Source organism: Mus musculus, chromosome 12, assembly GCF_000001635.26.
Source record: "Mus musculus strain C57BL/6J chromosome 12, GRCm38.p6 C57BL/6J".
NCBI classification, from domain to species: domain Eukaryota; kingdom Metazoa; phylum Chordata; class Mammalia; order Rodentia; family Muridae; genus Mus; species Mus musculus.
The window spans coordinates 85,547,409-85,684,125 of NC_000078.6; the positions used below are offsets into that span (position 1 = coordinate 85,547,409).

General features: G+C 48.1%; 1 protein-coding gene, 1 long non-coding RNA gene and 1 pseudogene across 7 annotated transcripts; all 3 read left to right on the plus strand.

The window, feature by feature from the left end:
• Positions 1–22,415: 22,415 nt before the first annotated feature.
• On the plus strand, positions 22,416–39,144 carry Gm32348. Of its 3 annotated transcripts, none has more exons than XR_381785.3 (5): positions 22,416–22,711; positions 31,681–31,853; positions 34,960–35,098; positions 35,235–35,334; positions 36,315–39,144. It is a non-coding gene; the product is annotated as a predicted gene, 32348 (long non-coding RNA). The 3 variants fall into 3 exon arrangements; XR_381784.3 differs by lacking the exon at positions 22,416–22,711 and adding an exon at positions 31,471–31,501; XR_872881.2 differs by lacking the exons at positions 22,416–22,711; positions 35,235–35,334 and adding an exon at positions 31,471–31,501 and having other exon boundaries at positions 36,315–37,957.
• Positions 39,145–51,247: 12,103 nt separating this feature from the next.
• On the plus strand, positions 51,248–92,470 carry Jdp2 (Jun dimerization protein 2). Of its 4 annotated transcripts, none has more exons than XM_011244218.2 (4): positions 51,248–51,819; positions 60,725–60,996; positions 84,237–84,341; positions 91,365–92,470. In XM_011244218.2, exons 1-4 carry the CDS (start codon positions 51,522–51,524, stop codon positions 91,548–91,550), a joined length of 861 nt encoding a protein of 286 aa, XP_011242520.1. In that variant the 5' UTR covers positions 51,248–51,521; the 3' UTR covers positions 91,551–92,470. The 4 variants fall into 4 exon arrangements, with proteins under 4 accessions (XP_011242520.1, NP_001191981.1, NP_112149.2 ...); NM_001205052.1 differs by having other exon boundaries at positions 51,697–51,819; positions 60,725–60,957; NM_030887.2 differs by lacking the exon at positions 51,248–51,819 and adding an exon at positions 52,008–52,206 and having other exon boundaries at positions 60,725–60,957.
• A 2,895-nt stretch (positions 92,471–95,365) lies between these two features.
• Gm33312 lies at positions 95,366–115,486 on the plus strand (annotated as a pseudogene).
• Positions 115,487–136,717: the final 21,231 nt, after the last annotated feature.

Here is a 136,717-nt window from a genome sequence, read left to right on the forward strand (position 1 = left end):
CTTAGGATCCACTTAAAGGGTCTGACCTTGTGGCACTGAGCCAGATGTGGGACTGCCAGCCATCTGCCCGTCCTATGGTGGAGTCTATCCCTAAGGACTCATAACCATTCCTCCCAATTTCTTTCTCTCCAAAATACGAGGCTGGGTTGCACGACATCATTTTAACTGACTGCTCAGAAGCTCATCACGCTCAATGATGTCATTATGCAAGTCAACCTGACTGGCATAAATGAGCATTTTTAAGGCGTGGGAAGGTGGGGGTGCTCCTGCCCATAAAAGCAGGGTCTTTTCTACAGGGTCGATAGACCTGTCTATGCCTTCCCACACATGCTTGGAAACCCAGACTGACAGCTCTGGGTGGCTGGGGGAAGGGTTGCCTGTGAGGATAAACCTGTCACTTAAATGACAGTGACTCCATTTTGAGATCCTGCTCTGATTAGGGGCAGGGGACAGAGTAGTTGGTGGGATGAAGTGTCGTTGCTTTTATTTATCCTCTCTCCAAAGACAAAACACAGAATCTGACTAGACTATACCTGGAGGCCTGGTTCACACTCCTGGGAAAGGAACGGCTGTCTGAAGAGCCACCCTTTAAGTTGGAAAGTGTGGCCTGAGGAGTTATTGGCCAGGATCAGAGTGTGGGAGACAGCATTCCAGCTGAGGGGGAAAGGATTTGTCTCACCTCCAGCCCACGAGACACAGCCTCCCACAAAGAGCCAAAGGAGCCCTTCTTAGCTAAAAATAAGTTGTCCCTGCCAAGAGAGGGTCCCCAGAGAGAGACCCCAGAGACGAGTGTCAGACTCTACCTCTGTGCTCCGCCCCACAGGATGTGCAGGCCTGGTGGTCCTCACACTGTGGCTCCAGACCTTCCCAGCTAATTTCACCTCCCTGGAGCGTGTCTCCAGTGTGGCGCAGCTCCCAAGCTGGGCGCCCGCCAGTCAGTCTGGCCAGGGAAGGAACTATTTTGGGAATTTTTATGATGGAACAATATTTTTTGGGTAAACAAACGGAGAGCTGTTAAGCAGGGATGCTCACCCTAGCTCCTGGTTCACCTTTCTCCACACAGAGGTGCCACAGAGGCGGTACTGTCAAGTGGGGGGAGAATAGCCCCTGGGCTGCCTACTGCCCCCAAACACACCCCATCATTCCTCCAGGGTAAATATTCATAGAAATCAATCAGTGGGGAAGGCTTCCCCCTTCCCAGTTCTATGCCTTGTATTCTTTGGAAACACCCTTGGTGTAGCTTGGGGTGATGGTGGGCTGGTCACAGTCCCATTAACCCCTTAGGGTCTTAGGCTCAGCTGGACTCAGAATACCAGCTCTGGAGGAGACCCTGGAAGCCACCTGCCTCCTTTTCCGCACAAGGGGACCAATGCACTCTCAAAGTCACTAGCTTATCAACTGCAGGGGAGGAAGGAATCTTAGCTGACACCCCCTGGCCCTTCTCTCTTCCTTCCAGAAGAATAAGCCTAGTCAGTGGAGAGGGTGCCAGACACACTCAGAGACCAGGGGATGCTCTACATCTCTAGGTGCCAACTGCTTTCTGCCACACTTGGTGAGCACCAGTCCTTCATCATGATCTTGACCAGACCCAGTAGCCTGGCTTCCCTGGCACGGATGCTTGGTCTTGCTTCAGATGGAGGCACTTCCTTCTGATTACTGCTGCGGGTGTGGGGTCAGGACTCCATTTGTTGGAGTTGGTCCCAGCCCAAGTCTCATTTCCATAGCAATTTATCATTTCATTTTAGTCCGTGGCCCCCAGCATCACGGGTAGCCCTGGGCCTGATTCTTTTCAGACTGCCCGTGGTCATGTTTTGATGTTTGAACTCAAAGAAAGATGATTAATGCCCCCCCCCCCCAACAGAAAAGAGCAATAATTGTAAGACCAGTGGCTGTGCTCAGTTGATGCAATGGTTGTGTGGCATGCTAGAAGTCCTGGGTTTGACCCCAACACTGCATAAACCCAGTGTAGTGGCCCATGATTGCCATCTGGCACTCAGGAGAAAGAGGTAAGAGTATTAGTTCAAGCTCATCCTCGGTTACACAGTACATTTGAGACTAGCCTAAGACACAGGAGACATTGCCTGGTGGTAATGGTGGCCTGGCAGGCCTTTAATCTCATCACTTGGAGAGGCAGGAGGATCTCTGTGAGTTTGAGCACAGCCTGGTCTACAAAGTGAGTTCCAGGACAGCTAAGACAGACAAAGCCTGTCTCAAAAAACAAACAAACAAACAAACAATAAAACCCATGAGACCCTGTTTCAAAAAGCATACATACGTTCTCTGCAAAGCCCTTGTGTAAGTATCCTTTTTCCACACAATAAACCTGCATTTCCCGGGCTTAGCCATTCACTGAGACAGGATCTCACCATGTTTCCCAGGGTGGTTTTCAGCTTATGGATTCAAGCGATCACCTCGCCCCAGTCTCTCAAGCTGTGGGGAGTGAAGGCATGAACTGCCACGCCCACAACAGTAGATCCTTTGTCCCACTTCATAGACAAAGACACTTGAGACAGAGAAAGCCATGTCACTAAGAGAGTAATGCGGTTGGGATTTCTTTCAGCTCTGGCTGGGTGGAATCACACATCTCTGCCTCTCAAGCCCCTTCCGTGTGGAAGAGAGTGTCGGTCAACAAACAAACAAACAAACAAACAACAACAACAAAACTAGAAGGAAATGGTGCTGGAGGGACAACCTGAGTTCCAGCTGATCAAATGGTGAGATTGAAAGGGAGGGACAAGCTGACCAGTGGTGGAGCACGCACGCCAGCACTCGGGAGGCAGAGGCAGGCAGATTTCTGAGTTCGAGGTCAGCCTGGCCTACAGAGTGAGTTCCAGGACAGCCAGGGCTACACAGAGAAACCCTGTCTCGAAAAACAAAAAAACAAAACAAAACAAAACAAAAATAATAATAATAATAATAAAGAAAGAAGGGGAGGGACGAGTAGAACATGTCGCCCAAGTTTGGAGTCTGTGGGAGAGAAACCAGGTCTGAAAGGGGGAGTGTCTTCCTCTCTGTCCCTGGGAAGAGGGTTACAGCTGGCTTAGGAACATCTGGCCAGGGCACCAGTACACTTTTCCTGTTTTCATTTTGCTTGGCCTCACTGTAAGACAGGTATCCTCCGCATTACATGACCTTCAGTCATCGCAAGCAAGAGCAGACTCAGCCCACAAAGCTGATAGGAGCCATTTTATTTGTTGAAATAATCTGATTGGTTGGCTTAGGTCACATGCACAACTCTGACCCAATCACACAGTAGAAAAGAGGATTGTGGGCTTGGAGGTAGATCAAGTTCGAGTCAAACAGGGAAAAGAAACTTTGGTATCATATGAAAAGAAGAAAATTCCAGAAAGAAAGAAAAAACAAACAAACAAACAAAAAACATCGAAGAAACAAAAATCCCAGTAGGTTTCTTTGCTTAGGGGCTGGGGTTTGATGGCGCTGCTGATGGTCAGCAGGAAATGTGAAGAAGGGTTTCTTAAGAATAATAGTAACTTATGCTAATTACCACAGCAGTAGTGAGCAACGTTACATTGCAGCTCACGGATTCCTTTCACGCACAGCCTTTGCCTCTAACTTTGACAGGCAGACAGGAGCGTTTTTACTGACCTCGTTGTACAGAAGAGATGGGTTTGCCAAGGATTAACAGTGTGCGGTCTGCTGGCAGGTGGCGGGTGGGACTCAGATGGTCATCCACACTTGTATTTTCTTGATTCAGCATGAAAAGACAGTAAGTGTAAAGTGCCTGGTGATCTAAAGACAAATGCTACTTAAATGTTTTAAAGATGTATTTTACGTGTGTCAGTCCCTCCCTCTCCCCGTGGCAGGTATATTTATGCACTGTGTGTGTATCTGGTACCTGTGGAGAACAGACCAGGGCATCAGATCCCCTGGGACTGGAGTCACACATAGTTGTGAGCTGCCATGTGGGTGCCAGGAACCAAACCCTGGTCCTTTGTAAGCATCAAATGATAAACCATTTCTCCATCTCCTAGAAACGGTTTTTTGAGGTGACAGGCAGAGATGAGTATGTCACTTTGGGGTCCTTTAGCTTAATGTTGTCCCCTGCTAGGCTTAAGAGCCAGTGGGACAGGGGCATTTATGTGGGTCCACTGCCTTGCCAGTAGTGACAGGAGCCAGGAAATGCAAGCTGAACTGTGGAGTGTCATGTCTTCATTGTGAGATGAGGGACCAAAACAGCAGGTCAAGGGCCGAACTTGGAGAGCAGGTGCAAGAGAGAATAGGAGAAGGGGTCCCCAGGGCGGTGTAGCTGGCCCAAGCTTCAGGGGACCATGGCCAAAGGCTCTGAAAGCCCCCTTCTTCCAACACTCTCTCTTACAACAAGGGATGAGCACTCTTGAGGAAGCACCTTAAACCTAGCAAAGGGAGCCCTGCACAGAGGATAATAGTCACCCCTGTGGCCTACACAGTAAGACGTGCGTGTTAAGCCTCTTCATTGCAGGAACCAAACCTATTGAGATTCACAGGTACGATATTCAGTAGACAGAAGAACAACTCATTTTCAGTTCACTGGTCTTGGACAAGTCAGTTTATCTTTCCAGGTCTCAGTTGCCACATCTGTAGGATGGGATGCTGACACCCCTTTTCCTAGGTGCATGGGAATATCCTGAGAGCTGCAGAGATGGCCTTGGATTAGGGCCATGAGCACCGAGAGCACAGTAAACCCGTGTGGGGAGCATTTTCAGTGAGAATGGGTGTCAGTTTCCCACCATCTCACCACTTCCTCCTCAAGAGCTTGTGAGGACCTCAATTATCTGCTGGTCCAGTTAATCGGAGCTGGGATAGGCCCTGTGGCCATTCAGCATCTGCCTGGACCTGGTTCTCCCCAGCCTTCCATATGCTCAGAAACTCTAGCTTGCCTTGGCTTCGATGGGCCGGACCTAAGGAAATAATCCTGATAGAAAACCTTCATACAGTTGTAAATGTGGAATGTGCCGGACCCGGTTGAGTCTCGTTAAAACGCCACACAGGCTGAGTGTGAGAACTTCACATTCACAGTGCCTGACTGTTTTAATTCACACGAAAAAAACATAAGCATCGAGGCGCAATGACTGGCAGAGCCTGGGCCACTAAGTCAGCATGAAGTGTGCTATATGGTGACAGTGAAGTTGACAGGACTCATCTGCTCTGCAGTGTGTGTGGCAGCTCGGCAGGGACCCCACCAGACCTGGGAAAGCCTCACCCTGCTGACTCACCATAACACCGCTTGATTCTTCTGGGGGAGCCAGATTCAGGGCTGCTTTGTGACGCATGAGGGATAGCCAAAGTGAGACTTGGGAGAGGTCAGCGGAGAGTAGAAGCTAGAGGGTATCTTGGGGTTGGGGATTAAATAAGGAAGAAGAAAGAAGACTGTGAAAGAGGTCAATGGTAAAAGTAACTTTTATTCTCCGAGGATTACTGCCTCAGTCTGCTAACCTAGGCCTAGTCCTGGAAGCTTCAAGCCTCCATAAAGTCTTATCTACACCTAGAATGTTTTCAGCGTCCGAGACTTGCTGCTGAATAAATTCACCCTTTCTAATTTTTTCCGAGCTCTGACAGGCTGGTTCAAATCAGCTGTTCTGGCTCAAAACTCCTCTCCGGGTTGACTGATTCAAACTGGCTTCACTCCCGGCCTCTAACTTTTTGCTCTGCTTGGCCTCAAACTAACTCTGGCAATCTGTTCTAATCTTCTGGCTCCTTCTCATTCTTTGGCTTATTCAGTTTTCACTGGTGTCTAGCTTGTCCTCTCTTCAACCAGACTCTAAAACTCTCCCAGTAAAACTGCCTCCCACTTCTGCACTCTCTTAAGTAGCTTCTCGTTCCTCTCTCTTCTCTTGTGAGAGTTGGGTATATCCTATTCTGTCAAACCTTTCTCTGATGTGGCACTTTGTTTGCCACTCGATTAGGCATCACATTTAAACATGGTGCTTCCTTCTACAAACTAATGTTAACCTTCTTTTTTTGGCATTTAGTATGTACTAAGGGCTTGTACATATACCAGACAGAGGGATTAAAGGTATGTGCTAAGGGCTGAGCCACACCACAACAGAAACTAGGGTTTTGTTGTTGTTGTTGTTTTGTTGTTGTTGTTGTTGTTGTTTTATTTTAGTAAGTATAACAATCTCTGGGTTCACAGTGTGACCAAATAACCTGTTACAGACAATGTATCTGAAAACTTGGAAGTAATTTTGCAACTATCTCACACTTGGAAAACCATAAAGCAAATTATGGTCCAATAATCCATTCCATTTATTTTTGAAAAACTTTTCTTCCTAATTCGAAATGTGATACATACTCATGGAACTTCCTCTACAACAGAGCATGCATTAGAAGTCAAAATAAATCATATTTAATATATTAAAATTGAAATGATTGTTTATATTCTTTTTTAAATACTCATTTTTATTACTTTAATTATTGTACTAGCTGGTTTTGTGTGTCAACTTTACACAAGCTGGAGTTACCACAGAGAAAGGAGCTTCAGTTGAGGAAATGCCTCCATGAGATCCAGCTGTGGAACATTTTCTCAATTAGTGATCGAGGGTGGGAGGGCCCATTGTGGGTGGTGCCATTCCTGGACTGGTAGTCTTGGGTTCTATAAGAAAGCAAGCTGAGCAAGGCAGGGGAAACAAGCTAGAAAGTAACATCTCTCCATGGCTTCTGCATCACCTCCTGCTTCCTGACTTGAGTTCCAGTCCTGACTTCCTTTGGTGATGAATAGCAATGTGGAAAGTGTAAGCTGAATAAACTCTTTCCTTGGATCTTGGTCATGATGTTTGTGCAGGAATAGAAACCCTAAGTCAAGTATGCATATGCTTGCATGTGTATGGTGTGTATGTGGCATGGTGTATGTGTGTGTGTGTGCCTGTTTATACACATGAATGCAGGTGTCCATAGAGGTCAAAGGTGACTGATACCTTCCAGAGCTGGAGTTACAGGCACTTTTGAGCTGCCTGCCCAATAAAGGCACTGAGAGTTAAACTTTGGTCTTCTGGAAGATCAAGTTCATGCCTTTAATTGCTGAGCCAACTCTTTAGCCCAATTCCTTGTATTCTGTCTGATCATAATGAATTAAAAAAGCATAAAGAGAAACTACAGAACACACACAAATCTATGGAGATTAAACAAGGCACTATTGAATGATCCCCGGATTGTTGAAGAAATCAAGAAGAAAGTAAAAGGTACTGTAATCAAATGGTAATGAAAACCCAATATATAAAAAACTATAGGATATAAGAAAAATAGTTCTAAAAGGGAGGTTGTTACTGGCTAGTTTTAACTGGCAATTTGGCATAATCTAGAACCACCTGGGAAGAAAGTCTTAATCCTGACTATGTTGTCTACAGGCATGTCTGTGGGGGATTCTCTTCATTGTTAATTGTTATAGATGCAGTGCTTGGATGGCGTCATTCATTCCCTAGGCAGAGGACCCTGAGCCAGATAAGAGAGGAGGAACCTAGCTTAGAGCAAGTCAGCAAGAGTCCATCCATTTATTTTCTCTTTAACTTGAAAGTTCTTGTAACTTTATTTTTTTTTCAAATCCTTTTTTTTAAAGATTTATTTATTTTATGTATGTGAGTACACTGTTGCTATCTTCAGAGAGTCAGGCCTCAGCCTAAGCTCCAGTCAACATGAGAGACCAACAGAAACACCAGGAGAAGTTCTCAGCTGTGTCTCTCTCGGGGACGTAAGACCCACAAGCATTGCACAGCTAGCTGTACCGGCAAGACAAGCTCTGTCTCTGTCACTCCGTGGAGTCCTATTTCTACCCTCCACACATCACATGTCCTCCACATCTCTTGCCACAGCACGTGCATCCAGTCAGCCTGACTCGGAGGAAGCAGCAACAAACTACAGCACATCACCAGAATTTTCTGGTGCGTTTTGCTCTATGGCATCCCGACAAATGCAGCTCAACTATGCAATGTCAGGCAGACCGATACATGCGTGCCATTAGCAAAGAATCTTTCATCAGGTGTCCTTTTATGTGTTTGCTTTAGCAGAACATCCTCTCTCCTGTGTCTGCGTTAGTGAAACGTTCCTTCACGTGCTTGCCCCAGCAAAACCCCATCTGACTGACTTTCCAGAGAATCCTTAAGTTTCCACTGCAGCTCTTGACTGTGGACATAGTGCTTCAAGTTCCTGCCTTGACGTCCCCTCCAGTAATAAACCGAAATCCAGAACTGTAAGCCAAGCAAGCCCTTTCTTTCCTAAATTGCTTTTACTGTTGAGCTAAAGCTAAGGCTACTCAAGGTTACTCCAGATTGTATAACACAGTGTGTTTCAGGTTGTGCATTACCCCAGGAGACTCCTCCTTTCTGAGCAGCCTTTGACTCCATTTTGAGGAAGAAGACTATGACTGCAGACCCTGGGCGGACCCAGACACTGCAGGCACCGCCCAACCAGCACTTATTTCTGAGACTAGAAAGGGAGCCATGCTATAAGTTTATTGAGGAGACCTGAAACTGTGGGGACACATGGGCGTATTAAAAAACCATGCCTAAGAACTTATCAGATACACCAAGTTGACAAAAGGGCATAACTACTTCACCTAGACCCTATAAAGTGGCGGACACTTAACACTGAGATGCTGTGTCTCCATAGCAACCGCTCATCTGATACCTGTAGTGTATCAAGGACTGAAGGCTCCACAAGTCAGCTCAGTCCCTCACTGCTGAGGAAGCCTACTTGATTGCCTACCGGTCCATATCTGCTCTCCCATCTGGACCTGTCTCCCAACCAGTTTTCTGCTCAGACCCAGCTCTGTCTCCTCAAGCATCAAGTATGCATGTGGGGCATAGACATACATGCAAGCAAAACACCCACACATTAAAAAACAAATCAAACTAAAGCCCTCAACTATAAAAAAGTCCAGACAAAGATGGACAAACAGGTGGATTTTGTCAGACTTTCAAAGAAAAACTAACATCAATTCTTTTTTATTATTCTATATACCAAGAAGGGGGGGAGGAGAACACTACCAAACTCTTTGTACTAAGCCACTATTAACCTGATAACAAAACCAGATAGAGATACAAAATGAACAAAAAAGAAAGGAAGGAAGAAAGAAAAAAGAAAAAAAAGAAAATTGCAGATTAGTTTTCTCGAAGAACATAAATGCAAAAATTCTTAACAAAATATTTGCAAACCAAATACAGGAACATATTAAAAAGATCATTGACATCAATCAAGTCGGTTTTATCCCAGCGGTGTAGGGAGGCTTGGCAGATATGTCCTGGTTAGGTTTTTGGTTTTGTTTTTTGTCAACTTGACACAAGAAAGTTATCCGACAAGAGGCACCTCGGTCTCATGAGACAATGCCTTCATGCGATTGTCTGTGGGGGAGTCTGTGGGGCATTTTCTTGAGAGCCTAGATTGACCTTTGACTGCAAAGCGTTGAACCTTAGGATTTGGAGGGCTGGATGAGCTGCTGGCAGTGGTAGATCCAGGGACAATGTCTATTGTCACCATGTTCTGATAAAAGATGTAGTTTATCTAAAGAGACAGAGACAGATGACCCAAAACTCCCTCCAAACTCTAACTTGCTGCCCAGCTTTGGAGGGTGGTAGGCAGACAGCTCACTCCAGGGCCACTCCATCTGCTCCAGTCCTATTAGTCCTTCTGGGGCAGGTCACCTTTCTGGGGCAGGTCACCTTTCTGGGGCAGGTCACCTTTCTGGGGCAGGCCACCTTTCAGGACTGAGCAGAGGGGACTTTAAAAAACAGGGAACAACACTCCAGTGCTTCAGGGCAGGTCCGAGCAGGTCTGTGTGGGTCTGTATCAGGTTGACTTGTCCCTCAGCATAGCCTGCATCTTTCCTCTTCTTTTCTTTCACAAGTTTTAACCTCAATAAACACCCTTACCCTCCTTTCTTCTTCCCTTCCCACCGGGCATCCCAATCCATAATAATCCCCCTGTCTTTTTCCCAGTTATTTAGTGTACTGATATGCGTTATATAGGGATGACGCCTCCCCAAGTTTGGTGCCAAGTTATGGTTAGTGATGACGGGAGTTTGTGCAAATTTGGTAGGCAGAAGTGAAGCAGTACAGCCTACAGGTCATCGTTGGGCCCAGCACTGCTAAGTCTCCCATGCATGTCACTAACACATATGTAGCTCACCTTGCAGGCATGCTGCAACCCCTGGCTCCTCCTCCTCTTCCTTCTCCTCTCCTCCCAATTCTGAGTTCTGAGCCATATACAAGGCCAGGTTCATGATGGGCATCATTAGTTTGTGTAGAAGGTTTCCACGTGGAGACTGGAAGCAGAAAGATGGATGCAGACTCCAGTTTCTCTACCTTCCCCTTCCCTAGTTTCGTCTGTTCTTCCAAGTTGCCAGTTCTGCTGATCTCAGGCTCCACACCAGACACGGAGGCAACCATTTTCTGTAGACCGTCTAACCAAGGTTCCATTGCCACATGAAATCTAATCCCTACCACAGTTTCTTTTTCCCCCACTGAATTCTGGCTGGCACTGTCATTGTTTTAGTCCCCTTGATGATAGTGTGTCACCAGTCATCAATGGCTTGGCGTCTTACTCCATGAGGTAGAATGTTGACGTCAGCGCCCACACTCCCCACAGTCTCCTGCCCTTCTTATCTCTTCTATCAACTCTTTATTTTTACATTATCAAGTGAGGTAACCCGTATAAGAGCCACAGTGAATTTTCCCCTTCTTGTCTATGGTCCATTACAAAAACCATCAAACAACATCTGAAGTAGTGAATTTCCTGTGGCTGTCTGGGCACAAAGCCTGGGCATGGGCTGTGATTGGATTTTCTTCTTTATATATCAGAAGTGGAGTCATCTGTCAGTGCAAGAACAGTCTTCTTAGCCTCGGGATCGAGTTGACTTTCTTGTTTTCAGTATCAGCAGTAAGCAAAACACATCTTTTTTTAAAAATTTATTTATTATATGTGTGTACACTGTAGCTGTCGTCAGACACTCCAGAAGAGGGCGTCAGATTTTTGTTACAGATGGTTGTGAGCCACCATGTGGTTGCTGGGATTTGAACTCAGGACCTTTGGAAGAGCAGTCAGTGCTCTTAACCGCTGAGCCATCTCTCCAGCCCCAGTAAAACACATTATATACTGCTTATTTGTATCATGACTTTCTTCTTTAATGATTTGTTTTCCCAAGAGTTTTTGATTGCTTACCTTTTGTTCTCTTGCTCTTAGGAAAAGAAAAGTAGGTCTTTGTCATCCTGTCCCAGTTCCTCCAAGCTTCCTAAGCATCTTATGCATGGGTTGGAATCCTCCCTAGACTCTTGTTTGTTTTGTTTTGTTTTTGTTTTTCGAGACAGGGTTTCTCTGTGTAGCCCTGGCTGTCCTGGAACTCACTCTGTAGACCAGGCTGGCCTTGAACTCAGAAATCCACCTGCCTCTGCCTCCCGAGTGCTGGGATTAAAGGTGTGCGCCACCACCGCCTGGCTCCTCCCTAGACTTTGAGGAGACATTTTCCTTAAGACCCAGTGACATTTTGTTGGCTCTAAGTTTCCTTGGAGGCTCACTAAGCCGCTGTCACCCTGGCATTTCTTGCCATTGCACTCTCAGCTGTGTCCCACTGTTTCTTAGATTCTCGAACGACCTTAACGCTCCCTTGATGTCCACTCCCGTTTTCTCTGCAGCGATTTATTGCTTAGTCTATCTATAAGGTGTATGCAAGCTGCAAAGTCAAGTATTTCCTTTGTACTTGAGCAAGTCTCCTAAGTATTATGCTTCATAACGTTGTGATATGCTTGAGCAAATTTGAGTCTATTTCATAATTAAGCCACTGTTCTGATAAAAGACCCTAGAGTGCTATATCTGATCCTGTAGTTCCTCCGTAGGCGGATCTCAGTTGGTTTTTCAGATTTATTTTCTGGTCTCCGCATGGATCTTGAGCGCTGTTAAGCTCTTGCCCAACACTCTTCGAGTCCTCCAGCCTTAGCTCTCTGTGGCTCCCCCTTCCTATGAAGCCTGTGTGTTCAAACTCTAGCTGCCTCCCCAGATGCTCCTGCCCCTGCCCCTCTGATCCTCACTACAAGCCGGCGCAGCTCTCCTCCGGCCTGTATTCTCTCTACCAAGTACCCACACGTTTGGCAGGTTGCCCATGGATGGAGCGGACCTTTGCAGCTGAGGAAGCCACTGTGCTGAGTGATAACTCTGCAGACTGGGCAGGTTCTCCTGACAACATTTCCAGAAAGTCGAAGGCTACGGCTTTTATCTCTCTCACCAACGCAGCCATCTCTCTCACCAACGCAGCTGTCCCTCCTCATAAACTGGCCCTTAGCCCAATCCAGGTAGGGTTCATTTTACTTTTAGGAAAGCCATGATTAGGCAGTGTCTTTGGCTGTTGGGAAAATGTTCCTCCTTTAAATATCTCTCTCAATGGGGGTTAGGTAAAGGTGAGGTGACAGAATTTCAACCGCATCACTGTTTAGCTTTCTGGCACAATAGAGCATTGGCAGCCACTAGGTTAGGCAAGAAGAAAGTGGAAGGTGGTGGGACGCAAGTGTGGAACACACAGTTCTTAGTTCTGCCCCTCTCCATTCACCTGCCCTGCTTGCCTGACCCGGGGGGGGGGGGGGGAGGGAGAGGAAGACTGGATAACAAATTGGAGTCTTCCTGAGGTGGCCACAGAGAAAGGCCAACTCTGCTCATCATTTGGTTTCCTAGCAACTTGCGCTCATTTCCAGAGTGAGCATGGGAAACATGGGAGAAGAGTGGCCTCAGCTGAGGCTCATGTCAGACCCTCCTCTTCAGGATCACCAGCCCTGGCTGCAGTGCTCTGGGCAGGGTTAGGGGACGCCCAGCCTTGGGAGCGTTTTGTATTTGAGCACATGCTGCAGTCACTCCAAGGGTGGATTCTGTCTGGTGGTCACATCCTGGACTGGCTGCCCCGCGCCAGACACTGGGATAGTGGGAAGAGGGAAGCGGAGTTCTTAATGTGGCCAACCAACTTCCAGCTTATATCAATAAATTTCTCCCTGGACCTTTTCAAAACAAAGCTTGACTAATGTGGAGCCATGGGGCCATGTGGTGGGTGCTGGCTGGGCCCAATGCCACCTACCAGTTCTCTTTGCCTTTGGCCACCAGAGCCAGTTCAGGGTAGATGAGGGCTCGGGCAATGGGTCTTACAAACTCAGCACTCCAATTAGACCTCTGTAGTAACTGCTCTATCCCTGAGGAGGGACATCAGGGGAGCCCACTCACCCCGATAAGAGGCTACACATTCTTACAGCAGAAGCATCCTTGGAGACAGTCGATCTAACCCTTTCATTATACAGCAGGCTTTCTTATCTATAGAGCCAGTGGCCACTCTGGGGCCAGACTCCAGATCCTCATTTGGAAGTCTTTGGCTGTAAACCAGGTGCCACTTTTCTTTCAGAAACGTACATGCTTCAGGGAAAGTCCGAAAGCAAAGGGGGCAGTTAGCTGTCCCAACTGAGGAAGGCTTTCAGAACCGAGTGAGCAGTCTGTGGGACAGGGACCCTGGCACTTGAGCCACGACACAGGCTTTGCTTGCAAGCCACACTGCCTAGGCTCTGGAGAGTCTTTCTTCCTTAGCTTGGACCTGACTCAGGTCAGGCATCCTGTGTGTTTGTAATACATGAGCTCTTAGAGGAAGCTCATGTGGGACTCAGGACAATTGTAAGAAAGTGTGTGTGTGTGTGTGTGTGTGTGTGTGTGTGTGTGTGTGTGTGTGTTTTGAGACAGGGTCTTGCTGTGTAGCCTAGGCTGGCCTTGAGCTTGCAGCAATCCTCCTACCTTAGCCTGCCAAGTGTTGGGATTCTTAGCATGTATGTCTGTATCGTGCACTAAGAGATGTATGACCACCCCTTTAGACAACAATATATGATTTAAATAGGGGGGTGAGGAGGGGTGTAGTCGCCAGAAGCTACAGCCTGTGGGTGGTGGCGTGCCTTAAAGCCATGTCCTAGACTCTGAATCCTGTTTTTCTTTCTTTCGTACCACAAGAAACCATGCAGAAGTGCTTTGAAAAGTGTAAAACGGTGCATGATGTGATAATGATCATTATTGTAAGTGTAATTGCTGGCACATCCAGCACCATTGCTGCAAACAACATCATTATCATGCTGCTGCTGTCGATACCGCCATGCCACCACTCCCCCACATCACCATCAGCACCACCACCATTAATCTCCCTCTATTGCCACCTCCACCCCAGCACACCATGATCCCACACTACCTTTTCTACCATCATCAGCATCCATGACCACCATGGTCACCATGACTGTGACCATCACCCTCTTCATAAACACCACCATCCCCATGACTACTATCATCACCACCAATAGCAGCAGCATTTGCACCACTATGGCCAGTGTCCTCCCCCGAGCCGATGTCATTGCTGTTATGTGTTCACAGCAAAACTCAAGGCTGTCTCCATACCTGTAGCACCAACCTCTTAAACAGCTATGCAGCTACAGGTTCATCTCACCCAAGTCTTTGCTGCTGAAGTATAGTCCCACACAGCAGTGTGAGCATCTCCTGGGAGACGCTCCTTGTTCAAAAGGGAAAACCTCAGCCCTCACTTAGCTCGTGGAAAGAGTATTTTAAATTTTTTACATGATAACCAATAGTTCATCCGCATGTAATGAAGGTCAAAGAGCAGCTCTTGCCACTGTGCTTCTATGTGTCTCCTTCTAAAGGGACACATAATGGGACAGATGGGGCTCAGAAGCCTAGAGAAGAAGTCACATGGTCTCAGCCTTGACAGTTGGAGAGTAAGATGAGAAATGATATGAGTGAGAACATTGCTGTTCACCATCCTCATGCATCTCCCATTTCCCCAGGCATCTCATCTTGAAAAGGAGCCCGTTTGAACTATTCTTCCCTACTATGCCACACACACACACACACACACACACACACACACACACACACACACCCCTCGGGCTTCCCAGAGGAACAAGAACTGCTTGCCTAGGAAGAAAAACTAACTCATTTGTGATGCCGTTATAGTTACAGACAAAAATACTGTGGCAAAGGGAAAGCTGCCTTGCATCCCAACAGTTGTTTGGCAGAGGTGACAGCAAAGGACAGCTTTGGTGGGGGACCAAAAAGATAAATCACTTCAGGGTCTCACAAGCATTACAGGGGGCAATGCAGCCAAGAGGATTAGAAGATAGCGGGGCCAGAAACAGACTGAGGTACAGTTGTGCTAGGACTCATTGACTCTGTGACCTGAGACAGTCACCGGACCTTTCCACCACTGTCTCATCTGACAATTGATGGTATTAGGTTTGTTGGGATTTGTGATGCTTAATCTCAGTTGTCAACTGGATGAGATCTAGAATTACAAGGGAGATTGAACTGTGCCTCCAGGGGATTATCTTGATTAAGTTAATGGAGATGGGAAGACCCGTCCACTGTGGGCAGCACCATTCCCTAGGCTGGAGCTCTGGACTGTGTAGAAGGGAGAAAGTGAGCAGAACACACACATTCATTGTATTGTGTTTCCTGACTGTTCATGTGATGTCAGCAGCCACCACAAGCTTCTGCCATGTGACTTCTCTACCTTGATGGACATCAGCCTTGAACTGTGACCCAAAAGAAACCCTTCATTCCTGAAGTATCATTTGTCAGGGTATTTTATCAAGGAACAAGAAAGGCAACTAAGGGGGCTGGAGAGATGACTCAGTGGTTAAGAGCACTGAGTGCTCTTTCAGAGGTCCTGAGTTCAATTCCCAGCAACCACATGGTGGCTCACAACCATCTGTAATGGGATCCCATGCCCTCTTCTGCTGTGCTGAAGTCAGCAACAGTGTCCTCACATATGGATATATAAAAACACCTAGTACATATTAAGTACTCAGTACGTGCTCTCTATTATTATTAGAGGAGTAGGAAGCAGAGACAATAGATGTCTTAGAGTGTGTTTGTGTAGGCCATTGCAGATTCTAGGCACTGGGCAATATATGTGTTAAAAGGAGGCAGAGTCAGATGCTGCCGTAAGAGTTGTCAGTCTAGAAGGAGAGAGAAGTTTCTGATGTCAGCTGTGAGGAATGGAAGCAGTTGAAGCAAGAGAAAAAGCCAAGCAAGCCTGAATGTGGAGAAAGAAGGCTGGTCCCAGAAGAAGAGCAGAAACCAGGCCAGATCTTGAGCATTCCGAGAGCTCAGAGATGGGAAAATTACCCTGACTATTTAGGGCAGCATGGTGCTGTGTGTGTGTGCACAGAGGCTCACCCATAAAAAGAAAGGCTACCTTTTTTAAGAGAGAGAAAAGAGGACTTTTGCAGCACTTCCTGTCGCCTCGACACCCCTTCGCCTCGCCTCTTTTCACCAGGCAGCTCCGTGAATTCATTAGCACATTGGGTACAGAACCTTGGCCTCAGCAACCTAGCCAAGAGGATTCTGAGGGGACGGCTCTCAGTCAGAGAGGGAAAGAGCCATGTGGAGGAGTTCCAGGTCACAGCAGCATTGGGTGAATCTCCTTGCAGTGGACCAGAGACCCCGACTCTGACACCAGAAGCAATCTGTCTCTGGGGCCACTTCCATGGAGGCTGATTTACATGTGTGTGTCTAATTCCACCGTTTCCTTACATAATAGCCAAGAGGATGCAAACCTGATTGAGCCTCTCACCCTCAGCTACTGAGCCAGGGTGGTGAGCCAGCACCATAGAAGGATGAAAGGTTTTAAAAGGTCCAAGGCTGAACCCTTGGGGGACAAAGCTTGATCATTCTTGCGAGCTTTCAAAACTGAACCCTTCCTTCTTTGCTGTGTCTGGTGGAGTGTTTAGAACGCAGTGTGGGCTTTCCTTGATGAAGTAGGGTACTTATCATAGTACTCTGTTACTGTTAGGATTTTATGTTCAGGATGCTCTGACCTTTCCTAAGTAGGTCCAGAATGTTAACAATGCATAACCATCTCTCAGTATCCATGGAGATCAGTTCCAGGGCTTCCTCCTGTCCCAGCCTCAAGTAGGGTACCAAAAATCATCTGATGTTCAATTCCCTCATATAAAATGCCACATATTTGTGTATAATCCATACCCATTAAACCCCTTCAGGAATGTTGCCAATCTGATGGAAAAACTATGCAAACGACAGTTCTTATACTGTATTTGGAAATAGTGACAAAAACCATCTTAACATACTCAGTTCAGATGCAATTGAGTATGTTTTCCAGTCTCTGTCAGTTACTTTTCTACTGCTGTGATAAACACCCTAAGTAAGGCAATGCACGGAAGGATGGATTTATCTGGCTTACAGAGTCCGTCACAGTAGGAAGCATGGCATAACAGCAAGCAGCAGACATGGAGGCTCGTGCAGGAGCTGGGAGCTTGTTCACATCTTGAACTGTAATCAGGAGGCAAAGAACACACTGGGAGTGGCATTAGGCTTTGAAATGTCAAGGCCCAACCCCAGTGGCATACTGCCTCCTAAACTTACCTAAACAGTGCTGCCAATTGTAGACCAGGTATTCGGACATCCGAGCTTATGGGGGGGTGGGAGGTGTTCTTAAACAAACTACCATTCTGTGGTTGGCGGAATTTGGAGACGCATAACCCATGGATATAAAGAACTGCCTATATTTTGAATTTTGTGCCTTTATAGAAAACAATAAAACCAAGAGACTTCTGGGTTCATCGCTGGCATGGAAGGCTTTGGAAGTTAGCAGGTATCACACCTGCCTTTATAAACAAACAAAACAAAAAGCTGGGAAACCAAAACTCATTGAATTTTCTTGGAATTGAGGTTCCGGTGCAGCGATCTCCATACTAAAACCTACTTAAACAGGCATTGCCAAGAAGCCCAGCTGAGGTCAGTCTGCCTACAGCAGATGTAGCCGGAGCTCTGGGCACAGCTGGAGGTTGACCATGAATGATTGTGAAGGTCTTGGGGACCTGCAAACTCTGAGTCCCACACTGTCATGGGCTTTACCTCAGGAACTCAGCCAAATTCTCACCAGAAAGAACCAAGAAAGAGTCCCTTATAGCTTTGGCAGCAAGGTGAGGAAAATTTTCATTATGAAATATATTCAGAATGTCCCTGCAGCAAAGACAACTCTTGAGGAAAAAAGACATTACCAATTCAGCTTACCTGGAGGATAGATTTTTACCAACTCTAGCCTGTTAGCATTCCCATGTCACCCAAAGGGAGGCAGAAGCTAAGATGCATTTGTGAAGGTCACAGTCTAGTGACACAAGTCCACTGAAATACTGTGGTAAAACAATGAAAGTCATAACACATCCCCTCATACTGTATCACCATAGCAACAGGGCTCCAGTATAGATTACAGCTGAGAGCAACAAGGTCCAGACTCTGTATAAGGAGGTGTTCCTTGGAATTCTCCAACACAGAGGAGACCAGGTGCCTATAACCAGTTACAGCAAGTGAGTAAATACAACCCAGCTAGCCAGATGAATATGAAACTTCAGACTAAGACCCGACAGGTCGTATCTGGCTACAACAACAATGAGAGCAAAGTCACAAGGCATGTTAAAAAGCAATGTGAATGGGGGCTGCAGAGATGGCCCAGCGGTTAAGAGCACTGGCTGCTCTTCCAGAAGACCTGGGTTCAATTCCCAGCCTCCATATGTCAGCTTACAACTGTCTGTAATTCCAATTCCAGGACTTCTAACACCCTCACCCAGGCATACATTCAGGAAAACACCAATGAATATGTGTATGTGCATGGGTATGTGCATGTGTATGCATATATGCGTGTGTATATATGTATTATGTATATATATATATATGCAAATGGTCTATATAATCAAAGCAAGCATTAGCATCAGTTCTAGAGTCATATATGACATAGATTTTGGGAGGATTTTTAAAAAAAGATTTACTATATATTAATTATGTATACATGTGGATACTCCTGTGTGCAGGTGCTGGAAGAGGCCAGAAGCACCCATCAGATTGCCCTGGAGCTGGAGTTACTGCAGTTGTGAACTGCCTGATATGTGTGCTGGAAAATGAACTCAGCTCCTCTGCAAGATCAATCCTCTCTCTCTCTCTCTCTCTCTCTCTCTCTCTCTCTCTCTCTCTCCCCTCTCTCTCTTTTTCTTTTGGTTTTTCGAAACAGGGTTTCTTTGTGTAGCCCTGGCCATCCTGGAACTCACTTTGTAGACCAGGCTGGCCTCAAACTCAGAAATCCACCTGCCTCTGCCTCCCTAGTGCTGGGCAGTCCACACTCTTAACTGTGGAGCCATCTCTCCAGGTTCCAGACTTAAAGGAACTTAAAATAAGGAAGCTGTGGAGGACTGCAATGGAAAAGTAGGAAACGTGGAAGCATAGAATAATCAAAAGGTTAGGGATTCTAAGGACAGGAAACAGAAGGAGGTACTAGAAATAAAGAAAAAAAACATTGTAATAGAAATGAAGAGTGCCTTATATGGGCTCATGAGAAGACCTGGTTACCTGATCAGTTAGCTTGAAGGCATGTCAATGAATCCCCCAAATTGGGGTTTCAAAAACATCAGTAAGAGAACAGAAAGGGAGTATAAATTAAGTGACTTTGTAAACGAGAGGAATCTGGGAGAATAAAGACGAAGGAGAGGCAGGGGAAGACCGCATGGAAACTGTCTGTAGGTGATAGAGCTAGGTCCCCAGGAGGTTCAGATGAATAACCCTGACTCTAATGTGCATCCACACAGTTCCTGAACCATCACTGAAGGCAGCAGCTGACGGCAGGCAGCCCTCTGGGCTGGGGTAAGATGGTATGGGCTTAGAACAGTCTGTGTGTAAAGGACTCCAACTGGAATAGTCTCTCTGAACTCAGCTTAAGTCAATATTGACAACGGTGCTGCCTCCAGAATCATTTATAGATATCTGCACACAGGCAGACATGCTTTGTTGGCTGAGGGACCCTAAGCCCAGCCACAGCCGCATAGCAACGACCTCACAGCAACGAGCACACTTAGTGCCTTCCAGACCCTGCTTCTGATACCTTTTCCCTTGATGAAAGGACTGTCTATACGACTTGGGTAGGAAATATACAAAATGAGCCTAGAGAATGTTCCAGAAGGAAGGAAATTCTTGAAACAAAACAAGGACGATGATACCAAACTGCACAATGAAAGGATCTGACACAAGGGCACGGGAGCCAACTGGAAGGACTCACTGCCACCAAAGCTGGGACAATTTGAACGATTTGAACCCCCCAAGAAGAAAATAAACATCCATGAGGACACGTAGGTATAAATAAATGATTAAGTAAATAAATCTGTGCAGAAGACAGAAATCTTCTGCACAGAAAAATTCCAAATGATGTACGGAGGCATTTGCCCTTCGTGGAGGTAGGGCTGTGTCGTGAATTCCTTCCAAAAGGGCACAGCTTGGAAAGGTGGTCCAAGGACACGGAGTAACTAAAGATCCTGTGACACCCTTAAAATCCTGGAATCATAATATTAAGTAAAGATGGGAAATGTGGAGAAAGTACAGGTTTTAACTATTCAGATATACATATTTATACCAGCATAATGCATGTGTATGTATTCTGTAAATGGTTGTTGGGTAATTTTTACTTCAGATTGCTATCTGGGTGTCTCAGGCAACCTCTCTCCCCTCTGTAATTGATCTGCCAACTTAGATATCAAGTCTGTTCAAATCACACATAAAGCCCGGGGGGGGGGGAGGAATGGGCCCAAAGAGAGAGCCTGGATGTTCTCCTGTAAGTGATATACATAAACATATGGCATTTATGACAGCCTTTTGGATTTTCATAGGACTTTAGGGAGGTTAATCTTTACCCTCGGATGTGTCAGGCTTAAAATAATCACAATTTACATTTATGAGCACTTCTGGGTTGGGAGAACGCATCTCATATGTTATTTTGCTCAGTCTGTCAGATGAAGGTAATGACTCTCAGACAGGAGGAGATGATGGTGGCTTCCCCTCACAGGCACCCGTGAGGTGGCCAGAGGGCTGAGTTCCACAGAGCCAAGGTGTGGCCATTTGCTTTTAAAAGAATCCTGCTTTGCCAGGTATTGTGACTCAGGCCTGTAATCTCCAGACTTATAGAAGCTGAGGGTTACAATTTATAGACAGGGCTTACTGACATAGTGAGGCAGCTGCCTCAAACCACACAGAATAAATAAGGAACAGCAAAAGTTTCAAAAGTTTGTGAATGTCTGCTGACAGGTGTGGGGGTGTGGGGATTAGTTTTGATCTCAGAATCACAATGACGGGTGTCTTCTCTTCACTCTGAGGTACTGGCAATCCTGTGATTATCCGTGCAGCATCTCGAACCTTGTTCTGTCTTCAGCTTAGAGAGTGGCTTCCTCCTGGCAATAGCAGGTTTACCCTTTGGCCTAGAGAGCTAAAGGCTCTCACCAATGAGTTGACCCCCAAGCTCCTGGTGGAGAAGATCGGGTGGGGACACCTCCATCCCCTGCTTGGTTGCCTTTCCTGCTCAGGGTTCCTCATGTAAACAGCCCACTCCTATCCACAGAGGAACCAGGGTCCTTGGAATCCCTGCTGTACCTACTTCCAGAGCTCACCTGGGTCCCTGTTCTGTCTCAGTGTAGCCCATAGGACACTGATCTCCACAGAGGGGACAGACTGAGTCCCCAGATAGCTTAGGCCCAGTAGGGTTTGAGAATGATTTAGTGTAGCCACTACTCAGTCTCTTCAGCAGCCGCTGCCACAGGTCAATGGAGAAAGCTTTTGTAGAGTTCTGCTGTTTTTTGTTTGTTTGGTTGGTTTTTTTGTTTTTGGTTTTTTTCAAGACAGGGTTTCTCTGTGTAGCCTTGGCTGTCCTGGAACTCACTCTGTAGACTGGGCTGGCCTCGAACTCAGAAATTCGCCTGCCTCTGCCTCCCAAGTGCTGGGATCAAAGGAGTGCACCACCACCGCCCGGCTGTTGCCGTCTTCAGACACGACAGAAGGGGGCATCAGATCTCATTATGGTCCTTGTGAGCCACCATGTGCTTGCTGGGATTTGAACTCAGGACCTTCGGAAGAGCAGTCAGTGCTCTTCATCGCTGAACCATCTCACCAGCCCTAGGATTAGTCTTGAGCCACTAAGGCCAGCTCTCTCTGATCACCATCAGGAGGCATGTCCTCACCTCTCACTAGGTTATCTACCTACCTGCCATCACACCTGAGCTCCAGATTCTGCCAGGCAAGATCTGCCGGGATGAAGGCTCGGTGGGGTGGCTGACAGCAAGTTGCAACTGCTAGGTTTCTGTCTGTGTGTTCAGCTCTGCCTGGTCCAGGAACTGTGTTCACCACTGGGCAGCTTCTGCTTCCTGTTGCTGCTCAGCTGGAGGTGAGCAGATCTCTCCTGCTCCTCCTTTGCCTGCCTTGCTGAGACAACTAGACATCGGTAGCATTCAGATCTCTAAGGATTGCAAGGCTCCACGGAGCTAGGATGCCCCGTTGCTGTTTATCTGTTTTCCTGACAGCTCTTGCCAGTACACTCGGGATCCTACTGCAGGGAGATGCAGTGTGTGCTCTTCCACAGTTCCCCAGAAGGACAGCCAGCATTCACACTGCTGATTCAGAACGCTGACTCAGCCACCTGCATGCCTATCCTAATCCCTAGCTGTTTGAGCAACTGGGTAAGGCAGGAGGTTGGCAATAAATAGAAATATTTGTTCAGCTTGGCTCGGATTCCACTTCCACTCACCGCCAGCTGTGTGACACTGGGTAAAGTTCCCTGTCACCTCGGGGTCTTGGTTCCACCTCTGTGGTTGGAGTCATTGTGTGGAAAGACTTTGGCATGGAGCAGATGAGGAAGTCGGTGGATGGCACAAAGTCAGAGGTAACGAGTGAGCACTGACTTGGCTGTCTGTCTGTCTGTCTCAACAGAATGACCCCAGGCATGTCCAACCGGCCCCCCTCAGGCTGCATGTGTCCCTGTGGTCTAACACACTTGTAGATGACAATGTCACAACTCAATGTCAAGAAGGCTGGACAGCCCTGGCACTCTGTAATTGATGCCACTTTAACCCTAGGGGTGGGGCAAACTGTCCCAGTGCAAACTAATCAGCAAAATCCTTCTCCTCTAAGGCTCACAAGTGACTCATTCTGACCTAAGAAACTGAAGAAGGCAGCCTTGGTGAACAAACAGTGCTGTCTGTCTGTCTGCCTCTCTCTCTCTCTCTCCCTCTCTCCCTCCCTCTCTCTCTCTCTCTCTCTGTGTGTGTGTGTGTGTGTGTGTGTGTATGTGTGTGTGTGCATACATATCTGTCTCTGTCTCTCTCTGTGTATGTGTGTGCATGCATATCTGTCTATCTCTCTCTGTGTATGTGTGTGTCTGAGTCTGTCTGTCTCTCCTCCTCTCTGTCTTTTCCTTTCTGTGTGTGTCTGCCTCTTTCTTTCTGTGTGTGTGTGTGTGTGTGTGTGTGTGTGTGTGTGTGTGTGTGTGTTTCTATTTCTTTCTCTCTTATTCTATGTTTCAACATAGTAGAAAGGCAGGACTTGATGCTGCCTTTTGGCACCATTGGAAAAGCTTGTCTAAACACTGGGACATAGCAAAAGGGGCCAGAAGACAACATCCAGACAGAAGAGGGCCTTTGATGAGCCATTGAGTCAAATACACTGAAGCCTGCTCTATTTCTAGGTCTTGGGCAGATCTGATCTACAGTGTGAGGAATCCTGGGGTGGGGCGGGGAGTTGTGGAAGGTTTTAGAAGAGAGTGGGTGAGTGGAGCTGGGCTGGAAGACATTGCCTGAGAAAACTCCTGAGTGCATGGGGTCTGGTCCGTGGCTTGAAATGATCACCTGAACCAGTCAGAGACAGGTGAGAGACTTGAAGGCCACAAAGATGCCAGAAACTATAGCAGCTGGCTGGATTAGAGGGCATGGGGAAGAGGGAGTGCCTGAGAAGACTCTGAAGATATCTGCTGAAGGATGCAGATGGAGAAAGTTTCCCGTTTTTCCCTCCATCACAGACTCCCTGGGAAGTCATCTGCTCCCCGGCTCCTTTTTCAATCTTTGATGGATTTGCACCTCTGACTGTAATTCCTATGACTCTGCCTGGTTCTCCACAGCTAAGACCATACCCTGCCATCTTCACGCCCTGGGGACCGGGCCAACATACGGTTGGCAGTCAGCCCCCACTGACTTGGATCGAGTTGACAGTGTACTCATTCTTGCTGAACTAGGCATGAGCTGCCCCCTTCTCCTTCCCAGGGGGCTTAGTCATCGGTTTCATAAGCAGCTTCGAAAAGCTGCAGTCCCAGTACCCAGCCTTCCTGTTGCTGGCAGGTGCTGGCAGCTGCAGAGCCAGAGCACGGAGCGGTGGGGGTTGGAGGGGACTGTGCTAGGGTGGGGAACCCAGCCAGGTCATCCGGGTCACGGGCATTTATGACGTGTGTGTGTTCCCTGAAAAAGCCACAATTTGCCTTCCCTTGGCCCCTACCCCAGACAGAAAACAAGCCTCCTTTTTCTCTACACCTGTCCTGTTTGAGGTCCAGAAATAAATCCATGAGCTTTCTGCTTCTAAAGAAAAGACAGAGATGAGTCCCACTCCACCAGGCTCCCTCAGATTCATACCCTGGAAGTGTTAACCCATTAGCATGGCTCCGGACCTATAAGATGTGTAGGTTCTATGGTCCTGAAATAGGAATCTTTTAGCTCCTTTCAGAAGTAGGGCCTCAGTTGCCTGCTGCTCCCCACTTTCAAATCCCTTCCGCTCTTTATACCTACCTGAGGATGTATATTAAGTGTCTTTGGGAGTATGCAAGGGCTAGACACGTCAGGGTAGCAGGAGTGTTAACTTCCTCTCACCTCCACAGAACCCCGCCTCCATCTTATTTTCCCAGCAGCCTCTTGGTCTTTGGAAGGTCCTTCTTCCTCCCGCCCTTGAGCTAGGCTTTCCTGATCTGTGCTCTGAGATGCCAAGGCTTCCCTCTGGGCTGTGTTGTCACGGAAATTCCTGGTTCTAACGCTTCTCAGAAGGGCTCTGCCACGGGGCTCTCATCTGCCTCGCTGTTGTGTTGTTTTGCCTGTAGCCATGGCAGGGATTAAGACTTGAGCCAAACAGGGCAGGCCAAGGGGAAGGAGTGGGCGGGGAGTGGGAGAAGGGAAACCTGATTGGAGGGCATCCACAGGAGCAGACCAGAGGCAGGCTGGTTGAGCGGCAAGGAGGATGGCCGCTTTCTGGTTGGCTTTGTTCTGATCTGGTTTGGATTTGTTGTTGGGAATGATAAATACATTAGGAGTTGAGTCCTTCCCCAGGGCAGAGTCACACTAAAGAAATCTCTCTAGTGGTCTGAAATCTTAGGCTATCTGCAGATCCCAGGTCTAATAGGAGAAAAACTCTTTTGAGGGTGGTGATAGAGTCCCGTGGTGAGAGACACTTGCCCGGCATGCAGGAGGCCCTGGATTTAATTCCCAGCACCTCAAACAAATCTCAAAACGGCTTCCAGTTAGTCCGGCGTCACATTCTGGACAAGCCATTCTGCACCGTGGTGAAAACAGGATGGCACCCTCGAGTGAGAAGGTGCTGCCGTTTGGAGACCCCTGCCCTGTCCTTCCTTTGTCTCTGGTTTCAGAAGTCTTTGGATGGAGGGAGGCACCTGAACACTGCCCATGGCCACAGCTGATACTTCCAGATGTTCTCATAGCACTCAGGACCCCAGCGTCTGCTTGGATCTCATTGTCAGGTCTCATATGGACTTGTTCCAACAGTCTGCCCTCTCTTAGTCGCTCCCTGAATGGTTGCTGGGAAGCACACAGAACAGAGAGATACAGGCTGGCCTCAAGCATGGCCAGGGAAGAAGGTAGGAGGAACAGGCCCTGAGCTAAGGCTGTCTCTCTCTGTAATACTGTGTGAGCAGCCAGAAAATCTGACCTTTGATCTTCCAGAAGGTCATGGGGTTCAGTTTGTGATGCCCAGAGTGTGGGGTGGGGCAAAGCTGCTCACCCTGTGGCTGCTGGGAACCAAAGAGAGAAAGAGGAGAGGGAGGAGTTGAGGGTCCCAACAGCCTTCAAGGGAACACACAATGACCTAACAGCTTTCTACCAGGTCCTAAAAGGTCCACCATTTCCTAAAGGTTCTAGGACTTCCCAAGAACGTCACATGTTGGTGGCTGTTGGCCAATCAAGGCCCCTATGCATATTGGTCTTTGGGGGATATTTAAGATCTAAACTGTAATGCTTAGTAACTACGTGTTACTAAACTGTGTCCTGTTTGGAGGGTGGCCTTCCCTCCTCACCCACGCTTTCCTGATCCTTGACAGGCAATAGAGCTCGTATCCTGGAACCAAAGACAGACATGCTAAGAACTTTCCAAGAAAGACTCTGTCACTGCCTCCTCTGATCCCATCCTCCCATTTTTCAATCCCTTTAAAAGTTTGTTTCAGCCGGGCGTGGTGGCACACGCCTTTAATCCTAGTACTCGGGAGACAGAGGCAGGCGGATTTCTGAGTTCGAGGCCAGCCTGGTCTACAAAGTGAGTTCCAGGACAGCCAGGGCTACACAGAGAAACCCTGTCTCAAAAAACCAAAAAGCTTGTTTCATTTTACTTTTGAGATTACAGTATAATTACATTTCTGCCTTCCCTTTCCCCCTCTGAAGCCTTCTGTACACACCTCTCCACTGGCCTGCAAACTCATGGCCTCTTTTTTTATTATTGCATGTATGTGTATTCCTAAATATAACCAGCTCAGATCCTATCATGTCACTCAAATGCATGTTTTCAGGGGTGCCCACTTGACACTGGTCATCCAGTTGGTGTGCTCTTCTTTGGGGAGGACCACCTCTCCTGCTCCCACCTTTCCCGAGTTGCTTAGAGTTCCTTGTTTAGCACTGAGGCCTCATGGGCTTTTCTCCATCTACTGTGGCATGCCCACTGGTGTCCTCCTTGTTTGGCTTACATGTGGGTAGCCCCGCTGGTGAGATTTTATGGCTTGAGGGCTTCGGATGTTGCTAGGAGACACAATCTCACAGTAAACTCTGGTCCTCTGGCTCTGACAATCTTTCCCCCTCTTCGTCTTCAAGGTTCCCTGAGCTTTACGTGCAAGAATGTTTTGTAGACGTATCCACTGGGACTGGGCCATTCTGCATGCTGATTGGTTGTTGTTTTCTGTAATGGCCGCCATCTGTAGCAAAGAGAAGTTTCCTTGGTGTGGAGACCACACTTATCTGCGGACATAAGGACAAACGTTTATAGATTGTTGTTAGGGAGGATGCTGGGTTAGTAAATTAGCGATTGTAGATTCTCCTCCAATAGCCATGACTTCACAAGACTGAGTAGTTAGCTAGGTCTCCAGTACCAGGCATGGTCTCCCTCTTGCTAAGCAAGCCGTAAGTCCAATTTGAGAGCTGTTGGTTACCACCACGGTATGTGTGTCACGGTATGTGTGTCACACTATGTGTGCCCCTGTAGGGTTATCAGGCCATGCTGGTCATTGATGTGGTTCATAGGCAACATAGCTGCCTAGGTCACCTCCCTCCTTTGGAAGTTTTCATGCTGCTTTCTGGTGCTATGAAAGCCAGTCCTCAAGGAAGGGACATTCAGCGACCCCATTTTTCTTTCATAAAAGAGTTTCTAATTTGTAGCTGGGTGCTTGGCTATCTTGATCACAGCTCATATTCCTCAGACCTCTTTCTCTGTTAGGGGCCAAGTCAACCACTGAGCTGTAAGCAGTGTCTACACATTCCAGGAAGTAGATAGTGGGTGAGTTCATTACTCAGCTTTTCACTGTAACCCAATACGTGCGAGCTTATCTCGGGAGGAGGAAGGATTCATTTGGCTTTTGGTTTCAGATGGTAGAATTCATCTTGATGGAAAAGGTGTGGCTCACTAGAGATTGCCGAGCTGACAATCTCTCCCATCCTGGCTAGCCAGAAGCCAGGCTGAGTCTCACCCTTAAGGCCTGGGCCCTAGCAACTCACTTCTGCCATGCAAGTCTTACCTCTTTAAAGTTCTACAACCACCAAAACTACCACCATACAGGTGTTCAAACACGAGTGTGTGGGACTCATTTCCCATCCAACCTTATTCTCTTTCCAGTGGCTGGGACATGGGTGTGGTGGCAGATCTCAAGCAGGCTCTTGGCAGTGTGCACACACATAGCTCAGTGAAGGAGCAGATTGTGAACAGCCATGCACTATTTGTTTTTAACACTTGCAAAATAAATGTGTATTTTGTTTACACTACAGTTATCTAACATTTTTTGACCCAGAGCAAAACACAAACTTGAATGGCATATTTATTTTCTCAATCTCTCTTACTGCTAAGAAAGGACACGAAACCAAGTTCAATTAAAGGAAGCCTTCTTGCCCAGGGCAGTCTTAGCAGGAAGCTCAAGTTCCTGAGACAGCGGTGGTGACATCCAGTGTGGAGTGTGGTTGAGGCAAGATCTAGGCTTTGTTGGCAGCACTGGGACCTCGCTGAGTGCTATATTTAGTGGTATGGCTCCCACTACTGTCCTCCTGTTCACCCAACGATTCTGTGACCTAATATTCTGCTAATAAATTCTGCCACTCAGTCATCAATGTAGTCTTAGCCCCTGTCAAAAGACTTTTTAATAAAAGTTCCCAAGGCAGTTAGTTGGCTCTGCCATCAAATTAGTCACTGAATAAAATGTGTTAAAAGTCTATGTGAGGCATGAGTCCCATCTAAAAGTCAGAATTTTCTCACACCTTTGTTTCTATAGATACTTCTGGGACAGAACGAGGTTCTTTGAAATAGCTGGTATCTCCTGTTGTACGGAAGTGTGCCATCTGCTTGCAGAAGCCTTGATATTTGGGGGCCGACCAGGACCAAATTAAACACAGCATAGGAGTTTGTCAGAAGCACACCCGAAGGGCAGGGATACTTCATTTGTCCTAGAGTGATTTACACAAAAAACCTCAGCTCTTTAAAACTTTGTCAGGAATGAGGAAAAAGACAAAAACCAACAAGAACCAGGGTGGGGTAGAGAAGGAAAGAAAAAAAAATCAAGAAAAACCTCAAACCAAATGAACACACAACCAACAGCGCTCAAAGAAAAACAATACACAAAAAGATTGTTCACAGCCAACACAAACGCTGCAGAACACACCCTAGTTTATGGACTTGCTGGCTGGCAGGCAGGCCATTCCCAACTTGGAGGGACTTCTTAATCCCCTTAGAAGGAGAAGGAGCAAAGACGGCTGCGGTCCCCTCCACCAGGAGCCAGAAGACACTTCTTAGTTTGTTCCAAAGGCAGAGATGGAAGTGGAAGGGCCAGCAGTCAGGACAGGTGGCATCTGAGCCCGCTTAGTGCAGTGAGAACAGCATTGTGCTTCAGCTTGCTGTGGAGAGAGGTATGTGTGGTTTCAGGTCCCCTTGGGAAATCTTGAAAAGTTGTGGGAAATCAGCCAGGGGGATAATAATCTCCACTGCTGCTGAGCATGTCGGGTAATGGGGAGCCCCTGTCACTGGAGGGAGAGCAACCAGTTGGGAGAGGTTCAGTGGCTCCTTGCAGCTCAGTGCAGAGGGCAGCTCTTCCCTTAACTGTCGGAATTGGGCCAGAAGATACCCAGCAGCTGGGTTTGTCATGCTCAGAGTCTCCCGAGTGGATGGACACTGTGGCGTCATGCATAAGGGACTGATGTATTGTAGAGAAATGAGTATACTAAAGCCACTGTCAACGTAGGTAAATATAAACATGAAAGAAATGAATCACAGAAAAGTACATAAGAGGCATGGCTCAGTTGACAGAGGGCTCTCTAGCATGCATGAAGCCCTGGGTGTGATTCCCCAGCAAACCCCAGTAAACTGGGCGTGGTGCTGTGAGCCTATAATCCCAGCACTCAGAAGGTGGAGGCGGGAGGATCAAGAGTTCCGCCTCATCCTCACCTACGTAATGACTTTGAGGTCAGCTTAGGATGAGAGAGAGAGAGAGAGAGAGAGAGAGAGAGAGAGAGGGGAGGGGGAGGGGAGGGGAGGGGGAGGGGGGAGAGAGAGGGAGAGAGAGAAAGAGAAAGAGAAAGAGAAAGAGAAAGAGAAAGAGAAAAGAGAAAAGAGAAAGAGAAAGAGAAAGAGAAAGAGAAAGAGAAAGAGAAAGAGAAAGAGAAAGAGAAAGAGAGGAGGGACCATACATACAATTCCATTAGTATAAAGTCCAAGAACGGGCCAATTAAAGTTGGGGCTATATTCATATGGGGCCAATCAATGAAGAATGGCAAAGACACAGTCAGTGTATAATAGGGAAGGAAGTTTGTAAGGTACCATTAGGATATTGGTACTTTATATTAACAATTGGTCAACTACAGTTGTTTTCTTAATGTCTAGATGTTAGTGACAATTGTTTAAAAAAAAAAAGAGCAGGCAAGGCTGTACATGGGAGGCTAAGGCAGGAGGATCTGGATTTTGAGACCAGCTAGGACTAGATAGAGCAACCCTATCTCACAAACAAAAACGAAACCAGTTTGGCCAGGTGGGCTGGGCCTGAAATCTCAACTGTTTTCAGGAGGCTGAGACAGGAAGACTTGGAGTTGAAGGCCTTCCCAGGCAACTTAATAAGACCATAAACAGTACAAGAGGCTGCTGAGATAGCTCAGGTTAGGGCCCTTCGCCTAGCATGTGGAAAGTCCTGGGTTCACACCTCAGTACTACACAACACACAAACGTATGGATGCATACACGCACAGTCCAAAACTAAAGTACACCAAAGAAAGCTAAACTCAACGGGTCAGAAGGGTCATGTTCTGTCTCATGGACTCTGCTTAAGAAAGCAAAATAATATCTAATAGCAGCTGAGAAAACAAATACCAGACAAACAGTTTGGGCATCAGGAGAGCTCCGTCCCAGGAGAGCTCTGTTAGGAAAGGTCATTTATACAGGACAGCTTCTCAGCTTCCTTTCCAGATGCTGGAGACCCAGGGATGCCATGGTAATGACCCAGAAACCCAACTCTTTTCTGTTTTTAGAAGAGATTTTAATGATTAAGACGAGAAACATGGAATCCATCACCTAGGTCTTCTTATACCACCCAAGTATTCTCTAGCATACAGTAGGTGTTCAATAATTGCTTTCTGAGTAAGTACAGGAAATGCTTAATTCATCATAATCCATAGTTGTGTCTCTGTCTCTCTCTGTCTCTCTGTCTGTCTCTGTCTGTCTCTCTGTCTCTGTCTCTCTGTCTCTGTCTGTCTGTCTCTCTCTCTCTCTCTTTCCAAGACAGTTTCTCCTTGTAGCTCTGGCTGTTCTAGAACTCACTCTGTAGACCAGGCTGGCCTTGAACTCAGAGATTTTCCTGTCTCTGCCTCTTGAGTGCTGGGATTAAAGGTGTTCACCACCACTACCCGGCCTCAGTTTCTCTTGAGGCTAGAAGTGATTATACAACATAGTAGTGGCAATCTGATGGGGGGGGGGGTCTTAGAAAAACTGTGTTTGTCTTATCATTTGTGAGCTATGTACATACTTCTGTATGTACGCACATGTGGTGGTCAGGGTCCAATGTGGGGCATCTTCCTTTATTACTCACTCTCCATGCTAATTTTGGGACAGGGGCTCTCACAGAGCCTGGAGCTCAGTGATTGGCTACGCTCAACAATGAGCTGCAGGACCCACCTCCTCAATCCACCTGCCCCACCCCCACCCCCACCCCCCACACCTTGCAGTGCTTGGGTTACAGGTGTGCACTGCTCTGCCTAGATTTGAGGGGAGCTGAGGATTTGAACTCATGCGTTCATGCTTAAGCAGCAGATGTTTTATTGCAGGGGCCGTCTCCCTAGCTCTCTATGTATGTGTGTACTGAACTGAGGACTTCTTACATTTATGTAATGTGCTTTCCCTGATCTTCTTTCTACCTAGTGCCAGAGTTAGCCATGGAAGCAAGGCTAACAGAGCCCAGACAGCAGCCTGCACCATGCAGAACTGCACCGGCAGTTCCTGCCTTAAGATTTGTCCTTATTTGATGGGGATGAGCACCTAATTGGACCATGGCTGGATGGATTTTCCGTTGTTTGCAGCTGACAGCTTGCCTGGTAAAATCTCTCCCTGGATCGCCATCAGGGGTGTTGGGAATGATAACGGAGAACAATCTATTTTTTGACTTGCCAAAGGACACAATTTCTTGAGCGCCTGTGAGTTCCTGGTTACTTCGTAAGCAAGGCACAATTAACTTGCAGGTCTGCCCAAGTGGAATTGACCTGTCATGACACAGACAGATACCTGAGATCTGACTGGATGGCGGTAGTCATGCAGCTAAGAGAGGCGGGTCAGGCAAGCCATGCTCTATCTGAAACGGGCAGGATTCATCTAGCTCAGTACCCACTACGCTAGTGTTATGAGTTACCTTTATTTATTTATTGGTAAATCGATTGACAGGCTTGGTTTTTGTTTGCTTGTTTCAAAAAGGATCTAACTCTCTAGCTCAGGCTGGCCTAGAACTTACCATGTAGCTCAGGCTAACCTCCATTGTGGTCATTCTCCTGCTTTAGTCTCCCTAGTGCTGGGATCACAAGTATGGACAACTATGCCAGGCTTTATAGATGGGATCTTGTGTAGCCTCCAGTGGCCTCAAACTTGATCTTCCTGTCTCGGGCTCCTGAGAGCTGGGATCACAGGTGTGTTCCAAACAAGACCCCAAAGACAGTTTTACATGCCAAAGCTGATACTGAATCAATATTTAAAAACTACCCATTGCCACCCTAGAGCTGCCCAGCTGGGAAAGCAAGTCCTCTGTCTGTCTTCCTTTCCCTTAGCAGGTGGGACTGTGCGGGCACATGTGTTGGGAGTCTCCAGGCTAAGCTGTCACCCTGAAGAGGGTCCTTACTGCATCTCCTCTCTTCCTGACTTTAAATGCCCAGTATGCCTTCAACATCTGTTTTCCCATTTTCCCATTAGGAGGACTCTTCCAACACACACACACACACACACACACACACACACACACACACACACACACACACACACATCTCTCTCTCTCTCTCTCTTCAAAACGTAACCACACCCAAGTATTGGCTCTTAAATATGGTCCTTCTTTCCAGCCTTTCTATGTCTTTCTAATCCTCATAGTCAGACATTGTTTGGTCTAATAAACACCCCAGCCTCATCCAGACGGTCTGATCCAGCCCTGGCTCCTGGTTGGACTCTACTACAGCCTTCTTAGCTGGCTGCACCAGACTTTGTGTCTACATCCACGGGCACTAAGCTTTAGAATCCTATTTTATAGACGTGGAAACTGAAGCTCCTACTCAAGGGCACACAGGAGAGCCCTGAATGAGATCTGTTGGACTTTAAACCTGAATTACCTACAGTCTTTTTTAGGAAAAAAAATTAAAAATTAAAAAAAAGAAGAAAAAAAAAGTACTTGTCTTATGCCCTAAAACCAGCTCCCTGGAGTTCCCCCATCACACCCGGAAGTTCCTTTATTAAGAGATTTATTTCTGGGTGGGTGTGGTGGTGGCACACACCTTTATTCCCAGCACCCGGGAGGCAGAGACAGGTGGATCTGAGTTTGAGCTAGCCTGGTCTACAGAGAGAGTTCCAGGACAGCCAGGGCTATATAGAGAAACCCTGTCTCAGAGAGAGAGAGAGAGAGAGAGAGAGAGAGAGAGAGAGAGAGAGAGAGAGAGAATTTTTTTCTTGCTTAGGCTAACATTGAACTTGAAATCTGTCGGCTTCAGCCTCAACTCTGATTTTAGAATTTCAACTTAGGGAAAGTCCACAACTAGGATTCAAAAGGTCCTGGAAGATTAAACCCCATGCCTTTACCTAGAAACATCTAAGTGCCGTTGTAAATAGAATCGTCCTGAGAAAGGACAGTCCAAGGTGGATGAGAACGAGGCAGTATAAAGGGACTTCGTCTTGAGACCCTTTCCCCTGGTGCTGTGCTGAACCCAGCGTTAGTGTCCTGCCTGGCTCCCAGGGGCCCTAAGGGGATCACTTCCAGCTAGCTATTTTTGGGAGGGCAATTACCCAGAGTACTTTCACCCCTTCAAGCACAGCACAGAAGGCTTCTGGGGAGCCATAAGAAGGATGGGCAAGCCACGTACTCTCTCTCCTACCCAGGGGACACCAAATGCTGCTGTTCCAGATAAGGCTGAGTGTGTGGTGGGTGGGTGGGGGTAGAGGGGGCTTCCGATCCTATCCACTACTGGCTGCTGGTTGTCATGGTGACCTCTCCGGCAGCAACTCTCACATTGATTTGAGTGTTTCCAAAGAAGAATAACGTCTAGGCTGACAGTGTTGAGTTCAGCTGGGTCGGAACAGCCTTTATGAAGGGACCATGCCACCACTGGCTCGGATGCTGCAGGCTTCCAGGGTTCACTATTGTTATTCCTGGCATGGTACAGACGTCTGTCAGACCCACAAGAACAAACCTGCCCCCTCCACATTCCGGAGCTTCTGTGCAGCACAATCAGCCAGCATCACAGCCTGAAGGCAAGAAGGCAAGAGATGATGATTTCCTGCTTGGAGGACCATTGCAGACTCCCCTTCCCTGTCTCCCTTCCTCCTGCCTTGAAAATGGATCCGAATTGACTGTTGTCTCTCTTGCCTGTGTTCCAGGAGGGGAACATGCTAGCTAATCACGATAACCGAGGCACAGATCATCAACATGCCAGGCATTGTGATTAGTGTCTGGCACGCCCCATTTCCCTCTGATATAATCACATCCCATTTAAAGAAGGACTCGTTTTACACCTGAGGGCGCTGATGTTTAAGGAAATAAGTGGCTTGCCCAGGGTCACTGAGCAAGGCTACGATGAAACTTGGGTTGGAGCCCAGGTTATCTGAGGGTTGAGCCTGTGCTAGAATTAGAGTCTCTGTCTAATCCCCATGGTGGAGCTGCCTAGAGATCAAGAGAGGTACACACTGAGCTCTAGGGAGCATGATGGTGGCCAAGGACAGAGAGCCCACCCCTTCATTGTCACTTTCCGCACCGAATACCCCAGGGAGAAAACCAACTTGTCTAAATGTGGAGAGGCGCCCCTTCCGGGGTTTAATGAGCTGGAATAAATAGTAGCCTGCCTCCTAGAAGATTCACATTGTATTTAAAATAGCAACGGGTGATTTCCAGTATGTGATGTACTGTTGTTTTCTTGTTTGTTTTCCCCTTTTGTTTTTACAATATCTCCTTTCTAAAAGGATGTCGGTCTGCGGTGTTAAATTCGATTTAAGAAATGTCAGCTCTGAAGTCCTCAGTGGAGACTCTTAAATATGTCCCGTGACCACTGTGATAACATTGGCACCCAGAAGAGATGGAGCACACCCCTGGGAGCTGTAGGTAATGTTTGTGTCCCCTCTCACCACCATCCTCAGTCTAAACCACCCCCCACACACACTTTGGTAGCATTAGGGGGCAGGGGCTTTGGGGGGAGGGAGGGTGGATCTCTCATGAACGAGGCTTCATCCCTTATCAGAGACTTGAGCACGCGGTCTGCTTTGGAGACAAGCAGAGCTGTCAGCATCCCTCATGGGCTGCCTCTGAGGTCACTCTATGGTGAGCATTGCTTTCTAAAGGTAAGCTCTGGGGGATCTGGTTCTACCTGGCATCAGCTTCTAGGGGCTACAGTTTGCCTAGGCTGGGTGCAAAAGCTTGAGTGTGCAGCTTGGGGGTGTGTTTAGTGTAGAAGGCTTGCCTAGCATTCGTGAGGCCCTAAATACAATCCTTGGCACCATGAAAGGTAAAGTAAAAATCAAAGAAATTGAGGGAGTGTGGTGGTTCGAATACGATTGGCCCAGGGAGTGGCACTATTAGGAGGTGTGGCCTTGTTAAAGGAGGTGTGGCCTTGTTGGAGGAAGTGTGTCACTGTGAGTGTGGGCTTTGAGACCTTCCTCCTAGCTGCCTAGAAACAGTCTGTTCTGGCTTCCTCTCCACGAAGGAAGATATAGCCCTCCTCCAGGGCCAGGCCTATCTGGGCACGGCCATGCTCCTGCTTTGATGATAATGGACTGAACCTCTGAACCTGTAAGCTAGCCCCAATTAAATATTGTTGTTTATAAGAGTTCCCTTCGTCATGGTGACTCTTCACAGCAATGGAAACCGTAACTAAGACAGGGAGCAAGAGATGTTCTTGGTGTATAAATGTGTGTGCTCACACAGGTGCAGGGTTCAGGCTAGCCATCAGATCAGAAAGCAATCAAACTCTCCTTAATGACATCTTGGCTCTAGCGCACATTAGCTTTGTTGACCCTGTGGGACTTCCTTAGTCATTCTGAGCTCTGCTTTCTCATTGCAGAGTGAGGATAACTAGGCTTACATCACAGCATGTATGAAGAAGGACTAAGCATGATCATGTGTATAAGGGGCTTAGCCGAGGGCCAGGCCCACAGCTAACACAAACACTGTGAATGCCTGGGGTTCAGGCTCTGGCATCCGGTGGGTGAGGCGAGTGTTGAGCCAAGGCTAAGAATTAGAGTCTGATGACGAGGCCTTTGGCCTGATGATTGCACCACAGAGGATGTGGAATGCTAATTCTCTTTGTTTTCCTCTCCTACAGACAGAGCAGAGGTCAGAGGTCAGTTCTCTGGAAAGGTGAAGAAATGTCAGAAGGTCATCGTTCTCCTCACCAGAGAGATTCGTGGATTACATGCTCAGCACTGTGCAGAAGGTGACAGGTGGTCAGGTGTGACTTCTGTCACCGGGAGCCAGCCGTCCACAAAGGAAATGGCCTAATCGTATGCGCTATGATGGAGGGAGAGCACAGGACTCTGCTGTGCCTGCATGCGCTCTCTCAAAAAAGATATATAAAGTGGGTGACTTCTGAAGTTGTCCCATCCCTGATGCTAGGAAACCCTCTATGTCCTTTAAAATGCTGTGCTGCAAAGCCCAACAACAGGGAAACCAACAACATCATTAAAACTCGGGAAAAGCCAGCTGTGGTGGAGCACACTTATGTCCCAGCACTTGGGGAGGAAGAAGCATAAAGTTCACCTAGGATTCAGGGTGAACCAGGGCTTCGTAGTGAGACCCTGTCTCAAAAACAAAACAAACCCAAACAAAACAAACAAACAAACAAGACAAAACAAACCCCAGTAGGATTGGAGGGATGGATTGGTGGGCAAGCATGAGGGTCTGAGTTCGGATCCCAGGCCCCATGTAAAAAAATCTGGATACACTTGTGCGTTCCTATAACCTCAGCACTGTCGGAGACAGGGTAGCAGGGCTTGCTGGTTGCCCTTTCAGTTCAGATCCAGGTTCAGCGAGTGATGCTGTCTTAAAGGAATAGGTAGAAGAAGATAGAACAGGGTGCCTAATGTCCTCTGGGCCTTTCATGTGTGTACCTATGTGCCACCAAACACACACACACACACACACACACACACACACACACTGCTGCAACCACCAATAATAACAAAGGCAAAATTCCTGAGTACAGTCCTTCCCAGACAAGACACAGAGAGCAAATAAGTGTGTGAGAAGACGCTGACATTAAACAGGAAATCAGAACACCAGCTCGATGCTATTAGACAGCAGTGAAGAGGGCCAAATTGTACATTGATGCTATCAAATGCTGATGAGGATGTAGAGAAACCAAGACATCTTAGCAGTTTCTTGTATATCCGTATCTTCTTCCCATATAGTTCCATAGCTGTGTTCCTAGGTGTCTACTCAAAGGAGTTGAAAAGTTAAGGTCACACAAAAAAACTGTCCACAGACGTTTGCAGCTGTCCCTCATGATTGGCCAACCTCACAAGCAACAAAGAAAGTAAATAAATACATCACTGTGTGTCCAGACAATGGACTTTTCTTCAGTAACCAAAAGGAATGAGCTACCATGCCAAAAGATTCGGGGGATCCTTTAAGCCACAAGTGAGGGTCAGAAGCCATTCTGAATCATTCCAACCATCAGATGCCCCACAGCAGGTAAAGGCCAGATGTTGGAGAGGGAAGACACAAGCTGGCAAAAAGAGAGTGTTTGGGACAGACAAACCATTTGGGATGATGCTCTTATAAAAGCTATGTGCCACTATATACCATCCAACACTTGGAGCAGCTTCATGTGTCCGTGTAAGCTCCTCCATCTCCATAGTTTACACCATTATGCTTGGAGGTGTTGATAGGGGTGGAGTTTCAGTAGACTTTAAAGGTTAAGCCTAGGTGAGATGGCTCAGTGGGTAAGAGCACCCCACTGCTCTTCCAAAGGTCCGGAGTTCAAATCCCAGTAACCACATGGTGGCTCACAACCATCCGTAACGAGATCTGACTCCCTCTTCTGGAGTGTCTGAGGACAGCTACAGTGTACTTACATACAATAAATAAATAAATAAATAAATCTTTAAAAAAAATGTTAAGCCTATTGAAAACAAAACCAAACAATAACACAACAACAAAACTCCCCTTGTCAAGTGTGGTTAGGAACATGGGTTTTGGCTATGGACTCTGAGTTGGAATTGTGACTCTGACGCCAAGGCAGTGACTGTCAGCAAATGAGCACGGGAGGAGTGCCTGCTTTATGGGTCTCTATGAAGACTGGAAGAATTAACAGATCTAAAGCATCCAGTGCTTGGTACCTGTGGGCACTCCATCAACATTAGCTACTATTTAAAAATGAATGTTTTAAAGAGCCATTCCAATCGGTTGGCTGCTACTAGCCTTAGGCACTGCAGTCCTTTGCTGTCTGGATGCACGATCGCATGCTTGAAAAGAATGACTTCTCCCCGCTGTGACAGAGTGGAAGCTCTCTTTCGGAGGCAGAGACCGCAAGTCCATACATGTTCTGAGGCCCAGAGAAAATGTTCTTGACAGGACCATTCCAACATCCCCAGCAGCAAAACCCGACAGCCTCTGCACTTGAGAATCCTCTGCCCGAGTGACCTGGCACAACCCCAGCCTGCATCCTGCCCTTCATCAGCCAAGCATTGTTCTGTGTCTGCTGTGGCTCCAGGGAGGAAAGCTCGCATGGAGTTAGGTTCGTGCTCTGCCACGAGGTCATTTTCTCCTGACCAGAACCTTGAGCACATTGACAGAGGATGCCCTCCAGTGTGGGATGCTGAAATCTGAAGTCACTCTCTTTTACTACCACATACTCTTTTTGTCTCTTTTACACGTACACACACACACACACACACACACACACACACACACACACACACGACCTTATTGAAGCCTCACAGCAATCCTACAGGCTCTAGGGGCACTGAGTCTGCTAGGATTCTTAGTCACTGTGAGGTGTAATTTGGACCCACTTGGCTGACTTCAAAGCCACCTTCAGTCTATAATGGGTTTTTTGGTGGTTTGTTTGTTTGTTTGTTTTGTTTTGGGGCACAGGGTAGAGACAGGGTTTCTCTATGTAGCCCTGGCTGTCCTAAAACATACTCTCTAGACCAGGCTGGCCTTGAACTCACAAAGATCCGCCTGTCTCTGCTTCCCAAGTGCTGGGATTAAAGGTGTGCACCACCGCTGCCTGGCTAATCTATAATGTTTTCATGTTCTCAGTTGCAAACAAAAATGAGTCCCTGGGGGGCAACGATTGTCTGTTGCATTGCTAAGAGCCTAATTTCTCTTTCCCCACACTGTACAGCCTTCAAGTGTCTAGGAGGTTCAGGGGTTCAGCTTCCATTAAGTGACTAGGGTTGGTCCAGAGGTGTGCACTCAGCTCCGTGCTGGCAGATGAGATGTTTGGAGTAGGTTCAAGGAAGAGGAAGAAGGGTGGATTCTGGAACCAGGCTCCTCATTTGCATGACTCTTTGAGCCGTACTAATTTTGTGGCCTTTGGTCACGTTGATGAAAGTTCCAGCTGCTTCTCCCAGACTATCAGATAAAGAAGAAACTATCTCTTACTTAATGCCCAGCACCAGGCTCATTTCCTTGACTCTGGGTCTGGCATCTCAGGATGATGGCACAACTAAATCTGGGGTTAGCTGCACCTGGATGCATTTCAGCCTTGGCTTGAGACAGGGAGAGGATGCCACTGTTCCTGTTATATGGCCTGAGCTCTGGACCAGCAGTGACATTTGTGGCCTCAACTGCATTTGTTTAAAAAAAAAAAAAAGGCTGAGAGCCAAGCCATAGGCCTAAGCTTGTGTCTCACCTTAATGCTTCAAGCTCTCAGTAGAAGTATGTTGACAGAGAGACTTCCCATGAGGAACTTTGCCCTGGAGACCATGCTGCTATGCAGAGGCTTGGGAAAGGCTTTTCTTCTCTGATAAGTTCTGTCCTATGTGCCATCAAGAAGCAGAAACTAAAAATTCGTTCACGGACATTAACCCCTTAGCTTCCAGTACCCTGACTATCTTCCCAAATGGGTTTAGTGGATCTCAACTGGACAGTTGATATTAATGGCACCGAAGGATCATCATGTTAATTGTATCTTTATAAATCTGTTGCTGCTTAAATTTATTTCTTATTTTATGTGTATATGGGTATTTTGCCTGCATATATGTCTGTGTACTGTGTGTGTGTACAGTGTCCATAGAGGCCAGAAGAGCATGTTATATCTCCTAGAACTGGTGTTACAGAGGGTTGTGAGCCACCACGTGGGTGTTAGGAACCAAACCCTGGTCCTCTGTAGAGTAGCAATTCCTCTGAACTCCTGCTCCATCACTCCTGGTCCACTATGCCCCGCCCCCATTACCAAATGAAGAAAGGCATCCGGAAATGTCCTCATCGAGTACCCATAGCTACATGCAGGCCTTGGGACACGTGCATAGCACATGTGATCAGCCTGGTTCTCAATGCAACCCAGTGAGTATGGGATACCCCTTGTTTTACTGGAGAAGCTTTCTGAGTCTTCGATCTGGGTTAGGCCTTTCCACCACTGCATGCTTTCCCCAATGCTCAGTTCCCTTAGAGGGAAACTTAGGAAGCGTGCACTATAGAATCCTTAAGGCCAACTGTTCAATGCCACCACCCTAAGAACATCAGTGTCCACCGTTAAAGCATGGGATGAGGCATAGGAACTACGTAAGCAGTGATGAACAGGGGCGGCCTGCTCACAAGCCCCTGCACTCCCTTCTCACTGCCTGACACGATGCACAGGTGAGGTGACTGCTGGTTTTAGAGAATTCCCTTCCTTCTGTCTCTCCTCACCTCTGGTGCATCCTTTCTTGCTGTCACTGACTGGTGCTCCTTCCAGATCTGCAGTGTCCTGAGACTTGGCTCGTCCTAAGAGGCTAGATGCCACCTTGCATCCAATAGTTGCCTCCATCCCTTACTTACTGCACAATGAGCACTGTCCCAAACTCCTCACAGCTTTGTAATATATCTGTGGGTCGGTTGTTATTGAATAGACCCTATTAGTGATGGGGGTACAGCGTGCTTAAGTAACTTGCCAAAAGCCACAGGAGTAGTATGGCTCAGAGAGTCCTGCAAAAGGGGAGCCTGGTTTCAGAATCCATCCTTTTCCTACAATGACTTGTTGTCATGCACTAATTTTGTACTAATCTTAAAAGATGGGGTGATTGGCTAAAACGTGCATATATGGGCTGGGACACTACTATGTTGTTCATACTGAGAACTGCACACATTCCGAAACCAGGTTCTTTGGAGCACCAACCCCCCCCCCCCCCCGTCTCCCATTCCCCACGCCCTCCCCCTCCTTCAGTGACTCAGTGCCAAGGGGAAGTGTTTTCGCCAGTGCCGTATTTTCCCTATCCACATGCTCAATAGCCTCTATAAAGCCCACCTTCACAGCCTGGCTCCTTGCTGTCTCCTTCCCCACTCAGAGGCAGTCATTTTGCACCCCACCCCATCCCCAATAAATCTCTTGTGCAAGGTCTGTTGTGTGGTATGATTTTTGTGGTATTCCTTGGCCCTCTGTCACTGAGATACTCTTTGGCCAGTAGATCCTGGAGAATCGTGACTGGGTGGGTCATAGAGTCTGCAGAGATGTTCTGTAGCGTGGAAATTTTAAACTGTGGGAAAAAAGCAAACGGAGAAAGCCTCCACGGAAAACCTTTTAAAGGGTTCTTACCCATGCCTAGTGAGTGACAGCCCTGGGGTACCATGCTGGTTTCAATAAGCACTTCTGGTTTTGTTTTAGCTACTATCTCTCTATGTAGCTCAGGGTGTGATAGAACATACTATAGAGCCCAGGCTGGCTTCAAATTCATGATCCTCTTGTTTCGGCTTCCCAAGTTCTAGGATTTTAGATGTGTGCTACCAAGCATGGCTGAATAACAATTTCTGATAAATAGGGGAAGTTGGTTGCAGTGGCTTCTCTGTCTTGTGACACTTCTTAATTCTCCCATTCGCTCTTGTAATTGTTTAGTTAATTGGCTAATTATTCATTCCCCTAAGAACTGGACTGGCCTCCTTCGTCGATTTCCAACAAGAATGACCTTGCACCTAAGCAAATATTTGCAGAATGAATGACCACTGGATGAAGGGATGAGTGAAACTGGATGGAGCCTGCAGTCTGAAACCTGCCCCCACTCAGAACTCTCAGGGGGAAAGCTTAAAGGGGCAAGCACAAAACAACAAGCCCACATTTGGGGAAGTATTGAAAAGGAAAGGCAGGTTTTTAAAAGGAAGAAGAGGAGGATTAAGAAGGGGTGTTTAAGAGATAGAGGAAGGCTGGCAAGAGGCGCCAGGTGGAAGGGCAGAGGAACTGTGTGGTCGTGAAACCTGAAAAGGAGCCTGAGACCCAGCCTGGGGTACCAAAGAGGCTGTTGTCCCCTGGCCTCCCAAATGGGGTTGGGGCCTCTCATGTGTGAGATCCTTGAGGCCAGCCAGAGAGGTCCTCTTACAGGAGGGCATTAATTTCAGCCCCACTGTCAGAAGATGACAGCAGATTGTCCTGGTCACATGGGTGGGAAGCGTCTCCTGTCTCTGAGGGTGCGTTTCCATCCATGACCCCAATGTGGAGACTCCCTCAACTGAGCTGGAGGAGTATTACTCTGGAACAGCACACACTGGCTGACTTCAGGCCATGTGTGCTTTAGGAAAACTTAGGCGTCAAACCTGGCTCCCTTGCCTGGAGCGGAAGAGCCTTCCTAGAAGTGGCAATCCCACCCCTCCCCCACCAGAGCCCACACACTAGTCCAGTCACTACCCCTGCGCACCTTCCAACACTTCTCTCCACCACACCAGGGCTGATGAGTGTCAGAGGAAATGCCACCTCATGGCAGAAAACCTGGGGGGACTTTCCTCCCTTCCATAAACATTTACTGAAATAACTTTTCTGCTGATGGTTGTTTTAAGACCTGCAGCAGAAAAGGAGACCTGCGAACTAGTCCCACTGTAACTTTTGTTCAGCCAGATCTGTGTCATCGGTGTGGGCCCTAATTTTGTCCTTGATGAAATACAGCACCTTTCCCTCGCTTTCACGGGCTAGGTTTTGCTCTCTGTGAGGTATGACTGATAATTCTGTCTCTGCTCTCTATCTGCCTGGTGGAGATTGTTAAAAGCCAGAACCCAGGCTGGTTTCTGCCTCTGCAGGGATTTAAAAGGAATTGTTTCTAGGCCCTGCCCGTTGTTTATTTAAATGTGTGTCAAGTGCCAATCAGATGTTTGGCACGTGTTTGGCATTCTGGAAGTTTTAAATTTTTAACCTGTTGTTGTTCCCCTCCCCCGCCCCCCTCACCTCTACATCAGGGCTGAGCAGATGAGGGTGGTGGTGAATATGAAATAAGAAACAGTTTTAAATCGAAGACCATCAGATATTGGGGGGGGGGGGTAGAGCTTCTCAACTCTGGAGAGGGAGGAGTCACCACGAGCCTGACGGATCTGAGAAGGCTACATAGCAACAGGGTCTCTGTTGGATGACACATCATATCAATGGGTATAATGGGAATGATGATTTCAATGGTCGAACTCAGTTGTCAATCTATGAGATCTAGAACTGCCTGGGAGATGGATCTTTTGATATGCCGGTGGGAGAATGTCTTGATTAGGTTGAGGTCAGAAGACTCACCCACAGTGGGCAGCACCACTCCCTAGGCTGAGCTGCTGGGCTGGGTAACAAGGAAAAAGGAAGCCAAGAACCAGCATTCATTACTTTCTTCTTCCTGACTGCAGATGCAATGTGACCAGGTGCTTCAAGTTCCTGCTGCCTTGACTTCCCCACTGTGATGGACTGTACCCTTGTTCTATAGTCAATATAAACTCTGTCTCTCTAAAGTTGCTTTTATCAGGGTATTTTTCAAGTAACAAAAGAAAAGGATTTAAGATAATGATGGTGTTCATGAAAATAGCAACATGTATTTATCTTTTAGCACATGGCAGATATTGATGTGGTTCTAGACCCTCATTTTACAAATGAGGAAAGTCAGGTCCAGCTGACTTATTCTCCGCCTTTCTCTTTCTTTCTTTTTTTTAAAAGGATCTCAGGTGGCCCAGTTTGTCTTCTAACTCAGTAAGTAGCCAAGGCTGGCCTTGAACTCCTTATCTTCTTGACTCTATTGCATGAGAGCTAGGATTACAGGTATGAACCATCAAGTCTGGTACTAGGTTCAGACTTCTTACCTTAAAGTCTGGCTGGTCTGCAGCAACGCCTTCTTGGCATGGGAAGCAGGGATAAAGGAGGAAGGAAGAATGGGAGAAGTTTTAGTATCTCAAGAAGCATCATTGTATGGGGCTAAGTGGAAACATTATTAGACTCCCTCTTGTAAAAACACCCTGACATTTCTTCATGGTACATCTCTAAGATTTTAATGTGCTCTACAGATCTAAGCAAATGCCCCGGACTCATCTCAGATCCTATTTCTTGTTATACTCAATTGTCTTCCTTCCTCCCTCCCTTCCTCCCTCCCCTCCCTCCCTCCCTCCCTCCCTCCCTCCCTCCCTCCCTCTCTCTGTTTTGCTTGTTTCTTTTTGAGACAAGGTCTTACTATGTGGCCCATGTTGACCTGGAACTCATCCTGTATCCCCAGCTGATTTGGAACTCACCCTTGCCCTGCCTCAGCCTGGTGGGTGCCAGGATTGCAGATGGGTGCCATCATCCCCAGCTTACATGTCTCTTCCTATTTGCTCCATGCTGCATGATCCACACGCTCTGCGTCTGGGTCCTAGTGGAATCTGTTTATTCACTCACTTATTTAGTCAATATTGTTTGCTGATAACTTATGACTTGAAAGTAGGACTGAAACATCATTTTTGATCTGACAGAGTTTAAAGAATCTACCTACAATCTTACTATTGCCTTCAGGAATCCTTTACCTTGGGCCCGAGTCATTTATTGCCTCAATGCTATAAATAATACTTATCTTCCTGGACCCTCGAGGCTGTTTTTTTCTTGTTGTTGTTTGTTTGCTTGCTTGCTTTTGTGTGTATTCTGTTGTTTGTTTTATGTATTTATGTATTTATGTATGTATGTATGTATGTATGTATGTATGTATGTATGTATGTATGTATTTAGAGACAGGGTCTCTATAGCCTAGACAGTGTCTAGCTTGACCTCCAACTTTGAGTTCCTAGTTGTCCTGCCTCCAACTCTTGAGTGTTAGGACTATAGGCGGGCCAATACACGTGGTTTCTGTGGTGCTGGGAATCAAATCCAGGGCATTGTGTGTGGTAGCCAAGCACTCTACCATCTGGCCATGCCCCAGTCTCTGGGCTGTCACTCTTTATGGGCCAGAAGAAACGATATATTTTTTTTTTCTTTTACTTTGCTTCTTTTATAAGGGTGGTGTCAGCGCCTAGCAGATATTCAAATGAGGTTGTCTGACTAAATTATTTAAATGACTAACTTAACTGTGCACCATGAGAAAGCAGTTCCAACGGTCCTGCATTTAGTCTCACATCAGGGGTTGAGTGGCATTTGATGGACGAGCAGGAATAGAAGCCGATGAAGTTCCATGGAGCCAATTCAGCATTCCTTTCAAAGCTTGACTTTGGATATCTTCTGCCTAGATCCTTCAGCATTCTTTAGTGGTGAGTGCCAAAAAAAAAAAAAAAAAAAAAAAAAAAAAACCCGACCCAAGCTATGCTTATCAAGACAGGAAGAGGAGGTTGATTTCATCACTACGGTGTCTGAAGGCTGATCCTGAACGTGCACGTGACACGTTAGACTCGGTGACTCAAACGGTGAACTCGTGGCTAGTTCTCTTCTTAATTGTCTGAACTTTCTTTTCCTCTATATGCTAGTTTCTTTCTGGGTCAGACTCTTTTCATGTGATAGGAAAATGGCCACCAATAGCTGCAATCTGTATGTCTACAATGATAGTTTAAGGAAACCTCTCTTTCTTAGTATCACTTAATCAAATCTTAGGGAAGACTGGCTATTTGGGTCATGGACCTATCCCTGAACCGATCTCCACAGTTTGGGACATGAACTCCCGCAACTGGACTACTCAGGTCATACCCTGAATTTGTTATTCTGGGGTTGCTCTAATCACAGTCCCTCAAAGACACAATTTGAGGGAGGAGAGATTTGTTTTGGCCCCTGGTTTCAGAGTTTCACACAGTGTGTGAGAAAGGCTGTTCACATCCCAACAGCTCTGCAAACATTGGGACAGGAAGTAGGCAGGGATAACACACTCCCAAGGACTCATCCCCAGTCATTTCCTCCAGCTAGCCCCGTGATAGCACTACCAGCTAAGGATCAAGAAATAAAAATGTGAGCTGGTGGAGGGTGGGGAGGGGGGAATGAACATAATTCCATAACATTAGCGATATACAATAGATGGATATTGAGATTAGCTTTACTTATATTGAGGTTTGCGAAAACAAACATCTTGAGAATCTAGGCAGGTCGTATAAATGACTGAAAGCAGATGGAACTGTGTCATGCCAAGGGAGCAGTCCCTAGTGGTTTCAACCCATCCTTGCCATAAGAGTGTGCATGCTGTGGTAGATATTACTTGGTCACTAATGTCTGGTTCTCTTCTCTATAGACTTTGAAATCAAGAATCACCTTACTTTGGCCAAAGAAATGAAGCTAAAGTGATGGTCTCCAAGAGGAGATGACTGGGCTGCTGCTGCCTGGTCTACTCTCCTCTCTTAGTTATGGTGGCCTTGCTGACATGAAGGTACAATACCATGCCCTCACTTGTAGGATGGCTGCCCTGGGCAATCACTTAGATCCATAGTTGTCTTGTGTGAGGGTTGTGTAACAGGTCCCTCCCGGATGGAAACACTATATCCTGCAGGGAAGCTCTTTAAGCAGGAAGGTAAACAACTCAAAGGAGCATCAGGAAGTCCCTGAAACTGACCAGATTCACTAGGCCCCTCCCTGCCAGAAGTAAGAAATACAAGCCCTCCGAGGAGAACAGAACAGAGCAGCAAAGAAAACTGAGACCACCTTGCCTTGAAGAAGCAATCAGTGGAGCTGCCTGGAAGAGGATTAGACCAACTTAAGTGCCTGGAGAGAACCCTCTGCAACCTGCTAAGCTGCCTGCAGGCTGTGCAATGTACTCCGGGTTCCCAGCTTTTGTGAGCTGTCACCCATCATCCATGCTGGGGTGGGCTGTAGTGATGCAGTTGTCTTTGAGTCATCTCTGCTCCTGTGAGTAACCTCAATAAAACTCATGGTTTACCAAGTTGGACTCTGACGGTATCTATTTTGGTCTGTCACTGCTTCTCTATCTGGGGTGGGAAGATCTGTGTATTGCATCTCCCCAGGAGAAGTTTTGTCCTACAGTGGTGAGGAGTAACCTTTTTTGTGTGTGTGTTAAGTTGGTGGATTGGTAGATGCTTGCTACTTATGTAACTAGCCTGCTTTCACTCCTGGATATACACCCAAGTTGCCTGGCTTTGAGTTTTTCCTTGTGAGCTTTAGCTTTTCATGGCCGAGCCATCTCTCCAGCCTTGGCTTGCTTTTTAAATGTTTTGGTTTTTCAAGACAGGATTTCTCTGTGTAGCCCTGGCTGTCCTGGAACTTGCTCTGTAGACCAGGATGGCCTCGAACTCACAGAGAGCCACCTGCCTCTGTCTCTGAGTGTTGGGATTAAAGGCACATGCCACCAGCTGGGTTTGGTTTTGCCTTTTAAAGAGAAGGGAGAAATACAGAGTTGAGTGAAATATTTGATACACAGAGAAGAGAATGAGAAAAGGGAGGCAGAAGAAGAAGAGGGGGAACAGAAAGAATAGGATTAACTCAAGGGAGTTTTAACTGAGAAAACAATGCCCACCAGGATGTGAGCAGCCTGCAGCCCCATCCCACGCCCAGGGTTCTGGACCAAACAAAAATGAAAACAGGAGAAAGCAAGCTAGACACAACATGGCTCCCCTCTCTGCTTCCTGATGTGCCCAGATGTGCCCAGACTCTGCAGCCACCATGCCTCCCTCACCAAGATGAATGCCATCCCCTGAGCCATGAGGCATAGTAACCCTTTCCTGCCTGACAGATATTTATCACAGCAAGGAGAAACAGTAATAAAGGCCGATGCAGACGCTCAGATATGGCTACACAGGACCTCTGACGTACAGGGATTTCATACACCGTCTTTCAGCTTTATGGTGGTGTTAACACGCCTTCATAAAAACCACTCTGTTTGTCCCCTTCAGTCCAGCCGTTGATAAATTGCATGAAGTATGAACACGTGGAATACGTTTGTGTTAGAACTCTTTGCCCGGGTGTAGACCAAAATATGTGTTTTGAGCAAAGCTGAGGGTAGACTGGGCCAAGCCCTGGTGTTTTGTAAAACCAGATGGATTAAGTGCATCTTTGACTTACGGAATCTTCAGCTCATGGTGGGTTTGCCACGGTGTAACTCCATCCTATGTGAAGAAGCATCAGCGGATTGTAATTTTGGTGGGCGCAGTTTGAATGGAGACTGAAGCAGGGATCCTGCCTGGACTCTCACAGTGCCTACGGTTCCTGTCAGGGACTCTCCTCTCAGCTACCGTTGACCTTGCTGCTCATTACTGGCTTTTAATTCATTCTTCCTAACTAGATGGGAGGTGGGACCGCATCTTTGTGCACGTCACAGGTTACAGGCATATGACAGATGTATCGGTAAATACTGAGTGTAAAGATGAGCCAACTGGTTGATTAGTCAGAACTGTTGCTTCCTCTTTTCACGTTGGAGGGACAGTTCTGGGGAATTGCTTTACCACATCAATCCACCTTTCCCTCTGCAAAGAGCTTGGGACTCATTAATGTCCATTAACTTTTAAAACGGGATAATCCAAATAAGAGATAACAGCTAATGTATGTTTATCTACTTAGCTAGAGCCTCACGTATACCAGGCTGGCCTAAAACTCACTATGTGGCTGTGGTGGTTGGAATAGGTTTGGTCCCCAGAGACTCTTGTGTTTGAAGGCTTGACCCATGCATGGGGACTGGCACTATTAGGAGGTGTGGCCTTGTTGGAGTAGGTGTGGCCTTGTTGGGGGAAGTTTGGCAATGTAGGGGCAGGCTCTGAGGTCTCCTATGCTCAAGCTCTGCCCAGTGTGGAATCCAGTCTCCTCCTGGCTGCCTTCAGATGAAGAGATAGATCTCTCAGCTCCTCCAATCCCATGTCTGCTTGCATGCTGCCATGATGATAACGAACTGAACCTCTGAAACCCTAAGACAGCCCCAATGAAATATTTGCTTTTGTAATAAGAGTTGCCTTCTCTGTGGTATTGCCTTAAAGCAGTTAGAACCCAAACTAAGGCAGTGATGGAGGATGACCTTGAACTCCAGATCCTCCTGCCCATACCACTAAAACACTGACCTTATAGATGCACTTCACAATGCCAAGTGTGTGCTGGTGCTGGGACTTTGTGTGTTAGGAAGCCCTCTACTAACTAGGCTTTATCTTCACCCCAACACCCACTCCATTGAGGAGGACTTTACTTGCTAGGAAATAATAGGACATCGAAACCCAGGTTACTGCAGACAAGCCAGTTGACAGATTCCTTTAGATGAATTCTCTCGAGGTAAGGAGGATATAACCGGCCTGGCTAGATTCAGGGACTGTGTCACCATTATTCCATTGGTGTCTTGATTTCTCTCTATTTTTATTTGCATTAATATTATTATCAGTAAACATCTTTGCTCAGGTGGCATCTTCCAGTTTCAGGTCAGCTTCTGGTAGCCTCTCTCCCTGGCCAATCCAGAGAACTCCTAGTTTCCTCCACTTTATCTGGGGTCTGTGGTTATCTCTGAATCAGCCCGATGGCCCATGGATGTGCATCTTATTGGAAACTTGTTTGTTTGTTTGTTTTATTTAGTTGCAAGAGACAAGACACCTAATTCAGACTGCCTTAGCCTAGACCACTGTTTCCCTAAAAGCCTAAGGTAGATCAGTTGCATCAGGAGATTGCATGTTCGCCCAAAGGAGCCAGTTGTGGCCTTCCCTCCAGCCTTGCCCAGAAACAATGACTACACAGAGAGGTCTGGTAGGAAACGGTGTGGCTAGGAGGGAGGTCTGAGCTGTATTTGTATAGTATCCAATATAAAACTGGGTAACAACTATATCAAAATGGGGGAGCCTAATAGATATTGGGGAGATGAAAGGGAATAAAGACCCCTTAGTGCCCCCACGCCAATGCCTTTCCTGTAGCATATTTATTTTGTGGAGGAAGTAGTGACCCAGAAGGACACCTGTCACCTAGCCATGATCCAAAGTAGGCCTTGGAGAAGAGCAGCTTTAAGGACACATTTTCAATTATTAGGCCCTGCACAGAGATGAGTTTAGCGTTTTCAAAGTCCCACCAGAGGACACACAGAGGTTTAATGCTCCACCTGTTCCCTGTTTTCTTTCCCATAAACATCAGATCCTCATCTTAGGGGAGAAGCATCATGTGAGCCAGTTCCCCAGTCTCCAGCTTTGATCTCTGTGTGTTGTAAAGGTGCTGCTGGCTTTTCTGGGATGGAGAATCATGTCCTACAGGAGTGATTCACATTACCACGGAGTTTGTGGCGTGTGTTCCTTTGGAGTCTTTCTTTTTTTTCCTTTCATCAGTGTTGTGAGGGAAGTGGGCTGATGGTGGCGGGGAAGATGGACAGTGATGTCATTAGGGCTTGGTCTGTTTCTTTCCATTCACCTGTTCCCCCCTGCAGGAAGACTTACGGGTAAAATGGAGACCGATTCCTCCCTGCAGGCAGGCACGCACGTGGAGACCTGCTTGTCCGGCTTGGCGCGTGGACTTCCTTCCCTCCCTGTTGGTCTTTCGATCTCAGCATTTGTACTCTATGAAGACTTGAACTTTTTCTTTCACTTCCTTTCTTCTATGGGTGATGACCTGCTGTCTCTCTGAGAAGGAGGCCGAAGGTCACTGAGTGTCAACATTGCCACTCCTTTCTGATTTAAGAGGAAAGAGGGCGGGGGTCTGCCCCCCCCCCCAAGGGTATGGAGACCTGTGTGTGTCTATGTGTGTGTGCAAATAGTTCTCAGATGCCACACGCATTTCTGCCTGAGACAATCCGCCTTTGAGGGACTGTCATATTTTATCTAGAGTGTTCTTTACTATCTACTTCTGTAGCAGGGTGGGAAGAGAGCACGGAAGCTGGCCCTGGAGTCCTTGAGGAAGAAGGCCTTTGGAGGTTTGGCAGAAGTCAGGTAGGCTCACTGCTGCGTCCTGTCAAAGGGAGGCAAAAGCCTGCTGGAGTTGGGCAAAGAGCCCTGGCTCAAACTGGGCCAGCCACTGACAACAACGGTGGCCTCAGGGTGCAGTTCCACTTCAGGAGCTCGTTCATTCACCGCATGGCTTCAGGACGTCAGGACGCTTTGGTGGACAGTGGGTAGGGATTAAGGCTTCCAAACGCCTTAAACCCCCGCCCATGCTCCTCCGCGGAAAAACAAAACAAGCTTGCGAGATCCTGCAGCGTCCGAAGACACCACTGCGCGGAACCCTCGCTCTGGATTTGGGGGAGAGCGCACCGGACGGAGGAGGATGGTTCGGCGTGGGCTGAGCTGGAAGGGGTTCTCTGCTCATCCGGCCGCCGCCTTCGCGTCGCTGCCTCCCGGGCTGTGTAGCATTTTGGGGGTGGCGGCCGCAAGGCCGAGCAGGGGATGCGCTTACATAACCGCTCGCCGTGTCCTGCTGCCTCGCGCTCTCGGGAGCCGCGGGCGGGGCGCGCCGCCGGACCGCAATGCTGCCGGGACCAGCGCGGCGGGGCCCGGGCCGGCCCCGCAGGCGGAGGAGCGCGAGCATCGGCGGGAGGAGGGCGCCGGCGGCGGGGGAGGTGAAGGTCAGTGGGTGTGAAGCGGGCGATCCACACCCCCTCCTCCCCGTCCCCTCCTTCTCTTCCTCTCCGTCCCCCTCTGACGTGTGGAGCTGGCAGCTCGGCCGGTTCCGCATTCCCGACCCCTCCCCGCCACTCAGGGCCCGCTATATAGCCGGGGCTGATGCAACCCGTCCCGCCGCCCGCCACAGCCTGCGGGAGGGACACTCGGCGGCCGCGACGGGGGGCGCTGGCGGCAGCGGACGCTGCAGCGGCGGCGGCGGGGCTGGCGCCGCGGCGGCTCCCGGGCCGGGACGGGCCTGGGCAGCGGGCGGCAGCAGCGCGGAGTGGGCACCGCGCCTGCAGCAGGGTTCTGGGCCCGGGGCCGCCGCCTCCGCCAGCGGCTTCTGCACGGTGGGTTCACGGAGGGGGGAGGCGGGGCTGCGGGCACCTGGGGTGGCCTCCCCCGGAGTAGCTACCGCTGGGGCTCCCGCCACCCCAGGGCCGGAATACTCTATCGGATGGCTGCAGCCGCTGCCCACCGGTGGTTCCCCGGCTGGGCAGGACAGTCCTGTCTGTGGCCGGGACAGCGGGGCGCTCCCTCCTTGCTTTCCTTCCCCAGTGCTCTTGCTGGGAGGCTGTGCACAGACGGAGGAGAGGGCGGGGTGAGCGGGAGAAAACTGTGCCGGGGACTGCGGGGGACTCAAGGGGGCATGCACGCCCCAGACCTGCTGACAGGTCGCGCCTCAGCCTCTTCCGTAGCTCTCTTTGCAAGACCTGGAGGGGAGGGTATTGAGAAAGGCATCTAACCAACAGGGCTTCCTTCGCTTAAGAGCATTGCTGCGGCGGGCTCTGGCTGGGTTAGGAGGGAACCACGGGGCAGTCCCCAGTTCCCTTGGGATCCCGTCAGGCACATCAGGTTATATAAGAAGGTAAGCAGGCTTCTTTAGGTAACCTGCCCAGTTTAGAAGGCACTCTTCCTCCCCTCTTATCCAAGAAGGCTAGGCTTCCTGGACCCTTGGAGCGGCAGAAACAGGCTTTGCCTGGGTATCTGGAGGAGCTGGCAGGCCTGGGATGCCTTGACTCATTTGCAGAAATGGATGGGCCATTTGGGGATAGAGGTGGAGAGGCGGGTGCAAGAGGGGAATCAATCGACTATTTGAGTCAGCTCCCCCTAGAAGATTGTCCAGCCCTTATGTGTTGGAGTGGCACCTTCCAGGGGACTGTGGCACAGGTCTGTGTATTGTTAAATCTTGGGCCACTCTACCCAGGATCTTAATTCAGGCAGCATGGGAAACAGGCTCTGTACCACAGCTGGGTACCTGCCTGTCCCAAAGGCTGTTAGCAACTGTCTTCCTCGTCCCTCGACCTCACCCCCAAGTCTCCCCCACCCTCCAGGGTTTAAAAATCACCCCCTCTTGCTTTCCCTGCTTTTCAGCAAATCTGGCTGGCTTCAGCTTGGATGGCGGGCTTATCTTCCCGTGCAGGTTTCTAGGGAAGAGTTTAACCGGGGATCAGGTGTGAGCAGGGTTCTTTACAGAAACCTGAGGTCCGGGGATAGAAACAACTATTCTCCTGCCTCTAAGGCGCCAGAGGTTTCACTTTGCCTAAAGTAGTAGGGAGGATGGATTTCTCAAAGACTCCTCTGTTTCCCTTCCACGTTGGCTTCAGTTCAGAGGAGCTCTAGAATCTTCCTGAAGAGCTGGGTGCTGGGTGGTTTGAAAGGTTGCAGGAAGGACTGGGGGGAGATGGCCTCTGAACCTTTTGTCAATAAATTGGTTACAGTAATCTCCAAGGAGACAGGTCTATCATGGTGACGGTGTCACTTAGGAAAAGCTTCGGTACATGTGTCCCTTACTCATCCACTGACGCCTTTTGCACTACCAGGGAACTCCCCTGTCTTCCTGGTCTGTTTATCTTTCCCACCTGTTGACAAGATATCCTTTCCCACTCTTTCAGCTTGCAGAACTGGGCCTCCTGGGCCTCGGTTTGTTATGGAGGTACAACTGGTATTACAATTCATAGCCCTGCTTCCTCATCCCATCTCCCTCGCTCCCTCTTCCTAATTATCCCCCCCACCCCCCACACACACACACACTGGAAAGGAAGAAGCCAGCACAAACCCTAGAGCACAGACGCTAGGCTGGCCTGCCTTGTATCCATTCAGCACTAACTCTCCCTGGTCCCTCTAACCCTCCAGGGCTGGGGATAACTCTTATTCTTTTCTTCAGCAGAACGCAGACTTTCTTTCCACGGGAATGAGTTATGTTTGAGACCCAAAGTGGGAAGAAGAGAAAAGGAGTAACCGTGCAGGGGTTTGTGTGCGAATACCCCTGCAGGCAGGGGGAGAGCAACAGGCATGCTATTTTTTTCCATTTTCCTTTAATTAAGGCTCTGTGGAGGTGTGTTTGAAAACAGAGGGTCTCCTATGCCTTTGAGGAGGGTGAGAACACTCTTTTGGCTGCGTCCCGGGCCATATGCAACGTATGGTGGCCAATGAAACTGGGCCTGGCTCTTTCTGTTGCTTGTCTTGGCAGTCAGCTTCATGGCTTGTGTTACCAGCTCTCTGAGCTCAGGGGCTGCCAAGCTCAGTGTGCCTGTGTATGTGTGTTCGTGTGTGCCTCTGTGTGTGTGTGGTTTGTCGAGACTCAGCAGAGACAAGTGTCTCAGTGACCTAGGCTTGGAATTTCTAGTCTTTCTTTGCGCTCACTGGTGGTGGGAGGCCTGGCTAGAGCCCACCATTAAGTCTGATTGCTGGATATAGTCCATGGGGTTTAGTGGTAGGGCTTCACTTCCAGAACTTGGCTAGCCAGTGCCTCTTTTCTCATAGACCAAAGCCACCATACACCATGGTGTCTATACCCTGCATTGTCCCTGCTGAGGGAAGGCAGGAGAGGACAGATAGAGAAGTAGGTCCTCTTGGTTCCCAATAAAACTCTCTGGGTTCTGGCAGAAATGATTTGGTGTCATTTATTAAGCCTCTAGCAGAGGATAGAGCTGTATTTGCAGGCAGAGCTCTGTAGAAGACATCTTTCTGGTCTCCAGGGAAGACCTAGAGTCTGTTGGGAAATAGTTGTGGCTTCTTCCATGGCTGGGAGTGCTCTGAGAGACCATTCCTGCCAGCTTGCTGTGGCTTCTCCTGACCCCAGCTGCCTCTCTCCATCTTCTCATGACTACCCAGGGAGTAACCCCTAATGACCAGCCAAAGAGGTAAAAGATACTGGCACTCTGTTTTTTTTGATCAGGGCCAGAGCCCTAGCCAGTCAGTGGTGCCCGTGGCTAATAGCCTGTGCCGCTGTAGTCTGGCCTGCAAGTTTCAGGACACTTAAGGAGAAACAGAGGAAGCTGCAGGTGCCAGGCTTCCTTTCTGTCCTGTGGTAGCCAGTCGTGACTCAGCACCTTTCCTTTCTATTCCTGTAGTTTACTGTCAACATATGCTATGGCTCTGCGTTCTTGGGAAGAGGGAGAGCAGGGAGCCCTAAGAGGAGACTGTTTGTGACTAGGGAAAGGGAGACCATTGTTAGATAGAAGTGATCTAGAGGTTGTCTTGAGGGGTCATCTAGTCCTGGCATGTCCGCAGGAAGGAAGACCGCTACCCTGACTTCCCTGCTCATCAAGTGAAAGGTTGTTCCACGTTCTTTGCAAGAGCTAAGTACTTTGATTTTCTCTACGGCCTTACAAGGCAGATGATGTCACTGCCACTTTATAGTGGCGAAAGTGATACATAAGAGAGGTCATAGAACTGTCTTGGGTCACACAGAGAGCAAAGTTTCACACTCAGCCATCCGGCTCCATTGACTCCCGCTCGCCTGCCTGTAGAGTTCAGGGCAGCCTTGCAAGAGCGGCATTTGTGGTTTGGGTGGCTGTCATTCAGGCGCTTTCTCTACTCTTTGCTCCTCGCCCTCTGGGTCGCTTTGGTTTCAGAGGCTGTTTGGCAGTGCTGTTCAGATCACAGGAAGTAAATGACCGCCTGATTTTGTGGCTCCAAGGAACAGCTCGGTGTCACTTGCTAGCTGTGTGACTTTGACCAAATTCCCTAACCCCTCCATGTCTAACTCCCTCTGAGATTCCTAACTTTTGGTCCTGCACTCTGCGGGTCTCTGGCTTGCCACCTTCTGTTCCCCTTCCGTGGGGTCCTGTGCTACATCTCCTCCCTCCTGGGAATCTTCCAGAATCCAGCTCCCAAGTCTTCCTGATTCTGGGTCATTGCTCCCTGCTGGTGGCTTTGGTTCCACTCTTGCTCCTGGGATTCTAGGCACCCTCACTCATTGCCTGCTCTGTCTCAGACCTGAAGTCATCTTGCACACCATTTGCACACCATCCTCTATGCCGGTCCAGGCTGCCTGCTTATCTGGAGAGCCCTGTCTTCGGGGCCCCGGGAGTTCACATTTTCTTCTGATGTTCTAGAAGTTAGGTCCTGGGGTCCTCTCCTGTCATCTTTTTAAGTGTTTTTGTTATTCTGGATGAAGATGCTGGTGTTTAAGGGGAGACCTTTACGAATGTAGCTTGCCAAAGTAAGACCGCGACCTACAGGCATACAGAAAGACGTGGGGTGTTGTATTGCTTCCCATATGATAAATGAGCCATATGATAAATGCTCCCCATATGATAAATGAGACCAGGGGCGGGGAATGAGTAAATCACCACCACCTTTATTCTCTCGAGTGGAAGAATTCTTTGTGTTCGTCTCTGCACTGGGTATTTTTGGCCTGGAAAAGCTTTGTGGCTTTTTATTCTGCACATCCAACGCAGCACCCAACTGTGTTCTTCCAAGTCCCCGAGGAAGTCAGCACAGACATATAAATACTAGATACTTCCTCCACGTCTTTGTCCTTGAGCCCATCTGGCCCGTTTTCTTCAAGCTAGCTTTCAGGGCGCTGTGCCTTCTCTCCTGTTAACTTACTCCACACATCGCAGGAGGGTCCCTGGGACTTTCTGAGCCTTTTCTAAAAGTCTTCTTCATACTGGGCTTTCCGATCTCCCAGGTTTTCTTTTTTGCTTTGTTTTTTGTTTTTTTGTTTTTTTGTTTTCTGTTCTTTTAAAAATTATTTTGGTTTTGCATACAGAGTAGTGGGGGCGGGGTACCTTGATATGTACCTGGCTTTCTTTCTTTCCTTGGCTCACTTCCAATTTACCCAAACAATTTCCCAAATCACCAAAGTCACTTTGGCAGTATTGGGATGATCCTAGCTACTCATAAAGACATGGAGGGTGTCTGTCTGTACTGCAGACCTCCTAGGCCCCGAAGGGAAGGAAATGGCAGGTCTTCCTCAGCACCCAGTGTGTACTTCTCTCTCTCTCTAAATCGCTTCCGTCTGGAACAAGCATCGTGGAGGGTGACTTGGCCTCATGTCATCTTTCCTGTGTCTTCCTTGAAGCAGGAAGTTCCTCCTCACTGTAGAGTTCCATCTCCAGTCCCTTTTGCTCTTATAGATTTCCTAAATCACGTGGAACTGACTTGTATTCTAAAACACCAAAGCTGCCCTTTAGCCTTAGATAGCAAACCGGTGGCTTTGCAGTTAATAGGTTTCCATTTTGCCGCCTTGTCTTGGCCCTCCTCCCTCCCCCCTTGCCTCCCCAGACAGCTGGGATGACTTCTCCCTGGTGAATGTCAGCTGCGGCTGTCTCCCAGGAATGGCATGTATTAAGGACTTTGTGGTTTGCCTCTGAGCAGTTAGGGGCTTCCAAGTAGGGGGAGGAGAGACTCCTTTTTGCTTCTACAAAGAAAGCCTGGTGCGTGGATCTCTTGACCAAAACTTGTCTTTGGGATGGATTCATAGGGGAATGACAAGAATTTGGGGGACAGCTCTTCCTGGGGGGGGGGGGTTCTTCAGTAGCAGAGAAGTCATTATTCGTTGCGAGCTTTTGTTAGTGTCTCATGTATATCATCTGTATGAACATAAACAGAAGCTGCAAACAGAGCCTGCTGTTCCTGGAACAGAATGAAGTCTGGCTTCCGTCTCGAAGGGATGGCTGAGGCAAGAGAGCATCAAAGCCCTTGGGACTTTCTCTCTCTTGGGCTCTTCGGTTGGACTGAATGGCCTGGAGGGGAAACTATAGCTTGACAGAGAACCTGGAAGATTCTATCCCCTAAATACTAAAGCCCGTTGCTATGAGTTTGCTGTTGTTCATCTATCTACATATTCACTCATTCTACAAGGCTTTCTTCATTGTTCTTTGGCTGCCAGAAATGATAGTTAGGCAGGGGGTTGCCTGTAACAAGCAGCCACGGCCTGTTACCAGGTGGTAGAATAGCTGAGCACTGGTCTAGCGTTGCCATAAAGAAGGAGGACTTGGTATCTGCCCCTTCCCTGTTCTTTTAGGGAGATGGCAGCCTGCCTAGGGAGTGGGGGTTCCTCATGACTCCTCCAACTCTACCTTCTGAACACCACAGTCTTGCTGGATGCCATCTTGGGCCTAGGGTGTAGGAGAGGCCTCAGAACTGTTTTACATGGGCTCCTCCTACTCAAGCTGCTTTGGAGCTATTAGGGGGAACTACTTAGAATTGGGTCTCCATAAGACACAGAGTGCCCTAGACTGACTCCTACATGTATGTTTGTCACTAGGAGACACTGCCTTCTACTGAAGGTGTTAACACCTCCTGAACCCCCTGAGGGGAAATGATAAGAGTCAGGGTCCTAAAACTAGGGACCAGAGTCTAGTCTTGATTCTGCCCTCATCTGGCTGTGTGACCTTGGGTAAATCACTTAGTGTCTCTGAGCTTCAGTCTCATTGTGCAAAACGAGGATGTGGTTTAGCCCAGTTCAGGGCCTTCTTCATCTCTGAGACTGTCATGTTCAATGTGTATCGTCTCAGGTCCTTTTCTGAGGTGGCCCAGGGCACATTGGGTTCTCAGGGGGTGGGACGAGCAGGTGTGTTGTACCCAGGGAGCCAAGGGACCAAATGTTGAGAGTATATTAGTGGAGCTCAGATAAAAGAGCCTGGGTACAAATACCAACCTGGACACAAAGGCTTGACTCTGTGTAGATGATTTGATGGACAGAGGCCATGTGGGGAAGGGGAGAATGACCAGCCCACCATCTATGTGGTTCTTAACCTGTGGGTCGTGACTCTTCCAGAGTCAAACAACCCTTGCACAAGGGTCATATACCAATCAGTATTTACATTACAGTTCATAACAGTACCAAAATTCAGGTTATGAAGCAGCAACAAAGATGATTTTATGGTTGGTCGAGCATGATGAACTGTGTTGAAGGGTCGACCACTGGAAGGTTGAGAACCACTGACTTAAAGTAACATTCATTGGAGTCTGTAGTTTGAAGGTGCCAATCACTTGTGTTTTTTAAGAAACAAGCCCAAGGGACTTGAGAGTCTCAGCAATTAAGAGCACTGGCTTCTCTTCCAGAGGACCTGGGTTTGAATCCTAGCATCTCCATGGTAGCTCACAATTGTCAGTAACCAGTCCCAAGGGATCTGACACTTTCTTCTGGCCTTCAAGGGCACTACGCCCACACAGTGCACAGACACACATGCAGGCAAGACACTTTTTGCACATCAAGTAAAATGAAAAATAAAAATAAGTAAGCCCAACATGTAAGGAAGCAGAAGTGAAGTGGAGACTGGGCTTTGTATTCATGACTATATGGCTTCCCAAGGGACCCTCGTCTTCATTCTAGATATGAGAAATTGAATGGGGACAGGGTGGGTCACTCCCTAGGGTCACTTACAGATGAGGATAGATAGCCCCAGACATCATGGCCTTATGAGTACTTGAACTCTGACAGCCGAGAAGTCTGGCCCAGCAGATGTCCATCTCCCCTGTCCTCATCTGTGTGTCCTCTACAGAAAGACAGATGGGTGTGGAAGGATAGAACACATGCATGTTCATCAACTGCCCATCAACCTTGATGTCTAAGACTGTAAAGAGTGGATTTTATGGGCTTGGGCAGACTGGTGGGGAAAAGGAGAAATTATTTCCCTCACAGCACTGGAATGCATGAATGGTTTTTGTTTTAGAATGTTCCATACAAGAATGCTTTGAGGCTTTGAACCTCTGACAGCTATGTTGTAGTGCCTGTTGGCTCCTGATAGCTGTTCAGTAATTGGATGAATGGAAGAATTATAAGTGGATGGATGGGTGGGCTGGAGGGCTAGATATATCTGCATTTATTGACAGACTTCTGTCCTATCTGTGCCTGGAAATGACAGTCTCGCCCGTGAAAGTCCCTCAGTAAAGGGAAGGAAGAAATAAGAATTCCCTGGGCGTTCATTCCCATTTTGCTTCTATCTTGTCTTGTATGGGGCTCTGAGAATAGAGAATTCTTGAAGAAATTTTCTGGTGGTGCCTGGAGAAAGTACATGCAAATTAATTCCGTCTTCTTTACCCCAGACTCTTCCTTGGGCTTCAGACACATTCACAGTCACCTTTAACTTTGCTTAGGTTCATCTTGTATTCATGCTGTCTTAACAAGTGTGCAGAGTAGGATGTGTGATTTGAGGGGAGGCACCATTCCAGACCAAAAATAGCTGCCTCTTGAACAGGTGTGAAGGTGCTTCAGATTCCATGGCGATGCTCTGTCTCTCTGGAGGCTGCCACTGCTGTTTAAATCCAGCCCACCAGCTTTAACTGTGCAGCATCCCAAGGAGATCTTTCTATCTTGCAAGGAATTCTGGCCAGGTCTGGTGAGGTGGGTGGGAAGACTACAGGCAGTCTGGGGCCAAGCCAGGGCCCGATAAATGTTGCCCACAGTTGGGTTAAGGATGCCTTTAGGAAGGGCCAACTCTCCTGCAAGCCAGAGATGGATGGCCTTAGTGTGAGTCAATTGGCTGAGTTTCCTAGCATCACAGGGACTTGGAGCTTACAGGCAGGAAGAGAAAGGAATCGGGGAACCCTGATGAGAGAAAGGATGGGCCCTGGCAGCTCACAGAGCCTTTTCTCCTCAAGCTAACCTTCCCATCCTGCTTTCTCCAGCCCCTCCAGGCCGGCCTGCCACTCCTCCTGCTATGATGCCTGGGCAGATCCCAGACCCTTCAGTGACCGCAGGCTCTCTGCCAGGGCTCGGCCCCCTCACCGGACTTCCCAGCTCTGCTCTGACCACAGAGGAGCTGAAATACGCTGACATCCGCAACATTGGGGCGATGATTGCGCCCTTGCACTTCCTGGAGGTGAAACTGGGCAAGAGGCCCCAACCCGTGAAGAGTGAGGTGAGACCTTTGTTCTCCAGACAAAGCCCACGTTTCCAGGTTTGGTTCTAAGCACACCTAGGACCCTTGGTCTTGCTCCTCAACCTGTGGTCTGAGAATGAGCAGGAGAGACAGGGGCTCAGGCTCCACCCCAGACACGCGCTGACAGAACCTGTATTTTTACCAAGCTCTGGGGGATTCATGCATGCATTCAAGTTTGAGCTGCCACTGGGTCAGGGCAGGAGGCTTACCCTGCCTGTGGGTCTAGGAAGTGAGAGGAGAGTGATAATTCTGAGCATGAATACTATCTCAGCAGTCTCTCTAGGGTGCTGGGAGGACCAACAGAGGTCATGGAGATGTGCATGTATTTTGAAAAGCATAGGGGGGATTGAGTTCTTTATAAAAATTGATGCCACTGGCCATATCACGTCTTCTGCCCTTTTGGGCCCTCCATCTGGAGCTGAACAAGGGAACTTAGGAAAAGGATGGTGTGGTCATCCTTTCCTCTTTATCGTGCAAAGATGGGCATGGTTTCAGTCCCCAGCATCATCTGCATGAAGCGGGGTCTTGCAGAGGACTGATTAATGGAGCGCCCCATCCTCAGTTCTTCTGCACCTGCTGCTCTCAGGATTGCCCTGTGTCAGGGCAGCTGTTCCCCAGTGACTAGTGAGAGGCAGCAGTGCCTAGCATGGGTACCAGTATACCAGAGAGGTGTATGCCTCAGGCATTTACCCAGAGCTGGTGATTTGTTCAGAGGCCTATCCTGGTTAGGGCTTATGCAGAGCTATTTCTTCCAAAAATCTACCACCTGGAAGGAGCCAGGGGTAGGAGGTAGAGGAAGCTGGAGTGGGCTGGAAGTAGGGAGTGGCTGTGTGTGTGTGTGTGTGTGTGTGTGTGTGTGTGTGTGTGTGTGTGTGTGTGTGTTCCTGCTTGGAGAGTGTGTTCACGTGCAGAGGTGAGCCTCAATGGAGACTCAGCTTGGAAGTCTGGAAGCTATGGAGGCGGGGGCTTCTGGATGAAGAAGGTGTCAGGCTGCACACTGTGTGTGTTTACTGATCTTTGTTCTCCTGTTCCCTCTCTCAGTGTGAGTACCATGCACACAGCAGAGAAAGAGCTTCTGGGGGCGTGCCCTGTTAGCAAGCTTTCTCTCTGCACGATGGATTTGGCTTTCAGATGTGTTTGGTTTGGCCTGCTTGGTGTTTTAAAAGCAACCCAAACCAATATTTCACTTAAAATTTTCAACAACAACAACAAAAAATTGGCAAATCAGGTCACACGCTGCTTCGGCCAGGCATCACAAAGGCCAGGCAAATGGAGAGAGTCGTTTCACGCTTTCGATTTTTGGGAGTTCCTTTGTATAGACACAGTTATCCTGGAACTCACTCTATAGACCAGGGTCTTGAACTCACAGAGATCCTCCTGCCTTTGCCCACCCGCAACCCTCCCACCCCGAGCGCAGGATTAAAGGCCTGCGGCACCATCATCTGGCTCACTCTTATTTATCGTAGACCCTCCCTAGAACACCGACTCTGCTTTTCCTTTGGAGTCACCTATCCTCCCACTAGCTGTCTTTATGCCCCTCTGCAGCACAGTCCCTGCTGGAGCCTCTGGACTTGAAAGGCACAGATTAAAGACATCAGAGGTGTCTACTAATGTGAGAATTGACTATTCCTCCGAGTTCACTTTCAGTGGATACTGTGCTATTAGTCGCACTTCTGCAGTGGAAGACCTTGTCTTTTGGCCCCTCTGCTCCACACCTTCCTAGGCCAGTTGTCTGAAAGTGGTCCTTCTGGATGGTTCTGCTAGGAGAGCCGCTAACTGAACTTGGAAGCCATGATGAGCCTCTGATGAGCGTTCTTCCAGCCGGGTGTGACCTGCCGGGGGAACAGAGCTTTCCATTTGTCATCGTCCCCAAAGGCCTTGGAGGAGCTTCCTTTTTTTGGGTAGGAAAAAGCCCATTTTGGAGTTGGGTATTTTTACATTTCACAGCCACCCCCAGCCTGGTGGCATATGCCCTGTACCTGATAGTGACGCTCTGTCCTCACAGGCACCCACAGACATGTACCATCCAGGCCGTGAAGATGACAAGCTGTTTTTAGGGCGTATTTGCATGTCCCCTCTCTCACTGTCAGGCTGCAGCAGTGTGGGGGCAGAGAGGCAGTTGGACCTGCTGAGTTGTGCCTCCCGGAGGGAAGGCCAGCTGTGCCTCTAAAACGTACTTACAGATGTTCCCTAGGTCACACAGAGGGGTTTGAAGCCCTTTCTTGGATCTGGTGGAGAACCTCGCAGCTGACAAAGCTCTGCGGAAGACTGATTTGTGTATGGCAAACAGCCTTTGTGGGTTTTCCCACTGGCATTTGAGGCTCATACAACTTTGTTCACTGATGCTAAGGCACCAACTTACATCCATGGACCAGGCTAGGCCCTGTGCGGAGTTCTTGCCACACTTGACCTTTCATCCCTTAGCTAGTCATGTGACCATGTCCTCCCCATAAGAGAACAGGAATTTGAGGTCTAGGATGGAGGTGATGTGACTTAACTCATGCCGTTGAGCAAGGGCATGCCAGGTCCTGGACATGGTGGCTAAGCTATGGTCATCACAACTCCATCTCCCTTGCCCTGAATTAGGCCGCAGGCATAGTCTTTCTGTGAGGCTCCCCGCTTGCCTCACAGGCCCCTGTCCTCCCTTTGCTCTCTGTGCGCGCGCGCGCGCGCGCGTGTGTGTGTGTGTGTGTGTGTGTGTGTGTGTGTGTGTGTGTGTGTAGGTGCCATCATGTCGTGGCTTGTGTTCAGAGGTCAGAGGGCAGCCTCAGGAGTAAGTCTTCCACATTCCATCTTGAAACAGGGTCTCTGTTGTTTCTCTCTGTGTGTGTCAGGCTCGCTGGTTCGGAAGCTTGGGACGTTTCTCTCATCTCCACCTCTCACCTCCCCACAGGAGCTATAGATGCTCAGGCTGCGAGTCCAGATTTTACAAGAGTTGCAGGGATTCCATCTCAGACCCTCAGACCTGTACAAAATGCTTTTACCCACTGAGCCTGCTCCCCAGCCCTGAAGTCACGATTGCTATTTTCGCTATAGCTATATAATAGCTATAATATAACTATAGTAGGTGAGATCTAAGCTGAGTGACGGCCAGCATCACCCACTATAGTTGCTTAGGAGAACAAATAAGCAATGTGACTTTGGAACTTAGGGGTTTAACCTTACACAGTGCTGTCCCCTTGTCCCGTGTTTCTGCCAGGCTTCAAACTAAGCCCTCTCTTGGCCTGAGGATGCCAGATACACAAAGTCCTAAAACACTCATCCATTCAAAGAGGACAGTTCAGTAGTGGCAGTGTCTCAGGGTCCCAAGGAAGCATGGGCCAAGCCCTGTGCATGTAGCTCTGTCAGAATTGGCTTTTGCATCCACCTTGCAAAGACTAGTGCTCTCTTGGACCACATCCAAACACACACAGAATTTCAGTTAGAGAAAGTCAAAGGGACCTAAGCAACTGGTTGTGGATTCTGGAGCATTTTGTGCTGATGTTGCCAGTATTAGCAGGTGACATGATATTAGAATGGTTTGTCTGCAGTCCGTCCACTAAGTATCTCGTGCATGCTAAACATTGTGTTATGCACCGAGGCTCCAACTATCAACAAAGGAGATAGACGCCTCCCTCTTGTGGAGCTATTTATTGCTGTGAGCATCACCAAAAAGGAAGGCTGTTAATTCAGAGTATAAAAGGCCAGGTAGTGGTCAGTCATCCTCATCTGGTGAAATGCTGTATGCTCATTCTGATGACTGGCCAGGGACTCTAGGAACATCCCGTCCTGTTGAGAGGGTGTGTGTGTGTGTGTGTGTGTGTGTGTGTGTGTGTGTGTGTGTGTATGTGTGTGTGTGTATGGTGTGTATGTGTGTGTATGTGTGTGTGTGTGTGTATGGTGTGTGTGTGTATGTATGTGTGTGTGTGTATGGTGTGTGTGTGTATGTGTGTATGTGTGTGTGTGTATGTGTGTGTGTGTATGTGTGTATGTGTGTGTGTGTATGTGTGTGTGTGTGTATGTGTGTGTGTGTATGTGTGTGTGTGTGTGTGTGTGTATGTGTGTTTAGAGACAATGCTTCTTTCTGTCTCTCCCTTCTTTTCAAGGCAACGTTGCTTTCTACAAGTCTGTAGATTTTTTCCCTCTTATTTTATGTCCTGCATCCTCTGATGGGGCTACCCCTTGGCCAGCTAGTCCCTTCTGACCTGGAAATGTCACCCTGCTACAGTGGGCAGATGTGGCCTGGTGGCCTAGAATGCATTTTTAGTTGGGAGGGAAGAAGGCCAGATGCCTCTCCCTTGCACACTCAGCCATATACAAAGCACTCACTTCCCCTAGCTGGACGGGACCCTCCAGCCAGTCCCTGACTGCTCCGCAAGGTCTGGAGGAAGCTTAAAGATTCAGAAGGAGTCTGGTCTGGGTGATCTAGAACAGGGGCTGTAAACCATCGACCAGGCTGGCCTGGAGGTCAGCCTGTAGACTGAGTCTTGTTAGTGCTGTGAACTATCTAAACAGCCAGTGATCTCCTCCCTCCCTGCCCTCCCCTCTCCTCCTCCTCTTCCTTTATTTTGATATTTTTTTCCTAAGCTGTGGCCTCTCCCTATGGAGTCCAGGCTTGAAATCATGAACCTCCTCTCATCTCAACCTGGGCATTGACATTTTAGTGACTCCCCTCAATGTATGCAAGCATCTGTGTCTGTATCTGTGTGTATATCTCTCTGTATATGTAGCTGTGTGTGTCTGTATCTCTGTGTCTGTATCTGTGTGTATATCTCTCTATATATGTAGCTGTGTGTGTCTGTATATCTGTGTCTGTATCTGTGTGTATATATCTGTGTACAGTATGTATCTGTATGTATGTGTGTGTATCTGTGTATCTGTATGTGCAACTGTATCTGTGTGTGTCAGTATCAATGTGTGTGTGTGTGTGTGTGTGTGTGTGTGTGTTGAATGGGTTGCAATAATTAGGTTTATCTTTTAAAGTAGCCCTCTCTGGCCACTCCAGGCTGACACCCTTCTATGCACAGGCACTTTTCATGTCACCATGTCCCATTCTGCACTGCCCCCTGTGCTGTCTGGTATGAGCCCACTTCCCACTGTTCTCTTAGCAGCAGAGTTGTGAGTGTGTGCTGTGGGTTCGGGTGCAGGCTCTGATCTTACACCCCTTCTGTCTGGTCCTTTAGCTTCTCACAGGGATTGTGTGTCCCTCACCTTACTGGCTGCACATGAACTGCGTTGATTTTCTCTGTGCTCTGTCTTCAAAGTCTTACTTTCCCTGGGTTTTCTATTTCTTAAGTTAAATGGGGGTGGGGTGGGGGAAGAGAAAGTGAAGAGAGAGAGAGAATTTAAATCAAAATAACTATTCTCAAACTTGGTCGATCGTCCATATAGCTTGGGAGGCTTTTCTAAGCTCCAGTTTTCCATGTCCTGTCCCATCTGCCTGGAATGTACTGGGTGTAGAATTTAGGGGCTCTATATACTTAGCTGGCTCTGGGTGCCCTCAGCTCTTTTGGGGAGTGTGACTCTCAGGTGTCAATACCTGCAACATCCCAGTCCTCCCTACTCCAGTGCTGGCTCTGCCCCCTCATTACTTTCACAGCAGGAGAGGAAATCTGCTATTGGCAGATCTCACCTGGTGACTCCCCACCATCTCCAGGACCCTGTGGGATATCTCAAAGCTTTCTCCCATTGGATGGAGGTGAATTGGAGTCTGTGGGCCCAGGGTGACCTCAGAAGACAGTTCACTCTCCAGCACAAGTGGTCCTCTAGGGAGTATTCACAAAAGGAACCAAGACATAATCCTTCTAGCCTGAGCATACGAAGTTGCGTCAAGCCAGCTCTGTGCTGGGTAAACATTGGCCCCAGCCTGCTAGTGTTTTTAGAGGCTTGAAACGTAAAGGCAGTCCGCTGACATTTTTAGCAAGCCTTGCATAATTGGTTTTTAATTTGTGGCTCTTTGGAATAGGCTTGGCCTTCTTCCCCTGGCTCAGGGTTTCAGTTTTTTTTTTTTTTTTTTTTTTTTTGGTCTCATACTTGGTTGGCAGAGAAAGCCAGTCTGTCCTTTCTGGGAACAGACACTCCCAGTTCATCTTTAAATCTTGAATTTCCACTTTGGCTCCATAGTTTTGTGAGCATGTTTTCAGAAGTAGTTGACTATTTAAAATGTGGGTATGTACGTGTGTGCTTGTATGTAAGCAGGTACACGTGCGCAAGTGTGAGTGTGCAGAGGCCAGGGGATACCCTCAGATGTCATGTTTCCTTAGTCCTGAGCCATGTTGGTTTTTGAGACCAAGTTTCTTGTTGAGCTGTAGCCTCAACTGCGGCTAGGTTGGCTGACCAGTGAGCTCACGGATCTTCCTTCTCCTCCTGACACTGGAATTACGAGCATGCGCCGGTGTGCACAACTTTTTGGGTATGCTATGGGGGTCAGTCTCAGGTCCTCGTGACAAGCAGGCACTTTAGTGACAGAGCTGTATCCCCACAGCCCCAGAAATTTTGTTTTTAAGCAATTAAATTTTGTTTTTAAGCAATTAAATTAGTTGGCCTCTGTGGTCCTGAGTCTAAGCTGATATGAAACCCTGAGCATGTACAAGGCTCGTGGAGTTTTTGTTTTTGTTTTTCCTGAAAATGGTGTTGGGGATCGAGGGTACCTCAGTGGTAGGCTGCTCAGGGTCCTGGGTTCAGCCCTTAGTACAAACACACTGGTCATAGCTGCTGTCCTGACACACAGTCCTTTGGAGAGATGATGGAAGATGTGGACGAATCTGAATTTTCTTGGAAAAAAGTCAGATGCTTTTGAAAAGTTTGTGGTGGTGGTTTGTGTGGTTTCTTCACGCCTTAAGAGGGTCATGGTTACGTCATTCTCTTAGGGTTTATATGATCCAGTGAATTAATGTAGGTAACGATTTCCCAGGATGCCTGGCATACAATAGAAGACACGCAGCCGAGTGTTGATTGTGCAAGTTCATTTATTGATTAAGTTTGTCTCATGGACTCTCATTTCCTCGAAAGTCCTTTGTCCCTGAAAGTCCTGAACAGCCTGAATGTTTGGAGGTGCCCAGGAGTCAAGGGAGCAGACACTCTCCTGGCTTCCTAACCACAGGGGCTACTCCTGGGATCTGGGAAGAACACTTGACTTGAGTTTATGCGTCTGGGTTTAAAATGGAATGCCACTCCTTTCCAGTGTTACTTTGGGCAAGTTGAGCGGTAGGTAGATTGAGGAAACAGTCTCAGAAATACTAATACGAAGGTTAAGTGAGACACTATACAAAGACGGCCTTGACCGCAGAATGCACTGTGCTGGGGGGGTGACCTCTCCTGGGAATGAATGCGTTTGCTCTGACTCAACTGTCCTGGCGGTGCTGGTCTCATGATGTGTGGAGCTTGTGACCTGAGCCGCAGGGAAGCAGCAGACCTTCCTGTTTCTGGCTGTTCCTGCCCTAAAGATGCAGCTGGAGTCTGTCATCTTCAGGCACTGTGGGTGAAGAGGTGCTCTAGCCCTTTGCCACCTGTGTGTCCTCTCATCTTTCTTCCTGTGGTGTTCAGGTCACTGCTGGATGCCTACTGGCCACTGTTTTTTGTTTTGTTTTGTTTTAAAGCAGCCTTGTAAAGTGGCCTTCATCCCTTTCGCTGTCCCCATATCCATGGCAACATGGATGCTAGGCTGGGAAACTGACTTATTTCCCAGGTAAAATTCATCAGGCTGGACAGCATGGAGCCACTCAAGGCTCTCTCCCCTCACAGCTCCCACAGAGCAACTTGGCTTCAGGTTGGAGCGGAAATCCCTGGAAAGCTGTGTGGATGGATTAAGATGGGGCTCTGTGGGCACCCGGAGTGGGTTTAGCTGCCCTGGATAGCTGCTGTTCTCTGCAGCGTCAGTGTCCCGCCTTATTGAGCCCAGGGTGTGGGCTTGCTGTGGGTGGTAGGACCTCTACAGCCTTCTTCCCTGCCTGCCACCCAACCTCAGTGAAGAACCTAGTTCTGTGGCAACGGTGCAGCGAAGCCCACGTTGCTGCTGCTGCTGCTGCTGCTCAAGGGGCTGAGCTCTAGTGAGGTCATGAGACACCCTTAGAGGTGAAAATGAAGAATGTGGTGAGAAACAAATTGTCAACAAGAGAGGGAAAAGCGACCAGGATCTGATTGGTGCTGCTGGCGCTAAGGAGGAGATGACAGCCCAAGTACATTTGTCACAGTGACTGGGGTCTCCGGTTATAAGTCTGTCTTATTCACCAGCCTGGACTCATTTTACACTTAAATACCAACAAGATTTTTTTCTAAAAGGAAATGATAATTATATCATTAGAAGAAGCAGGATACACATTTTTATGTCCTTGGACTAGTTAGTAGTTTCTTAGACACAAACACACACACACACACACACACACATGCTCCCCTACACACAGGCACATACACACATGAGCATGTGGGCACACACACTTACACCTCAGTATTACAAAGAAGCAACCCAGTTTAAAGAAATGAACAGGGACCTCAATGTATGTTTCTTCCAAGAACATTTTTATTTTCGATTTTTAAAACCGTTTGAACTGGAACATAGGAACAATTGGTTTCATTATGACATCTGCCCACATCCGTATCATTTTCTTCGCTCACATCCCTATGGTCACCTTGTGCTGTTCCCTTCTGGTGGCTCCGTCCTTTCCCCTCTGTCCAGACCCCTTTACCTTTTATATCATATTTATGTTTAAATTGAGATTTTTTTTGCATGTGAAAGAACACATGTGATATTAGTCAAAGAAAAAATTAAATGGCTAATCAATCCATGAAGATGCTTGACAACTGAACCTGTGAACAAGTGACCTGTCACATCACACCCAGTCATCATGAAGTGGCTGTCATTTAAAAGATATTACAAGGATGCAGAGCAATGGCCATCAGAGGCTTCTATTGGGAGTATAAATGGTGCCTCCTTTTTAGAGAACAGTCTAGTACTTTCTAACAGACTGATAACAGTTACCAGAAGACCGGAGGTCCTACTCATTAGAAAAGAAACCACGTGGGGCTGGGGGAACCACTAGGTAGGTAAAGCAGAATTCCCAGGCAGGGTGGAGGCTGCTTGTAATCCCAGCACTGGGGAGGCAGACCTGAGATCATCAGAGCCAAGGAGCTAGCTAGACTATCCAGAGTCGGTGAGCTCTGTGTTCAGTGGGAGACTCGGCCTCAATGAAAGGAGTGGAGAGCGATTCAGAAGACGTCTAACGTCCACTTTGTGCCTCCTCACACGCATGCACACTCTTGAGCAAACCGTACCATGTAGCAAAATGCCGTTGGACCACAAAAAGGCTGAGGGCCTGTACATCGGTGTACTGAGGAGAAGCAGCCAGTCACACAGAATCAAATGTCCCGTGATGTGTGCTGCTCAGAATAGTCAAGTAGACCTAGAACTGTTCTCCTGGTCACCTTAGGGAGGCAGGAGGAATGGGGAGGAGCTGTGGCAGGGCTGGGGCTTTGGGGCGTCACAGGAAGGGAGTATAAAATGTATAAAAATGTAAAAATGTATAAAGTTGGCTATGGTTATGCAAGTTACACAACTCAGGCTGACGAGAGCTACTAATCACATCGCTTGGTGCATTAGTTCTATATGTGAACTTTATCTCAATAATACAAATTGGAAAGCACGGTGTCTGTCTCACAGGGTTCTGCGGAGGTGTCATATAACAGTTCTCCCAGCATGCAGCAGTGTTTGGGAATCCACAGCCATGGCTGTTAAATCCTCCGCTGGGGCTGGGGAGAGCTAAGTGGTGCTTGTTTTGCAGAGGGCCCAAGTTCGATTCCCAGCATCTACATGGTGGCTCACAGTCGTTCCTAGTCCCTGTTCCAGGGGATCCAACAGGCACACACACGGTGCATGCAGGCAAAACATCCGTGCACATAATAAATAGGTAGATAGATTAGATAGATTAGATAGATTAGATAGATTAGATAGATTAGATAGATAGATAGATAGATAGATAGATAGATAGATAGATAGGTAGATAGGTAGATAGGTAGATAGATAGATAAAGACAATCAAATAAATAATAGGATAATTAAATAAATCCTCCTTTGGCGCCAACAGCAGTCAAAAAAAGCCCAGGGCTGGTGAAGGTCAATATTCCCTCCTCCCTTTCTGTTGCTAATGGCTGTCTGAGAACAGCCAGCATTGACAGGAGTTTGTGCAGAATTCCAGGAAGTGGGGTATGCTGGGTGACTGCTGCTAACTCTGGCTACATAGCTGGATCCCTAGTTCTGATTCATGCAGTCTGAGTGGGACTGACAGGTGCTCCCAACTGGTGTCTATTGGTTGAAACCCTCATCACGGTAGAAAGCAGCCGGGTCTCTGTGTGTAGGGCAGGAGGCTTCCTGAATATTGCCCTTGATGGTCAGTAAGCTGCTTTTGCAGACGTCAGCATTCATCTGCTCCAACCTCAGTGTGAGGGAGGTGAGAGGACCATCCGTTGTCAGAGGATGGAGACTCAAAAAGACCAAGCCACCAGCCAGAGCCTCACTTGTAAGCATGACTTTATCCTACTTAAAAGAAAGCTGTCTTTTGGTATTCAGATCTGTCTATACAGTTACCTAACCTAAGGATTTCTGGTGCCAGGGCGTTCTGCTTTGCATACATTTCAGAATAAGCCTTCCTCAGACTTGTCTTTAGCGGATGAATACCCAGAGAGGCAGGCGGGCATCGCTTTTTGTTGTTGTTGTTTTGTTTTGTTATCTGTCCACCCATCTGCTTAGCTCCCTAGCTCCCAGCCCACTGATCTGCTGGTGTAAGTTCAGAGTCCAACCCTTACCACTTCCTCAGCTAACTCTGAGTTTGATACTTTGTATCAATCAAAGCATCCCTTGCCATTCCCACTGATTACGAGGATTGATACAGTTAGGGGCCCTTGAATGAAATTCTGCCGTTTTCTAGATTTAGCTTTTGGGGTGTCAAACAGACAAAGGGCCTTTGTTGCTAAAACCGTCCTGGAATCCATTGGTTGGTACTGCTGCTCATCACTGCGTGGTCCACAGGCCAGTGTGCTGGCAGCCAGGAGTAGGCTTGAAGTGCCATCCTGGGTTCCTTCCAAGCTGACTTTGCAAAGGGTGGGGTCCAGGGCTCCTTCAGGCAATAAGCCATCAGGATTTGGATGCTGTTAGGTGAATTTGTCTTCCAGCCCTGCCTGGCAAGTTCCTATCTGAGAAATGACTGACAAGAATCTAAAACCACATTTTTCTTCTAATTTACTTCCAGCTTCTTGCAAGGATCCGCCTGCCCTCGGGCACTTAGTAAAGCATGCGCGACCTGGATCTGTCCAACCAGAGGTTGGTCTGACTCAGCAGTTCCAAACCACTTATTTCCATGTCCTGAGATCTCTGGCCTGACATCAGCAGCGTCCACACCCTGAGGACTTTACCCAATTCATTAAGCTGGCTCCTTTGGTTGTTATAAGAGGGACAATCAGATAAACTGTTCCCATGTCCAAGGAGCCTGCATTTGCTGTGGCTGCCCTTGAGTTCTTAACTGTTCTAGGACTAGGGAGGAGTCACTCCATCCCTCTGGCAGGGACAGTTGTCTGCCATACTTCATCTGTGTTAGTACCCAGGCCCTTCCTTGCCCATCTGAACTGTCACTCTAATGGTATAATCCTTCTGTCCTCCAGGCCAGGCATCCCTGACTGTGACCTCATTTGACCTTGTCACGTGCAGAATTTTTTATTAGCCAGCGTTCAGTTCCCTCGATGGAGAGGTGGCCGTTCTGCTGAGTGATTTGTCAGTGATCTATTTCTTGCGCCTGAGAGAAATTGGCTGAAATCTGTGGTTTGGCTGCACGGCCTGCATACAGATGAAACGGAACTGCCTTGGTGGAGAATAATTAAGCTCGGGACCTTGTTTTTCACCTTCACAGTGAAAGACAAATGACTTCCAAAGGCTTTAATGGGTTGGCACTTGAAAAGGGCGACTTTGGCCAACTCAGGCTTTCTGAGCCTCCCTGTTCATAAATATTCTATGCAGTGCCTGAGCCTCCCTCGAATGGTATAGGGAGTCAGTGCGTGAGAGTTTATCCCTCAGTTTGTAGGCCAGTGGCTTCCAGACATTTCACACCACACACCATTGTTCAGAGAATCCATTTTTGGAACTGGGGAGATAGTTCAATCAATAGAGTGCTTGTTGCATAAGCATGGAGACCTGAATCCGATCTCCGGCACCAATTTAAAAGCCAGATGTAGTGGCACAGGCCTCTGATCCCAGGGCTGAGGCGGCAGAGACTGGAGGGTCCTTCCTCAGTGGTCAGCCAGTCTAGACAAGCTTCAGGTTTTGTAAGAGGCTCTGCCTATTAATAAATAGGTAGGTAGGTAGGTAGATAGATAGATGATAGATTAGATAGATAAGGTAATGAGCTATTGAGGACGACACTCAATCTCAACTTCTGGCCTGCACACGTGTGCGCATGTACACACACAAACACACACACAAAGTTTCAACTAGATTATTAACTTTTGAGAAGAAAAGTGTTTTTTCCGTGCCATTTGTTTTCGGTTTCGTTTGCGTTTGGTGGATAATGAGAATCATCTCATCTTTGGAAGTAATTGTCCACTGGGGGAAAAAATAGATTGATGGGCCTAGAGATGGGGAAGCAGACCACCCCCCCTCCTTAAACCATAAGTGTGGACCAAGCCTGAAATAGTCTCATTCCAACAAAAATCTCCGCTCTCCAAGCACTCTTCCTTTATAGGACTCGAGGGCCAGCTCTCCTCTCCCGTATTAGCACTGGTCCCTGTCTGTGCCAAGATGGCTGTTGCTGGGTCTCCTCTGTGCTCTTCCCTGGTAGCCATGTTTGCTCTTTCCCTAACAGTGAATGGGTGTCACCCTGCTCAGCCTGGTTTCGCAGGCTTTGTTCCAAACACAATGCTGTCTTTTCTTAGCCTTGGAAACAGGCTGTTCTGAGTGGCTTTTTTCGAAAATGGCCCTTCCCTCCTGTGTGTGCTGTAAATCAGCCCACGCCTAGCAGCCTTTTGTTTTACAGGTTCTCTCTTGACCCAGAGGAGATTTTTCCCCCCTGTGGGTAGAAGGCCAAGGACATTACTTCTTGGTGAGGGGTAGTGAGAAGATACGTTAGTTTAATGGGTGAGTCTGTGGCACTGGTCTAACAACTCATAAAGGTCTACTAATTTGTAAAAAAAAAAAAATATATATATATATATATATATATATATATATATATATATGCTTCTTCCCAGAAGACAGTAGCCTTCTGCCTGGCCTGCCAGTGTCTTGCCCGGGACCTGGGCATGCTTGCTTCCCACTCTGAGCATGCGGCCTCATGACGCATGGAGATATAGAATTTTAGGGGTTTGTCTGTTCCATAACCTCAGGCTGGGGTTTAGTGTCCAGCCCTGTGTTCCTCTCTACTGTTGCCAGCAGGTACAGGCACCAGCTGTGCCTGGGCACTGGGGAATTCCTGCAGGGCATCTGGTGCCTCCATCAGCACTCCCACAGAGCCTTCTCCCAGGGTTGCCAAGGGGCCCTGAGGGAGCAAGGCCTGGTGCTTGTGTTTGTCATGGTTACATCCTGGTTCTGCAGACAGCAAAGTGCAGTAGCAAAACACTGGAGCAGGAGTCAGGCAGGAATCTCGGGATCTTGTACGAGGGCCATAGGGCTGGTCCCCGTCACTGTAAAGGGGGAGAAAGTTCCCAGGTTCCTGTCTAGATTGAATTTCCTCTCCTTTTAGCAAATGTTGAGCAGTCTACTGGGCACACAAAAAGCCAACAAGACACAGGCTTTGTCTTCATGAAACTCCCAGTGTTGTGGAGAGAGCCTCGGAGGGTAGAAAGCAGCACAGCAGGGCCAAGGGTGAGTTCAGCATTGAATGGGAGCTCTGTGCAGAGGGATGCTTCTCAGCCTGAGGGCTCAGAGTCAAGGAGGACTTCCTGATGGAGATGATATTTCCTGCCCCCCACCCCCCCAACGTAAGCTAGAACATGGGATGGGAAGACCAAAAGGAGGCTCCCAGCAGAGTCCGGCAGGGTCCGGGGACAGATGGTACAGTGGCTTGGACCAAGGTAAGAAACAATTCAAGGTGACACAGAGCAGTCAAGTAGCCGAAGAGGATGAGCCCAGCAATGTCCTTTGAACTTATCCTCTAGGACCCAGTTCCTGTCCCCAAGTGTGAACCTGGAACCAGCCTCAGTTTCCCATCTGTACACTCTAGGAGTAGGTTTAGATGTTTGCCATTTAGTCTGTGAAAATAGAAACGTCTTAAAAGAGATCTAGGGAATGTCGGTGTGCTTCCTGCCATGTGACCATTCCTCCAAAGGACAGAATGAATGAGCCCAAGGAGGATCACAGAGGAGGTCTAGCCCAGTCAGCCACGACAGAGGCAGCCGGCCGGCACAGAATCGGCTAGTTTCCCTGCCTGGAGAGCTACAAGCGACTTTTCCCTCTGCAGACTGTGGTTTGTCCACTGGTAAATGAGACCCTCTCGGGATCCCTTGAGGGTGCTCTTGAAGGTCAGAGAGAAGTGGGAACTCTTGCACTGGCTAAGTGTTTTCATGATCCAAAGAGGCGAGCTGTTGTATAGAGTTGACGGTGGTGATGAGACCCCAGGTGTCTGGTGGCAGACTCCACTGGAGGCCATGCAACCCACAGATTTGTTTGTTTGTTTGGTTTGGTTCAAGTGGTATTCGGTTCAAAGTGGAATTAGTTGGCTGCATTACAGATGGTTGTGAGCCACCATGTGGTTGCTGGGAATTGAACTCAGGACCTCTGGAAGAGCAGTCAGTGCTCTTAACCACTGACTGAGCCATCTCTCCAGCTCGAGGTTTTACTTCTTAAAAAAATTATTTCTTTATTTTTATTTAATGCACATTGGTGTTTTGCTTGCATGTATGTCTGTGTGAGGGTGTCAGGTCCCCTGGAACTGGAGACAGTTTTATTCCCATGTAGGTGCTGGGAATTGAACCCATGTCTTCTAGAGGAGCAGTCAGTGCTCTTAACCACTATACCATCTCTCCATCTCCAAGAGGTTTTACGTTTAAAAATCTTCAGCTAGTCTTGAAAACTTGAAAGATTGGGCAGCATTGAAACTGCTTGGCTGATGCTAATCTGGGCATCCCTCTGCAGACACAGCCCTGTCCAGTCCCTCTCCCTTATTAACCATTAATTAGCCAGCCTAGCTCTTAAAGGTGGCTTCGGTTTGCAGCCCCTGTCTTCAACAGCCATTCATGTGAACTTGCTCATGAGGCCCTGCCCAGAAGCAACAGAGATTCAGCCCTTAGCCACTTGCACTAGATGGACTTGGCTAGGGAAGAAAGGTGGCCAAGGGCAGGTAGTTTTCAGTACTCAACCTTTGGAAGTGCTTTGGAGGGCCAGAGGCTTGGCCCTGGAAGGCTTTAGGGAGACCCTGGGATTTCCTCATCCCTGCAGGAGAGGTGGTCGGCCCAGCCTAGCTGGCCTGGGCTGGCCAAAGTTTCACCTCTGGACTATCCTACTTTGTTGGTAGGGAGCAGGGGAACCCCTGGCTCAGTGCAGCCGGTTTATGTGGGGAATGTCTGGTATGTTTGTCATTTGGGTGTTTACTTTCCAGGGTGCTCACGGTCCCTGGTGTTGAAATGTGGCTTCTCTGTGTTGGAGGGGAGTCTTGTGGGCCTGGCTAGTGGCTCTAGGCCCAGAGCCCAGCAAGGCTCTTCCCCCAACACTGCACCCCTCTCTCTCTTTTCCATGCCAAGGAGGAAGATTGAATGTGCCTCTAGAGCATGTACGGTGTCTTAGTTACCTTGTCACATGCAAAAAAAAGATGCTTGCAGAGCCTTTCCTAAGCTCCAGGCTCTGGGCTGGATGGAGCTGTGTCCTTCCAAACCCACTCTGTGCCATCCCTGTGCACTGAGGAGTCAAGATTCAGAGAGGCCACGTGACTCGCCCAGAAGCCCACAGCCTTTCTAACAGAGCATCTGATCTCCGACCCTGAAGAATGGTACAGCTTGTGCCATGCCCACATGCCCAGGCCTGGCTCTCTCTGTGTGTGCTACCGTCCTAAGACCCTTCAGATTCTAGCAATACTGTTAGCTTCTGCTTTTCACTGTGCCCCTGCCTGCCTGCTCTTAATGTTCCTTTACTGCTTTATCCATGTTACCTTCTGTGAGAGAGTCAGTGTATTTCCTGCACCTTGGGTTAAACGTGCTGTTTTCTTTCTTGTTCTCAAAAAAAAAAAGAGAGAGAGAGAGAGAGAGAGAGTCTCACGTAGCCTAAGCTGACCTTGGCCTAGATACTGTAGCCAGCGATGACTGAATTTCTGATCCCCCTGCCTCCACTTTACAGGTGTGCACCACCACGACCAGTTCATGCAGTGCTGAGGGTGAAGCTGGGGCCCTTCTGCACCATAGGCAAACACTGTCACTGAGTCATAGCCCCAGCCTTCAAGAGACATAATTTTGAAACTGCTTTGGAAATGTCAGATGTCACACGTCAGTCTCATGTGGCCACCGAGGCAAAGTGTGTGGCCCGAGGAACATGATCAAAGGTGAAGACTAAGCTGAAGAGAGCGGGAGGGGCCCTTCCATTAGCTCTGCAGCTCTGCAGCTGTTACCCTTTCCTCTTCACTGTACGGGCAGTGGTTTTTTTGGTTTTTGGGTTTTTTTTTTTTTAATTTAAAAAGACCCAAAGAGGAGAAAGCAGAACGAACATTGCTGTCAGAAGTAGAAGCTTCGGTTGTGACTACATGTTCCCATTGTGAGAGGACATGGCTGAAAAGACTGTGTGTGTGTGACACATGTAGACCATAAGCCTTTCCATAGAGCATAAATGTTTGGGCCCCAGGGGCAAAAGATCTAGATTTGAACCCTGAACTGTCACCGATCATACCAACAGCTTTGTCTATAAAGGGAGAGGTGGTAGAGAGCTGTGCTAGAGAACCCCAAAGATGGAGAAGTAAATATTGTTTGTTTGTTTGTTTGTTGTTTGAGACAAGATCACACTGTGTAGCCCTGGCTGTTCTGGAACTTACTCTGTAGACCAGGCTGGCCTTGAACTCACAGAGATCCTCCTGCCTCTGCCTCCCGAGTGTTGGGATTAAAAGTGTGTGCCATCAACGACTGGCAAGAAGTAACTATTCTTGATTTAATTCATGAATATACATTGAAGGCCCTTTCCTTCCACAGGGTGTTCATCTGGGTGAAGGCAGTAGAGAGAGGGTAAGATATTTATGTAGGTAGAGTAACTATCAATAGATTGATAACCTCAGGGAAAAGTGACCAGAGACAGAAGCATACGTGAGAGAGGTGAGCACAAGTCATCAAAAGCCCCTGGAAGGAAACAGACAGGAAGATGATAAGAAGAAAGGCACTCTCCATTGAGGTGGCAGTGAAATGTAGAGCAAGGAGTCCCAGCAGAAGGGACAGCACTCGGAGAACCTGGGGACAGGGAAGAGCACTGTGCTCTGATGATGAGACAGGAGGCCCCAGTTGCTGAAGTCAAAGGTCAAAAGAAGACAGGCTATGGAAGAGCCGGTCAGAGACGGTTTCCTTCTCCCACTGGGCCCTGTAACAGACAAAGGTCTGTGCTATAGGTAATGGAGGCTGTGGAGGGCTGAAAGCAGAGATGACTGACATTTTAGCCAGGGGAGGCCTCCCGGGAGCCTTTGCGGTGGTGAAGGGCTCAGCTGGGAGGGTCTGATTGGGAGAGGCTGTGGTGATGGTCATCTGATCCTCTGGTGCTTACAGGCAGGATCCCTGCAGACTGTTAAATGGGCTGCCGGGTGGGGTGGGGTGGGATTAAGGTGATTTCAGGTTTGCATTTGGTTGAACAGTCAGGCAGAGGGCAGTACTTACAAAAAGAGCACAACCAGAAGAGAAATGTGTTTGTAGGAAGACTGGCCAAGGGCTCACCATGGCCCTCTGAGCAAACTCCTATACCCACAAGTCCCCCCGGGAATCAGATTACAGACAGATTCCAGTCGGGCAGGTCTGAGGTGGAGTTCAGGAAGGAAGCAGAGGACAGGCAGATGACTGTCCGCAGACCTGCTCTCTGAGACTTAGGGTCCTGGAGCCTCCACCCTTACCACCAGCCTCACAGTGCCTGATGGCAACTGTCCAGAAAGAGTTAACAGTGACGGTGACCCCAGTCCCTACATTGTGTCCTGCCTGACAGCTCTGCGTGGGTCTGTTATTGCGAGTGGGTTTTTGTGGGTGGTGGTGGGCTATAGAACTATGTTTGGGATATTTTTACTCATCCGGTAGATCTGTGTCTACCTTACCTGCTTGTGACCCATCATAGCAAGGAACGTTACCCAGTATCCCTTGGTTTGAGCTTGGCCAGTGGGAAGCACCAATAGGGAGGAAGAATTTTTTTTTTAGTTAAGTTTTAAGGTATTTTTAAGTAAGATTTATTTTGGGGGTGGGTGCAGAATTTCAATCATGCACCCAGTGTGTTTTGACCAAGCTAGCCCCATCCCCTCCACTCTAGCTCCTCTCCTAGCCCCCACAGTGATTTCTTCCCAACCTCAGTGTTTATCGTTTACCAACTGAGTGCACTCAGGGCTGCTGGGATGTGTAAGGAAGGGTGCAGGGCTATCTACTGCAGCAACGGTGTCCTCTCATGGGCCGCATCCTTGAGGTATGCTGACCCTGCTTCTCTGAACAGCCATCAGTGGCTCGTAGCGCCTGCGCTAGGGTGGGACGTGATACCCACCTCCTGTCCCCGAGCTGGCATTTTGTCTGTCTTGAGCTGGCCTGTGCTGTCATGACGGTTGTGAGTTTCTATGCACAGATGCTCAGATGTGTCCTGAGAACAGCTTTGCTGCAGTCATGCTCCATCTCTGGCTCTTCCACACGCTTCACCCTCTTGCACTGTGATCCCGAAGCCAGGGAAGGAGGACAGGAGGGAGGACGGGAGGGAGGACGGGCAGTAGACATCCCATCTGGGACTGAGCTCTCCACGTGCAGACCCACTGTGGGCTTTGTTAGTCGACATCTGCTGCACATAGGATCTTCTCGGTTGAGGGCTGAGAGACTCATTAACACTAGTATAATGATAAGCTGTTAGGAGTCCATCTAGCAGAGTAGTAGGTTGGAAGAGGGAATTTTAAAAGCCAGTTCTTGCGATCCATCTCTCCCCAGTAGCACAGTTTGCTTGCTTCTGCAGATGCTTGTGCGAGGGGCCTCTGCGTCCGTGTTCTGGCACTCTGAGAGGCTGGTTCTAGAGACATTACTGCTGGGCACCTCTTCCTGAGATGACTGGGGACCACCTTCTGGTCCTCCTGTATCACAAGGAACCCCTGACTTCATGAGGGGGGAACCTAACGTCACAGGCATCCTCCAATAGCAAATGATAGAGACCTCCCTCCATCAAACTCACTCTCCGTGCCAAAGGAGAGTCTCAAGTCCACCCTGAACTCCAAAGGCAAGCAGCGTAGTCAGGAGTCAGGCCACCTGGTGGGATCAAGACGATCAAGACACCTTTTCTGTCTGTGTGCTTCTGCTTGCCTCTGTCTGTCTGCCTGCCTGTCTGCGGTCTGTCTGTCTGTGTCTCCCATTTATCTCCAGCTCTTCATTTGTCTTTGTTTCTGCGTTCTACATGTACCTGTTTCTGCCTGGGACTGTCTCTCAGGGGCACTGCCAGGGCGAGCAGGTGAGGGGCCTAGACTTCACAGTGAAGGACATAGTCCCTCCCTGCTACCCATCGTGTGCTTTCCGAGACCCCAGGGTGAGGGTCTCCTCCAGTGTGTGCCCTGAGCACCTTGCTCACCCTCCTTGGTCCACAGTTCTTCTCTATGCCTGTGACTCCCTCCTGCAGACAAGCAGTTCCCTCCGTGCCTCTTTTTTTTTTTTTTAATTCCTGTATATTTCAACTGCCTGACCTTTCTGCCACAGGCAACGGTGGAAGTTGGTGACTCTGCACATCTCCTGTGTCCCACACTCAGGATCTTCAAATAACAATACAGCACAGCTCATATCAGCCGTTCCTACCTTGTCCCTGTCAGCTGTACAGGATCTGGGACCTGCCTATTCCTCAGCAGGGACTTGAGAACAAAGATGGGACAGGGTAAAGGAAGGACACTAAAGGTGGCAGGTCCCTGAAGCATCTGTCCCTTCGATGCAGGGTGCAGTTGAGGAGCAATTGTCACTGAATGCAGCTGTCTTTCCCTTGGGGGCTTCTGGAAATTGAGGGGTGATGGCTGAAAACTATAGGCTCCCAACCCCCAACTCCATCACACTATTCCCTAAATGCCTTCTGCCTCCTCCTCCTCAGACATCCCAGCTCTTCCAGCTGTGTCTGTAAGGAGCCCTGCCAGTCCCCATTTGGGGTTCTGGTTTTAGATGGCTGCTCTGTGTGTGGTGAGAACAGTCAGTCAGATGCTCTGTCAAACCCAGGAAGTATCAGGGAAGAGGGAGCCCAGCTTGCTCTGGAGAAAAGCAGGCAGAAGATGGGTGTGGGTGTGGGGGGCAGGAGAGTAGAGTTTCTGTCCAGTCAGGGACACAGACATCTCAGGCACTGATACAGTGTGACAAGCCCAGTGCCTATGGAGTGCAGAAGGCAGAGGCCCCATGAGCCCCTGGCCCGTTTCTGGGAGAGCTTTGCCAGCTATATCTCCTCTGGACTCCTCCAAAGCAACAGTTGTGGGTGGGACACATTGAGGAGATACAACCCCATTCTGACGGGGAAGATGTGGTGAACTCTTGGGCCACATCTCGACTAGGCGAGATGTCATTTAATGAGAAAGGTTGCTCAGGGTGTGCATGGGTGGAGGAGTGGCTGGGGGCACTGCTGTGGCAGCTGCAGAATGGGGGGCTCTAGACCCAAATGCACACCCATAGGGTCTGAACAGACCTGGCAGTTATTAGTACCCTGCACCCCAAATCTAGATACTACCCTTAGTCGCTCTGTTTCTGGGGGAGACAGGTTCCAGACTTCCAGCTTCCTCTAGACAGGTAAGAGGAATCCTGGTGGAACGGGTTTCCTGAGTGCAGGGCAGAGGTCCCATAGATGCCAGTGCAGCTGCTGACATCTCTGTATAGGTGGCATCCATCCGGTCTCGCAGTTCTCTACAGTCTGGTATTCCATGACTTAGCTACCTATCTAGCAGGGAAGAGGTGGAATTCTGTAGTAGCTCAGGGGATTCTGTCAGGGACAGCAGAGGGGCCTTCCTAGAGGAGGTGACATTGACTCTTGAAGGATGAGAAGCAGTTTACCAAGTAGGAAAGGAGCGTCTTCTTGGCTGAGGTGGGGGAGGATGTGGCCTCCAGACTAGAAAGTATTGAAGGAAGGGTTTGATGGGCTCCGAGGGCGGATGGAACAGTTCAGTGACCTGGGTGTCAAACTGGCCTGGGTGACTTGTTAAACTGCAGCCACAGCCCCTGAATGTGTTACTCCCAGCCCTCTGGGCCCGGGCCTTGTGCAGGCGTTACCTGGTAAGAACCGGGATTGGGGGACAGGGGCTGTGTCTCACTGGCCTGCTTAGGGTAAGGCCCGGCAGGGGCAGGCTGCACCCATCACCACGGCAGTTTGTGGGCAGAGCCTCTTGGCAGAGGGGAGATTGCACTGCCAGCCACTTCCTCCGGTTCCTTCCCTTTGCCTGATGTCACGGTTACCTCGGCCTGCTCTGGGGTGAGGCCGAGGTCGGGCGGAATCAATGTCAGCCAGGTTTCTGTATCCCTGATGCAGGTCAGCCAGAGGAGCTGCCACTTCTGGTTCGGTTTCAAAGAAGGCTCGGGCATGGGAGGTGTCGGGTGTGGAGGCATCGATGAGGCACCTCTCCAGCAGCCTCCCAGAGGGCCAGTGTGGCTTAAGGAGGAGTCTTAAGGTGGTGTGGCGGGAGGAAGGAGGCTGTGCTGCCAAAATCAAAGGCCAGGGCGCTGGTGTGGGTCCTGGGCTCCTGACCATGCCAGAAGTGCACGGAGAGAGGATGCTGACTTTCCTGGCTGGTGTCCCTTTGGACTGAGACTTTGTCACAGGCTGTGGATTGCCAGAGTCACCCCTTAACCTTACCCCACTCAAGAAGTGACAGAATTGGCAAGCCCGGTGCAACATCCCAGCTCGTGGTCTCTGACTTGGAGCTGTCCCCAGCCCAGCTGGCCTCCCGAGGACTCCAGATTTCCCTGGTTGGCAAGGACAGCCCAAGGCACCCCAACAGAAAACCCTGAAGGAATGTGGCTCAGTTGGCAAAGAGCCTGCCTAGCATCAGGCCCTAGGTTCAATTAATAAATTGAGTGTGATAGTCTACAGTTATAATCTTAGCACTCGGGAAGTGGGGGAGGATGCTTATAAACTCAAGGTCATCTTTCACTACATAATGAGTTGGAGAACAGTCTTGGCTACTTGAGACCCTGCCTCAAAAAAAAAAATTTAGAAAGGTTGAAACTTATAAAACCTGAGTTCACAATCCAGCTCAGCCTGGCTTTGCAATGAATGTCTTTGTTGAATGAATGGCTGCAGATAACATGAACTTTTAAGCCTCAGATTTACTGCCTGCAAAATGGGACAGTAATAGATAGCACTTTCCCATGCGACTGGGTCTGGAGAATGGAGTGGTGTGTGTTGAAAGGATCTGTCAAGGTAAGCAGGAGGCAGCAGCTCTTGTTATTACGGACAGTGAGAACTTAGCAACTGCGGGGCAGGGTGGGTGGTGAGCTTTTACCCCTGCTGTGTTGTGGGTCTTGCTTTATGAGTCCTGAGTTCCTTTGAGAAGACAGGCTATCTTGCAGTCAGTCTCAGGAGATCCTGAGATGTGTCCATCCAGGTGAGAAGGCAGAGTCACTGTGACAGCCTGGGGAAATAGATCAGCAGTTTGGGGGACAGAGAGAAGGAGCCATACCGGTGGGAAGATGTGGTGAGGGTTGGAAACCCTAACAGAAGAGGTGGGGTGACAAGAGTCTGGGAGAAGTGGGTGCAGAATGAGAACCTGGGTCTCTGCCCAAGGTGTTTTTAAAGGAAGTGCCTGGGAGCTGCTGGCCTGGAAAAGAATCACACCCAGAGGGCTTGAGCAGGGCAAAGCAGGTTGCCCCACCCACTTGCAGGGAGCCGCCTGCCTCAGGGAGAGGACTGGCCTGGCTCCCAGCCCCAGATATTCTGGCTGAGCCAGGTGGCCCTGCCCTCAGGGGACACGGGCTCCTCCCCAGGATGCCCACCTGCTCCGAGGAGTATCCTGTGACCAGGAGACCTCTCCGACTCAGCAGTCACAGGTGTTTGCTGAGATGTGGGTGAGAAAGGGGGATCTGTCCCCCTGTCTGTCCATGTGTCAGGTGGGAAGCTGTGCTCAGTTCCACCCATGGTGTCTAATCGGTGGCTCTGTGCCCTCACAGCTAGACGAGGAAGAAGAGCGAAGGAAAAGGCGCCGGGAAAAGAACAAAGTCGCTGCAGCCAGATGCCGGAACAAGAAGAAGGAACGCACAGAGTTTCTGCAGAGGGTGAGTGGGGCAGCTGCAGTGTGTGGCGGGAAGCTGCGGTGTGTGGCACCTTGTCCTTTGCAGGGGCTGATGTACTCCGCAACCAGGGACATGATCGGACACTGTACAACCCAGAGAAGGTAGAAGGACCTATGTTTTCCTCCACTGAGCTTAGATCCCAGGCACTAATTAACCCAGTGGCTCAGACCTGGAACCATCCATTTTGGTCCTTTGTAGCTAACACAGTGTTCTGGAGTACATGCTAATGAAGTAGAGTATTGGAGCGATGTCATATCTGTGGGCAATGGATTTAGCTCCTGGGCTGGCTACCACGAAAAACTCCCTTTAGTGCAATGCTTCATCCACACTGCATACCCCACTGGTCTGCCCTTAGCCCCATTGGGCATGACCCTTGACTCTTGGCTGCTGCCCCTAGGAACCTGAGGTCTGGCCAGTATGTGAAGGTCAGCCTCCAGGAGCTGCCTGTTGTCTCCTGACGTCATCAGCCAGTGTACTTTGTGATATGTCTAGCAGGGTGCTTGCTCTCTCTTAGCCCTGAGTCCTGTCGCTCAGCCCTCGTCTTTGTCTCAAAGGTGGTGTCAGGGAAGGGGAGTCCGTGGAAAGCTGACTAGTCTCCCAGTAGTCGGCAACACCCCACCCCAGCCATTGGTTTGCTACTGAACAGTAATAGCGGTAAATGTACTAACCTAAGAGGCGGCCATTACTGTTCTACAAGCCGCAATGATGAGCAGCGGTCATGAACATTGCAAAGCCAGGCACAGTACTAAGTGCTGGGTGTGATCTCATTTCATTGCCAGAGCAGGTGGTGAAGATAGGGATCTTTGTGGCTCCCTTTCTGCAAGGGAGGAAGGCACGGTGACGATGTGACCCTAGCCGCTAAAGGCTAGGACTGATGTCAGTGTCTGCTGCTAACCTCAAGTCTCCATGTCCCTATTCCCGCTCTGACCCTCAGTTCCTTAGCTGGTTCATTCATTAATTCATTTATGAATTGAACAAGTGTGGGAAATGTTTAGCGGTACACTAGGCACACTGTTAGAGGGGCACAGCAAGAGTGGCCACTGCTCTTCTGTGGAAGATGAAGAGGTAAGGCTGAGTGGCCTGATGTTCTCTGACCCCATGGACTGTGTCTTCTTGTCATCTTTGCCATAGCAGAGAGCTGTTCTGGGCTACAGGTGTGAACAGTGTGGGCCATCTGGAGACCCTTAGCTATGGGCGCCATGGGCCGGACACTGCTTATCAACAGGACTGAGTTGCCAGAGGCTGGGAGCTCCTAGAGGGGGTATGCAACACTAGACTAGATTGTTCAGCAGTCTCTAAGATAAAGGCCTTAAAGATGAGGGTTGTGTCCTGTGCTGAACGCCCAGGGCTTCTTAGGAGAAACTTCCCATATGACTCCAGCTTCCTGGAGCTTGTCAGCCAATCGGCAGAGGCCACACCAGAGTCTCCCAACTACACACCAGTCCTACACCCACTGCATCCCTAGATGTCAGTATCAGATGAAGTTGTCAAATGCCTACTGTGTGCCGGGCATTTCACATGATTACAACATTTCAATAAGGTAACACAAATTCTTCCCAGTTTAGAAAGTGATCTGTGGTTCAGAGAGACCAAGTTGCTTGCCCAAGCAACGGTGCTAGCAATTTCAGGGCAGGAACTTGCCCATTTCTTTGTTTAGGTGGTAACCAAGGGCCCGCTGCACTATGGGTCAGTGGGTCCTGTTCTCTTAGTGGACAACAGATAGCAAGTGAGAGCCAGTAGCCAGCAAGGAGTGTTGTTTCAGAAGCCAGAGTGCTGTGGGGGACACTCAGTGCTGCTGAGGAGAGACTCTTCCATTTGTGAGATCAATAGGGGAAGAAGTAAAAGATGAAAGACGTGAAGGACATCGGGGCAGACAGACCCTGAGCCTCGTTTGTAGAGTGATCCTACAAGGTGGGTGTCAGAAATGGACCAGCGTAAACAGACTAGTGTGTCCACATTGTCCTGGCATAGTTTCTAAGGCCGCCTTCCACGTACATGAGTGCCCCCATTCTATGATAACATCTATGGTCATGGAAGCCATGAAGAGTTCAGGAGGAGGAGGGCACCAGCCAGAGGAGTCTCCTGACTGTGAAGCAGGCCTCAGGTTAGGGCAGCTGAAGTAGCTCTGTTATCCCAGTAGGAAATGTGGCTGCCAAGGTGGAGAAAAGGATGTGACCTTGGGTCTGGGAAGCATCCCCATGTGGGCTCCAGCCCAGTCCTCTTCTCTGGACACCCCTCCCCATCTGAGGCCTTGGAAGCAGAAGTAGGGTGTGAGGTACACTACCGTGCTGTCAGTGCCTGAGGACTTGACCCGCTCTTACACCCTGACCTCTGGACACTCACATACAACTCTAAGAAAGACTACCTCCCAGAGAGTTCGACTCTTTAGACCAGTCAAGGCCAACTTGGGTGGGTCTTTGGGTGGACCAGTTCACACCCCACAGACCTTGGGCCTACCCCAAAGCCTCCATCTGCAGTCAGGAACATCAGCCTGGAGTGTCTCTTCTGCCATGCCACTGTGCCTAATACAAAGTTCTCTGGTCCCTGGAGGCACTGAAGCCATTTTACATTCCTAAGACACAGTGCTCTGTGCTCTCTCCATGGGCACTGTCCCCATGATGGTCTCACTGGCCCTGGGAGTGTGAGAGGGCCCCCCCTCTGCTGGCAGGTTCCTGATGGGGGTGAGTGGGTGGGCTTCCTCAGCTGCCCAGAACTGGATTCAGTGTGTTTGCCCAGACTCTCAGAAATGGGGAAAGCTGCTCCCAGTAGCATAGCTAGCAAACAGCTAGAATTTAGCCCAGACACAAGGTGTTTCACAACCCTTAGAGAATGCTGATGGAACCAATGCCCCCAGGGCACTTGAAAATATACGCCTTTAATCCCAGCACTTGGGAAACAGAGGCAGGTGGATCTCTGTGAGTTTGAGGCCAGCCTGGTTTTCAGAACAAGTTCCAGGACAGCCAGGGCTATACAGGGAAACCCTGTCTTGGGGTGGGGGTATATAGATATAAATGTAAGATGTAGTATATTTTAGGGGATCTTAGTGCTTACAGTTTCCCTCACTAACCATTTTGTGTGTTCATGTGTAAACGGAGGCCTCTGGGATCTGTAACTTGGACAAAGTCACATAGCTAGGATGAAAAGTGCCTAACTCTGCAATGTCTTTCTACTCTGCTGATGACAGTGTAGGAGACAAAATATTTTTTTTTAAGATTTTATGTATTTATTTTTATGCATGTGAGTACACTGTCAATGTCTTCAGATACACGGCAGAGGGCATCAGATCCCATTACAGAGGGTTGGAAGCCACCATATGGTTGCTAGGAATTGAATTCAGGACCTTTGGAAGAGCAGTCAGTGCTCTTAACTGCTGAGCCATCTCTCCAGCCCCAGGAGACAAAATCTTAACTTACACCATTTCTATTCTAAGCCAACAAATGGCTGCAGTTTTTCTGGTGCAATAAAGATCCGCCAGAAGTCAGCACAGAAAGCAAAAATCAAGGCAGATTCATCTCCCTGGAAGTGAAGTTCAGGAAGATCCAGGCCCAGGTCGCTCCTTGTTTCACTAGGCAAACACTGCTGCTAGAAATCTACAAACCGTTACACAGAGGAACCCTGTCTTAAAAAACCCAAAAGAAATCTAGAAACCTCTGCATAACTGTATCCCCAGCACTTGTGAGTCTGAGGCAGGAGGATCACAGTGAGAGGTTAATCTAGGCTACCTAGTGAAACGGATTAGCACAAGTGTGAGGCTAGCCTAGGCTATCTAGTGAAAAGGAGTATCACAAGTGTGAGGCTAGCCTAGGCTACCTACTGAAAACTGCCTAAAAAGCAAACAAAAAAATGTTTAAAGCAGCTTTTAAGATCCCAAGATAGCCATTGGTTTTTCGGTTTTTGGGTTTTTTTTTTCTTTTTTGCTTGTTTGTTTTGGATTTTTTGGGATTTATGGAGATAGTTTCTTTGTGGAGCCTTGACTGTCCTGGATCTCTGTCTTGTCCTGGAACTTGGCTGGTCTCTCTGTAGACCAGATTAGCCTCTGACTCAAAGAGATCCACCTGCCTCTGCCTCCTGAGTGCTGGGATTAAAGGTGTGTCCTGCTAACAAGCCACTGTTATAAATATGTTTTAACAATATTCTTCTGAGCACAGATTCTGTAGTTGCACAATAAATAACTGTGAGCACCAGCCAGTAATTTCTTGAGCACAGGAGGGAGTCACAAAATAGGAAGAGGATAGTGGTCCTATGACAGCCGGGCCAAATTGCTCCAAGCATCACCTGTGTGTGTTTTGGAGTCCATCTGTGCGGTGTTGAATTCTTCACCAAGGGTTTTTGTTATTATTTTGTTATTCCAGTGTCTCACGTAGACCAAATTGACTTCAAGCTTACTATGTAGCCAAAGCTGGTCTTGAACACCTAACTTCCTGCCTCCAATTTCTGAGGGCTCGAATTACAGGCTCCTGCCACTATGTTTATGTTCAACTAGCCACGTCCAGCTTGAACTTCAACTGTACCCAAGCCCAAACTTCTTCCAGACTCCATTTAGCACTGTCTAGCTCAGCTCCCCTCTCAGGTAGTAGCCATGCTGCCTCCCACCTCCTTCACTCTCCAAGCCCAGGTGGTCCCCAAGACTCACTGAGTTGTCTTTGAAGCCCCTTTCCCCCACTCTTTCTGCTCAGAGAGAGGTATAAGGAGGGATCCCCCGAGCTTCTCTAGCCCTTCAGTTTTACATTGCAAGTTCCCTGTGGGAACTCTTCCAATCCCAGGGAATCATCCCCTCTACCTGACAAGATAACTTGCTCTAGACTCGGACTCTAAGCATGGCTGCCATGTGGCTCTGCCCTGCTTTTTCTGCCTTGTTACCCTACTGTGTCCTAGAGAGCAGTGAACACAGTGGTCCCTGCTGTGTCTTCACATGTGGCATCGTGCCCTGTCTCTCCTTCTCCCTGAAAGTTTCTTTCTTCTTCTTCTTCTTCTTTTTTTTTTTTTTTGGTTTTTTGAGACAGGGTTTCTCTGTATAGCCCTGGCTGTCCTGGACCTCACTTTGTAGACCAGGCTGGCCTCGAACTCAGAAATCCGCCTGCCTCTGCCTCCCGAGTGCTGGGATTAAAGGCGTGCGCCACCACGCCCGGTTCCCTGAAAGTTTCTTACCCAGAGTTCCGCATCTCCTACATTCAGGATGGCGGACAGAGGACAGTGGACAGCAACTGGGCCTTGCTGTGTGCTGAGTGAACTCTCCTCAGGAGCCCTAGGGGGTGGAGTTGGGGGAGGGGGGAGGGTCCTTTACAGGCTTTGGATTCCCCAAAGCATTCATCTCCTTTGCAGGCTGAGGCACATCCTCAGAGGTGGGTAGATGGCCCTGGGGCTTCTCAATACCAAGGCTGAGGACAATCTGAAGATTGTGTTAGCAGCCCAGGCTGGGGGAGGTGAGGAGGATGGAGGAAACACTAGCCATCTCTCAGAATCCTGAGAACTGCAGACCAGGCCGGCATTCCAGTCTTGTCTCAGCCTGTCCCATTAAAAGCCACCATAGATGCTTCTTTCTTTCTTTCTTTCTTTCTTTCTTTCTTTCTTTCTTTCTTTCTTTCTTTCTTTCTTTCTTTCTTTCTTTCTTTCTCTCTCTCTCTCTCTCTCTCTCTCTCTCTCTCTCTCTCTCTCTCTCTTTCTTTCTTTTTTATATTTCCCCCTCTTGGCATCTTCTTTTCTCCATTTTGAAGCTGTTGCTCTGGGTGCCTGGTCCTAAAGTCTGCCTCCCTCAGACGTCCTGTGTTCCCTGAGAGCCCATACGACCACCTCTGAGAAGGTTCCCAAGGAAAACTCTGGCAGGCTTGCTGATAGCTTCCCTCCACCCCGCCCCAAGGTTCTCTCTCAGAGGGAGGCTGTCCCCAACTACGCCCCACTGGGCAGAAGGACCTGTCACACATGCAGCTGCAAGTTAGCCTGCTCTGGACTAATAATGGTCCCTCAGCATCTGAACCATTGGCGTCTGAGGCTGAAAGGGTCCTGTGAGGGTTGTGTGTTGCAATCACAGCATATTTATTCTCTGTCCCTCATCTGCCAGTCACTCTTCCTTAGCCATGACAGCCAAACCCTTCTCTAGACCCTGGGACAAAGTTATTCCCAGTGGCCTGAGGTTCCTCAGCTTATACACGCGTGTGCATGCGTGTATAAGCACACACACACACACACACACACACACACACACAGAGACACACACACACACACACACACACACACACACACACACACACACACATGAGCTTTCAGTTACAGCTGTTAGAAAAGCAGGAAGAGCCCATCACTGTGTTCTTCCGGCCTGCTGTGTGAGCCCCAGGCCTTGAACAGACATGCTTGTCACCTGTCCTCGCTGTGAACACACAACCTCACACCCCATCACATCCTCGGCATCCCTTCTCCCGCTCAGGGCTTCGGGAGTTTCATCAGACGTCAGTTTGAAACCTCATTTCCGGTCCTACAGGTTGATTGCCGGTCTGGGGTCAAAGCTCCTAGATGGTGGGGCATCCCGAGGGAAGAGGAAACATTCTAAACAATACAAGCTAATGGCCATGGGGCACGTGCTTTAGGGGGAATGGCTCACACTGAGTTTATCAATCCCACCATACCTTTGCTGCATTTCAAAGCACTTGGTCTTGTGTGAGCCACCTTGTACCCTCTGTCTGATCTTCATAGAGCAGGGGAGCTTTCGGTGTGTTCTTTAGTCAACAGCAAGAAAGCTGTGTGGCTGGAATGACATAGAGAAGGGAATAAGAAGGGATTTGAACTGTACTAGCTCCCACATCTCATCTGGTCCCATCCTGCTGTGACAGAGGCTATTGCCGTGTGGCACAGTGCTGCCTGCAAAGAGTCACCCCAGATGCTCAGCCTTCAGTGAGACCTGGCAGGCAGAAAAGCATGCCAGCAGTACAGGTGCCAGCCATAATGGCTGGGCATCTCTCAGGAGCAGGCTGGCAGTGACCGCTAGCTGATGGTGTGTCTCTGTCTGTACAGGAGTCAGAGCGGCTGGAGCTCATGAACGCAGAGCTGAAGACGCAGATAGAGGAGCTGAAGCTGGAGCGGCAACAGCTTATCCTGATGCTCAACCGCCACCGCCCCACCTGCATCGTGCGCACAGATAGCGTCAGGACGCCCGAGTCCGAAGGCAACCCACTGCTGGAGCAGCTGGACAAGAAGTGACTGAAGGCCTGGAGGAGGCATCAGAGGAAGAGGAGGAAGGGGAGGAGCATAAAAGAGAAAGAGGACGAGCAAGGTGACAGAGGGCCCCTCCCAGGCACGTGACAAACTCTATGATGAGGCTTAGCATAACTAGCCTCCAGCTGGCTCTTTTTTGAAACTCAGCCCTGCCGCGCAAGAGCAAGAGCGGACTGAAGAAACCAGAGGGACCAGGTGCTGAGACCAAGGTTGACCCGCAGATAGGGGCTGTCCCACTCCAGGGCCCAGCTTGAAGAGCACCTGAGCCAGAGAGGTGCCAAACCAGGTAGTAGCCTCAGGCACTCCTTTGGCCTCTCTGCCAAGACCCCCACCCAGGGGACTACTGAGCAGCCAAGAAAAGCCATGCATTGCAAACACAGTGTGGCCCGCGGATGGAACTCAGCATAGACTGCAATCCACCTCCCCAGCCCTGCCCAAGCCCAGTGGAAGGGGGTGCACTGTGGGGCTGCAATGGCCCAGCTGGAGTTGGCTGCGGCACAGAGGCGCGGGCGCCCTTCCAAAGCACATACTTAATCAATGAATGTTTACAGACTGGCTGTCCTGGCGGGGCTTCCAACTGCACACGGTTTTTATACTTTCTTTCTTTTTCTTTCTTTTTTTTTTTAATATTTTTTACAAAAAAAAAGATTTTATACAAGCAATATATATATATATATATATATATATATATATGGATTTCTATAATCACTCGATGTGACACAGTACAAATATGCTATGGTCTGTTATGGACATCCACCCACCAGTTAAGGCCATTGTAATTCCTAAGTACTGTAGGCTCTGGGTGTTGGGGGGTGGCCAGGCGGGTGAGGTACATTTCCATCCTTGTAACCCCTTCCTAGTACCCAGTCCTGTATCGTTCAGTAAACATTGCTCTTAATTACCCAGCTGCCTCGAGTGGTGTCTGCCCAGGAAGAGGGCATAGTTTCCATACCTGCCCTTCCAGGTAAGCCTACATATGGCCATTTCACAGATGAGGAGCCCAAGGCCTAGAGATGTTAAAGAACTCTGCATATACCATTTTGAGAGTACTTGCTTCATTTATTTAGGCCAAGTTTTTTTTTTTTTCTTTTAATAGTTTGTGTCTGGGTGGGGGTGGGGTGAGTAAAGCATGAGTGTCTTTGTGTAGATATGTGCAGAGGTTAGAGAATTTGGATCCCTAGGAGCTGGAGTTTCAGGCTGTTGTGAGCCACTTGATGTGCTTCCTGGGGGTTGAACTTGGGTCCTCTCTTCTCCAGTTTCCTTTTGAGTGTACCAGGCACTGCAGTGAGCTGGGGAGTAAACCAGCCTTGGTCTTGCACGGTGGATCCCGCAATAGGTTTATTTTGTGCTTGCTTGTCTCAAACCTGTCTCCCTTCATCTATCTGCGTGGCAGCCTTTTCAAAGGGCAGCTATTGTCTGTCCCCCAGTTCATGGACGGGGATTTAGAAACTCAGGGAGAAGAAATGAAGTCACTACTTGTTGAAGCCTTAACTGACAAATTCGAGCTCCCGTTTGCTACCTACAGTAGCACAGAGCAGACCTTCTCTTGTACAAACAGCTCAACTAAAGCTCGGAGAGAGCATGTGTGACTTACCCAAGGTCACTCAGCTAGCAAGAAACAGAGCTGATATTTGAACTCCACCTCCAGAGAAACAGGGCTTTCCCCATCACCGGCTGTCTCTGCTCTTACAAATGGATGTCGCCTCCCTGAGAACAGGAAGTGTAGGGGTGACCACTATAAATATAAGGTGGGAGAAAGCCCTGTAGACTCTAGAACAGTGGCTCTCAAATGTGTGGTCATGACCTCTTGAGGGAGTCACAGATCAGATATCCTGTATATCAGATACATACATTACGATTCATGAGAGTAGCACGGTTGCAGTTATGAAGTAGCATCGGGGATGATTTTTTGGTTGGGGGATCACCACAACACGAGGAACTGTGGTAAAGGGTCTGTAGCATGAGGAAGCTTGAGGACCACTGTTCTAGAGAGTTCTGGATGTGTTGCCCGAGATGGTGTAATGAAGCAGCGATCCCAGCCAAGGAGTACATGACCTGGGGATACACATATCTCTTATCTCCACAGTCAGACTTCCTGCTCTGCAGAGCTGGAACAGCTCAGAGTCATTCACACAGTAACCTGCCTTTACTCAGCAAGCTAGGTGTGTTATCTCAGGTTCTGTCCGGGCTCCGTGGGACAGGCAAGGTAGTTGTCATTAGCTGCCTTCTACCCAGAGGCTAGCCCAGCTTCAAGTTTACCCAGCTGCAGAGAAACGGGATGGGAGCAGACTCAAAAAATGAAAACACTGCTTCCTGGAAATGTACTTCTTCCCGGGGCTGGGTAACTTCTTGATGTTGAAGTGATCTCAATCACAGATGAAGCCTGGCTGGGGGCGGGGATGGAGCAGATGTGGAAAATAGGTCACTGATAAACAGTTGGTCCCTCTCTTCTTCTCCCTGAGTTCCCTCCATCCAATCTGCGTGGTGTGGTCTGTCTACACAGAGTCCCAACCTGGAGACCTAGCCTGGCCAGCTTACAGTCTGCCATGGCAACACACAGTTGCCTGTGTTCCTTCAACCCTCTTTAGCCAGGAGAAAGAGCAAAGTGAGAATCAGTAAAAAGCCTGTAGATGCCCCTGCAGGGTTACTGTTCACCCCCGGCTGTGGCTCTTCTAGTTCCCTGCTGGGATGCCAAGAGCTGGCCTTTTTTGGAGCCAGCCCTCTTTAGGCTACATAGATGGCTGCTTCCCCAGACCGGTGACCTGAACTGCTGTCCCTGCCATAGTTTCACTCACTGGCTTCACCATCAGAGAGCCAGCTCAAGGGTGTTTCCTTGTGTCACACACTGCCTGTGTTCCAGCTGGCTGACATGGCCTTTTGGGGGGGGGGTCCGTCCTGCAATCTCAGAAAGCCGAGACAGAGAGAGGAGGACCTCACCCAAGGTCACAGACCTGCTAGGTGGCAGTGCCAGGATGCTATTGTAAACTCCTCTGGTAGATAGCAGCTGGGCCTGCCCCTCCCTGGGAAAGGAAAAGCACTCGCCGTCTGGTTTGTCTGTAATGAGACCTCAGCAGCTAGAGGATGATTGCAGGAGCCATGGCACAAAGCTTCATGTGCTCACAGCACACTCCGAGTCTCCAGTGATAGCTTATTTCTCTGCTGCTAAAGTGAGCCAATGTAAGCCATATTAGATGATAGTAAAGGCAGGTTTATTGGGAAGCTGCAATCGAGTGAGGTCACTCACCCCAAGGACCAAGGCCAGGGAAGTCACCATGGGAAGGGGGTGGGAGAGAAGAGGAGGAGGAGGAGGAGGAGAGAGCAATATGTCTGGATTATAAATATAGGGAGAAGCCTCTAGGGGAAGGGCAGCTCAGCCAGCCCTGGTTGGAAAGTTCGGGGTTGGGGGCAGGGTGTACCAGGTAGGAACTGAGGGATGCTGGGAGAACCTGGAAGCCAGGTCTGTTTGGTATGTAAAATATTCATCTCAGTCCCTTGTCCTGGGGTCTGAAACCAAATACCCAGCTCTAATGCTTATCTACAAATGAGAGCTTAATGTGAATACACACACACACACACACACACACACACACACACACACACACACACAATCTATAAAATGGGTCCCAGTCTTGGGTGGGGGGGATGTCGTCAGGATCAAAGAAGAAATGGAAGTAAGTGGTATTATCCTACCTTCTGTTAGTGATGCTAGTTGGTATTTACCGCATAGCATTCTTTGAATACCTCTTTGTCTTCTAAAGGCAAGCTGCACAGAGTTTGTGTTCTGACCACGACTTGTCCCCATGACGTTACAGATGCCTAAGGCCCAAGACTCCACAGCTCCTACAGCTGTGTCAGGTTCATCATTCCTGAATGTCCAGGACAAAGCAAATCAATTTTGTGCAGTCACACATCCTGAAAAGGATAACAGAGACACAGTCACTGTCACCAGAGTAGGATGGTCAGGGTGTCGGCTGCAGGAAGTGTCCATCTTCCCTCTGCCCATGGGACTCTGGGGAGAGGAATGTATGTATCGATTCAGTGAGGACCAGGGTGTCAGAACTTTTTCTCTGACCTAGTAGTTCCTACCTGAGAATGGACTTAGCAGGAGCTCTGTCACAGACTCCCCCAAAATGCCCAAGAATCCACTGATGCCCTGTTTATGCCCAAGGAAAACTGGAGGTAACCTAATTCCCTGTGGAGGTAAGACAAACAAATGATAGTGTTTCACAAAATTGAGTGTTAGCCCTTAGAAATGAGCTGTCCATCATTATAGATGAATCTCAGAAACAGTGGGAGAGTGAACTACACATGGATGTCATGCCGGGAGGTTTTTTTTTTTCAACACGTAAAATGGTACATTCGTTATTAAGGACACACAGAGATCCGGGAGCAGGCAGAAGAGCAAATGCAAGAATGCTATAAATACCAAAATCAGTGACAGGGACTGACTGTGGGGGTGGGCAGGGACCAGCAGTGGATTCTACAAGGATAAGTAGGACACGGGTTTCAACTGTACCTGTATGTGTGACTGTTCCTTTCCCTTTTAGTATAGTCATTAAAAGTAGAGTGACCCCAGACTTGTCAGAGGCGGGCTGTGTGCTCCTAGGCAAGGTTTATATTCTGCCTTTGTCTGGTTGGTGTTTCCTGATAAAAGAGAGCAAATTGCGATGCAATTAGAAGATTTATGGTTGTTGGTTTTTTGGGTTTTTTTGTTTGTTTGTTTGTTTTAGGATTTTTTTTCCTGTCTTTTGTTTTTCCATTCTTTCCTTAGCAAACTCAGGAAATAAAAGCCACTCTGAAATTACAATGGATTGCAACACTTGACTTTGTGCAAGTTCAATTGCATATCTGGAGGGAAAGGGAAGCAATTCAGAGTGTGGGACTTGTTGGCCTTGCCCTGGGGAGGTGTTCTGAGGGTGTTACCCTGGAAAGCATGGCTGCGCTCTGGCTCAGCAGCTCCTGATGCCCGAGCACGGGGGTGGGAGGAGAGCTAAGGTGCATTCAAGGTTAATCCCTGCTCACTAGTTCATACCCTATTCCCCTAATGCTGATTTCGCAACCCAAGCCTGTGTGCAAAGACTCCAAAGTATCCTTCCCTAGAGATGCCAGGGTGTGGGGACAGCTTGGGGAAGACAAGAGCCCAGTGGATCCTGCTGCACCGCTTCCTGCCGCTGCTGTGACATTACCACAGGGAGGATGACTTCGAAGAGCATGTATCTCATCAACTCTCAGCTCAGGACTTCAGAAGTGTAAAATGCGTATACCTGGCTAACGCCAAGGCTTTGGAAGGATTGACCTTTCTGAAGACTAAGGGGGAGAATCCTTGGTTTTTCCAGAGCTGATGCTCACAGTCCTTCATTCAGAGCCTCTTCCCTCTCCAAAGCCTGTGGTAACTGCTCAAGTCCTTGCATGCCCTGTCCCCCTCCTCCGCCCCCAGCTCCCCCCCCATCCCCCATGCCTTGTTCTTGCATGTCAATTGCAGTCAACCCCTCTGCTGAGTTATGGGGGGGGGGGCTCTACAGTTTAAGGAACCTCGTGATGACATCGTTTCCACCCAGATCACCTAGGAGAACTATTTTAAAGGCTGGTTAACAGCCTTATCTCCAAATGCAAACTTAGTTTCTCCTGGTTTTTGACAATAGGCTCCAAGGATTAGAATGTGGTTCCCTAATCATTGTGGCCAGAAGGGCTGGCTATTATTCTGCCTACCACTGAGGAAATGAAGACTTGGAGATCCTTCCTGCTGCCAGGAAAAATAGGCTATACTCCCTGTAAGTACCACAAATATGTGGTATAGCTCCACCCCACCCCCACCCCACCCCCACGCCCCTAGTGCCTGGCACACAGACCTGTGCATAAACTGACAGGTGTGTGAAACAATGCAAACCCGGGCATGGCCCCGTACAGAGATAAACATGTGGGAAGCCGTTGCAGAGTGGCAGTTGGCTACTGCTGGCCACCACACATACATAGGCAGTGAAGGTTCTTTTGCCAAGACAAGTTAACCAATCAGATGTGAGACACGCCTCTCCTAGGCCTATATAAGCAGCACCAGTTCTGGGCTCGGGGTCTTTTCGTCTCTACAATCAAGCTCTCCCAATAAACGTGTGCAGAAGGATCCTGTTGCAGCGTCGTTCTTCCTGGCTAGTTGAGCGCGCGCAAGATAAACACACAGAACACCAGGACACCCAGGGTTGTTCACAGGAAATACCAAATGATGAGGCTCTCCTTTCACTCCTTCATGTTACCTTCTGAGAATTTGAAAACAAGCCTCTTTATCATACTGGCATGACTTCATCATTTGAGAATGCCTACATTTGGTTGGTTGAGCTGGGTGCGCTGTTTCAGATTAAAAGCTGTGAGGCCTACACAAAACCAAGCCATTCAATATTCCAGCACGGAGCAGAGAGGGGCTCAGATAACTCTCACCCCTAGCTGAGGAGCAGCTTTTAACAGTTGCTTTGAAGGCAGGAAGCCATCTTATTTAGGATTGTGGCCCCTGGTAGGTTGGCCATGCTCCAGTGGCTGCCTGCACGCATGTGTGTATGGGCGCCACCAACTTTTTAAGGACTTGAAGCGTTGGGAGTGAGGGGCAAGTGGATCCAGAGGAATGAGGAAGGAGTAGAGGCTTGCATATGGCCCAAAAATGTTATATGAATATGTAACATTCTCAAAGAATAATATAAATATATTAACTATTTTGAGAGACTGACTTCTTGCTAGGCTTCTAATACAGCAAAATTGGATATGCTCTATACTGTTCTAAAGGACAGCACACCCTGGGCCGTCTCTTGGACACCTAGTGTTTCCAGTCCTGACTCTGCTTTTTTCTATAACCCACTCTGAGCAGGTATGAACAACTCCACACAGGCACATGCAGATGGCGCCTCCTACAGGTGCAGGCCCTAAAAGTCCTGCTTCCTGTCCTGGAAGTCATCTGTGACACACACACACACACACACACACACCCTACAAATCCAGGGAGTCAATGCTTCTAGAGCCTTCTGTGATTGCTAGGGGTGAAGAGAGTGTGGAGAACTCTCTTCCCTTTCATCCTCCAGATACCTGGTCCTGAGGACCCTCCCGCCGTCCCTGGGGAGGTCTTACAGGGTTAGGAAAGGCCTGTTACAGGTTGCTGCAGAGAGGAGATGCAGAGGGAAATTGTAGAGGGGAGGTGCAGAGGGGAGCTGTAGAGGCGAGTTAGCCGTATGACATGTGTCCCGGTTGTCTCTCTCTTTGTCCTACTATGTCCTTCCTGCTCCCCCTCTGCCTCACCCTGAGCATAAGGCTTTGTTTCAGGATGTGCTTTGCAAGGGCCAGGCTAAGCTGTCAGAAGTGGTGGGCAGTGGGGAGCACAACACCTGACTTGTGTGGAGCACAGCTGCTTGGATATTCTACATGGACTGACATGTGACACAGGTAGTAAGGGCACTCGTGGCACAGTGCTCTGAAGGCCAGTGACAAAGCTGGGGTTGATGGTTACCTTTTGTCAACTGTTTTGGAAGTCAGCTGCCCATAAGTCTACAATTTCCATGAAAGCCAGAATTCACCTTGGTAGTGTTCAAGGGCGCCCGTGGCTATATAGCATCGTACCATGCTGTGCTGAGAACTAAGCCCAGAGTCAGATTGTAAAGGCAACAGACCAATCTATGAATGGATGACTCTTGATGAAGTTCCTTTCAAGAAGCCACTGGGTGTGGTGATGACACCTTTAATCCCAGCACTTGGGGGGCAGAAGCAGGCAGATCTCTAAATTCAAGGCCAGCCTGGTCTGCATAGTGAGTTCCAGGATAGACGGGAATACGCGGAGGAACCCTGCCTTGAAAACACTAAAATCTAAAAAGGAAGAAAAGCTTATTTGTTTGTTGTCTGTCTTCATACCACAGTTTGCTTATTGAGCTCAAAGAACAGCCTAAAAGAATCTGTTTTCTTCCACCATGTGGGTCCCAGGGATCAAATCCAGGTGGCCACCCTCAGCAGTAAGCTCTCTCACCTACCAAGCACATCTCCCCGTCCCCTTGATGAATTCTTTTATACCCAATTCAGGGCCCTAAAAACAAACAAACAAACAAACAAACAAACAAACAAACCACCCTAGGGCAACAGACCCTAACACCTGAAATTAGGAGGGGGTGTTTGGGTGCTATAGAAAGCAGGCAGAAGCCCAGCGGCGTGGTGGCACATGCTTTTAATCCCAGCACTCCAGAGGCAGAGGCAGAGGCAGGCAGATTTCTGAGTTCGAGGCCAGCCTGGTCTACAAAGTGAGTTCCAGGACAGACAGGACTATACAGAGAAACCCTGTCTCGAAAAACCAAAAAAATAGAAAGAAAGAAAGAAAGAAAGAAAGAAAGAAAGAAAGAAAGAAAGAAAGAAAGAAAGAAAGCAAGCAGAAGCCATGAGGAACAAGTCAGTAAGCAGCACCCCTCAGTGGCCACTCCATCAGTGACTGCCTCCAGGTTCCTGCCCCGCCTTCCCTCCGTGATGAACAGTGCTATGGAATTATACGCTAAAATGAACCCTCTCTTCCTCAAGTCACTTTTGGTCACGGTGTTGAGAACGACAGTGTCACTTTTGAGAGGGATGGCGCCTGGCCCCAGCCTGCCCCACAGTGGCGAGTTACAGTCACATCCTTCCTGTCAGTGCTTGCCAAACTGGAAGGTGTGCACTTGGGATGAAGACTCTTGGGGACTGCAGAGTCCTCACGTTCGTTCTCCAGACTCAGTGGCTTTTGGTGGGAAAAAGCTGACTAGACTCATTTAAAACCGTTCCATCCCAGCAAGAAATCAGAAATGATACCACACCCTCTGCACGGGCAACTGCAGAGAAAGAGCGCCTGAAGCCAGAACCCAGAGGATGCGGGTGATCGTGGTCCCAACAGACCCCCATTGGACTCACTGACCCCTGAGAAGGGTGGATTGCAGAGGGTGATGGTTGACTACTGTGATTCTAGACTACTGTTGGCAGTGTGCTGGGGGGTGGTCACTCAGGCAAGGCATTCTTACTCTCCATCAACAGGTAGGATAAATAATAATAGTAGTTCACTTTAACTGGTACCATTGCTTGGATGTTGAACATCTTCCAAAGGCCCATGCGTTAGTGACTTGAACCTCAGCCTGTGGTGCTGTTAGGAAGTGGTTGGACTTTAGAGAAGTATAGCTATGTAGGAGGAAGTTAGTTCACTAGTGGTGTGTCCTCAAAGAGGATATTGGGACCCCAGCTCCTTCCTCTCTTCTTTGGGTTTTCTGGTTGCTAGGACATGAGTGACTTCCTGTGCCATGGTCTCTGGCTCATCACAGGTCCAAGGCCACAGGGTCAAGCAACTTGGAACCAAAGCCTCAGAAATAACAGACTAATCCCAAGTGCATGGTTATCTTGGATATTCTGTTGGAGCAGTGGAAAGCTGACTAATAAATGGCAACTGTTTTCAGTTCTAATTGGTAAATGTATTCTTCTCCTGTTTCACCAATGGGAGGGTCTAAATCAGCTTCCTCTCACATGGGAAAGCCAGAAGCATCCGTTCAGTGTCTAGCTTAGGGGTTACTTTGACTCTCCCGCTCTCCATCCTACTGTGACTCATGGGAAGTTTGGGCCTCTTGACACTCCATAGTCTCCTGAGGCTCCCACTGGATGGGTGTCATTATGCTCACGAGACCCTCAGAGCAAGGAGTGGCAATCACCAGACACCTAGTAAGCACAGAGGTGAGAGACAATGGGAAAGAAACCCTAGGTGGATGTGTCGACCTGCCACGTTGACAACATTCTCAGGTCGCCATTGGTCTGAAATCTCCAAAGCGTCCCTTCAAAGCAAGACTCAAGTTACTGCATGTTATACCTGCCACAGAGAAGGGGCCATGGCCTTAGCAGACCTCTGGGTTTGGAGACAACATAGTTTAAGTATTGGGGATAGTGCTCTAGCCCATGCCAGTGACTTGGAAACCTGACAGTTTCCAGGCTCTGCAGATTGTCCACCCTGCAGCTGTAGCTCATCCGTCATCTATACCATATAACTAATGAGACACCAGAGCCAAAAAGGCCATGGCACATTTGGCCTCCTCTAGATGGTTCCACTAGACAGAGCCCAGGGTAGTCCACACTAACCTATACCTGGTGTTGGGAAGTCCTTTGCCATCTCTTGCCCAGAGACACTCAGGATTTAAATGGAGGCCATTCAACCCAACAGTTTCTTGAAATGGCCTCCTCCTCCTCCTCCTCCTCTTCTTCCTCTTCCTCCTCCAGCTTGGGCAGGGGAGGGGGTCATGCAGAAAGCAGCAGCCCCTCCCTCATGCTGGGGTAAGAGAGGATGTGGTCCCATGTGGACTCTGTTTTGCTTTGCAAAGCTGTGTCTATTCCTCCATGCTCAGATTCCCAAACCAGGTAAAAGGATAATCACCCTAAAAACAGCTCTTTCTGCACATGGTGACCTGCTGCACCTTGCTGTCTCTGTAAATGCCTCAATTTAAAAACTCTTATTTTTTTTTAAGATTTATTATTATTTTTAAGTACACTGTAGCTGTCTTCAGGCACGCCAGAAGAGGGCATCAGGTCTCGTTATGTGTGGTTGTGAGCCACCATGTGATTGCTGGGATTTGAATTCAGGACCTTTGGAAGAGCAGTCAGTGCTCTTACCTGTTGAGACATCTAGCCAGCCCCTATTTTATTTTATTTTATTTTATTTTATTTTATTTTATTTTATTTTATTTTATGTGTGTGGATGTTTCCTTCCTTCTTACAACGAACATGTGCTGTAGCTTAGGGAAATTTGTCGTGTGTGTGTGTGTGTGTGTGTGTGTGTGTGTGCTAACATTCCAATATTTGTACAGCAGCTCTGGTCCCTGTTCCCCCCATCTCTACAGTACAGGTGCCATCGTCCCTCAGCTATCCCAGAGCTGTTTCATCTAGGGACCAGAAGCTGTCCAATAACTTTAATTTTTTTCCAATCCTGTTTTTAGTGATGGTTCTTTCTTACACGCGTTCGCGACCGGCCAGGAAAGACGCAACAAACCGGAATCTTCTGCGGCAAAAGCTTTATTGCTTACATCTTCAGGAGCCAGAGAGCAAGAGCAAGAGAGCAAGAGAGCAAGAGAGCAAGAGCAAGAGAGCAAGAGCAAGCGCTCTATTGCTTACATCTTTAGGAGCCAGAGCACAAGAGAGCAAGAGAGAGAATGGCAAAACCCCGTCCCTTTTAAGGAGAATTATCCTCCGCCTAGGACGTGTCACTCCCTGATTGGCTGCAGCCCATCGGCCGAGTTGTCGTCACAGGGAAGGCAGAGCACATGGAGTGAAGAACTACCCTTGGCACATGCGCAGATTATTTGTTTACCACTTAGAACACAGGATGTCAGCGCCATCTTGCAACAGCGAATGTGAGGGCAGCTCCCCACAGTTCTTAAACACTTTACCCTCCCTTCTAGCCCACCACCCACCAGAGGTAGAGGAGAAGAAAGGATACGGGGACATGGACCTGTTTAGAAAGGTTCTTTGGAGCAACTCCCATCAGTGTTGTCTAGCAGTTCAGTTCACAGGTTAGCAGGCAGCAGCAGCTCCATCCACTTGCAAACACTTCACAGATACAGCAGCAGTCCAGTTTGGTAGAGTTAGGATAGCAACAGTGGTGACACAACCTCTCTCTAGAGGCAGGCCTCAGCCTAGGCTCGAGTCAGCAGGAGGGACCAACAGGAACACCAGGAGAAGTTCTCAGCTGTGCCTCTCTCAGGGACGTGAGACCCACAAGTGTTGCACAGCTAGTTGTACCAGCAAGACAAGCTCTGTCTCCATCACGCTGTGGAGTCCTATTTATACCTTCCAACCATCACGTGACCTGTGTCCTCCACGTGCTCTTGCTTCAGCACGTGCATCCAATCAGTCCAAGTCTGCGAAAGCGGCAAGAAACTGCTGCACACCACCAAAATTGTTTGGCGTGCTTCTCTACGGAGTCCCGACAACTATACAATGTAAGGCAGACCAATACATGTCTGTCACTAGCAAAGAATCTTTCATCAGGTGTCCTTCCACAGGCTTGCTTTAGCAGAACATCCTCTCCCCTGTGTCTGCTTTAGTAAAACCTTCCTTCATAAATCTGCCTTAGCCTTTCATACCTGTGTCCACTTTAACAGAATGTTCCTTCACGTGCTTGCCCCGGCAAAACACCATCTGACCAACTTTCCAAAGAACCCTTAAGTTTCCACTTCATTGTCCCTGTCTAGAATTCTTTGTCTTTGGTGCCACGAGACACTCAGTAGCTCTGCAGCCCCCCAAAAGAGAGAAGTCTCAACAAACCCTTCACAGGCCTCAGCAGATTCACCCTCCCCAAGCCCCAAGTCCTTCTAGCCCTGCTTTCTGTAATATTTGTAGCCCAAGTGGGAAGGGTAAGGGTGTTCTCATTCTCTGTTGTTTTATTGGTTCCCCTCACACACACACTTCTTGAGATCAAGGCTCAGGCCACTCTTCTCTTAACTCAGCCTTGAGAAATGCCGATTGCAAGACAACTCCTCCAGATTTGGGGACCTGAGTGGCTGAATTCTCCATGTTATCCGGAGTTGTGGAAAAGTGCTTCTTGTGTGTGTGTGTGTTTTGGTAGGGACAGGGTCTTCCATACCCCAGGCTGGCCTCCAGAATGCTATGGTAACTGTGTGGTGCTGGGGACTGAACCCACGTCTTCTTGCGTGCTTAGGGGAGCACCTTACAACTGAACCACACGCCTTGCTTAGAAGCCCGTCTGTAAAGGCATTAGGCAAAGCCACAGAGTCAGTCAGGTTCACGAGCGGAGACCTTTTCATTCCTATTAAAGCTTCCTGCCAGGCTTTAGAGAAGTGGTTCTCAACCTGTGGGTCGTGACCCCCTCAGAGTTTCATTTCAGATATCCTGAATATCGGGTGTTTACATTAGGATTTGTAACAGTAGCAAAATTACATTTATAAAGTAGCACCAGAAATAATTTTATGGTTGGGGTCACCATAACATGAAGGACTATATTAAGGGTCACAACATTAGGAAGTTTGAGAACCCCCTGCCCTAGAGAAAGCCTTGCTCTGTTAGGAAGAGAGGACAGGAAAGTCCAGGGTATTTGCTGGGTCTATGAAATAAGCACAATGCGCACTATGGAAGCATCGGGTTCTTAGGGAAGGGCCAGTAGGCCACGGTTGGCTTGGTGTGGGGCAGTTGGAAGGCAAGCAGCCATCACTGCTGAGTCCAACTGCATCTGGACTCCTCCTCTAACGAGCAGGTGACCCATGTGAACGCTCTGTTCCCATCCTTCTGATGCTCAGGAAGTTAGGACTTGGAAAATGACATTGGCTTTCATCATAGACTGAGAGATTCAACATCGACTGGGATTTAGTAAACCATTTGTGGAACTATGAGGCCTGTTTGTGAGTATAGATGCCTTGGGCGGGGATTGCATTTGCAGCTGATTCCTCCTCCCTGGGATACTTGCGTTAGTAGTGTGGTTAGGCAGAGGCAGCTAGACTAGGGTACACTGCTCCTGCTCAGCGCTGCCTTTATTTAAACCCACTTGGAGAAATGCTGAAGTGTTCCAAATGGCCATAGTTAAGAGAGTGGTAAGAAAAATCACAGGTTACAAGAAATAACCGCAAAAAGACTCATCTCCAAAATATGTAAAGAACAGCCCAAGGTCAACAAGAAGAAAGCAGATGCGGGGCAGTGGTGGCACACACCCTTAATCCTGGCACTCCTGGAAGCAGAAGCAGGTGGATCTTTGTGAGTTCAAGGCCAGCCTGATCTACACAACAAGTTCTATGACAGCCAGGGCTACACAGAGAGATCGTGTTTCAGAAATGCAAAAAGAAGGAGGAGGAAGAAGAGGACAAGGAGGAGGAGGGTGGAGAGGCAGCAGCGAACAATTGCATTTTAAGGCAAAATGGCTGATAGCCTCACTTAAGAAAATACACAGATGACAAGCACATTGTCAGGAGAGGATTATAAATGGCACTGACTTGCTACTACAGGCTTTTTGTCGTGACTCGAATCCAAGTCACAGGTGCCACTCAGTCCTGGGGAAGCTGGGGGTTAACAGAGTTGCTCACTCATTGCTGGTGGGCATGCAAAGCCATACAGCTACTCAGGAAGACAGCTTGGTGGCTTCTCAAAAGCCACATCTAGGGCTGGTGAAATGGCTCAGTGGTTAAGAGCACTGACTGCTCTTCCGAAGGTGCTGAGTTCAAATCCTAGCAACCACATGGTGGCTCACAACCACCCGTAATGAGATCTGATGCCCTCTTCTGGTGAGTCTGAAATCAGCTACAGTGTACTTACATATAATTTAAAAAGCCACATCTACTCTGACTGTATGATGCAGTAACCGGGCTTCCTTACAACTTGACCAAATACCAAATAAGAGAAACTTCTGTCCAAGCAAAGGCTCAGCAAAGTCTGCTCAGAATTGCTCCAAATGAGGGCTGGGCGAGGGCTCCATGGCTAAGGGTGCACATGTGAAGACCTAAGTTCGAATCCCCAGCACCCATGTAAAACTTGGTGCCTGTAAACTCAGAGTTTGATGCAGAGGGAGGTGGATCCTGGGAACTCACTGGCTGGCCAGCCTTGCCAAGATGGTGAATTTCCAGTTCAATGAGAGGCCCTTTCTTAAAGGAATAAGGTAGAGGACAAAAGATACCTGATACCCTCCTCTGGCTTCTGCATACCCACACTTGGGCACTGACCACGCACAGAAGAGGGGGAGGGGAGGAGGAAGGAGAGAGAGAGAGAGAGAGAGAGAGAGAGAGAGAGAGAGAGAGAGAAGAGAGAGAGCTGGGTGGTGGTAGCAGTGGCAGCACACGCCTTTAATCCCAGCACTTGGGAGGCAGGGGCAGCTGGATCTCTGTGAGTTTGAGGCAGTTCTGATCTATAGAGCAAGATCCAGGACAGCCAGGGTTACACAGAGTAACCCTGTTTTAATTAAAAAAAAATAGCCGGGTGATGGTGGCGTGTGTCTTTAATCCCAGCACTTGGGAGGCAGAGAGAGGCAGGCAGATTTCTGAGTTCGAGGCCAGCCTGGTCTACAAAGTGAGTTCCAGGACAGCCAGGACTACACAGAGAAACCCTGTCTCAAAAAAACAAAAACCAAAATAAATAAATAAATAAAATTTTAAAAAAAATGATTCTAACTAGGCAACAAATGCAATCTATTCTTCAGTGAGTGCACTACAAGCTGGTATGTTCTGTAATGTTAGCAATATAAAGGCCTGGGGTCCAGAGCTGTCAAGATGGCTCAATGGGTAAAAACCACTCGCTGTGAAAGTCTGAGTTTGATCCCAGGAGAAATGAGGCCACAGAGTTGCTCTTTGACCTTCACACATGTGCTAAGGTGTGTCCCAGCCCCCATATTATACACATACGTACAATGATAGATAGATAAAGATAATAATGTTCAGCAAAGTGAAGGGAAAAGAAAGGAAGAGGGAGGAAGTTATCAATCCATGAAGATCCATGGAGGATGCCTGGGTGTGTACTGCTCCAGTCAGGGAAGGATATACAGAGTGGACTGGCTAATCGTATATCACCTTGACATAAGCTAGAGTCACCAGAGGAGAGAGCCTCAGTTGATAAGATGCCTCCATTTAATCCAGATATAGGCAAGCCTCTAGGGAATTTTTTTTAAAGATTTATTTATTGTTACATGTAAGTACACTGTAGCTGTCTTCAGACACTCCAGAAGAGGGCATCTGATCTCATTATGGATGGTTGTGAGCCACCATGTGGTTGCTGGGATTTGAACTCAGGACCTTCGGAAGAGCAGTCAGTTCTCTTAACTACTGAGCCATCGCTCCAGCCCTGGTCACTTTCTTAATTAGTGATCAATGGGAGAAGGCTCAGCCCATTGGGGTTTCTATTAAAAAACAGACTGAGCAAGGTATTTTGTTACAACAATGAAAAAAGTAAGTAATATAACTGAGTTGTATATATGTGTGTAAATATGTGTATGCATAATCTGCACATATGTACCTTCATATTGTGCAAGTCAGATCTTGTCAGGTTCTTGGTTTCAGAGATTCTCAGTCCGTGGTTATCAGTGCTTCACTGCCATGGGTCTAACAATTTTGAGAGTGACCTCGAATGCTGACCCTCCTGTCTCAGTCGAGTCTTCAGACATCACAGCTCTGACTGAAACATTTACTACAACTTCCTGGAGGTTCCTAGTTCCTAAGCCAGAGTCATCCAGGTGAAGAGCAGCCCGGAAATTTCTGGATCTCCGCACTCCCTGAGAGAACACTGATTCTTGTTTAAACTGCTGAATAGGGGGATATTTTGTTACGAGGCAACAGATGACTAATACATAGTTGCATCTGCTACAATGAATTCAGTACGTGCGCGTCACACCTCAACACAGAGAGAAATGTAGCCCAGTAGTAAGCCCAGGGAAAGGGAAATGGATTGAGTGAGCAGCCAACTATTATCTATGTGAAGATTCTGTGATCCCTCTCTCTCTCTCTTTCTTTCTCTTTCTCTTTCTCTCTCTCTTTCTCTCTCTTTTAAAGATTTATTTATCTTATGTATATGATACACTGTAGCTGTACAGATGGTTGTGAGCCTTTATGTGGTTGTGGGGAATTGAATTTTAACACCTCTGCTCACTCCAGTCAGCCCTGCTCACTCCGGTCAACTCCACTCACTCAAGCCCAAAGATGTATTTATTATACATAAGTACACTGTAGCTGTCTTCTGACTCACCAGAGGAGGGCGTCAGATCTCATTACGGATGGTTGTGAGGCACCATGTGGTTGCTGGGATTTGAACTCATGACTTTCAGAAGAGCAGTCAATGATTCCTTTCTCAATTGACAGATGCTGTGGTCAAACCCATGACACATAGGTACGAGAGGTCTCACTTCTGACTGCCTGTTGCCCGTTATGTGCGCCACAGTCACCATGGGTATCGACAAGAAAATTAGAAGCACTGAATCCAGGTTTAAATTTTATTTTATATATTTTAAAAATTCTAAACGTAATTTTTCCTTTAATCCTTTGCCTTTTTATTTTTGGTGTGTGTGGTGTGAGCCTGTGTGTACCACAGGGCACTGGTAAAGGTCAGAGGACAACCTGTGGGTGTTGGTTCTGTTCTTCCACTGTGTGAGTTTTGGGGACTGAACTCTGGTCCTCAGTCCTTGTGACAAGTGCCTTTATACGCTGAGCCATCTTACAGGCCCCAGACTTTATATAACAGTTTATAAAAAAGAAAAAAAAACCCAACTGTACTCTGTGATCACACAGTCTCAGGGGCAAACAAGTGTTCATGTGCTATGAAAAAAAGACTTAAAAAAAGAATATAGTGGAAAAGTAAAAGTATTCTTCATGGCAAGATTATGGTTGGCTTTCTTTGTTCATTTTTATATATATTTGGTTTTATTTTAATGTTTCTTTTTGTAGAAAGAACAGGTTTTTGTGCACATTATGTGGGCGCTACATGAAGCACAGCTTGCTTTTAAACTTAAAAAAAAAACTGCTTGTCTATTTTATTTGACTTCGGTTTTAGGCGGTGCTAGGGATTAAACCCAGGGTCCTATGCATGCAAGCCAAGGACTCTACCACTGAACTGCATCCACAGCTCTGTAATTTGGTTTTTATAAGATGAGGAAGCTGGGTGGTGGTGGTGGAGGCGGTGGCAGTGCACACCTTTTTAATCCTAGCACTCAGGAGGCAGAGGTAGGCGGATCTCTCTGAATTGGGGGCCAGCCTGATCTACAGAGTGAGTTCCAGGACTCTGTCATCTCTGTCAAGACAGAAATCCTGTCTTGAAAAAAAATGATAATAATTTTAAAATGAGAATATATGTGTCATTTTTTCACTAGGAAAGATACAGTTCTTAAAACAGGGTCTCACTATGCAGTCCAGGCTAGCTTAGCTTAGAACTCTCTCCTGACTTTGGACTTCCTGCCTCAGTCTCCCAAGTACTGAGATTAAAGTCATAGAGAAGATAGTCTTTGTAAAAATCAAATGGAAATGTACAATGCCAAGTGGTCTACACAGGAGACACTGCAAAGGGAGCAGGCAGGCAGGGGCGGGTGGGGAAGCTGAGCTCTGATCAGGTTGAGACGGAGCTCTCTGGTAGCTCGTGGGGCCTTTGGGAGCTGCCTGGAAATGAAGCCCAGAGCGCCTCCTCGGATGATTGGTTGGCACACTGTTCTCTGGGTTTTCTCCTGCCTGAACTTTTCCCGTCAGACATGCCTCAGGCCTCCTTGATGTTGCAGCCTGCTTGAGGACGGATCTTATTTCTGTTTCTTACGGTGGCAGAGAAGGGTGGTATCCTCTGTACGCTCCCCCACCACACCCCCATCCCCACCCCACTTTCTGCTTCTTTCTCCCTCTGGCCTGCCAGGCTCTGGGCTAAGCCTCATGATAACAGGCCATGGTGGACTGGAGATTCCAGGGTTTTGATTCTGAGCTCCTGAACTTCCTATTGTGTGATGTGGGACTAGTCACTGGACTATTTGATTTTAGTTTGTTGATCTGTAAAATGGGCCTGAAATAATCTCTGATGGGTGCTACCCATCAAAATACCACGTGTGGCACACAGTAAGACAGCCATGGATGTGAAGATGGAAAATAGACAAACCCCTTGCCCTCAGGCAGCACAAACTTAGGGTGTTAGAGAGAGAATTACAGATTGAACAACTGAGAAATGGAGTGTGTGTGTGTGTGTGTGTGTGTGTGTGTGTGTGTGTGTGTGTAACCTGCTGGTCTGGGAGGTAGGCTTTGCAAAGGACTCTGTCTTCAAATGAACTAATGACTTGGTACCATCCTCCAGGACTTGTTCTCAGCTGGTGTGGAACTGGGTCCCTACTGATTGCCTCCTACTCTCCTCCTTGTCTCCAGACCTTCATTAAGCTGTAGACTCTTTGCCCAGAAGTCCCTTCTGCAGAAAGAAAAAAAAAATGGATGTTAACAGAATCGGACTGAGTTATAGTCAGTTTTTCTCCTGCTATTAAAAGGAATTATGGGCCAGGGAGACAGCTCAGTGGGGAAAGTGCTTGCTGCCTAAGCATGAGGACCCCAAGTTCAGAGCCCCAGCTCCCACATGAAACTGTGGGAGCAGCAGCATGTGTCTAATTCCTGCAGTGCCTAGCTCTTGGGAAGTGGAGACAGGAGATTCCCTGGAAGCTGGAGGGCCAGCTGGCCCGGCCTACATAGCAGTGAACAGGCTCTGCCTCAGATAAGGTGGAAGGTGAGATGGTAAGGACAGACACCTGAGGTTGCCGTGGCGTGTCTACCCCGCAGATCTCCCCCTCTCCCATGCCAGAAAACATGCACTCTCTCTCTCTCTCTCTCTCTCTCTCTCTCTCTCTCTCTCTCTCTCTCTCTCGCACACACACACACACACACACACACACACACGCACACATGCATCATACAGAGAAAGAAATCACAACATTTCCACATGCCCCTAAAAGTATCAAAGGCCTCATGTATTACTTCCTTAGGGCCTAAAGCCGTGGCTCTCAGCCTTCCTAATGCTGTGAGCCTTCCATACAGTTCTTTGTGTTGTGGTGACCTCAGCCATAAAATTACTTTTGCTGCTACTTCATACCTGTAATTTTGCTACTGTTACGAACGGTCATGGAGATCTCTGTGTTTTCTGATGGTCTTAGGCAATCCCCGTGAAAGGTCCGTTTGGTTTCCCCCCCCCCCCCCATGGCCTCATGGCTACTTAGTTCGTGGCTTGTCACAGGAAAATAAACACAGAGCAGGGTATTCAGCCCTCCCAGGAGATTTCAGGCCAGTAGTAGAGGCAGAAAACAAATTGAGGGTGCGTCAGTGTACGACTTCATTTTAGTAACATTTTAGAAGAGTCTCACTCAGATGCACTGAGCACGTATACTTCTTGGCTTTCTTCAGTCACCAAGGGAGTTCACAGATAATTGTTTATTCCTTTACTTATTTTGGTTTTTGGAACAGGGACTCCGTTGCACTACAGCCTAGCCTGGCCTCACCCTTCCAGAGATCCTCCTGCCTCAGCCTTCTGACTGCTGAGATTATAGGCATGTAGCATCGTGTGCAACCTGATGATACGTGTACATCAAAGGTCGAGAGAGGTCATCTTCCTGGCCCAAGATGCTGAGCCTGTCAGGGACAGAGAAGGAGTTCAGTCAAGGCCGGGGTCCTGAACTTCTGCCCACTGTCTGGCTACTTGAGCAGGAAAGGTTGAATGAAGTCAGGTTGTCGGGGAAGGAAGGGTGACTGCGTACAACAGTTGTGACAGCTTGGGCTCCTGCCTGCTGCCAGCCACCTGGGGGAGCCTGACTTTGAGGATCACTCCTCTGCTGCTGTCTGGGGTCCCTTGGCTGCCTCTTCCCCTCTGCCTTGTCTCCCCCACCTGCACCCCATCACCCTAACTTGGCTAGGTTGTAGGTTGGGGATCTCCATCTTTATGTGATTGCAAGCCATCTAAGAGGGCAGAGATGACAAGCCATGCAGTTATCCTTTGGGCATGGATAGGGTGGAGAGGCAGACCGGGAAGCTTGCCCAGTTGCCATGGAGACAATGATAAGCCCCCAAAGAGAAGATAGTGACATGTGTTCTAGCTTACAAAGCACTTCCTTCAATGTTCTTTGTTCCTTAACTCTTTATTCAAGGCAAAGCTGCTGATGTCATTGCATCACAGACTGGGGCAATAGTTCACGTGGTAGAGGGCATCTTGCATGAAGCTGTGGGTTTGGTTTGCCAGCATTGCATAAATTGGACATGGTGGAGCATGCCTGTGGTTCCAGCACTTTTGTAAAACACAGGGTTGTTTTTTTGTTTTGTTTTGTTTTGTTTTTTCGAGGCAGGGTTTCTCTGTATAGCCCTGGCTGTCCTGGAACTCACTTTGTAGACCAGGCTGGCCTCGAACTCAGAAATCCGCCTGCCTCTGCCTTTTCCTAGCTCTGTTCACTGAAGGAATTTAAGGATATCCTCAGCTACATTGTGAGTTCCAAGACAGCTTGGGTTTCATAGGACCATGCCACAAAACAAAACAATATATTATGTGTCATGGGACTGTGGTAGTTCCTGGTGATCTTCCCATCTGTGGCCCTAAAGGCTATCATCTTTCTTGGCTTCCTTCCTCTTGCTCCCACTGAACTGCATAGTTGATATTTCCTAATTAACTTCTCTGTATCTTTACTTTGACTCCATTTAGACCAGTTCATGTCATTGTCAGGTAGTCACCAGAGAGGACTGCTCCAACACAAATTTAAGTCAATAGAAAGTCTTTATTAGGCTTTTTGGACAGGGATATCGAGAGGCAAGATGTAGCTACTAGTATCCCCCAATTTATATGGTAAATCCACCCGGATTTGCCACCAGAAGATTTAGATTGAATATGGCTTACAAGATTAGGATTCTAGTTGTTGTGCCTAGCGATTAAGTCACCATTGTTTCTGGGGAAAAAAAAAGAAAAAGAAAAAAGAAAGAAAGAAAGTCTTTATTAGCCAGCCAGTGACAACACTGGGTTTTCGGGATCCCAGTGTAGCCCTGAGCCTTTCTTGGGATGGGCTTTTAAAGCACAAACCCCATGTTTTGGGTTGACATACTTCAGCTAACAAGAGCAGTTCGCCAGAAGTGGAACTACAGAAACTAAAAAGTAAGGTTAGTTACATTCTGAGACTTTCCCAGAGCCGTGGACTTTGATGGGTTAGGCCTTTGTTTTAGTTTTGGCAGGTGATGGTGTGTTCACAATGAGTTTTACAGCCTGAATGGCATTTCCATCATGGAGTCAGTCATGCTAAGGTCTGGTGCCCTGCTACCAGAGAACAGAAAGTCAGGATGTAAGGGCCTGAAATCCAGACAGGCCTCCTTCTGAATCATGTGACAATAAATTCTGTTGGGGCCATGGCACACACCCCCCCCCTCTCCGTGTGAATAAGGCAGCCTGGCTCCTGGATGCAGGTGGTGGGGCCTCTTCACCTGGTACCGGCTCGCTTGTCATTCAAGGTTCCCTTCAGGCGTGGCTGAACTTTCAGTGGGTTTTTGGCTTGAAGCTCACCCAACAGCGAGCCGCTGACTAGAGGAACTTAGCCTTTGCTTGGGGGGTTGGGGGGGGAGGTAAGCAAAGAAGTGGTTTGGAGAGCGAAAGGCTCAGTTTGCCTCTGCCTGGTAGCCCATGTGAAAGGCGCTTGCTTCTGTTTGAGGTGCAGGGTGTCTCCGGATGGGACCAGGAAGTGGTAACTCCTTCAACCTGGCCGCCCGTTCACACCTTCAGTGACTCATTTTGATGAAACTCAACGGAACTCCAAACACCTGCACACACCGTGGAGTATTTTCAGATAGAAAGCTTCCCAGCTCCCTTCTGTACAGACCCCAGGAAACAGACCCACCAGAGGCACCAACAGCCCGAGAGAACACTGTTCCTGACTGCGCACACCTCCTTGCTCCCGTTTCTGCGCTCCTGGATACAGTAAGCACTGGCCTTGAGGGGTCCAAGGCGAGCAAGTAAAACACGCTGGGGTGACTGTTTTATGCACACCCATCAGAGGCACAAAACATATACATACATGGGGATGCATGTGTTGTGTTTTTATAAGCAGATCACTAATTTGCATATTGTGACTGATGTCAGTTTTATAAAATAAAAATTCGAGTTATGTGTGTATCTAAATTTATGTCTCCCTAGATGATAGAATTATAATAGTTTAATTGTTTTGTTTTGTTTTGTTTTTCGAGACAGGGTTTCTCTGTGTAGCCCTAGCTGTCCTGGAACTCACTTTGTAGACCAGGCTGGCCTCAAACTCAGAAATCCACCTGCCTCTGCCTCCCTAGTGCTGGGATTAAAGGCATGCGCCACCACACCCGGCTCATTTCTTTCTTTTATTTTGTAAAGAGTACACTGTAGATATACAGATGGTTGTGAACCTTGTTGGGAATTGAATTTTAGGACCTTTGCTCACTCTGGTCAGCCCTGCTCGCTCTGGCCCAAAGATTTATTTAATATTATACATAAGTACACTGTAGCTGTCTTCAGCCATGCCAGAAGAGGGAGTCATATCTCATTACGGGTGGTTGTGAGCTACCATGTGGTTGCTGGGATTTGAACTCAGGGCCTTCAGAAGAGCAGTCTGCTCTTACCCGCTGAACCATCTCACCAGCCCCCTTCCATTCTTCCTTTCTTCCTTCCTTTTTTTTCCACATTGTTTTCAGACTGCACCTTGTTTAGTAGTCTAGGCTGGCTTCCAATTCCCCAATGATTGAGCTATGGGTATACTCTCTTCACCTACTTTGATTTTTTGTTTGTTTATTTGTTTTTTTGTTTTTTTGAGACAGGGTTTCTCTGTATAGCCCTGGCTGTTCTGGAACTCACTTTGTAGACCAGGCTGGCCTTGAACTCAGAAATCTGCCTGCCTCTGCCTTCAAAGTGCTGGGATCAAAGGCGTGCGTCACCAACGCCCAGCTGATTCACTTATTTCTTATTACAAAACTTTCTGTCTCTTTCCGCCATTTTGGCGCCTATGGAGGCCTGCTGGGAACAGGACTTCTAAAAGCAAGTGTGTCTGGAAGGCTGTGGTGCAAGGCCATTTTTGCTGGCTACAAGCCAGGTCTCCGGAACCAAAGAGAGCACACAGCTCTTCTTAAAATTGAAGGTGTTTATGCCCGAGATGAAACGGAGTTCTACTTAGGCAAGAGATGTGCTTATGTGTATAAAGCAAAGCAAAGCAAAGCAAAGCAAAAACAAAACAAAACAAAACAAAACAAAAAAAACAAAAAACAAAAAAAAACCCAAAAAAACAAACAAACAAACAAAAAACAATACAGTGACCCCTGGAGGCAAACCAAACAAACCCAGAGTGATCTGGGAAAAGTAACTCGGGCCCACGGAAACGGTGGTATGGTTCGTGTCGAATTCCGAAGCAACCTTCCTGCAAAGGCCATTGGACACAGAATCCGTGTGATGCTGTACCCATCCCGGATTTAAACTAATGGAGAGTAAATAAATAAAAGCAAAACAAAAACAAAACAAAACAAAAACCCAAACAACTTTCTGTAATTGACAACGACACTAAGGACCACTCTAAATCCTTGGTCCAGAGGATGCTTCTTGAGCCAGATTGGAGACCCGCTAAGATTCCCTTCTGAGCTGGGGAAAGCCTTGCCTCCTCTAACCAATATCTTTGCTGCCCTCCAGTGGCTATCTGGGGCCGCAGCACGCCTACTGTCTCAAACTGCCTATTTCTTCTATTTCTATTTCTATTTTGTTTCCCAGGAACCCGGTTTCTTAGAACTGGCTTGCTTTTCCGAGTTTGAGGGCCATTTATATTCAGTGAGGTACTCGGGTGTGACCCTTTTCAAGATCCGGTGGAAGTGTCGATCTTGTTAATCTCCAAAAGATCCCAGCTCATTGCAGACCCGAAAGGGCCTGAGTAGTGGCGCTGAGAGCCCACGTTCTCACAGAGGAGCCGCATTTGGTTTTTGTTTAGGGTCCTGACTGCTGAAGTCCACCAAGCACACCTTTCCAAATGCTAAAGGCAGTGTTTCTCCTGAAGTAGGAGGAGGTTTCTGCTTTGGCCTTCCACTCCCAGACGTTTTTGTATCAAGCTAATTGCTCCATCTCTCTGTCCTTCATCTGCCGGGGGGGGGGGGGGGGGGGTTGTCATCATGCCTTCGGGATTTTTTTGTTTCTCTGTATAGCCCTGGCTGTACTGGAACTCACTCTGTAGATCAGGCTGGCCTCGAACTCAGAAATCTGCCTGCCTCTGCCTCCTGAGTGCTGGGATTAAAGGTGTGCACCACCACGCCCAGCATGCCTTCGGGATTTAACACACACACACACACACACACACACACACACACACACACTGTGCCACCCCCAGCCACTAGCAGGGGAGCCGAGTCGCTTTTCCTGTGGCCATGGCTCACAGACCTGTATTGTCCAACCCTGTGGGGGAATCAAGGCTGCAGTCCATCACGCTGCAGCCACAGTCAGAAATCAGAGAGGGGTGGGTGCTGTTCTCAGCTTTTCTTCTCTTTATTCAGCCCAGGACCCCAGCCCATAGAACTGTACCAACCAACCACCTCCGGGAACACAATCTAGATACTGCCGGAGAGGCTAATCTAATCTAGGGCCCAAAGCTTGTCTTGTAGGCAGATCTAGATCCTGTCCAATTGACAATATTAGCCATCTCAGAAGAGATAGCTTATCTTCATTTTGCAACCAAGAAAAGCAAGATTCAGGCAGGCTGAGTTTCCAAAGGCCGCACAGCAGCTGGACAGTAGAGTTTGATTCTGTTTCAGCTCCCAGCAGCCCCATCCTGATGGGGATGGCTCTTATTGATATATTTTAAATGAAAAAGATATTTTTATTCCCCACTCCTACTTGGTTGAAATGAGGGAGATTCCAGTTGCCGCCACAGATAGGCACCACGGAGGTGGCTTTATGCATCTCTCTTTTCATGTCTGCAGTGGTACATAGAGGCACTGTCATTTGGTAGATGGGTGATTTGGGAGGGGGAGTCCAGGCTCTTTCCATCATTGCTTCTGATACAGGCCAGGATTCCCCCTGGTACTTCTGAACTGTTCATGTGGCACTGACTTAAAACTTATTGTGTGGTCACACTTCCCTGGCAAGGAGCCTGGGAGATGAAGGCTTACACTGTGCAGCAGGCTGAGGCCCTGGGGCCTCAGACCAGGTTGCTTTCATGTCTCCTGCAATGGATGGTCTGGCACCCAAACTGACTCTCTAGGTGTGTACTGGGATAGCCCCCACCCTCTTCCTCCCTCTTACGGCAGACTTCTAATGTTTATGCTTGCATCTCTCCCAGGACACCAGGCTCCTGACTGTGGGTCCAAGCTGACTTCTCAGCCTATAAGGTTCCTTCTACAAGCAGGGCTCTGGCAACTGTGGCATGGATAAAGGTGGGCAAGCTGATGGGGGGTAGGGGGCGGAGGAAGCAGTTGATAGTGGTCTCCTAGGCTCCTCCGCCCCCACCACAGTGAGTTTCAGAATCGTGGGACAGCAGCTCTAGGAACAGGGCTAGAAAGCCCTTTGAGGTTGATTTGGAACTTCTGCTCGTTAAGAGTGGAACTGAGACCCTGTGTGTGGTCACAGGTCGTCAGTGCCTCTACACCTGGCCCCCCATGAGAGCCTCATGTAGTTGAATCCCCTCTAGTCTGTTCTGAGCCTATGTCCACTAGTGCCTAGGCTTGAACTCGTGGCCAAACCGATCACCATCGAGATACTAAAACAATGGATGGTATTTATTTGTTTAGAGTTTGTGTATTGTTCAACTCTCAACATCTTTGCAGTAGCTTACATAGGGATTGTGGTAAGAGAAAAAAAAATCTTCAGCAGAAATCCAGGCAAGTCACATGATGTCTCTGACACTCTGATAGACTCTGGGATTAACAAAATAACCAGGGTTTATTCTGGCCCAAGTCTTTACTGGAGACAGTTTTTAGTGTTTCTAAAACATTCTGTTTGTCCTTTCTCTGCCATTGTCATCAGTGAATCTGTCCTATGCTGAGATTAGGAGTGAGGCTGGGACTGAAACCAGCTTACACAGTCTCTCTTGGGGGTTCTGAGCACTCCTCAGGTCTCTGTACCTCACTAGGCTGCTCCCTTTTTCTGGCTACAAACCTGTTCTGGATACAGGGTGGTAACAAAATGGCTGTCCTTTTCCCTTGCCAATCCTAGCCTCACCCTCCTGCCTAGTGACCTTGGTAAAGCACTTCTGGATTCCGTTGGCACTACAAAAACTGTGGCTCCATTTGCTTGCCTGGGACTGGTGCTGTGCCTGGTGTAGGGTGGGGAGAGAGGCTTAGCTCCTGTAGGGCCCCTGTGGAGAGTAAGCCTCATGAAAGGTGAGTTGGGGGCAGGACGGACCACAGTTTTCCCCTAGCCTCTCCCCTTCGTGATAGTGTATGTTGACTATGAGGGCTCTTCAGGTCATCTTTGGGATGGAACAGGATCCTGGAGACAGGAAGGGCTGATTGGTGAGGGCCTGGGCTGAAGAAAACATAGGTCTGTGCCCTTGATGGGGCAGGAACCTGAAGGTGGAGAAGTCTGTAGGCCCAGGAGCAACGGGCCCTAGTAAGATCTGTATTCTAGAAGGGTCCTTATCCCACTGAGGTTAATTCTGTGCTGATTCATAAAAGAGAGAAGAAAACAAACTAAAATCTAGGGTTCTGAAGGAGTAGGCTTGCAGTGGGCTTTACGAAGAACAAAGGGCAACCTGAACCAGAAGAGGGGTTTCCCCCAAACTCTCCCTCCTCACCCTGTGCAGTTGGCAAAGAAGCTGAGAAAGTGAGGTGGGCCTGGAGGAGCAGGGGCACCGGTGGGACACTCTCCATGTCCCTCCGACAGTCACAAGCTTCCCAGTCTGTCACTGCGGAGGCTGCAGAGCCTGTCTCCACCTGGAAGACAGGAAATGGACAACAACAGGAAGTGGAAATCAATGTCGCCCTATGGTATCTTACCAGATACTAAATCCAGAGTATTTAACCACCAGATCATTTACCAGCGTGAAAACACACAATAGCAATCAGCCCAGTAAGTCATACCAGGACATCATCTCGGCTGTTGTCCTCGGCATTCTTCACCCCAGATACAGGCTGTACCCCGACTGTATTCACAGTATTAAGTTCATCTTTCTTGACATGGCACAATGTTGAGCAAGCCCAGCTTCCACTTACATAAAATGGAGTCCTCTACCACGCCCCACCTGCCCGGGGGCCGTGAGCCTCACACAAGACTCTGATTGTAACGTGCTTGAATGGGACCTGGGAGAAAAGATTCTCTATGAATGGTGGCTGACGTAACTTCTGGAAGCCGGTGTTTGATTTTTGAGGTCAGTTATGCAATATTGGAAATTTCCAATGATCTAAAAGCACATATGTAAATGTGTGCACATACACGATGATAAATGGAGCTGGAAAAGTCAGAAAGAAGCACCTTCTAAGTGTGCTCTACTCCCATCAGCAAGTGTGCCCTGTTCCACCACAACTAGGGGCCCGGCCCGGTTCACATCCTGAGGCCCTGCCCTTGAGGCACACACAGATGATAAGGATGTTGTATGCTGTCCTACTAATGATAGCAGTAACTATGGCTCACAACTACACCCAAAGTGTAGATTTATGGAATGTTCCACACCACATGCCCCCACAACAACGTCATGTTTAGAAAAGAAGACTAAAGCGCTGAAAATTTCAATAATTTGTCCAAAGTCACATGATTAACAAATGAAGGCACTGTGATTTGATTTGGTCTGTCTGACTCTAGATCGGCCGTTCTTCCTTGTAAGCAGGAGGCTGTGCTTTGAATGTGGTCTGTCTCTGAAATGTCTGTTGAAGTCCCATTGCCTTTGGCATAGTGTCGGAGGTGGGAGGTTTAAGAAGTAGTTGAGTCATTAAAATAATAATAAAGTTGCTAGGGTGGTGGCGCACACCTTCAATCCCAGCGCTCTGGGAGGCAGAGGCAGGCAGACTCCTGAGTTAGAGGCCAGCCTGGTCTACAGAGTGAGTTCCAGGACAGCCAGGGCTACACAGAGAAATCCTGACTTGAAAAACTGTTGAGGTTCGGTCTGTTGCTATGTATTGCAATGCTAAATTCTATACCCAAAGGTCTAGATCTACAAGGACTATCAGGTTCACAAGCTTTTGTTGTGCAAACCTTGTTCCTTAAAACAACAACAACAACAATAATAATAATCAAAGTGTCAATTACAAAAAGTTGGAAATGGGGCCATTCTCACAAGAACAAGAACGAGGTTTTGCTCTTGGTACTGAATTGGCTGTTACAAAACCCATCCGCTGTACAGTCCTGTCTCTTGGCATGCCTTTACCTGCCCATCCACCTTACCATCAGGTTACAAGACAGCGCAGGTCCTCCCTGGCAACAGGCATCTCATCTTGGACTCCCAGCCTCCAGAAATATGAGCTAAATAAACTTCTTTTCTTTATAAATCGCCCAGTGTTGGGTATACTGTTACAGCACCAGAAAGTGAGCCAAGACAAGGTGAAAATTCTTCTGACTTTTCCGTGCATTCACAGACATGGACCAGAGACAGTCCGACTCTCAGTGTCTTCTTTTAATACTGGTCCTGCAAGGAGTTTCAACATCCTTCTAATTGCTGACATTTGACCTCCGACGCCTTGAGATTTTTATCTGAGCATAGAAAGTAGCCGCTTCATTAGTATGTGGAGACCCAGGGAGGTGAGTTTGGAGCTTGGTAGTCTCTGCCTGGTTCTCAGAAGTTAAAAGAATTGGTTTGTCTGGGCTGGAGATAAGGCTCAGCTGACTAAGGCTGCTCTTCCAGAGAACCAGGGTTCTTCCATTCCTAGCACCCACATGACAGCTTACAACTCTCTGTAACACCAGTTCCAGGGGATCTGATGGTGACCTCTCTCTTCCATAAGTACCAGGTATGGAAATGGTGTTCACATACATGGATGAAAACACCCAGACACATATCCATTTCTCCTCCTCCTCCTCCTCCTCCTCCCCCCTCCTCTCCTCCTCCTCCCCCCCTCCTCCTCCCTCCCCTCCTCCTCCCCCCCTGCTCCTCCTCCTCTTCTTCCTCCTCCTCCTCTTCTTCTTCCTCCTCCTCCTCCCTCCCTCCCTCTCTCTCTCTCTCTCTCTCTCTCTCTCTCTCTCTCTCTCTCTCCTCCCCACCCCTCTCTCCTCTCTCTCTTGATCTCTTGAGATAGAGTCTCTCCACATAGTACCCACTGTCCTAGAACTCACCATCTGATATGTAGACCAGGCTGGCCTCAGACTCACAGAGATCTTTGCCTCTGCCTCTTGAGAGCTGGGATTAAAGGTGTAAACCATCATGACCGGCAGTTTATTTTATTTGTGTCCTATTTCAAGAGCTTTTTCTTCTTTCCCATGATCGTCCCCCTCACACTGTTTCTTTTCCTCCTCCCCTCTGTCTTTTAGTATAGAGATATTTGGAGCTCTTTGGGCCTCTTTGCCTGCAGGCAAATTTGGCAGATTTCCAGTCCCACAGCAGTCTGGAATTATCCCACTCTTGATGAGATTTGCTTCATTCCCAGTTTGCCGGTTACCCTAAACACTGGTAACAGAAACCATAGGCTTCAACCTTCCTGCATGGAGAATGGCTGCAGGATGCCAGTGAATATCTCAGAGGCAGCTGGGATATTCACTGTGCAGACTGACAGTCCTGCAGTGTGCAGAGCTGCTGGAGAGGAGACACCCCGGCCTTCGCAACCCCCGTGATTGTACCAGAAGCTGCCAGGTAACCCCAGAAACAGAGGCATATTGCCACCCAGGGATGAGGTCACTGGGGCATCTTAAGATATTACAGTTTATCAGTGGCCAAGTAGGACCAGGTCCCTGGCAACAACTCTCAGATTCTGGTTCTCCGAGCCAGCTCTTCCACATCCTGGGCTCCCCTAAAGCCAGTCTTGATGGAAAGTTCCACCAGGAATGTGTTCAGGCTTCGAGGGTTGGACAAAGAATAGGTGAGTCCAGGCCTTCCCCTTCCTCCCTCTTTGCCTCTCCCACGCAATATGTAAATATGTTTTGGACGTGTGGCTCTACATCTCCCTCCCCTTTCTTTCTGATGCCACCTTAGGCTCTTTGTGACACCCCCCCCCCCCAGCTGTTAGATTTTCGTCTTCTGTCCTTCAGATTTCTCAGTGCAGAATTGGTTCAGCAGGACTGCTGGGCACTTGGTGAGACCCCAAAAGCTGACTCCTTACTTTTAAGACTTTTTTTTTAAAGCATATGCCCTGGGGCTGGAGAGATGGCTCAGTGGTTAAGAGCACTGACTGTTCTTCTGAAGGTCCTGAGTTCAAATCCCAGCAACCACATGGTGGCTCACAACCACTCATAATGAGATCTGACACTCTCTTTTGGTGTGTCTAAAGACAGCTTACAGTGTACTTATTACATATAATAATACATAAATCTTTTTTTAAAGCTCTCTTTTAAAAAAAAGGCATGTAACCCCTAAATAAAAACTCTATTTCTTTTCTGCCTCTTTCTTTACTTCCTCCAGTGACACTTTTGAGAGCACGTGTTCTTGGGTCTCCCTTCACTGGAATAGGCCCCTGGCAGCCATGTGTGTAAGTAAGACCAAGAACTGAGTTGGACGGGGATGGAACCCTGGCTCAGGCTAGACCCACCAGAGTCTGTCTTCTAAGTTGAGATTGCCACTTTGAGACATTTCTTGGGAATCTCTGATGGTTTGAACTCAAATGATAGAAGCACGGGGTACTGAAGGGGGGAGAGCAAGCAAGCTTTCAGAGAAAGAGGGGACCTCCAGCTCTCCAGTCACACAAGGGCAGTCTGCTGCCCGGAACCCTTCTGTTCTGATGTTATCAAGTTTCTGCAGAAAGAGCTGGCTCAGCCCAGCCTCTGACTGAGCCTCCAGGGGGAAGTCCTTGGTTATGAATCGTGCTGGAAGACCCATAATGCAGTAGGGGGCAGAAACTTCCTTCTGTGTCTCAAAGGGAAACCAGAGAACAGGATGAAGGTCATAATTTAACCTCAGCTCCAGAGGGAATGGGACCCTGAAAAATGTTATTTATTTACTTATTTATTTACTTATTCTTTTTGGCAGAGGTTTGGGTTTTTTCTTTTAATTTAAGATTTATTTATTAATTATATGTAAGTACACTGTAGCTGTCTTCAGACACCAGAAGAGAGCGTCAGATCTCATTAGAGATGGTTGTGAGCCACCATGTGGTTGCTGGGATTTGAACTCACGACCTTCATAAGAGCAGTTGGTGCTCTTAACCACTGAGCCATCTCCCCAGCCCCCCAACCCCCCCGCCTTGGCAGAGGTTTTTAAATCAACAGCTTCCCAGCCAGCACTGGAATGAAAGTGAAGGAACCCCAGTGCTCCTTTCAACCCTGGGTGTTGCACTGGGTACTAGAGAACAGAGGCGAACAGGGCTGTCTGCTCATGGCTTGTGGGAGAGGGGAACAGGACAAGACAGAACAGGACAGGGCAAGATTTCACAGCAGAGTGGTGATCAAGCTGTGTTTCTTAGTTACTTCTCTACTGCTGGGATAAGATACTCAGACCAAGGCAGCTTACAAAAGAAAGCATTTAATCCGGGGCTCACTCTTCCAGAGGATTAGAGTCCATGACCATTTTGGCAGAGATTATGCCAGCAGCTAGGCAGGCATGGAGGTGGAGCAGTAACTGAGAGTTTACATCTGATCCACAAGCAGGAGGCAGAGAGAGAAAGAACTGGCAAGGGCTTTTGAAACCTCCTCTAACAAGGCCACACCCCCTGATCCTTCCCAAACACTTCTACCAACTTCAGACCAAACATTCAAATATATGAATCTATGGGGGCCGTTCTCATCCTTATGAGCACGCAGTGATAAAGGAATGCACACAGAGAGATAGGTGGTCTTTCCAGGGCAGCCAGCCAGCTGCTTCAGAATGCTTCTGGCAGAGATGGCAACTGAGCTGGGGATGTTAAGAATAAGAGTTGCTAGGCCATCGGGAAAGGGGGCCAATCCAGACGACCCATCCTGAAGAGAAGAGCCAAGTTGAGGAGGAGGAGGAGGAGGACGCTGCAGCTGGAGCATGCAGTCTGACCAGGAAAAGAGTTATTAGTCACCACTAACAACAAATCCAGGGAGTCAGGCTGTCTGACAAACCTGTGATCTCTACTCCTTTGCTGCTAATACACCCATCTATTACATTCTTTGGTGTGGAGGTAGCACTGTGTGTGTGTGCGTGTGCGTGTGCGTGTGCGTGTGTGATCAATCAGCTTCTGCTCTAAGCACATTGAAAATAATTCTAGCCGGGCAGTGGTGGCGTACACCTTTAATCCCAGCACTTGGGAGGCAGAGGCAGGTGGATTTCTGAGTTCGAGGCCAGCCTGGTCTACAAAGTGAGTTCCGGGACAGCCAGGGCTATACAGAGAAACCCTGTCTCGAAAAACCAAAAACCGAAAAAGAAAAAGAAAAAGACAAAGAAAAAGACAAAGAAAAAGAAGATAATTCTCCCTCCCTCCCTCCCTTCCTCTCCTCTTTTCCTTCATTTCCTTTCCTCCTTTCTTTGTTTTTGTTTGCTTGTTTTAGGGTGAGTTCACACTGCTTTCAACAGTCTTAATGCTTCTTTTCTTTGCATATTGGGTCATATTGCCCGACACTCCAACGCCCAGGCGTATTTTCATCTGTCTGGAGCCCGTCCTCCAGGAGCTTTTTGAGAAAGGGATGGGGATGTCAGTTTATTTTTCCGAGTGTCTCCTGCTTGTTTTAAGCTTCACCGTACTCTGGCTATATAGAATTTTACCTACAAGGTGATGCATCTTTCTTCTTCAGAATTGTGGAGGCTTTATTTCATTGTCTCCTGCCAGTGTTAATACAAAGCTCAATGCCCATGTGTGCCCCCCACCTTGATAAGTTACCAGCTATTTCTCTCCAGAAGTTTTTTTTTGATTTTCTCCCTCAGATCTCATTATAAGTGGTTGTGAGCCACCATGTGGTTTCTGGGATTTGAACTCAGGACCTTTTGGAAGAGCAGTCAGTGCTCTTACCCGCTGAGCCATCTCTCCAGCCTGCCTATTTCTTTAAATTTGGGAAAATATCTTTAGTTAGTCTAATATATCTTTCTATGTTTATGGACTTTATAAAAGTTGCTTTAAATTCTTAAATTACATTTATTTGTATGTGCACATGTGCATGACATGGTATGTGTGTTGCGGGTCACAGGACAACTCACAGGAGGAGGTTGTCTCTGTCCACACTGTGGGTCTCAGGTATCTAACTGATGTCAGACTCAGTGTCTACCCACTGAGCCATCTCCACGGCTTCCTGATTTTTATGTGGTTTTGCTTTGCTTTGCTTTGCTTTGCTTTGCTTTGCTTTGCTTTGCTTTGCTTTGCTTTGCTTTGCTTCCAAAAACTCCTACTAATCAAATGCTCCTCCCAGGTGAGCACTTTTATACTTTTTCTTCCAATTCTTCAAAATTACTTCTCATTTCAGTCACCCATTCACTTCCTTTCTCGGATCTTACACAGTTTTTCCCGTCTTGACTGCCGTATCTTAAGGACTTCTGAGAAGACTAATTTAAACAGTGAGTTAGCTCTGTTTTTCTCCTGGGTCAGTAGTCAATTGATTTGTTGTATCCCGGTCTTTTGTGCAGTGATTTCCTTAGGGCACGCACCTCCTAACCCTTGGCTGTACACCAGTTATCCTTAGTAAAAGGAATGGTCAGTATAGGCTCAGGACACGCAAGACCACGTTCTCAGCACAAAGGCGATTTATTTGCCCCAGAGAGACAGAGGGCAGGGGATGAGAGACAAAGACAAGAGGCAGGGGATGAGAGAGAAGGAGAAAGGAGCAAGGGAGAGGAGCAAGGGATACTTGTCCACAAGGGAGACTGCCTCTGGATAAAGAGGAGACAGATGTGGCCCATAGGCAAATGGTGGTTTAGAAAGCTAAAAGGGGAAATCCCTTCCTAGGATGAGGTGTTTAATTTTAATTGGGTATGTTAATTAGGTGGGGCAAAGGGGGCTTTTGATTGCTGGTCTTCAATACGTTAATAGCTGGACCTTGGTGGTAAGTGTCAGGAGGAGGAAGTGGCCAAATACAGAAATAGACCTTGGGAACTGGCTTTAGGAATAGACTCTAATGAGCTTTTGCCAGGGCCATGTTTGCCATGCTCGGGCTGGCTTGAGTCCCTTCACTTAGGAGTGAAGGACTGGGTTGATACAGGCAAGATGTCAAGGGTTTCTGGGGTACGCATGTTTCATTGAGGTTTTGTTAAGGTATTGTTTGGAAGTTTTGTTTATTTGGTTTGGTTTGGCTTGGGTTTGTTTGTTTGGTTGGTTGGTTTTGAGACAGGGTCTTTCTATGTAGCCCTGGCTGTTTAGGAACTTGCTATATAGACTAGCTGGCCTCAAACTTACAAAGATCCACTTGCCTTCAACTCCAGAGTGCTGAGATTAAAGATGTTCACTACCAAGTCTAGCTTAAGGTATTATCAATATGAATTTTTGTACACTTGAGAGTAATATCTCTAGGAGAGGGGCAGAGTACAAGTAAGGTCACATGCACACTCACACGTGCACATACACTCACACACACACACATGCGCGCACATTCTAACACCCATAGAGGAACTGCAATCTTTCCTAAGAAAACTGTCGAATCTTTTCTGCCCACATTCTCTAGTTTTACTGGAAGGGTTAAGCTCGCTGCCATTCTGGAGATCTGTACAGGATGTGTGGGCAGCTCCGTCAGACCAGCACTGTAGCTCAGTAGTTCTCAACCTTCCTAATGTGACCCAGTGCAGTTCCTCATGCGGTGGTGAACCCAACCACAGAATTATTTCATTGCTACTTCATAACTGTAATTTGGCCACTGTCAAAACAACAACAATAACAAATTTGGCCACCGTCATGAATTGTAATGTAAATATCTGATATGCAGGATATGTGATATGTGACACCCCCCCCCAATGGGGTCGTAACCCACAGGTTGAGAACCGCTAGTCTAACGGACATTTAATGTAAGTCACATAAATATCCCTATATTCTCTAATAACTACATTCAAAATGCAAAAAGAGATGAGACTAATTTTAATGGTATCTTAACATATGTAAAATATTTTCAGTTCAACAAAAACTAAGTGACGGTTCATATTCTTTTTTCCTACGGCCTCCAAAATCTTGTGTGTATTTTACATCTGCAGCCCACCTTACTTAATTCATAACAAGCAATGTCTGTGTGGCTATCCCGCTAGATAACAGGGTGACGCGCGCGCGCGAGTGCCTGCCTGCCTGCTTGCCTGCCTACCTATCTATGTTTAGTTTTTTGAGACAGGGTTCTCTCTCTGTCTCGGCTGTTCTGAAACTCACTCAGTGGACCAGGCTGACCTTGAACTCAGAGATCTGTCTGTGTCTGCCCCTTGAGTGCTAGGATTAAAAGCATGCAACCACCATTGCCTGGCATGCAAACCAATTTTTTTTAAGTCATTAACCTATTCACGAGGGCACAGCCAAACATCTCTGATTTGGGCCCTACCTCAATATTGTCAAACTAAGGTCTCATCATGTGAACTAGGATACACTCAAAGCCCAGCAGCTAGAAACTCCAAGTGAGGTTTGTGTCATTGTTATGATTTTGGTGTATAATCTCCCAGTTGAACGCATATGGAAACTCTTAAGAAAAATTAGTACAGTGAACATATTATTTTAAACTATTTTTAAATTGAATATCTTTATATATTAAAATCTTAACCCACCGTGAATATTTTTGTACACTGTTTAAGTTTTATCATTCTTTTGTGACCTTAGTTTTAATGTTTGCATCACTCTGCAGTATGCCACTCCCCACCTTGTCCCTTTCCATGTGATAAACTGTCACAATTTGAGGTGTTTTTTTTTAAAGCAAAGTTGTCAAGACCATTAATGAAGAGTTTTTTTCAACAAATTGGACATACATATGCAAAAAAGAAGAGGAAGAAGGAGAAGGAAAAAAGAAAGAAAGGGAGGAAGGAAGGAAGGAAGAAGAAGAAGAAGGAGAAGGAGAAGGAGAGAGGAGGAGGAGGAAGAGGAGGAGGAGAAGCAGCTGGACTCCTTTCTCACACTGTATAAAAGTTGGCTCAAAACAGATTAGAAGTGACCCACCTGCCTCTTCTATGGATTAAAGGCTCGAGCGGCCATGCTGGGCTACAGAAGAAGCCTTTAGCAGAGGTTTACAGGGGGTGGAGTGACTGATCCAGACAATAAACAGTACCACAAATATCATGGTTTATCAACCATATTCATAAGTGTTGGGTTCAACATTTACGGTGGATAGTCATTTTAGAAGATTACTTTCAATCTCTGTATTTCCTGCTTCCAGCAAACAAGATGCATGCATTGTTCTGGGTCAGGAGCATGTGAGTGTATAAGAAGATTACAGCTATTCATTAGCTTAGGTTGTAAAAGTCGACTACATGGGAAACCCAAGGCAAGTAAACTTGTGTGTTACATTGCTCATCCCACCCCACAGGGTCTCTTTATGTCAGCGGTTCTCAACCTGTGGATCATGGCCCCTGTGAGGGTTGTGAGGGTGACAGGCGTTACCTTTGACCATCAGAAAAGACAGGTATTTATGTTAAGATTCATAACAATAATAAAATTATAGTTACGAAATAGCAACAAAACTGATTTTATAGTTGGGGGAGTGGTCACCGAACATGAGGAACTGTATTAAAGGGTCGTAGCATCAGGAAGGTTGAGAACCACAGCTCTGTGTAATTCTAACTCTCCCAGAACTCAGGGAGACCAGGCTGGCCTTGAACTCTAGAGTGCCGGAACTAAAGGCATGCACTACCATGCCTAGCTTACATGTTTTCTTAAAGTGCCCACATGGAGTTTGCAACCATCAGTCACTCCACTCTCTGAATTTAAGGAATCCGAAGCCCTCTTCTGATCTTTGCAATCACGCATGTGGTGCACATGGGAACATGGAGGCAAAACACTCATATACATACAAATTAAATCTTAAAAAAATACACTTTATGAAAAGATATTTTGTCACGAATTGCCACAGCCCGATATCTGCCTCTTGCCTCCACGTGTATACACACACGTATGTGTGCAGTGCGTGTACACATGTACACAGAAAAACCCCTTGTGTCTTGTGAATTACATTTTAATTTTAAAATACAGTAAGAAGAATGAGCATGCAGAACAGATGTCACTAATACAAGGAAAGCTGCCACTTCAGAGTCAACGTACTTGTTAGATCCACTCAACCATTTCCCTAACCTTGCCCTATTTCGGATATAGGAAATGATTACGATGGTAATAATAGCAGCTAACAGGTACCACATGCTTTCTAGGGACTAAGCATGGTGTTAGGCAATTTAAATATGTCCATTTCTATGATATATATTGCTATTAGATAGGAAAACCCAGGCATGGTTTTAAGCGATTGGCTGGCATCACATGGTTACAGAGTGGCAAAGCCAGACACGAGCTTGCAAGGTCAAACTCACAGCTAAAAGACCATTTGCCTGTTCTCTTGCTTCCTAGGCCTTTTCTCCCCACCCCAACCCCCATCCCTATCATCATCTTAGGATCCTGTGAAGGCCAGAGGCTGCAAACCAATTTGCTTTACATTACACTCCCAAAGCACCTCACTCCTGGGAGGTCAGACACCTTTTGCAAGGCCCGGTGTAGACGGGATTCACCCTCCCTGCCAAGAATAAAGGGCTGGGTGTGTCCCATGATTGCCTGGTTCTAGCACAAACATAGCTTTAGACATGCTGCTTCACTGTTAATCCATTTTCTTTTTATTATTGTAGCCTCTTTCACTTTTCTCTGTGGTCTGCACATGGATGTGAGCTCACTCACCTAGGCATGGGGGCCAGAAGTCAACACAGCTGTCTTCTTTTATTCCTCTCAACGTTATTTTTAAAATATATAATAGTTGTTCTTTGAGAATTTCATGCATACATACCATGAGTTTTGGTCATATTGGCTCCTCACTCTTCCTCGCAATTCCTTCTAGATCCACCCCTCACCTTCCTACACCCTTACACCTTGGTGCCTCCTCCTTCTTTTAATAACTCATAAAGTTCAATTTGTGCTGCCCAAATACACACAATCACTAGAACAAGGTCAACCTACCAGATGCTCCAAGAAAGCTGAGTTTCCTTTTCCTCTGACACTTTTTGTCCCCTTTCCTGCAACAGTCCTGAGTCTTGGAGGGTGTATGTGATGTAGGTGCCATTTGTACTGAACACTCCACAGCACTTGTTCTCTGTACACTGACCAGTTCACAAGTGTTTGCATTAACCACCATCCGCTGTACAAAGAAACATCTCTGATGAGGGCCAAGAGCCTCATTAATCTATGGATACAAGGATGCAAACTGAAAGAACTGTCCATTTATCAAATAATAGTAGTAGGCTCACTTCTGGAGCCTGTGAGTGCCTCCACCATGGGCTTTGCCCAGACTTACAGTACCAGGCAAGAGTTTTATTCTTTGGAGGAAGTCTTAAATCTATTCTGAAAGTAGTTGGTTAACTCCATAATGGTTGTGCCACTAATACTTAGGTATATTGTGCCATGTTGGGCATTACTGTGGCTACCAGAATACACAGCTGGGTAAGACTATTGGTGACTTCTTGTATGGCCCTTACCACTACTATGAAAGCTATCCATCAAGAAGGAAACTTCCTACTCGGGATTTTTGTGATGAAACTCAGGTTGTCAAACTTGGCAAATGTCCTTGCCCTTTAAGCCATCTTGCCAGCTCTTCTCCTCCTCCTCCTCCTCCTCCTCCTCCTCCTCCTCCTCCTCCTCCTCTTCCTCCTCCTCCTCCTCTTCCTCCTTCTTCCCCTTCCCCTTCTCCTTCTTCCTCTTTTACTGCCTCCTCCTCCTCTTCTTGTTTGTTTTGGTTTTTTTAGATTTATTTATGTATTTTATGTATATGGATATATGTACATCTGTATACCAGAAAACAGCATTAGTCAGTTGTGAGCTGCTGTGCAGGTCCTGGAAGTTGAACTGAGGACCTTTGAAAGAACAGTGAGTGCTCTTAACTGCTGAGCCATCTCTCTGGGCCCACTCCCACGTTTTGGTTTTGGTTTTTTGAGACAGGATCTCTTTGTGTTGTGCTGGTTGTCTTGGAACTCTATAGATCAGGCTGGCCTCGAACTCACAGCGATCCACCTTCCTCTGCATCCTGAGTGCTGGCATTAAAGGCATTTGCCACCACTGCCTGCAAGTCCTTCACTTTTTTTTTTATCTGATGGAAGACTAAAATTTAGTACCTCTCTCTTGCCTTTTGAGGGGCCTGGGTCCATGCCTTCTGGTCTGAAAGGTAAAAGCAGATTGGAAGCTTCCAGAAGCAACTGAGTGCCTCAGGAGCTCTGCTGTCAGGTTGAAGACTCTAAAGCGGCTCGGAGCAAGGACGTCATTGGCCTGGCTTTATCTCAAGGAGGAGGAGACAGAGGAGGCCACAGGCTGAGACTGACGGATGGAGCAGAAGTTTAGGATCTAGGAGCTTCCTCCCTCAGAGCATCTGGTGATGACCAGAGATGTGTCAGATCTTCTCACCTGGGGTTCTACTGAAGTCTGGTGAGTGGAGGACCAGGGCCTGGCCTGCTAGGCCAGAGACAGCCCCCACAACAAAGACTCCTGTGGCCAGAAGATCACAAAAACTGCCCTTTTCCTTTTCTGCTAGCCTCACGAAGAGCCAGCTAATGATGGTTTCCTGCAGTCTTCATCTAGGCTGAAAAGGCAGGGGACCAGGCTACCGGCCACTGCAAGGGACTTTCCTCACCATCACCTGGCCATCCCCTCTGGCCCCTTCCCTGGAGAGCTCTGCCCTCAGGTAAATGTTTTCTCAACTTGTTTGGGGAACTTCGTAAAAACTCCCCGCTAGCCATCTCATAAGCTGTGAAGGTGTGCCTTAATGTGCTTTTTTCCACTAAAAAGGTTTGTTTAAAAAAAAAAAAACTAGAGCAGCCAGGGGATTTTTATTATTTTTTTTGTTCAAATAACTAAATAGCAGCCCATATGAAGACTTCAAAGTTAACACATCTCAAGAGTATCCCTCAAAAGGGAGCTCAGAAAAAAAAAGCGGCAGAGTGGGGGGTTTAAATGTCGTGAATCAACTCATGGCTTAGACAGGAAAAGTTGGTAACCTGGGCGGTCTGGTCTGCCTCAGGAAACAGCCAGACAAGGTTGGGCATCAGTGCATGGGAGCATGGAAGGAGCCTTAAACTTCTCCCCTAGCCGGGAACCAGCAGCCTAGCCTCTGGGGAGCCGGGGTCATTTGCATGCGCTCTTAAGAGACTCTTGCTTATAATTCCCTAGTGTCATCTTTAGTAACTAAAGGGGTTTCTAGGGAATGGGAGGCCAGTGCCCCGGGTATATGAACTAGCCTAGCCACCTGGTTCAGAAGCACCAGTGAGAGCCAAGTGGGAGTGTAGGAGGCCTTGGTGCCTGGAAGTTGCTAGATAACTTGAGGCAGATGGTGAGAATGGATCACTGTCTACTTGAGACCTTTTAGGCAGAAGAGTTTGAGGCTGTGGGTGCTGATGGGACCCAGTGAGTCAACTCTTGCATATCCCCAGAGAGTCAAAAGATAACAGAGGCCAGTTGGATCTCCTCCTCTTGCTGAGACACTAAGCTGGCCCCTGAGGTCACACACTGTCCCCTACTGGACAATGTGTCCAGAACTTCGCATCCAACAAAGGGCCTCATGAGTGACCAGCATAGGGGTCAAGCCAGCATTTCCTTCCTTCTCCCTGGCTTTGGAAATGTCCCACCGCCTTCCTAGGGAGAGAGGGAGGGAGGGAAGGGGGAGGGAGGCAGGCATGCTCTCCTGACATGATTCTTAAGCAGGGCAGGCACCTTCTCCACAGTCAGCCCAGGCCCACACCACACTATGTTGTCCTGGGTTTCTTATGTGACTGGAGCCTCCCTGACCTTGTCAATCACCAGCTAGAGGGAGCCCAAAGCCTGTGAACTGAGTTGATAGTTGGATGTTGCAGTGGAGCCTGTCTTTATGGAAACAGGGAAGAGCAAAGATAGGGCACCTGGGCTGACATGAATATACACTGTTACACTTAAAAAGCAAAACCAAAGAGACCCTGTTTCGGATGACCTTAAGAAACCCCTGTGCAGGGCTTGGAAAGAGGGCTCAGCAGTAAAGAGCACTCCTTGTTCCTGGTGAGCTCCCGGCATCCATATGATAGCTTACAACTGTCTGTAAATCCAGTTTCGGGGGATCCAATGCCCTTTTGTGACTTCTGCAGGCATCAGGCATGCGTGTAGTGCACGTACACACGTGTAGGCAAAATAGCCGTACACATGAAAAAATAAATCTAAAAATATTTTTAAAAGACAGAAACCATTTGCGTATGGTATATTCTGCTGATCTGAAACAAGGTTGATCACTAGGCATTCCAATGCCTGCTATGGAAAGACTGAAATACGGGTTGTCAGTTTGACCTTAGCCCTTAGAGTTTCTTCCATTTTCTTCCTACCTTATCCATTCTCCTGAAAATCAGCAACCAAATCACTACTGCCATGGCTCAGAGGAGCTGGAGTCTGCTCCGACCACTGAGGGCTCACCATGGGACAAATGGACAGACAAGTAGTGGTCCCTGATTGTACATCATCTCTGTTGCTCATGACAACAGCTGCCTGGGGCTCTCTGCTTATCATATTCAGCTGGATCCCTGCACATCGGCTTTTAATTTCACAAGTCTTCATCATGTCCTCCACGTAGCAGAAAATGCTCTAGAGGATTGTACACTATAACTCGTTTGAGTCTTGGAATAGCCTAGAGGAATTTGGGACTTTCCCTTTTGATAATTAGCCAGATGTGGTGGAGAGGTGGGCCTCCAGTGTGGGCTAGCTCCATCATAGAAAGTATCACCAGGAGGGTCTGGCGTTATGGCTCAGCTGGAATAAAGGTGCTTGCCACAAAGGCTGAGGACTTCAGGTGATCCACGTGGTAGAACGAGAGAATTAACTCCTCCCAAGCTGTCTCCTGTGACCTCCACACCCACAGGGCACACATCACCTACACATACACACACTCATATATACATTAAGACACCATGACCAAATGTAACTCTGGGGGGAAAGGGTTTGTTTGTTTCCTTTTACAGGTTGTAGTTCTTTAACCAGGGAGGTCAGGGCAGGAACTTAAGACAGGAGCCTGGAGGCAGGAGCTGAAGGAGATGCCATGGAGGGGGTGTTGCTTACTGGCTTGCTCTCCATGGCTTACTCAGCTTGCTTTCTTATAGAACCCCAGGGTGGCACCACCCACAGTAATCTGGACCCTCCCACGTCAATTATCAGAGGAGAAGATGTACCCCAGGCTCGCCCACAGGCTAATCTGGTGGGAACTTTTTTTTTTCAGTTGAGGTTCCCTCTTCCCAAATTACTCTATCTGATGTCAAGCTGACATAAAAGCAGCCAGCACAGTCAGGGTTATAAAGTCAGCAGAGGGGACAGCCAGGAGAAAACACGCTACTGCCTTTGACTCCCCTTTAGCTGCATCTGATGGAAATTCCCCCAGACATTAATTTGGGGAGTATGGTGGGCTTAAGAAATGTCCTCAAGTATTGTGTGTGTGTGGGGGGGGGGGGAGGTGTTTCTCACTATGTAGTCTTGACTGGCCTGAAGCTAGCTATGTAGACCAGTCTGGCCTTGAACTCATGAAGATCTGGCTGCTTCTCTACCCCCACCTCCACCCCCAAGTACTGAGATGACAAGCACGTGCCACCACAACCAGCCAGTCTTCAAATTCTTTAATATTCCTACCTTAAATAGGTGGGGGTCTTAGCCTGTGGTGGTATACACCTTTAAGATCAGCACTTGCAGCTGGGCGGTGGTGGCGCACGCCTTTAATCCCAGCACTTGGCAGAGGCAGGCGGATTTCTAAGTTCAAGGCCAGCCTGGACTACAAAGTGAGTTCCAGGAAAGCCAGGGCTGTACAGAGAAACCCTGTCTTGGGAAAAAAAAAAAAAAGACCAGCACTTGGGAGGCAGAGGCAGGTAAATCTCTGTGGGTTCAAGGCCAAACTGGTCTTCATAGTGAGAGTCTGTCTCAAAACAATAACAGAGTTTGGAGAGATGGCTCAGAAGTTTGGTTCCCAACATTGATGTGGTGGCTCACAGTCATCTGTAACGCCAGTCCCAGAGAATCTGGCGCCCTCTTCTGGCCTTGTGGGTATTGCACACACATGGAACACAGACACACATGCAAACAGAAACACTCCTACACATGAAAATTAATTAATTAATTAATTAATTAATTTTTAAAAAGATTGAAAGCAATAACAAAAGAGGTGAAGTCTCTTTAGTCTCCCCTTAAGAGTGAGGTGTTAGTGCTTTGCCTGAGAGTAGCAAAGCAGAAGAGAAAGGGGACTGAGACATAAATGGCTCCCTCTATTAACAGCCATGTGGGGACTCCCACTTAGAAGTGAATCTCCTAGTTCATCAGGACTTCAGATGACAACAGTGTCAGTCAACAGCTTGACAGCAACCTCATGAGCCCACCCAGAGGCTGAGCCAAGAAGCTAAGCTGTTCTTAGACTCCTGACCTTCAAAGTCTGTGTGGGAAAATCAGAACTTATTACTTAAAGTGGCTGACTTGGGGGCAGCTTTCTGTGCAACAGTAACTAACACAGGAGACCCTGCCTCATCCTCCTGCTGTGGGCTGTTCAGTCTTATGCTGCAGTGAAACCCACAGCATTGCTGTGATGATGATGGTGACGATGGTGACCATGGTGACCATGATGATGGTGGTGGTGGTGATGGTGATGATACGTGGTGGGTCCTGTACCAGACCTACTAGTTGGTGGTCAAAGGACAACTCTCTTTCCATCTTTACAGTCAGTTCCAGGAATCAAACCTAGGTCATCAGGCTTGGATAGCAAGTTCCTTATTCTCTGAGTCATCTTGCCAGCCTTGAAGTTGTTGTTGTTATTATTATTATTATTATTAATTTTATAAAACTTTCTTCTGATGGTTTTATTATTTGACAGTAGTATAGATTGAACCGTGAACCTCAGTACATGCAAGGCAAGCTCTTTTCCACTGAGTTACACCCTCAGCCCTGATATTTATTATTTTTAAACATAATTATTTTAAAGTAATTTGTTAATATTCCATTGAATGAGACCCCTCCTTCCATACAGAAGACATCATTTGTATTTCTCTTCTCACTGGTTCCTAGTACTTAAACACTGTACTGACTCGACATCATTGAGTCAAAGCCACCACTGACTGCTGAGTGATAGACTTTTCAGAGCTAAGAACTTTGTGCACATTATAACTCATAACTACTTTGGTTGTTGGACTATGCTTTTCTTTCTATGAAAGCAGTGTCTCTGTCTTGCTTATACTTATGATTCTTGATTCTTGTTACAACACATAATAGGTGGGAAATCTGTCGGGTGAAACTAAATGCAATATAAATAAGATCATTATAATCCTTAAGGGGTTTTTAATATACTTAGGTTTAGAGAAGATGCAAGTCGTAACTTCTAGTTGTATGGGAGCTTAGTCGGACCTTATTCAAACAGCCCTTTATTGGGTGCCTACTAGGTACCGGACATGGAACTGTAAACATGAGACAGTCTTCAGCTTGAACAGGGGCCACATCTCACCACCTTCATCGCCACCTCTGTGATTCATGCTACCAGTATCTTTTCTTTTGTTTAGGACAATGAGATTACAATGTTAAACCCAACATTGTAATCCTAACTGGTCTTCCCTCATTCAC

Excerpts from the sequence above, each read along its gene's own strand:
- Jdp2 (XM_011244218.2), top strand. The coding sequence starts at position 51,522 with ATGGTTCGGCGTGGGCTGAGCTGGAAGGGGTTCTCTGCTCATCCGGCC. Across the intron at positions 60,997-84,236 it reads GACAAAGCCCACGTTTCCAG|CTAGACGAGGAAGAAGAGCG; the intron begins GTTTGGTTCTAA and ends GTGCCCTCACAG. Across the intron at positions 84,342-91,364 it reads GCACAGAGTTTCTGCAGAGG|GAGTCAGAGCGGCTGGAGCT; the intron begins GTGAGTGGGGCA and ends CTGTCTGTACAG.